The 144,179-nt window shown below is 38.2% G+C and overlaps 3 protein-coding genes across 4 annotated transcripts; 2 read left to right on the top strand and 1 right to left on the bottom strand.

Annotated features, from left to right (window-relative positions):
• Positions 1-4,206: 4,206 nt before the first annotated feature.
• On the bottom strand, positions 4,207-75,324 carry LOC135473656 (diacylglycerol lipase-alpha-like). The gene is made up of 17 exons (XM_064753524.1): positions 75,088-75,324; positions 62,177-62,388; positions 52,146-52,247; positions 50,663-50,834; positions 18,293-18,377; positions 16,107-16,241; positions 15,029-15,231; positions 14,088-14,238; positions 13,440-13,523; positions 12,887-12,964; positions 11,624-11,704; positions 11,239-11,381; positions 10,371-10,439; positions 9,995-10,067; positions 8,990-9,201; positions 8,086-8,218; positions 4,207-7,280 (listed from the first exon to the last, which is right to left on the bottom strand). The coding sequence occupies exons 1-17, from the start codon at positions 75,180-75,182 to the stop codon at positions 5,997-5,999; spliced, it is 3,312 nt and encodes a 1,103-aa protein (XP_064609594.1). The 5' UTR covers positions 75,183-75,324; the 3' UTR covers positions 4,207-5,996.
• Positions 75,325-75,537: 213 nt separating this feature from the next.
• On the top strand, positions 75,538-90,641 carry LOC135463785 (exostosin-2-like). Its single transcript, XM_064741222.1, has 11 exons — positions 75,538-75,616; positions 78,925-79,507; positions 79,952-80,158; positions 81,314-81,506; positions 82,152-82,291; positions 83,438-83,663; positions 84,971-85,154; positions 85,749-85,818; positions 86,319-86,415; positions 87,256-87,399; positions 87,672-90,641. The coding sequence occupies exons 2-11, from the start codon at positions 78,987-78,989 to the stop codon at positions 88,020-88,022; spliced, it is 2,133 nt and encodes a 710-aa protein (XP_064597292.1). The 5' UTR covers positions 75,538-75,616; positions 78,925-78,986; the 3' UTR covers positions 88,023-90,641.
• An 8,243-nt stretch (positions 90,642-98,884) lies between these two features.
• Positions 98,885-105,148, top strand: LOC135482250 (uncharacterized). 2 transcript variants are annotated; one of them, XM_064762133.1, is made up of 3 exons: positions 98,885-99,111; positions 102,705-102,941; positions 103,118-105,148. In XM_064762133.1, exons 1-3 carry the CDS (start codon positions 98,892-98,894, stop codon positions 104,398-104,400), a joined length of 1,740 nt encoding a protein of 579 aa, XP_064618203.1. In that variant the 5' UTR covers positions 98,885-98,891; the 3' UTR covers positions 104,401-105,148. The 2 variants fall into 2 exon arrangements, with proteins under 2 accessions (XP_064618203.1, XP_064618204.1); XM_064762134.1 differs by lacking the exon at positions 98,885-99,111 and adding an exon at positions 99,388-99,793.
• The last annotated feature ends 39,031 nt before the right edge of the window (positions 105,149-144,179 follow it).

A 144,179-nucleotide genomic window follows, 5' to 3' on the forward strand; every position in this document is an offset into this window, starting at 1 on the left:
TAGGAAGCGGTGTGAGGAGTATGTGTTCCACGCGATACAAGATTTGCTTCCCCTCATACAGGGTTATGAAATCCTCATTGGGGATTGCACTGCAAAATAACTGATACTTTTCTAAACACCGTGCTCAAGAGCTTTTCACTTTATATGATGGCAAGCAGGTTTATGGGAATTCCTGGAGAAAACCACTGACCTTTGTCTGTATATATATATATATATATATATATATATATATACCGATATATAACTATCTCCTATTTTCTTCCATAATTACTTTCATGATCAAATGGACACTGTTTAACCGGTACTCTAAATCCTCAACTAAGTTCACCAGTGAAGTATAACTTTAAATGGAAAAACACACGGTACCATTTTGAAGATTAGAATTCAATGGTCAAGACAGTGGCACTTCGGGGACTGGGAAAAACTTATGCATGTACTGTATAAAGCAAAGCTAAATGAAAGCCAAAGTGCTGCTTGAGAAAAACAGTTTATTTAAAAAATATCTATCACAAAATTGGAACAGAATGAGAGTAGACGGATGATGAACCAAGAAAACGTGAGGTACTGTACATTGTAAAATCAGACTTCAGATATCAATCATGAAGAGGAGACACTACACACTAGTAACAACACATCTATTTAAAGACTGATCAGCTATACAACAATTACAGAACACAGCCCTGTCCCAGCACAAAGCCATTATAGGCTGAGTGGACCAGAACTACCATCAGTCACACAGGAAAGAATTAACAAGGACTTAAACAAAACAAAAAAAAAGAATATATTTCTTGCTGTTCATGGAAAATGGTGTTTCCATTTGAGCAAATTCAAATACAGCTTATGAAATAATAATTACTGTTAGCCTGAGTCCACCGGAGAGTTGTATATAGATCGCCATATCTCAGATTTTGGCCAATCATCTTGCCTCACTTTCAGTCTTCCAGGTGATTGCTAAATATTTTAGCCCCTTTGATTAACACAGAGCCACAGAGAGCTTAGCCGCATTTGAGATAACCCACTGGCACCATGGCTGCTCCCACGACTTTTTTTTTAGAGATACGGTAGAATTTGAACGAGTTTATCTCACTTGTGATATCCAATTATTTGGGACTATCAACAGTATCCTTATTTTAGCCACAAATATTTCCGACTCATGGCAGTTGTTACCACTGTTTTCTTTTCATTTGAAGACCTATGTTGCCACAGCAGTCACTATCAACTTACCCTTTGACTGCTTCGTGGAACTGGGCTCAGTTCATGTGCAGGATATAACAAATGTTTGACACTTAAAATATATATATATATTTTTTTGGCCGTCAGAAAATTTTCAGTATATATCCAGATTATTCCAGTCTACATTGGGTAAATATACTCAAAAGATATATATGTGATTTTATTCAATGTAATTCATGGGGAGTGTAACAGTGAATAATGCAAGAGAAGAGCGAGTTTTCAGTTTAGTATTCAGTACATGTGTGTCAATGAATGGTCTAGAAGATTTACTGAGAATTTGTGTATAAAAAATCTTAAAACAAAGCTCATCATGCACATTGTAACAATTTGATGCCAAAATTTCATCTGATTATTCAAATCTGGCTTTTTTGATAAGATGAACATATTAAAACAAAATATTTTGTTTTCATAACTTTGAGGGAAGGTAATAAAAATCAACAGATCTTCACATATGAAAATAAGATTACAGTTATCTGACCTTCTATAATATAAATGTTTGAGTATTTCTTACTAAAACAAACTGAACTGTGGACCAGCATAGATTCTGGCTTGATATCAATCCTAAAGATTCAAAATACCATTTTTACTTTAAACTGCAAGACCAAAGTGACAAATGAGGTCAGCCGCAGTTCCGTGTAAACTCAAAGGCAGAAACTCATACTTAGTTATTGTACACCATTCCTAACATGTTTTCTTATTTCAATTTTTTTGAGATTCTGAGCTAAATTATAAACTTAAAAAAATGTATATAAGATCAATGTAAGACTGAGATATTATCAGGTCATGGTTATTAGTCAGCAAATTATACCCTATTTCTGTTACCATTTTTAGTCCATAACAGCATTTTTTTTAAAAAGTGTGGTAGTTTTCTTATTTGATTTTCAAGACAAGGCTAAAAAATTATTTGCTGTGTTGAAACTATGTTTCAGAACAAAAACTTAGACATGCCTGTAAAGACAGCCCATAACTGTATCAATAACAGAGAACATAACATGAAATCAAGCTGAAAACTGTGTTGTCACAAAGGAGCACAATCTTTACACACGCGCAAGAACTAACCATAAATCTTACCAAATGTTCACAGAAAAGTTAAAAAACAAAACAAAACAAAAACATGTAAGAAAAAACTTGTGTGAAAAGAAAGAAACAAATAAATTCACCGGTACCTCAGAAAAGTGCTTCAGAGAAAGTAAACCTAGTCACACATGTAAGCCAAAAAACAAAGCGCAATATAAATGTAAATTAACAGAAATATAAAAGGGCATAAAGACATCCTATAACCCTCAAAATTCAGTAAACAATACCACTCAAAATTCAGTAAACAATACCACTCAAAATTCAGTAAACAATACCACTCAAAATTCAGTAAATGCTAACAGCACTTTTAATTCTAAGGTACAGCTGCCTCAGCCAGCCATGACAGTTCGAATATGGAAGTGATCTAATTGCAGAGATTCTGAAGAAGTTACGGACAAGTATTATCAGGTTTACACTTGATGATTTGTGTATCTTATAACATCCATTCTTCATTAATATTTAAATAAATTTATTCACTTATAATAAACATTAAAATGGGTGTTTAAAAAGAATGCATAAATAACGAAGTGATTTTCTGCAAAGATATAGCTTCATGTGTAAGCTGAGGTAACCTCTTCAGACCATATACTATGTGTACATAACACAACAACACTGTACTGAAAAACTGAAATTCAGCACGAATATATATCTATATATATATATATGTATATATATATATACACACATGTACATGTATATACTCTACCACATCAATGAGAACCAACTTATTTAAAAATTCTTAACATCAACACTATTGATAACTGAAAATATTCATAAAATTACAGCATAGTGCATTTTAATATATCTATAACAATTTATAAAATAACAGAAGCTTTGCAATGTCAGAAAAATATCTGCTGTGTTGATATTAACTTCTGGAGTTAGTAATGCGATGATGTAAACATAATTCTAAAAAGCAAAAACGATAGTTATTATCCAAACAATTAACAGCACTCAGACTCTACACTGGAATGTGATTTTAACCGGGTCATAACAGCAATAATAAAGAATAAAATGAGCTCAAACCATTCATCATTGACAAGAATTATTTCAACAAAATTAAGTATCTTAAGTACTGGTACAGCCTGTAAAAAAATGTCCAAGTATTAGAACGGCAAACAACATACAAATTACTCCAAAAATTAATGTCAAAAATAAAATAATTTAACTTTCTCTAAGAACTCCACAATCGACACATAAATTTCATCACAACAGAGCACTCAATGAAGTTAAATTGAAGCTTTCTAAATGTATATGTGAATTTTGTAGTTGCTCCGTAAAATTCATGGCACAAATGATTGCCACAGCTATGTGGAGGAATAAGGCTGAAGTTAAATACAGTACATAATATTGCACTCAAAAAAAGAAAATACAAATATTTGCTTAGAAAGAATTGAACTAAAAAGTCCTTGTCAAAATGTAGAACTAGTAACATAAAATTCACGAATAAATCATGAAGATGAAATTAACCAAAATCATCAACGAAGAATATAATTTTTTATGTTATTATAATTTTTAAAACAAATGGACTTAAGACAAGCGGAAAAAATAATTTTATGAAGTCCGCTCCATAGGATTTGCTGGTAAGTAAGAGACAAGATAGAGGCGGATTTCATAAAGTATAATTTGTCAAAATTTTCGTTATTATACATAATGTATGGCCCGTAAAAGTTGAAACCATCAGAGCTTTATCTTACCTTTACAACTGATTCATCTTCTGTGTCACCTAAATCTAGTAAAGAATATTCAACAGTCACCAATCAAGCTGCTTGTTCTGTTCGTCAAATGTTTTTACAGATTTTAGAGGGGGTGAGGGAGGGGTTGAAAATGATTACCCAATGCTTTCATTAATGCCATGAAAAAAAAAAAAAAAAAAAAAAAAGAATGACTGCTTCAGTACAAATGCCTTAAGACATATGGTATCAATAATGGAAAATATACTGATAAATGGATGTTGTAAATGCATGTATTTATATTAAAATGCTGAGCTCATTTGTTCAAAAGTGTATTTAATTTAAGACTTAATCCCTGTATTAACTTCAGTCCAGACTTAAGTGTCATTTACAGGTACTTTGTGTTAGGATGAGACTGACACACTTTTGAACAATTGACCCAAAACGTCTATTTATTAGATTCTCTACAAACATTGGCTTTAAGTTATACTGAGATATCAAAATAATAATGAAATTCAATATGACAGATTTCTATCCAGATATTTTGTGGTCAGTAAAAACGTTGTTAGATTTTTTCCACTTCAGCAGAATTTCATTCAAGTACAGTATTAACAAAACTTACAAAGAACATCAACGCTAGGGGGGCGGCTGAAAAACTTTCACAACATTACAAATATACAACTATACTCTGGGCTCCTCATATCATTTTAAAATAATAATAATAAATCTATTTTTCCTCTATCAATACCACAGTTCACTGGAATAGTTAACTATCACATATAACAGCAATTACAACAACTAAGAACTGAGAAACACTTGTAACGCTGCCCTAGAAATAAGCACTCACGACGTTCAAAACAAATGATCTGAATTTTATACACACCCCTCCATAAAGCTCAATGGAAAAAAAGGAACCCAATTCAGAGGGTTCCCACGTAAAATCCTTTGGCATTATATGTAAATAACAAACTTATTATAGCCCTGCCTTCTTAAAACATGCTCAATGCGCTAGTAGTCAGCATTTCTAGTCATGTCTTCATCTTTTTAAGACAAGCTCAACAGTGATGTACTCCTGCGTTTCAATGCGCATAATATCAGTAGTTTACCTCACCCTAGTTAGTACAGCTGGAAATAACCCCAATCATTCTTCCGACATATTCTAACATAATGTATTTCTCCTATAAAAAACTTGCCCAAAAATGACATTTTTTATGGGGCAGACCATCGGTCCTCAAACTTATATTATTCTGGTAGTAGGATACCATTTTACCTTCTAAACATATCTCAAAGCAGTTTTTAAAGATTAACAGAACTCTCAGGCCAAATGAGTGACTTAGTCATGGGCGAAACTTTAGGTCAAATATCTGAATCTATCTGTAAAACTCAAAGAGCTACAACAGAACACCACTTATTGCTGTTAGTTTAAGTACTTGTAATGTAAACAGGACTCCAAACAAACCCTATACCTACTTACAAGAGCAGACATTTACAAATTTTGCATACAAAACCAGTTACATGTAGTACATGTACACACCAAAAACACAACACGATAAAGTGATAAATATACATGTATGTACACCAGCGACAAGAGTACACATTTACATGGTGAAATGGTACACCAAATGATAAAAGTTACATTTAGCAAATGAGAGCTGCAGGGATCAGCTTCATGAAGTGTCCATAAATCAGTCAATTGTTTTTAATTCTGTATTTTTCTATTTTTTTCTCCAGTCAAACAGAGTGTTTTCCCAAAAAACTGAAGTCAACCCCACATAGAACTTAAGGCTCAGTGAAGGAGAACCCTTCGCTTGGGATTTAAAAAAAAACAACAAAAACACAAAAAAAATTAGGAAGTTTCGTGAAACTGCGCCCTGTTCAACTCTCTTGTGACTTAGACTGACACATCTCTGACATGAGTTTAAGAGCTGAGTTTCAGCATCTTATTAACTTTGCAGGACCTAAGGACAGGTCAATGTCGGGACGATCTTGTGACACATTATCACTTTTTTTGTGTTAAACATCCGTTTGTTGTAGCGGTAAAGGAAACTCAAACACTTCATCAGAGTGAGCTGACAGTCGTTTATCATAGTCTTCTTCTGGGGAACTTGTTTGATTTGACGGCACTGGAGTACAATGTGTGGCGCAAATTCGCGCCCTACGGTTGGGGGAAGTTGGGCACCCATCTACCCCAGAATCTAAAGTTTGTCCTGGGTGTGGCTGTCCCTCACAAGGGCTCAAGCTATGTCTATCAGGTGGGTGGTAGGCCCCGTGTGGGTAGCCCCTTCCCGCAGGTGAGTAGTAACCAATGTACTGGGCATATTCATGCTGGCTGCACTCTACAGGGGAATGTCGCTGATAATACCCTAATGACGATGCACGGCCCGAGTCCGGTGACACATCACTGTCTCCGTGAGACGCTTTTTCATCCACTGTTAATGTCAGTTTGCATTTATCCTGTTCTGGTTCAACTTCCGTTGTGGTCACCTTAGTTGTTTCACAAATATCATCCTGGGATAAACTAGTCTCCAGGAATGGCGTCACTTTTGGAGGACTGACTTCTTGCCAGCCACGACGGTTTGGTATGTTCTCGCTGACGGGAGCAATTTTTACTTCCCTTTTTTCATGGATGTTTTCCAACGATGCATCATGTTGTCTCTCCGCACTGAACCGCACCCCTCTACTTCTCTCTGTCAGGCTGCTTTTCAGTTGCCTCTTTGGAGGGGCGTGGCTGGTAATGGGTTTATTTGTGTCTTGTGGAGACTGTGCTATGCGGTCCAGACGTGGAAACTCGCTTGCGAGTCTGTACTGGCTATCTCTCAGGCTACACGATCGACTGACAAAGGACGCAAGACTGGACGTTTCAGACAAGGCTTCAGGACTAGCCAACGGGGCGGGTTCTCTTTCTACTTCTGTATTCTGGAGAGGATTTGACCAGCCCGTGCCTAAATCTAGACTGAAATTCGGTCCTGCTCTGATACAACTGGGATCTAGTGGGTGCGCGCCCAATGGTATCTCACACGTGTTGTTGTAGTTCTCGTTCTGCACAATCAGGTCATTCCAGGTGACACAGTTATTGGGTGATACCTGTTCTTGATACCCCGGGGAATCTAGACCGAGAGTTGTGTTGTTAAGGGAGTCCTTATCAAGGTTACTATTGGCAAAACTGGTCTCCAGGAAAAGTTTTTGGTGAGATTCACTGCCTATAGAAGATACCGGACTAGACTGCTCCAGTAACGCCTTCCTCTCTGCCTCGGACAGAATACGTGTGGGCTTAGCAGGACCCACGTTGATCAGCACCTGAATAAAGACATATCCTATAGTAGAGAACATGTAATTGACTGGCAGATTTCCAACGACTCATTTCTTACAGATCAGGATGGAAGGGGAATCACATGTGACTGTAAAGAAAGCCATAATAACTATCCAATGTAAATTTACGTAAGGTTTCCTGACTAGATCAATACTCCCATCTTTACAAGGCATTTACACATCAGATTCAGTGCACAGACAATGGCCAACTCTTGCACTTCCTCTTAAATGTGGACAATTAAGCAAAGAATACAAAAATGCACTAAGTATGGCCTTTGGGAGGTGGTTTTCGAATTTTGACTGTTTTTGTTCCCTTGGCTGGTTTTAATGGACTCCATATTTCTTCCCAATCATTAATTCTTTTAGAGTCTTTGGTCTGATTCAATTACATTAGAATGGAAAGAGCTCTGCTATGTTCCAACACATATAAACAGGAGCCAGTGTCAAGATATCTGGACTAGGTTAGGGCAATCTACCTAAGGTAACAAGCAACTTTAAGACATGGCATCAAGGATTACTTACCTATCTCTCTACATGTTAGTTATCAGACTGGCAAAACTTGAAAACTTCCAGATCTCATGATTAGAATTAATCAATGAAGAAATGGCACCAGTTTGGAAATATTTCTATTACTGTGCAATAGGACTGTCAATTACAGAGATACTAGGATCATCAACCAGACCTCCCTTAATATCTTCTATAAGATAGATTCAACCACAAGACCAATTAGCTGGGCTAACAATATAAACATGTACTATGTTCAAGGATTAAGCGAAAGAATGTTATCCAATACCTTCTGAAGAGCCTCCAGCACATTGTCTGGCATGTGGTCGTTGATCATGGTAGGGGAGATAAGCACTTCGCCAAAGTCGGCATTATCCGCCCAGATTGCCTGGTACACAGGTTCCTCTCCTCCACACAACTTCCTGCAACAAAATAACACATTTTGATCATTTTCTTTTATCTTCTATTAATATTTTATGCCAAACTGAAAAAGAAGTTCACTGCAGTGTAATTGCAGTTAGGTTGTTCATATGTGAAGCAAACTCTCCTAACTTGCCAGGTATTACACAAATTATCAAATTATTATTACTCTAAACCCATAATAGTTTGTACTAACATTTAATACAAACATCACATGTTTTAGCAGCAATGACAGAGATATTTCAAAACAAAAATTTATGATTTTTCACGACCACATCTGACAAAATTCATGACTTAGACATAATCAAAATTTGTTACTGTACACCAATATAAACAGAAATACACTGACTGCTCATGCCGTGTGTACGTCATGCTAGCACTAATAATGGTGCATATATGTACACTTATGATGCTTACAGCATAGAAAATTCAAGATTTTCTCAAGATTTTCAAAATCTCATGACTGATATTTATTCATCCCCAGTTTCCTCCCTGTTTCATCTGCCCAGTTTCCTCCCACCATAATACTGGCTGCCGTCGTAGAAGTAAAATATTCTTGAGTACGGCGTAAAACACCAATCAAATAAATAAATAAATAAATAAGTAAATATTTATTCATCACCATTCTCGTTTTTTAATGAATGTAGTAACACTGAGTTAATTTATTCTTTTCTCTTTGGTTTGCAGCTTAATCACAAAAAATCACTGACCTGTGCTGCAGGTACTTAATATATGGGGAGAGAGACTATTAACAGTAAAGCGCTCTATCTTACCGATCACTCTTCGGGTGGCTTCTAACGACATGTATTATTTTGCCAGGAGGGAAGAGGGGTTTGTGGGCGGAAAGCCCTATGGCTGAATCGACCGGATGAGCCGTTACATCACGCTCCATCTTCTCCATTTCTATCTTCATCTCGTACAGGTCCATGTTCTGACCCACATCATCCCCTTTACAACACACCAGCTTGGACGCGATGATCTTCCACTGTGACAGATGAGATGATGTTAAAGGAACAGAAAACACTACCGTGAAGTATACATGAAGTAGATGAAAGACCATTACACACTGTCCACAAAAATAGTTCGATATATTTTTTTTACGACTTTTTTTTTCAACCCAGTAAAATGCATTTGAAACTTTGGATTTTACGATGGAATTTTCTGACCATACTGGGACCAGTGACGTCACATCATGTTTTGTTTTTCTATTTAAAACACACAAACTGCAAGATTTCACCATTCTAAACGCACATACATATAGATCTATGAATGTCTTTACTAAATGGACCTTGAAAAGAACCCTGAAAGTTGACCTAGATACTTCACAATTTCAAGCAAAAATATGGACATGATATCACTGATACCTCTAGGTCACCTCAGATCACTGTAGAATTTGATGTTTTAAATCCATTTCACATGCTGTGAAAAATGGTAAAAAAAAAAAAAAGACGAAAGTAGATTTTTTTCTAACATTTTTTTACCCTTTCTGTGGATAAATTCAGTTTCACATGCTTTGTTTTAAGCCATTTTAACAACTTGTAACTGTGTTTATCGGAAAAGCATAAGTTTCTGCACCAAGAGTGAAATTTTGTTATATTTATTTGCATCTTAAAATGCACATTTCACAGCCAAAATTTAGGTCATTTACTGTGAAGCCTTAAGTGCCAATTTTATCGGTTTTGATACAATCAAATACTGGAAAAAAATCTCATGAAGAGAATACTTGGCTGAGATATTTCTATAATAATAAATAATGTAAAAATGAGACACAGTCTTACCTTTGGTTCAGTGCTCTGTTTGATCACATTAATCAGGTCTGATCTCAGACATTCCATCTGATGTAACCCTATCCTGAAAACCAAGACAAACCACTCATAAATTTAGGTGCTTACGATTCCTGGGTCCCATTTCAATACACGACTAGCTCAAACAGTTTGACAGATACATAAAACACTTGCTTTTTATTTCTTAATATGGAGTATATGATATGTCCAAACAAATACAAGAACAAAAAAGCTTCTCAGCTTGCTACCTGAGGTGTACAAATGGCTTTAAACTACAGTTTTGGAAAGGCCCTAGCGTTCAGTCACAAGACTGGGTCAGATTTTTGCCACAAGAGTTCAATTCAAGCTTGGAGATCTTTAGATCACTTACCTTGGAACAACATCTTTACCAACCACAACTGATGTAATAAAATGCTTGGTTTCTTCAACACAGCTGGGACTTGAAAATGAGACACGAAAGATTCAAAATAATTAGAATAGTAACATGTGACAAAGTTAAAGAATTACACAAACTATGCATGCTATGTATGCAATAAATGAGTTCTGTAGCTTTGTACTTTCTGTCAGTAAGCTTTGGCAATTGGTTTAACTGGACAAAGAATCCAGCAAGCTTGGATACAAAAGGATATATTTATTTATTTATTTGTGTATTTATTGGTGTTTTACGATGTACTCAAGAATATTTCACTTATATAACAGCAGCCAGCATTATGCTGGGAGGAAAGCGGGCAGAGCGGGCAGGGGAAACTCACGACCATCCGCACGTTGCTGGAAGACATTCCCACTTACGGCCGGAGAGGAAGCCAGCATGAGCCGGACTTAAACTCACAGCAAACGCATTGGTGAGAGGCTCCTGGGTCATTACGCTATACTAGCGCCCTAAACAACTGAGCCATGGAGGCCTTCCAAAAGGATACTTTTGACTTGAGATAAAGATCTCAAAGGATTACTACATGTGATCTGATTATACATGTTAATCAGATAATGAAACTACATGAACTGTGACAGGAACAGTGGCATGGACATCTGGATACTCTAAATGATTCTAGTGACACAGTAAACAATGAGATAGTATAAAGGTACACAGCTCTGGAATATAAACACTCGTTGCATATTTTCAAAATTTCACTTTCATTAGACAAAACAGAATCTGAATAATTCACAAGCATGAAAATTAGAAATGATTTTTCTTGGTGTGATAAAAGGTTTACACATGGATTTCACACTGAATATCTTACCTGAGCAGGCCCCCTGGTGGTGAAAAGGCGTAACAGTGTATCTTGGGATATTCTTGTTTCAGCAGAATAGCGAGGATTGAAGCGGTGCCTGCTCCCAGTGAATGACCCACCAACACCAGACCGTAGTCAGGTGTGCCTTTACTCTACATAAATACGTAAAACATGACGTGTTACACATGCTTGTTATTCGAAACCATTATACATTTTTGTAGATATATATACACAAACAACTCACTTCCCATGTATTTATCTACTGTTTTACCATGTTGAAAATTTCACTAATACAGTGCTTATGAGATATACAGATAGAGGATGCAGTACAACAAGTTACCTGTTTATCAGATAAACAAAGGTATCATACATTTTAATAAACATGTAGACTTACAGGGTCTCGGGCAAAAGCATCTGGTAAAATGTTTTCCTGTTTCAATTTCTTCTGAATATAGACAGCAGCTTGTACCATTCCCTGTGGAAATTAAAACACAAATACAGGCTACAGCTTGTACCATTCCCTGTGGAAATTAAAATACAAATACAGACTACAGCTTGTACCATCCATTGTGGAAATTAAAATACAAATACAGACTACAGCTTGAACATTTGCTGAGAAAATTACATCATAAATATAGACAGCAGATAGCACCATTCCCTTTGGAAATTAAAACACAAATACAGACTACAGCTTGTACCATTCCCTGTGGAAATTAAAACACAAATACAGACTACAGCTTGTACCATTCCCTGTGGAAATTAAAATACAAATACAGACTACAGCTTGTACCATTTGCTAAGAAAATTACATCATAAATATAGACAGCAACTTGTGACATTCTCCCTGAAAACACATGGTATGTAAAGATAGATCATAACTTTTACCATTCCCTTAGCAGAACATAATACTTTTACAATTGTGGTACAAATGTGGTCATATTTGTGATATATTTATTTGAATGGTGTTTTATGATGTACTCAAGAATATTTCACTTATACGACGGCGACCAGCATTATGGTGGGAAGAAACCGGGCTTGGAAAGCCACGACCATCCGCAGGTTGCTGTCAGACCTTCCCCACGTACAGCCGGAGAGGAAGCCAGCATGAAATCTGATCATATGAATATAGCGTTCATATACAGGATGATGTATTACATTATATTTCATACTTTTATTATATGTTGTATCATAAAGTAAAATACGTGTAATTAATACTCATGAGATATTATCATCAGGCCCTGTTGCATAATACCACACTTACTTTGATCTAACCACACATACTAAGTGCCTTACTTCAGTACCATGCTGGTGCCAACAAATACAACCATGAGCAGAGGGCCGATTGGCTGTGATTTTAGAAATATCTGTGGCTGACAAGGCTAGAAATAATCTACTATTTTGAAATTCAAATCATTCAGAGACATACTAGCCCTTGCCTTTCCTATGCGCCTAAGCAGCCCAGTTAGTCGTTTGTTCTGTCTGTTGTTTGGTCAGTCAATTCTTTGACGTTTTATCTTTTAAACAATGGCCTCCTATCTTATAACATGGGTTATACACTTACTCAGGGGTCTTAGTGCAAGAATACATGAAATCCTGTAGGAGGGATGTACGAGCTATTGTGAATTTGTGCTTGTTTTTAACACTAAGGTATTCTTACCTGGTGGCCGTACCAGTCCTCTCTAATAGGGTCAATGGGCAGGGGCTCAGGCTCTGCCTTCAGGTCAGTGATGATGTCCTACACATAACAAACAAACATCACACATCTGGGCACAACATCTAAATAAATATTTTATGGACATAGGTCTTCCATTTCTGAAATTTCAAGTCTTTCCCGGACTATTCATTGGTAAACTCCATGTATATTTAAAGATGTTTTCAGCAATAATTTTTTGTAAAATGCTCCCTTCTAAATCTCATTATTCAACCATGTCTAAGCTGGTCTCACTGTGTCAATTTTAGTGGAAATTTTCCATAGAGTTGTCTCCCATGCTTCTGTTATATGAGCCATGAAAGCCTCGGGCTGTTATGGTTGTTTGATCAAACACGTTCCTCTATAAACAATGGGTAAATAACAATGCTTACAGTTTGCTTCCTTATCCCCAATCAAATCAAATGATGCAGTGTGGGCTATGAAAGTGACAAAATAGAAGGTTACAGTCAATTAAATTACCTGTGTCAATGGGTGTATGATTTATATAAGATATACTTACCTGTAATGACAGAGTCCCTCGTATACTTAGAACAACATTTTTGTGCTGGTGATCCAGGGATACAAAGAATGGAGTTTCACCAACCTAAAGGCAATAGATTAGAAATGTCTATATCTAAATTGGTAAGACAATGTATGTACAAGTCTGTTGTCATGTTTAGGATCTAGCATCCATTTTTATAACATCTTAATGTCTGACAGCAACCTGCGGACGGTCATGGGTTTCCTTGGGCTCTGACCGGTTTCCTCCCATCATAATGCTGGCCGCTGTGGTATAAGTGAAATATTCTTGAGTACTGCGTAAAACACAAATCAAATAAATAAATAAATAAATAAATATAAAATCTTCATCTTTCCCATTATGGACATAATAGTATTTCTCTCTTGTGGCTGAGAACTTTGAGATCCAGTGAGAAAACACAAATGACAGCAAACAATCACTGGTATTTGAATATGTATTTTCACATGGAGGATCGGAATAAGAAAGAGTAAATATTATCTCTTGATGACTCATAACACACCTGCCATAAAAAAAAAATAAAAAAAAACATAACAAAAAAAAATAATACTCATATCAACTCATACCGTAATTAGTAATAATAAACCTTATAACCAACAATGACCAGAATCGAGGACACTGACAACTTACATCTACGTGGTAGGTTACGTAGACTATATCCTTCTCAGAGAGGCCACTGATCTTGTTCAGAGCAGCAAAGTTACAATGACAGCAGTTGTCATTCACCAGTATGCTGTGTTTAGGAGTCTTGCGGCCACACAGCGCTAGACAACAACAGCACCTGTGTTGCCAAAAAAAACAAAACCAGGTTAATGACTAGAATATATGGTGGTGTAAGGTAACATAAGGTGAAAAGTTTGGTTTTTTTTGAAGTCAGAAATTTAAAACCGAATTTAAAAGTTCTAACCTCTCACAATTACAAGTTTTTTTCTCTCACTTTTTATCTCAGTGACACCACTTGTTTACAAATTATCCTATCAATGTATATTTTTGAGTAATTAAATTGGAGCAACAGTCTCTCTTTCAACTTTTTTTCAACCATGTAAATTTTACAGCTCTTTTGGATACCAATAATTCCCATAAAAAAAAAAAAAAAAAAAAAAAAAATAAACCATCCGAACACAAACAAAGATATTCAAACCAATTGCACATCTACAATGGTAGTACAGTGGAAAAAAGGGAGTAGAGTTCAGCCTAGAGGAAACCAAGGTCAATACAGTTCATCCAGCGTGTGTATAGGGTGATATCCTGCTGGAAAGTTTCATCATAAAATATAATATTTTATGACATTTATTTCCTCTTAAATGCACTTTTTGGGGTGAAATTTTTGGTTACTTACAGTAATATTAAAAAATTAATAAATTTTCTGCATGAAATCTCTTAGGTTTATGATGATTTGTACTGTAGTACTTCATGGAAAACTCAATGTAATGATACCATTCACAGAAAATATTTATCGTCAAATATAAACAGTGGCTATTGAGTTTCATTCCTAGACTTTTATCAACGCATCTATTTTAAGACGAAACCCTTCTCATATCAGATTAGGAAGACAGTTTTTTCATTCTCACCTAAGATGAGGTATGATACGGCATAATCCAGTGCCTGTGTTGGCCATGAGAAACGCCGGCCAACCGTACGCTGCAAGCGCAAAACTCATGTAGTGCGTCACCAGCTTGTACATTTCGAGGACATCTGGTTGCCGTAGCGACAGGAACTGGGATCGTGGCGTGACAGGCACTCCTGACAGGTACTCATACACATCGTTGGATCCCTGAACAGGAAGCAGAGGACCAATTGACTTTTCAACACCACATGGTAATCTTTCAGAGGGGGAGATAAAAAAACACACCTTCAAGTAGAAACAGGTGTCGCCTGTAATTGCCTGCTCTGTAGGTTAAGAGGTTGAAAAGCTGGATAGCAAGATTCCATGTAATCCTTCAGCATACCAGTACAATTCTCCCATAACCTAGCACGAAAATTTTACTGTTTTTTTTTTTTATGTTATTCCTACGTACACATAATGGATCTATTTTAGCATTGAGTAAAGTGCATTTATGAATAATGTCTCACTATTTTTTTCTCCTTACTGATGTAAACATACTGAACTCTTTCCAGTTAGGCCATCTGCAGGATTTCGTTTATTTACTCTCACAAATGCACTAGAAGGCCAAAAAATTCCTTCAGAGTTTCAAAAACAGATGTCTCAGGCAATTATTTTTTTAAATTCAAACAACTTTTTGCACTGTTAAAAATATTAAAGCATCCCGTTTCACACTGTATATGTCAGCAGCTAGGTAGTGTGTCATTTGGGCACATGACAGACAAACAAGAAAAATAGTATTGCATACATTTTCAGATACTCTCAGCTCATCTCATCATGTGTACTTTTAATGCTTCAATTGTCCTGACTGAAAAAATCTACCTACCCAGCATGGCCAAAATGAAGACATTTGAGAGACAATAATTTTGGTAAAATTCTTCAGTAGGAAACACCTCTGTATGCATAACCAAACAAATGTCGCATACAGATTTGATTTATATGATGTATGTCTTCTCACTAAAGTAAAAAAATCCACCTATAGATATTGACAACCCCTCTCTCCTCCCTTGCAAAACCCGCAAGATTTAGCCACAGTGAGAACACACCTGTCCAACAGTATATTTCATGCGGAGCTTCTGGTGGCCACGTAGTAAAGCCAGTCCAGCAATGACATCTGAAGGGACCACATCCAAATCTCGAAAAAATTCAGTGAAAAGGCGTGCCACATCAGCTATGGAATTCTGAAACAAAACAATGAGGTCTGAGTAAAATAAGCTACCTTTTTCAGTTACGTGTTTATACTGTTATATGTGTTCCATCCCATCATTTAATTTTTCTCACACTAATTTTAAGTACATGTAATTTGTAATCGTTGGCCTCCTTGGCTCAGTTGGTTGGCGCACTAGCGTAGAGTAATGGTAATAGCCTCTCACCAATTCGGTCGCCGTGAGTTCAAGTCCAGCTCATGTTGCCTTCCTCTCCGGCCGTAGGTGGGAAGGTCTTCTAGCATACTGCAGATGGTTGTGGGTTTCCCCCGGGCTCTGCCCGGTTTCCTTCCACCGCCATAATGCTGGCTGCCGCCGTATAAGTGAAATATTCTTGAGTACGGCGTAAATCACCAATCAAATAAATAAATAAATAAATACATATGTAATCTCACCAACTTACCTATATTTCATTGCCCCACTGATGCACATAAATGGGAATTTTATTTGTTTGTTGTTGAATGCTATACTCAAAATCTGCATACGATATTATTTGAATTGGTAATTAATGTATGTTTTCTAGTTTTTATGCTGAAGCATATAAATTCACAATAAACAAAATATCGCATAAAACATAATTTAATTATATGGCTGGGACAGATTTTTATTATTATTTCTCTTTCGTTTTTGTGAAAACTTAACGAGCTATAAGAGGAAAAGTTTGGACTGGATGTTGTTGAAATTTGGTGATTTTAGGAACAAGGTTACAAGGCAAATTTTGGCTGTTTTTGGTTAACTCTGGTCATGTGACATGGCCCCCATCTTGAACCTTTAAAAATTTTCAAGAAACACGCACAGATTCTTCTGAAATTTGATATACTTATAGAGTGATCCCAGTGAGAACCCGTTTGAAAAAGTATTGAATGTGCATCGAAAACTTTGGAGGCTAGCCATTGGTCAAAGTTATGACATCATAAATAGTGTCTAATTTTAACAATGTTTTCATGTATTCTGGTGAATTTGGCGATGATGATTCCGAATCAGCTTTTCGATTTTGCCTATCTTTGTAACTTTTTGAGATATGGTCAGAAAACTTTTTCTGTACCATAATGTCCATCGCCTGTAATTTGAGAACTATGGTAGCTAGAAATGTGAAACTTGCACCAAATTTTAGCCCAAGGCATGTCCTTTCAAGCTACGATCAATAGTTTTCTAGCTAGAAATGTTTAACTGACATCACTCTACTTCAGAAAAAGAAATGTAACCCTGTGCATTTAACACAAACTTTGGTGGTAACTGTGTATTACTACACATGTGCTGCATGTTTGGACTGAGGATAAAGAAAACAACAAACAACGTCGCTTATTCCTTTTCACTATTTACACCAAAATTTCATATCTTTATAGTTTCCAAACATTTCCTGTCACCTACATGCACCCTGTCCTCGCCTGTTCTCAAAACTGAACTGAGCCCAGGAAAACCAGATGGGACACTAAGAGTGGGGCGATTGCACGCCATGTGTGGCGCAACCTGAAATGTTCATATGTCATATCCAGGTGCGGTGAAGGCCTTACTCGATCAAGACGCTGTGGATTTCAGCACTAGACGCATTTCATTCTATATCTGGTAGTGTGGGGTTTAAACCCAGCTGATTATTTTTCATTTTTGTCATGCATTTTCTCCATGTGTCTGTTTTTGTAAATACTGTTACAATTTGTACATGCAGGTTGAATTTGTGGAATTTTCCACTGTCTTTGTATTTGGGCAGTCAAGTCAAGCCATTCGTCTGCAAACAGATGTTTGCCAAAGCTTAATTTCTTTCATCATAGCAAATTAGCTCAGTAAATTACTTTCATAGTGTTTTCTTATTTGACATTCAATGGGGCCTTGATGATTGGCCACCGATATCGCTGTAAGGAATGTAACAGCTTTAATTCAACTAAAAAATTATACCAGCGCCATGCACCTCAATCATTAAGTACCAGTAATGTCTAAAATAAAAAGATTTACATTTTCCCCTGCCTGCTGACATGTGTTCAGTTTGCTAGTGCACACAAATTTACAAAATATTTTTGATCAGCTGTTACCCGATTTCTGCCTTTCCTCTGAATACAGCAGCACAAGATGTTCAACCGTCTGTCCCAGCTCTCTTCATATGCCCGAAACGCTTTCCTGCAAAAAAGACACAAAAAAAACATTGGGTAATCTACAGTCCATAATTTCTTCCACTTTTCTGCAGCAGAAGTAATTTGGGCCCGCCAGTGGTCGTCTAGCGAACTGTCAAATCAATACGTGTATTAATTTAACATTCCCAGTCAAGAAATCCTATTACTCGAATGATGACACTGTTGTCTCTCTAACCAGCACTGATGACAGTTTCCAGCGATCTTGGACATGTTTTAAGTGTAAGGTCGGGGTTTGAAATGTCAGATCATTCGCTGAGAAGATATAATAATCTTTTTACGGGGATAAAATCCACATTTTTTTATCGTCAGTGAAATCAGGTTAGTGTCTTCAGAAGGCACTGCTGATCACATCTCCTTCACTTCAAGTGAACATTCCGCAGCATTTATTTATTTATTTATTTATTCATTCACAGATAACTTTACATGGTCTTTACCACAAGTGTAAACAGCTGAAATGACAACTCCCTTTTTGAGAGATGCAGGAAGCCAGAAAGTGAAAGTGACAGCTGTAGGGTAAAATACGCTCAAGAATCCAGCATGCCAAAAAAATTCAGGTATCGTTACTATAGAAACCTGACACAAATAAAACTAAACCCTCAAAAAAAATAAAAATAAATGGCATATTTTTAATCCCGCCCTCTCTCATTTTCATACAGTGCGTCTCTGTCTGCTGAACTTGTCTTTACTGTTGTGTTTTACAAACTACTAGTCACTGTTAATTGGTTCAGTTTTGATGACGGTCATAACCAAATTAGCTAAAGACGACAATCAACCACCCCAATCACCAAAACGGCCATCTTAGCATCTGTATTTAACGTAAAAGAAAACTAAAATATGAAATATGATTCATCATACAAACAAATGAAAACTATGCCTAAAAATAATTCAATTTATTTTTTCAGACGTTTCTGAAGAGTGTTGAAAGGTGTTCAAATATTTGAACACTAAGGTGAGCTTTAAGAGCCATGCTGACGGTATCTGCATGTAAGAACTCCGATGTCACATGACCTTTTTTTCCCTTATGTTAATCTATGACTCCAAATAGAGTTATTCCAACATCCAGTGCAGTGATTAGAGTTGAAAAAAACTTCCTGTGACGTCAGAGTTCCTAAACTGTGATAGTATGGTACACAGAGTCTTCCTAAGAATTGAAATGTTTGAACCCCTTTGGCTATTTTCACAAAAATCTAAAAAAATAAATGAAAGTGTATTTATTCATAGCTTTAAGAGCTCTATTCCCTGACGCCTACCTTGATTTTTAGAGGTCTATTTAAGAGAACATGCACATACAAATCCACAAACTTAGAACTGAATCAGAATCAAGTAACCATACAGGTTGTAGAAACATTGTGTTCCACTGATCCACAGATTAACATAATGCAAAAGTTGTGTAACTTAGAAAAAAAACGAAAGGCTCATTTCTGACTCAATATTTAGGCAGTTTATTTCGCCATTAGACGAAGAACTGTTCTCTGGATAATGTCAACATGAAGTGACGATGAGCCAAAAGGAGCCTTTCCTCCGTGTTATTTTTTATTGCGTTATATTGTGGTATTATTTGTGCAATACACAAGTTGTGCTTATGTTACTCAGTAATCAGATAGATTAATATGCTTTACTCAACTCTTCATCCATTTTACATGTTGTCATATTCTAGGTGTTTTTTTTTTTAATCTTCCTTAAATATTATAAAGAACATTTATTCATTTATTTATCTGATTGGTGTTTTACACCATACTTAAGAATATTTCACTTATACAATGACGGCCAGCATTATGGTGGGAGGAATCCAGGCAGAAACCCACAACCATCAGGAATTTGTTGGCAGACCTTCCCACACATGGCCAGACAGTAAGCCAGCATGAGTTTGACTTGAACGCAGAGCAACCATATTAGCGGAAGGCTCCTGGGTCATTGTGCCGTGATGGTGTGCTAACCCACCATAGCCCTCAAAGTACCTCTCAGCAAAAATACAGGAGAAAATATAGGAGGTTATTAATAAAAATATAACCTTAAAATATAGGATAATATGGGAAATTCCAGACACACTTCTGTGACCAATGGATGATGTGTTATATATTTCATTACTGTATAACACTATACTTTTCACTGTCAGCAACCTGCGGATGGTCGTGGGTTTCCCTCGGGCTCTGCTTGGTTTCCACCCACCATAATGCTGGTCACCGTCGTATAAGTGAAATATTCTTGAGTACGGCGTAAAATATCCGTCATACAAATAAATAAATAAACATACTTTTCAGTAATACATCAGTGGAAAGTTGTATGGAATGATGGAACTGGTAAACTATTGAACTTCCGATTTGTGCATTATGTGATGTACAGTGTAAGCACACCATATTAGTATGCATTTAAGTGGCTTTTCACAACATTAAGGCTGCGCAATCCGTCACACAATCATTGTCAGCGACTTATTGTCACCAAAGTCTCATGAACAGTGGGAGTGTGAATCAGGAAATCCAGCACCGAACCAGCTGGAGGACACAGTACATGTACCACCATACATATCAACACCACTGTACATATCAACACCACCATACATATCAACACCACCATACATATCAACACCACCGTACATATCAACACCACCATACATATCAACACCACCATACATATCAACACCACCGTACATATGAACTGCACCGTACATATCAACACCACTGTCCATATCAACACCACTGTACATATCAGCATGACTGTACCTACATTTATCCTGAAATGAGAAGGGTTCACATACTGTTCACACCTTTTGGTAAGTTATTGCTTTGTTATCCACATCGGAAGTGAACCAGAGGCATGAACAGTACCCCCCTCCCCCCTCCCAAAAAAGAAAAATGGTCACAAAAATGGAACTGTGTAACAGTAAGGTATCATGAAACTTAAAATACAGGTAGACAAAAACATCTAAATTTGATAGCAATATTATCAGATTTGGTGGTACCAACAAGCTTGCCTTTAAGAGATAAATGCAAAATTTCACAGCACATTAATAACCACCCTCATTCATGTTGAATAATATCCATGGGAACGGGCGGTGGTTTATCCCTTAATTACATGTCTGTCAATGCCCAAGAAATATGGGGTGTGGGTTCAAACCCAGACTTGGATAGTGAATTTGCTTGTGCTGCTTTGGTACATAAAATACTGAAGGTAATTGATATGCACAAAGCATCACCAATACAGACATATACAGGCAAGGTAAAACACTGTGAGAAGCTTTCAGTGACAGCTAATTATGAGCTGTCTGTTTGCAGAAATACAGGAAGTTTTGAACACATATAGGAAAATATAGGAGGATTTGGAAAATATAGGCAATATAGGAAAAATCTTAGGCCTGGATTATAAATAATATGTGACTATCCTAATGAGATGTACAGCACTTAACTGCGAGTTTGTGTAGTAATAGATCTGCTGGGCGCACAGACCTAACAACTCCTAACAGTTTTTAGATAAATCAATAAGTGAGAGATTTTCGCTGCATGGACTCACAAACACAGTAGGTATTAAATAAGTAACGTGTCATACTGATGGTCAGCAACACTAAAGATGGTGGGGAAGACTCAATAGGAGTTCACCAGACAGGAATTAAGAGATATTGATTATATACAAATGCAACTCTCTTTGTATTGTTTAATAAATCTTCAGATAACTGGAGACAGTATTGATCCAAAGCCACAGACCAATGTTACACATGTACATACTGGAAACTGCTACATACAATCCATTAAAGGAAAATTACCACAATACACACACTGATAATAATAACGTCAGTTTAACATTTTGTCATGTGCAAAGCACACAAAAATCGCATCATCCATGGTGAGGATCTCTTCACGGTTTTAATACACGAAATAAAACACATTTGTATTTCTGGTATAAAACATAGGTATAAAAATGTTGGAGCGGCATGCACTTGACATACACTCAAGGTACCTATAGATTAATAATGCTAACTCACATTAGGGATCGTATTTATCCTGAGTGAGTTATGTATGAAGCCAGTACAGCAAAGAGATTCTGGTTAACTGTGTAGACTAGCTCCACAGCTGACTTCTTTCATTATTCGACACTGTGGCTGGTGATGCGTTAAATTATTTAAAGGTTATTGGCTTAATTCCTAAAATATAATTGTTATATATGTACAAGTCCTAGAATATACATTTTTGAAAACATGATTTTGGTTTTCAAATTTTACGTGACATTTTATTTATTTAAGTTGTTCTTAAAAATATCCATCTATTTTTGTTTGATCTTGGGTGTTCTCATTATTGTATTAAACACAACAGTCTAACATTCACTCATCCTCTCAACTGCAAGCCTGCAAGTGCATGAGTACTTAACAAAGGTACCAGAGCAGACTGTAATAATAAATAGTCAGTAATTTAATTGGCTTGAAGAAATAAAAAATAGCCAATCATACCATCCTTCAGAATTTAAAATCATACAATTATGCCAGATACTGTGTATTTAACATGTAACTGTCAGTATGACAAGTACAATTTGTCTCTTAACTGGCTTCCTGATTTTATCATCAGCCTTCCCAATATGTCTCTCACAGTGACCTTTCCTTGCAAGAGAAAATTCCCACTGCTGTCAATGTTTAATGCTGTCAGGCCTGTAATCATTTAACCACACCCAGTCCATCGGTTCTCCCTTTATCTGCTTCGAATTATATGGAGCACACTTGGTATACATATATATGCTTGTAGTTTTGGGCATGACCTAAATGCTGGCCTGAATCCAGATCAACCCCATCGTGTACCTGCTATACTAAATTAACACTTACTTTAATATATAGTACATACACGTATGATTCGGGTATGTAAGATAGCTAAAAGGTCAGCGGATGTCATACGAATGGGGAAAAAACTTGAATTTATTTTTCTCCCTGACATGGTGAAGTAATTATTTTTACCAAAAACAGAAAGCAGCTTGAAGTTGTCATAAGAATGGTTGATCACATTATATTGCCCTGAGAAAGGAGTTTTAAAATACATACAAATAAACAAATATATTTTATATAAGTGCGTTTACAAAAATTGTTTCTGTGTGAAAAATTTATTTCTGTCGGCGCCCGAGATCTTTACCCATACCAAACATCTCTATTATTCACATGTGTTAAAGGTAGCACATACACTGAATGTTATACATGTGCAACATTTCTCTCATATAATTTACCACTGAACTTTGGATTCCTCTGGGAAAAACAGCAAGAGCAAACCAGATAACATCAGCACTAAAAATATTATTGGACAATCTGTTTGTTCTCCGAACTGAAAGAAGCAAAACATAAAGCTAGGCCGAATTGTGCTGGAGAGAATCTCTGAGTACAAACCTACCACATGGGACAGGCAGCAGCCGTCTGATGAAAGATTGGGGTCTGCACATTTATGCTTGGCATCTGTTCTTTTAAGCATCCATTATATTATTGTAGAACACCAGACAAATTAAAAACTAACCAAAAAATGGCCACCTTTATCTTAAAGGTGGCAGTTCTTAATTCAATGGCAAAGCACACAATAGTTTTACAATTTTTATGCTATTCTCTCAATACTGGGCTTCTACACAATCCTACATGTAGTTTTAACCTTAAATAGGGCTGATCATGAAGACGAATTCATAATAACATAGGAGCAACCTGCGGATGGTCGTGGGTTTCCCCCAGGCTCTGCTCGGTTTCTTCCCACTATAATGCTGGCTGCCGTCGTATAAGTGAAATACTCTTGAGTACGGCGTAAAACACCAATCAAATAAATAAATAAATAATAACATCGTCATACTAATCACATATTAAATAAGCAAAATTCACATTTTATGGCAATACAATGCCCACTTTAAGACTTGAAATGCCCCATGAAAACAACAACTAAGCTTGGAAAAAAAAATTATGACACAACAAAGATTCCAGCAAAGGTAGCCTAGATATAATATTTCAAACCGATGGAGACAATGGAATGGATATTTTAGATAAAGGGCTGGATACTTGATCAAATACGACTGCATTTTATAAAAATTGGATACTAGATTTAAAACTGGATTCCAGATACAGGACTTAAAACTTAATTAATAACTACATGTATACCTTTATTTAACACTGAACTGAAATATTTCTGCCACTTATATCTGTCAAATAGTCCACGTGGTTTTAGCTGTAGCCATTAATCATCTTGATGTAGCTTAACCAAAATGCAAAGCTTTTAAGCAAATGAAAAACTTAGCCTCCTACCCTTCTTAACATACTGCTCTTTAGCATCCATCATTAAAGAGTTTAACACATATTTTTAGAAAGGTGATCTTCTTGGACCTTGCATTGAACCTGTAGTTCAAATTGTCGCCACGGCTGTAAGTGGGAAGGTCTCTTCCAGCAGCCTGCGGATGGCCGTGGGTTTTCCCCCTGGGCTCTGCCCGGTTTCTTTCCAAAATAATGCTGGTCGCCGTATAAGTGAAATATTCTTGAGTATGGTGTAAAACACCAATCAAATAAATAAATAAATAAATTGTCCCCATTAAATTTGGGAACTGCATTCTCCTCTGTTCTAAAGCAGTTTAATACATTGGAATGAAAATAAGACATTGACATCCTTGACACCCCGATGTGTTTGTGCAAGCAGAAAACGTCAGCAATTTCCATTAAGTGCTGCAACTTTGTACATACACATACTGAATGTTCAGTTCTGTTTCTCATAACATAAATACCAAGTGTCAAAATGTAGAACATTCAGTTCTTCAGGCCACCATTTTTGTAAAAGAAAAAAACCCCCAGACATGTGAAGTAGACGGAATAGATTGATCAGTGTTCGATCACTTCAGATGTATGGAGTGTACCATTGATTTGCAGGGTATACTATGTTGGCAAAAGCAGCTGTAGATGCTACCTCCTAAGAAGTACATGTAAATACCAGGAGTTATGAAATAATGTGGTGTAAGCCACAGTTATTGATTAGATACTCTGATGTATACATCTCTTGTCAAGCAGATGGAAATCTGGCCAGTGTATACTTTGCAGTCTTGAGTAATATTGATACAAGGGGTGGTCTCGTGATAACTGAATTCCTCATATCATAGGTAACAGTCAATCTGGAACAGGATACTTCTATTTTCCCATTTCATTACTGATAAACGTGTACCTTATTAAGTAAAAAAGTAATTAAGAACAAAGCTGGATGGTGCTGAGGCCGTGTTTTTGTGGTAAAAATGAGCTTCATGTACACATAATTCCCATATGCCTAAATCATATGAACATACATGTATTTGAACCCCAAACTGATACACATATATAGCGCATATATATATATATATATATATATATATATATATATATATATATATATATATATACACACATCCAGTGACAAAAAGTTCATGAAAACATGTCCACCAGCTCTCAACATTATTTTAAATAAAGAGTTTTTGTTTGAATATGATAAAAATCATATTATTCATAGCTAAATTTAGCTATCTGCTACATACATGTAATACAGTTCTGTTTCTGGTGCAGATGCCATCCACCAACACAATGTGCAATTCTACACATCACATGTAGGATAGTACATCAGTACCTTTGCTAAAGGTTGATGTTTTATCTTGGGCACTACAGGCATCCACCCACAAAACTGATTGCTATCATATACAGTGTGCAAAAATTCTTGAATATGGAATTATACAATAATCAAATATATGGATTTGCTGGCTATGGCAAAGAAATCTGTTAAACTTGTCTTCCTTCCTTCCTTCATAAAGCAGAGCCTTAAGATATTAGCCTGTTTTACACAAGAAAGAAAGCTCTGTGATTCATTCATAGATTTGTTTCATTAGGGGATCTATTATGTTATAATCAGCACTAACCTCTGGCTCTCAAATAGCCATGAAAGAACTTGACGGTCACAATCATATGACATAGGTGCCTTAGAGTCCCTGTAGGGTGTATAATTATGAACTTAATGGTGTGTGGTCGTGCTTAAGTTCCGTAGCTCACGGAAAGATGGTGCACCTCCAGCAAAAGTAATTACACCGCAGAAGACTGTCACCAGAGACAGGCATTATCACATTAATGCAGTAAGCGAAACACATCGCCATTCCTCCACAGTGCATAGGAATGAGTTTAACAAAGAGACATGAAGCTGATTCAGAAATTTTTATCCCAAGTGCCAAGCAAGCCGGTCTTCAGACTTGACCCCGAGGTTACATAATTTGAGCCTGCACACATTTTTTTTTAGTTTTTATTTTAGCAAAATTAGACTTTATTTGCAGTAAATTCAAAATTCTATCCAAAAGAGTGTAAGTTCTTCATCAATCATTGCAGTTATTACCTCAATAAATTTCCAAAAACAAAAGCATATTACACAAAAATCTGCTTCCTTCAGTTGATAAGACGGCTTGGTGACTCTCTACAATACAATCACTGTAGAGTGAACAGTGTCCAACTGCTGGCTAAAAATGGATGGGGATACAGCAGTTTAATCCTTTATTTAAATTGAGGAAGTCTACAGTTCCTGCATACCAAATTTGACCAAGTCTAATTCAAGGCAGATCCAATGGATATATTCTCACACAAATGAATCTCTGTTAACTATAACACTCTTGTCTCCATTCGGTGTGGAATGTTGGAATTCAATCATAGTTCTTGTTTTTTAGCAGAGCCATATTATGTACATGTAAAGGCCTTCCAGCTGCCTGGAAAAGATCTAATGATAACACTGGAAAATAATCCCGAAATCTTAAAGTGTGACAGCATCATAGATTTTGATAAAGATTGATGAATTCTTGATGCACCAACATGCAAAGAAAATCCTCTGGACTTGGCATCGTAAAATCCTTGTCGCTCCATTAGCTATTCTTACACCGCGGGGGATAAGAATCAATAAAAGAGGTAAAATATCATTAAAGGAATGGAAAAAAAAAAATTGCAGAAGGTACACATGCACCCATTGTACCCTTGTTGATGGCTCCTTCTGCAGTGGTCTTCCAGAAATGAGTGAAAATGTGACAAAAAAAAAAAAGACAAAAAAAAAAAAAAGAAAGCTTATTAATTCTGTGATGGAAACATGTTCTCTATGTTATAGATGTTACATGTACCTAAAAACATGCATCAAATATCAAACCTCATGCAAAACTCAGGTTGCAGGTGTCATTTTCACACTTTCACATCAAACATTTTAATATGGACTTGACAATTAGCACAGAGCCCTGCTCCTATACAGCAATAACTTTAAGACTCATTTTAATCTCTTAATTTGTTGTTGTTAATCAATTTTTTTTTTTTTTACAATTATACATGTTTTGATCGTGGTAAGTATTTTGGGTGGAGAAATTGTGGGCCTGGAGTATAAAACCACCATCCTTTGTGAAATTGCTAAAGAACTTTCCATGTGTGACATTTCAAACTTGTATGCCACTGATTTTGGTAGAAGACTGAGAAGTTGTCTTTAACAAACGTTAAGACTGTGGGCCAAAGGCTCCGCTTGTGTCACTGATACCTTCACCAAGGCGCCAACAAACAATGGGAGTGGGGGGATCTACTTAATCCCTGTCTGAGGCCAGGAATGAGCCAGCGGTAATGGAACCCCACCTATACCTCATCCTGCTCCTACATTAAGGGCTGAACCATCGATTTAAGGATTCAAAGAACAAGTACATGTGTAGTATACATCAGCAACAGGAATCCATCAGCTTTCAGCAATTATAACATTGCACCCATTAAACTTGGCAGATGTTTCCATATTTTTCAGCCTCTCATTAATTCCAGATGCCATATGTGTTGAACCATCACCCCACACCTCCTCAAGTCAGACAGTAACCTTCAGAGTTTGATGAATGCTCAAAGTTTTCCAGCATCTTCATAACTAGAGGTTTGCTCCATTGACCATCCCCAGCTTCAGCCTTCAAGTCAGCCAGGTCAAAGCTTGGATACAGTGCACAATAAATACTCCGGACAATGAAGATGAATTTATCTAGTTGTTTGCTTAGGTTTAAAGAAGTTCTGAAACAATGCATTTTGCTCATATCATGGGTGCTGCCTCACTGCAGGAGGCTTGGTCTTCATGCTGACATGTGTATTAACACGGCTCCTTCATCAAAATGTTGCTTTTAGGACAAGAACATATTGCTTCACCATATAATCTCTTGTAATACACTGCTAACGGGAAGTCAGAACACATGTACAGTTACCACCTTGAAAGCTTGGATTATGACTGGACCTGCATCTACCTCTTCCATTTATGGGATGGATTCACTCTGAAAATTCACCCAACACCCATCAGACTGTGGTAGAGAAATTTGATCATGTACCATATTTAATCTGAGATAATATCAAAACTGGACAATGAAGGAGTGATTAGCTACCAATGAGTTAAAAGCCATATTACAAAAAATGAAATATTCTGGTATTCGACCTAAAATTTCATCCAGAAAAGTGTGTTCTTAGATACAAATGAAATGTCACGAAATGTTACTTTTGTTACTGAAACAGTAGGATATGGTTATACTTTCCAAACAAACCTCAACACATTTTTCTGTGATCAACAGAATTCTCAGAACCAGGCAAAATGTAAGTAAATGTAGTGATGGGCAAAACTGTAGATCTGTTATACTCCTCTTCCCCAAATTCTGATTTCAGTGGACTACATGTATGTTTTTTTCGAAAAAAATAATTCTGTGGATGTTGAGAAATCTAAAAGGTTTGGGCACAGAAATTACAATGAAATAATTTCCCATTAAAATAAACTCACAATCAACAAATGAAATTCTAAGAGCTTAAAAATAATGGAAAATCCTTTCTGTCAGTGTTGGGTTATGACAAGCATTGGCCATAAATCATAATGGCAATGTGTCTTCGGTAAACTGCACATCTCCTAAAGTCCATCATCAACAAAAATAAAATTGCACAGCTGTCCTGATTCTTGTTTGTATTATGACTGGAAACCCACAAGAGCAGAGGTTTTCACGACAGCTGCTGCTAAAGATCCTTTTGACATTTAAAAATCATCAAATTTGGACAAAGGATTTCATTTGTGAGAGCTGAAACTGATAAAAAAAAAATGTATAACATAAAAGACGCACATTAGCGCAGTACTGTTTCCTAAGCTGCGCACATTTCAAATGTATTATGGTTTTCCCATGCGCAGATCACACCAACACAGCTGACAGCAGATCCATGCTGGTAACCTTTATGGAAATAATAAATAAATGATAAGTAATATCAGCAGAGAGATAAACACAGGGGACCATTAAATGGATTTGGTTTAAAAGAGCTCATGCATTTTGAGCCATTATAAATTTTCTGTGAAATTCTGGCATCTTTCAGTGTTTTAATCAATATAAATCTAGACTTTTCCAAGGCTTAATTTTGCAACCATAGCAATCAGTCTGTCAACAATTGTTCCCTTCATGATGGACATGTAAGTACATAGTACCGCTGTACACAGTAAAACAGACAACCATTTATAAACTGTATTTTCACAAAGGGAAATAAAATGAGCTGAACTATGGGACCATAAACTCACCAGAACAGAGTATTATCGAGAAACAGTGACAAATCTTACATCCACTCCAACAATACATGCATGTTAAACATGGCCTCACTATATATACAACTATTGCTTTTGATTGATTTCAAGGTACATAGAAGATAAGACTAGAATGTGCCTTGTGCCATGAAACTTTGACACTTAAAACTTTCATATAACCAATACTAGCTGAACCTTATAAAGTTGTTGCTTCTCACTTCTTAATTTAGATAATAGCTACCCTGCAAGAAAAAAACATTCCTAGGGATTTTTCATGAGAAGCATTTAACAAGGTGATTTTGTTTGGATCCTGTGTATTATTCTAGTATACAGTGGTTATATTAACCTTTCCAGAACATTCAGCTAATGTCAGTTTTAAATCTAAGGTTTCGATTTGAGTACATGTAATGTCAACACCTGAGGTCATGTAATATTATGTCAGGCAAGGCTTATGGCTCCAGCAGTAAATCATCTTGATGTTTTTCCCGTCCAAAATGTTATTTATGAAATGTTCTTGTAACATTTTTTGTTTCTATAAGCAAACAGGAATATCCTATATACCCACAAATTCAAAAGATATCAAATGTTGTTACAATACAACTTTCAAAATATCATTATTTCATTTAAAAACTAATGTATTCCCATTTTGTTCAGATGAATTATAAGTAAAGGTTACAAAGAAATGTGCATTTAAACTTAGCCCTAACATGTGACAATCAGACAACAAGGTTTAGTCATGTTTCACAGCCATTCCTGAAGGATCTTGGGGGACATATCCCATAGTAATTAAAAGTGCCTCTGGCCCATCCACTATACCATGAATGACCTTTTGGAAATTGTCCTGAGGACAGGGAGACATTCATCCTGCAAGCAAACACGGGCCTATGTTAGCAATATGGATTCTCCACAATATACCCACAACCAGAAATACAGTCTTGGACAGGGACATGTATGTAAAACTCTGGCACTTTGAGTCCAAGAGCACTCTACATGATGGCACGCAATCTGAAGAATTACTAGTAACAATTTAAGTATTCTAAATTTGATTTGACACTAATATATGCCTAGATATAGTACAACAAACAGTGCTACACCACCTGAAATGGCAGCCATAGCAATACAACAACTTGTAAACAGTGTTAGCCACTCTCAAAACAGCTGCATGCTCCATGTCTCTGGGATGTAAAACTGATGTTTCAAATCCACACCTTAGTTATACTGCTTGCATTATAAAAGTTATTATTCGATTTATTTATTTATTTGATTTTTGTTTTTGTCCCTCTGCACAAAAAGTGTAGATGGGTGATTAGTTGGTGAAAAATCATTTATGTATTTATTTATTTGACTGGTGTTTTACGCCGTACTCAAGAGTATTTCACTTATACAGCCGCGGACAGCATTATGATGGGAGGAAACTGGGCACAGCCCGTGGTAAACCCATGACCATCCGCAGGCTGCTGACAGACATTCCCATGTACGTCGGGAAAGGAAGATATTATTTGAAGAAAATGAAAAAAAAAAATATAGATTTGGAGTTTCCATACATCAGCCAATCGTGACATCATAATGTTCATCTGTTCATCATAATGAACACCAGCAATTCACAAATACACTTTACCTACATAATTATGACAAACGGTTGCATATCTGAGAGCTCAAAACACTGCTCTGATGCCTTTTGATTGCTTATTGATAATGTATGTTGTCAATGATGTCAGAAACTTTTTTTTCTGGGCCTGAAGTAAATATTTAATACTTTGCCTTCACGTGCCCAGGCACATATTTCAGGACTGCAGTTCACAAGAACAGCTTTATTCAGAACTGAACATACGGTGCAGAAAAACTTCTGTAACATGTCTGACGGCATACCGTATCACCATGGCTCATAAAGCCCAGTATGCAATCAAAACAGTTGACCTTGCTCACTGCATTTAACTTCAGTAAGGGTATTTCAGTTACAGTTTAAATGGTCTTTCTGCTGATGCTTACTTCATGTTTAAAGTTTCTTTTCCCTTAATAATATTTATTTATTATTTATTTGATTTGTGGTTTACGCCGTACTCAAGAATATTATACGACGGCGACCAGCATTATGGTGCGAGGAAACCCACGACGGTCTGCAGGTTGCTGCAAGACCTTCCCACATAGAGGAAGCCAGCATGAGCTGGACTTGAACTCACAGCATTGGTGAGAGACTATTGGGTCATTACGCTGCCCTAGTGCGCTAACCGACTCCTTTAATAAAAACAAAAATACCTTACATGCATATATTCACAGGCATGACATGTTCAAATTAGTCCAATCTACTGTTTGGTTTCATTTCAATGCTGGCTGGCAGCTTGTCAGCAGTAAATCCACCGATACCCACTGCTACCAGCGCAATTTAATCAGTCCAAATGCACTAAGACACCTCAGCAATGGATGGCCATTAGGAGATTAAAAGGTTTCTTTTAGCCGTTGGATTCGTGAACACGCTACACTCAGAGCGCAGATATACACTGGTATTCATGGCTTTACTTAAGCATTTCAGTAGTACATACTGGAGATGAATAAACATGCCTACATGCAATGTCTCCATGGCAGGCATGAGTATAATACCTCATTGCTTCTGCGTGAATAATAACATGGTCAGTATTAAAACCATAGTACATAAATGTCAACCCGATTAACAAAGATAATCAGAAGCATGACGCTTGACATTTCTTCTTATGAAGGTTTTAAATGAATGAATGAATGATTACAGCTTAAAGTCAGATTGATTTTTTTTACAATGACATGTATACAATAGGCTAAATGTATAAATCATTGTAAGTCTAGGAGTAAGTGACTTGTCTCTTTACAAAAGAAAGGGTATGGATATTGCATGGCCACTGCGAGTGGATGTACCGAACACTACCCTAATTGCTTATCCTTTCTGCATATAAAACAGCAACTTTCAGTGCATTTTATGCCCATTTATAATTTGAAACAAAACTACATCGCAAAACAAAACTACACTGACTGGATTGACCAATTTCAGGACTTCACAAAATGTATAATTTTGTCCCACTACACAAAACAATGCCTTTAAAATATGCTTGAATGAACACCTTGCAAACATCTGAAAAGGTTGAAGAATTGCAGTATTAAACATTGCCACCCAACAAACTACTATTCCAAATACATTATAATGTTTAATACACAAGTAGTACAACTTATTATAATATAAAAGTGTACTTGCTGGGGGGGGGGGGGGGAGGGGGGGAGGGAAAGGAAGATCTTTTCAATTTACAGGATTAGGTTTTATATGCTATTTACATGTACAGTATTTAAATTAATTATTATTGTACGCATGCTGTACAATTAATTATTACAAAGTCAGGGTAACTCTAGAAGTATCTGTACAACGTATACATCAATACAGCTTTTAATACTACATGTGTGTAGGCTCACATGTACATGTATGCAGTAAGAAAACTGATATACCAGGGCTGGCACCTGGACATGGTATTTGAAAGCACTGGCAGAATGACGTCAAAAGGAACTGTTTATAGGTTGGCTCCTCTTACAGTGCCCAGCATATTAACCATGTAAAAGCACCTCTCAGGTGACAGTGGCGGGTAGTGAAGAGCCTGGTAGCATTTCAAGAGCTTCTGTGTTGAACATTCTGGCAAATGTCAGCAGTTATTCTTGATCACACAAGTCTGTCAACTTCATTGGTAAGTCATTGAACTCGACAGATGAGAACCAGTGTAGGACTTCTGTGCGACGTTTCCCAAATTAAGCTGGAGGCTTTGGTTTGAGGTTTGAGAGATCAACATCACTTTCTGACACAGTATTGTATTCAGTCATACGTCTAAATTAGGTGTTAGATGGTCTGAAGCCATTTTTCACAAAGATGCCTACAATTCTTGACCAATCAGGTTGATCACTTGAATCTTGCATTCTCATGCCGAGGCTTTAAATAAATATACCAAAGTTACAAGTTCCAGTACCTAGCTGGCAAGTGGGTTCTTCCAAACTCTGCCCTGTCTGCCTTCCCCATAAACATTACCTCGGTTATACACAGTCAAGACACCAGTCTTGTAATAACGATGTAAGAAACACCAATCTATTATTAAATGATGCATGAAATTATTCATTCATTATTATTTCTTAGTATCGATTTTATGATGTGACCTAACAATGCCTCCATAAACAGATGTTTGACAGTGCTTCCAGACAACAAATGTCCGACAGCACCTCCAGACAACATGTGTCCGACAGCACCTCCAGAGAACACCTGTACCGTAGCACCTCCAGACAAAACGTGTCCCATATCAACTCCAGACAACACATGTCCGACAGCCCCTGCAGACAACACGTGTCCTACAGCACCTCCAGACAACACATGTCCGACAGCGCCTCGAGACAACACGTGTCCCATAGCACCTCGAGACAACACGTCTTACAGCACCTCGAGACAACAAGTGTCCGACAGTGCTTCCAGACAACACGTGTCCCATAGCACCTCCAGACAACACGTCCGACAGCGCCTCCATGCAAAACGTATCCAATAGCGTCTTCAGATAACACGTGTCCTCCAGCACCTCCAGGCTAATACGTGCCTGACAGCAACTCCAGACAACATATATACACTATTCCAAACACACTGCCTTAAGTTCGGATTTTCACAAATTCCATCTTGACAGAATGGTCAATGAAAGTACAATGGGTTCAGCTGGGGACTGGCAGCCTGTGATCTGCTCTTGACAGGAATGTTCTGATCCTGTATCCAGTCCAACTCCCACATACCTCTCTGCTACACACTGGACTACATTTACATGGAAGTGTATGGTCATAGTGTTTCATGATCTACACCCGTATACCACTCCTAGACCATGGTCAGAGTGAATAAGATGTACAAATCCAGCGCCTTTATTGGGGAGGGGAAGGGGAGGGGGGCTGCTTGGTCATTTTTGAGGAATATGTCTTAATTATACACAACTGTCATGAATATTTCTAACAAAATCATGAAAAATAACTAAAGAATACTTTTTTTGAGGAAGGGAAAGTACAATTGTGTGATTATTAAGGGGCAAAAATTTGGGTAACCAGCATTAAAACATCCCAATGAGGGGAAAGACTGGTGGGGAAGGGTTTGTATGTATAACACCTGATCATCGGAGCATAAAGTGAATAATTGTAAGTGTTACATTGCATCAGAGGGTAGAAAAGAACGCACATTTGTATATCTCGAAAGTATGTTATTTCAGGATAACTGTTCCCTACAATGTTGACCATTTGTCCTCACAGCCGTAGCTGGCACTGGCTACTAAGACATTAAAGTGACCAGAATATCCACTTAGCTTGCCTGGAAACCAATCCAATCCTGGCAGATTCTGGGGTAAGCAAGGTAATTAAATCTGTCATTCTCCCTTTAGACAGTTCCAAAGATTCCCAGACAGAATTGAAACCCGATCGGAAACGTGTGGTTTCAGGCAAGAATACACAGACATTACTTCTACTGCAAATGCTCATCTGACACCATAAGTGAATTCGACTGATTTCAGTACATATACATATATAGACAGAAGTAAGATTTAAGGACATATGCCAGTCAACACACAAAACTGCCAAAAATCTCATTTCTGCAAATGTACATTTTACACATTCAGGGTTATGAAATTACATAAATTAAGTTCATATTTGTATATTTCTATGACTTTTTTTCCATTAGACATGCATGCCACAACCATAAACATTTAAATTTTAAGACGGTACAATGAATTGGTATTTTTATTTCCTGACTGTTAAGCTTCAGTAAGCACTGTGGCAACACCGCCAAATGATGAAAGGCAATCAAGACGTGATTCAACATTTCAATTTTCTTGAAACCCTTTTTCAAAATCTGACAATAATGGGCATGATACTAGGGAATGAGCCCATAAGAAAAAGTTTCGGCAAGTCATACATGAGAGACGGTGAGAGTTTGGATACATATGAAGAACAAATTAGCACAGTAGATAGCTATAATAGGTAGGAACAAGTACCTGACCTAATGTCATTATTTGCATGATTTTATGTGTACTTTGACCCATTTACTCCCATATGCATGACACATATTTAAATACAGTACATGGTCTGAAATAATATTTATTCGCCTGATTTTACTTTGTTACATTTATTCCCATATTTCTATATTGATAACCCGATGCAATCACGAAAGCATGATGTACGCGGTTTGGACTTTAATCATACTGGAAGTTAGAGTGAACACATAAATGGATATGTAGAGATGTGCAAAGAAACAAATTTCAAGATGTACTGACTGACAACTGAGTGCTGTAATGGTTCTTGCCATCTGTATAAATAAATGGTCCCACTTCTCAGGATAATGCCACAGATGCAGGAATGGCACTATGCCAAAGATAGATGAAGAAAAATCAGAAAGGAACAATCAATGAAAGAGAGAGTATAGCATTTTGCTCATACAGTGGCTGCCATCCTGACACGACTTGCTGGGCTGAAAGCTACTGCGACAAGAAACCTCACAAAGGCACCAAAGTCCTTGTTCCGTTAGATAAGGGGAAGCAGTAAAACAGACTGATGGTAATCTATCTGTGTCCAGCCGGCATCTTCTCGCCCCGCAGCGGGCTTCTAAGTCCACAGCAATCACGCTAACTCTCAGCTAACGCAGGCCCCAAGAATGGCCTGGAAATAGCTCAGCTTTAGACTTTCAGACGATCTTTTCTTAATCTGATACTGCTGTTCACTGTTACACACAGTTAAGGATTACTCTTCAATAGAAGCTATCCTGTTTTCTGGGTCTTCAAGAAAACAGCCACAGGATTGCATTTAAATAAGATAAAACTAATGACGCAATTTCCTCAAGATTGAATTCTAATTTATTCTTAATCACCAAGTTACAATTTGTCCCCATTCCTAACCTTGCAATGTCAACAATGAACGCCCTCTTAATAATGGTATAATAAACAGCCCAACTGTGATCTTCATTCATTTAACACCCAAGCATATACTTAGAAAGAAATGTGCAGAAAAAAAAGGACCAGCAATGTATCAGATGTTTTCAAATCTTTAAATGCGATGTATGTGTGAGGCATGACATTTTACATTATTGTAGACCTTACAATTTGAGGGGCACCAATTAATCTCACTCCCTACAACTCACCTTACATGTACATCATCCTAATGAATGGGGCATTAGGTTAATTAATATGTTTAGCTATTTTTAAAACTGCTTCAGGTAATTAATACAAATATGATCCGCAGAACTTATGATATTTACCTCTTTGGGTGTTGGATGAACTGTGCACATACTGAGAATAAATGGACCAGTGACTCACAGTAAACAACCTTACTTTGACTAGATTGGATTAGATTGGCTATTATAAAGTGTGTGAAATCTGCTGAATTTGCAATATTCCCCTCCCTGTTTATAGTGAGTCTGCACAAAGATTGCCAATGACACAGGGCCAGAGGACTGGAGTGAAACTGGACCTTCTGAAGAGAAAGGTTAGTCTGACACAGCAGACAGGACAGATGCTGTATTTCCTTCACCACCTATGCTGGCGAAGGGATAATTAAAAGACATAAACTTGTTCAGGACAGAGCATTGGAGGATACAGGGATAGAGCCATCCAATAGTTTCCGCTGAAATTCACTGTAGCCCTATAACAAATCAGGTCAAAGGTTCAAATCCAGTGGTTATTAAGACGCCACGCCGGTTAATCACAAGGCCACGCAAGGCTCAAACCGTTCAATCACAATTTCAGGTAGGGAATTTCTAGATGGACTGTTGCTGGAATCCTGATTTGATCACCATGGAATATCAATAACAAACTGACATGAACAAAAGAAGATTGTCATCATATGTATTATCAAATAAAATTATCAAATAAGAATTTAATTCATTATGGTACATGTATATTTATTGACTTGATTCCCATATTTGTACTAAAGATCACATCATTTAATACATTACAGTAATCAGCTCTATTGGTTTACATCAACAGCCAATTTGCAGTTCTAAAGAGACTTGAAAGGTTCAAATCCTTGAATCTAATACAGCAATAAACGGCTAAGTGGTCACACAGGAATGAATCTGCAATTACGATGGTCACATTAGGCCCATCAAACAGCGAAAAAAAACAAAACAACAAAAAAAAACCCCCACCCCCATTAAAGTCATTACCAATTAACGCCCTTTGAGGATGCATTCTTGAGGAGCTTTACCTGGGATTCCTATTTATTGTTATCCCCACCTGTATTGATTAAACTTGGCCAATGGAAAGCGCCTTAATAAAGGTGGTTGAACAGCTGTCATGTAATTAACCCACTGTACCCTTCCCAGCGACAGCCCTTACAAACCCCCTCATTAGACGGATCAATATCGTATAATCTCTTCACGCTCAGCCATCAGGACAGATTTATGGCAGGAAAAGTGATCGGAAACTCACCTTCTGGCCATTTAAAAGCTCCCCTTTGATAAACAAACATGTTTTAATTTCCTGATGATCACATTTATCTCGCCACTTTCACTTCCTGTTAATTTCCTTGCCGAGAGAATTATGTAGCACTCCGGCCAAGCTAATAAGTCTACGATACATACACTGTACGTTGCTACAGTTGTTTGAGAAATCTCTGTATCTGTATGTATGCGTGCATGTCTATCATTCAATTTTCTCCACAATTATTCATCTGATGGACTTGCCGAAAGTGCTATTGAGGCTGCAGGGAAGACAACTACAGTGTTAAGTATTCGAAAAAAATGGATACTACATGTCTACGTGTATGGTTATGCAAATTAGGCAATGCCGCTGTCCCAAATCTCTACATGTCAACTTTCCTTTAATGAATGAATATTATACACAGCCATTCACAGGGAGTAGCAAATATGAATTATTTTCAATGGGCATTGCACCAGTACAAACAAGAATCTGTATGTCCGAAATTACTCCCCTTCCATCCCCTAACATTCTCAAAAATAAAAGAAAAACAATAAAGAAAAAAGACATGATAGGATGTTGCTTAGTTTGGCTTCGTATAGATAAGCCATTCGTGGTGTTCCCTGATCGCACGACTGGCACAACCAGACTGAATGGACAAATGTAGCACCCAAATGTAGCATCCAGAAAAGAATACAGTGTACGTGAAAATCCATCACTGCATTAAGTACCTGATGGTATGTGACTAATTATGAAAATAATTTTCCAATTGTAATTAAACGTAAGCATGCATAAGTTTAGATTAGAGGGAAGATGTATGCTAAATTTCACAGAAATAGCTTCAGTACTTTAAGAAGAGCCGATTGCCATTAAACTTTAATAAGCATGCACAAGTTCAGATGATAGGCAAGATGTATGGTAAGTCTCATGGAAAGGGGCGCTGTAGTTTGGGGTGGGGTATTGTATGTACGAAATCTTGTCTACAGACAGACGGACAGGCAGGGTAAATTCGGTATACCCCTCAATGGCATAAAGATATAAATTGTTCTATTTTTGTATGAACATATACTGTCAGCATTTAATGCTTGTGTCTGGCATGTGAATGTACTAGTCATCAGACCCTGGCAGGACTGATTGTCGTTTGCAAGTTCAATGTCCTCCATGACAGATAATACCATGCAACAGATACGTCAGGCAGCTGGCTCCTAACGGGCTGTAAACTGCTGAGAAGCAGTCCCCCAGGTGCTGGAAATGCAAAGGTACCGGAGACAATTCCATCCATATTGCCTTATTATGAACAAAGATATGTGAACATAGCTTACACAAAACCAATGTCATAGATACATATGCAGTGAACTCAGATTTACCTCAGGTTTACCTGAAATGAAAACATACAACACCATGTCTAATTTCTGCTACGGAAATGCTCCATAAAAAATTAAACATAAATGTATGTTAACACAGTCATTAAATTTGAATCTGCTTCAAATTTTTTATATGCACAGCACTTATTTACTTGTGCTTAAATGAGCAGGCAAATACATATGTTGCATACATGAAGATTTTATTTCAAATATTATATCGGCTGGGAATAGCTTATTTCTCAGTGAAAGGATTCATGAGGAAAACATATCTTGATGGGAAAGTGAGGAGGTTCCAGGCAAGTTCAAGATACAGTATAGCACACTGCTACCATTTCTTTGCCATTCGTTCAAATTTACACACAGTGGCGCTCTGCAGGCAACACAACCTCCGCACAAATCAAGGTAACAATAAGAGCTAATTGTGGTAAAGGAAGTAATTTTTTGTTCTCGCTTTGAAGTCAAGCATAGATGCCAGCCAGTCTGGAGCTACTGTTTCTTCTTCTTTTTTTGGTATTTTAATTTAACAAGTGTGGCTTCTGGTCAACATGACACTGTACTGCCGTCAGCCTACCTGTACATCTCCGATACCAGGTACATGTAAATAAGCCAGTCTATTATCTAACGTCATAAGCAAAATCTATTAAACAGGATGTACAGCCAATGGATAAATTCACCCGCACAGGAAATCACCTATATATAAAATGTCACAAAAATTTTTCACCAAATATAATATAGTACCTCTGCACAAAAAGTGTAGATGGGGGATTAGCTGATGAAAAATCATGTGCAGTGTGTTGGAAAAAATTTTTTTCTTCAAATTTGAACATAGATCATTCAGTTAGTCATGTTAGTGCGGCACTTATGGGGGGTATGTCGCAGCTAAATGTAAATGCACACTAGTGCTTGTTGAAACATACGTGCATATAGGCCTTTTGGGGGTATACAATTATCCATTATTACTTTATGCGGAAAATCGAGATAATAGGTAAAATATCCTTGCTGGGTCAAAACCCCCAAGGAGAGGAATTGTCTTGACAAGATATCGAGTAAAAGGTCATTGAGATAAGGAATCATCTGATTTAATATCAAACCAATAATATTACAGAGGAGAAGAGGCACCGTGCTGTCACACACAGCCACGAATACAGTTACAGCAGACTGGAGCTAATGGATATCCTGCACGTGCTGGCACAGGCATGCTAAACACACTGTTCCCTCATGCAAATGAGCTCCGTTTATGGTGGCTGCATGGTAGTGACACTGAATAAATTCTACCAAATGGGCTCAGTCATAAATCAGATGGTCCTGTCAACACTGAGAGTAGCATTGCAATAAAGGCAATCCATGAATGTAGAATCGTAAATCCAGGAGCCAGAAAGAAGCAAAGCATAAATTCACTTTCTGACAAAGTACAGGCAAACAGTGTGTGTAAATACAGTCATTTAGGAGGGCAACTGACAATGAGCCATATCCTCTAATATTACTCTAGAACAGCAAGATATGATGGAGAGTGATATTGGCTGACCTGAGTCAACTGATATGTCAGTTGGGATAACAAAGAAAAAGGGGAAAAAAAATCAATTTTAAGGGTCCCTTTTAGGTATTAACTACATATATATACCATTCCTGGAAGTTAGTCTAAACCCTACGGAAGGGACCATGTTAAAATGCCAGGGTATTTTCTGGTAATTACCAGCTCGGCACTCCAAGAGTAATAAATCCCAGAGACAAGAGAATTGCCACTTTACCTTGCAGAACAGTGGGTCAATCCCAAGCCTATAATAACCACACAGGGTTTTCTTAGGGCTTAATTGACACCTGACCAATGGCAGTTGAGAGCTGCTTTATTGGGGGCTTATGCTACTGTCAGCTGAGACATCAACAAATGTACAGCTAGGATGGCAAAAGCTGCTCTACAAAGTTTCACTGTATTTAATTTACAAAACCAGAAGAATGTTGTGTACTAAGAATTGAAATTACAATTGTTTAGGTTAATGTCACTGAAATCGATGATTAGAGGAACCAGCATTGTTTGACAAGACACTGTGCCAAGTTGTCCATTATCATCATATCTGACTTCATCCAGAAGACAGCACCCAAGCACAGTAGAAAAACTTTCTCATTCTGATTTTTCTCAATCTGACAAACTGACAGTTTAACCCCAACATAGATATAATTTGATAAATCCACCGCCATTGGGAATTAGAGCCCTTCTGAGTATGCATGCGGTAAAACACCTAACCAAACTAAGCCTCTATGGGTTAAACAAAGGTAAGTCACCAAGCATCAGGGGCTAAAAGAATTCTCTGGACAGTTGCAGTTTGTTGTGTCCTCCGGAAGATTTTTTCCTGCCAACCAGGGGCTAAATTCCACAAAGTAAGATGTTCTGGTTTGCTGTGGGACTAAACATCCTTTTCACCAATATACAGTGTATCCTTGTAGCAGGCCAGAGCTGATGCCAACATATGTATGGTACTGTATCACTAAAAAACCATGCCAAAAGACACCAGACACTCAGTAACACTGTACTGACACTAGGCCAACAAGTACTTGGTCTATTACTTTTATGTCCAGTAAAGATTGTAAAGTCTTTGGTATGACATGCCTCATTTTTGACAGAAGTAAAAACTGGAAATGTTATTTTAATGCTTATTCTTGGATAGTCTGAGTTAAAACTGGGATCATTTAAAATGTTCAGAGAATTACATCAAGTTTTAACTTCTGGAAATAACTGTCACTATTATTTGGTATTTAGTTTTAATAATCCAGGACACTATAACCAAAATGTCCCTATTGTACATGTACCTGTTAAAATTCAGCTGAATAACAGGGCAGTTTTTCAAAGTTTTACAGAGATATCATGTTCCATGCTTAATACAAAAGTATTATTTATATGTTTGGAACTTTGGTACAGGTACTGTACATGTATAACAAGAGATACAGTTAATAATAGCAATGATAGTGGGAAAAGATCCAGGGAAAAGTACAATGAGTATAAAAAGAGAAAGCCAGATTTAAACCCATCACCATTTTCTTAAATACATGTAGCAACACATGTTTTAACAAAAACAATAGTTATATCTGACATATTATGAATTAGTACAAATTTAATAAAGGTACATATGTAGAAATCAACATTTAAGCTTACATTTACCTTAGCATTCCAATGTAGTAAAAAATCACATTAATCTAATACACAAATGTAAGTGTAACCCAAATTCTTCATTTGATACAATATTCACTGACATCTGACTTGATAGGTGAAAATTATTTAATACATTTACCCCAACAGCTAGTACATAAATACTAAAGAGCAGAATGCAGTAAACTATGTGTTAGCAACAGCAGAGACTAGAGCATAAATCAGAGATACATTACAGCCATTTCATTTTGATGAGATATCCAACAGTTTTTGAGTGCATGTTTATATATTAATAGCTGCACACTGTATGTGACTTGAGGGCTTGGTTATTGGTGTTAGCCTGCAAGCATTTAACAATAATTAGTGTTAGTTAAACTATATCCGCTTCCATACTAAGCTTGGTCAAGAGAGAAGGTGCATGTGTACCTGCCTTCTGTAGAGTTGAAATGCAAACATGTGCCCAAAATGACTGTCAAACCTGGGACAAACAATATCAATGAAAGAACAACACAATTATGCAAAAGTGTCATACCTGATGAAAGCAGATGGTTAAATAGCATTGTGACATGGCTAAAATTATAATCACCTATTTAAAATCAAAATGACAAACAAAGCAACTGAAAAGTAAAAAATCAAGTAATTCCGTAGAAAATCAATTAGCAAACACAGGCAATAATCAAAAGAAGCATAAATTGAAAGAAGAGCAAAAACAATTCACGAAACTGCTATATAAGCACACATGTGTATGAATAGCACAGGGTATTGCTGTGGACTTAGCATGGCATTCCTTTTAATTCTAGCAAAACACACAGGACATTTAACGGTTTAAAGCTTGTATATATACATTTTGATGTGCCATATCCATATCTGGATACTAGCACTATGTGTACAATATAACTATTGAAGTACATGTATTAAGAGCATGACTCCTAACCATAAGGTACAAGAGGTGCCTGTATCAGTCCTTGACAGGGAGTTTATGGATTTCCTCGCTCTCAATGTTCATGCGACCATCTAGTGACATTATTACATAGTTGAAGACATTCATGGGGCTGTTCGTTTTCTTCAGTAATACAGTGTTCGAGTCTGTATGCCACAAGGGGGCAAGTTTGTCAGTATAACATGCTAAAAGTTTGATGCTTAACACCACAGCCACAATGGTTTTCACAGCGGTAAAGCTGTCCACCATTGCATATAAGTGTAAAATTCTGGAGTACAGCATTAAACATCAATGAAATAAATAAACAAATATAACAAACAAAGTAAACCAAAAGAAAAAACAAACCTATATCAGACTTTCATGAAAATATGGGCCACTGCTGTATAGGCATATCAATCATTATAACAATGTTCATGTATTGATAATAATGTTCATGTATTGATAATAATGTATTGATAATAATGTTTATGTATTGATAATAATGTTCATGTACTGATAACAATGTATTTATAATAATGTTCATGTACTGATAATAATGTATTGATAATAACATTCATGTATTGATAACAATGTATTTATAATAATGTTCATGTACTGATAATAATGTATTGATAATAAGGTTCATGTGTTGATAATAATGTATTGATAATAATGTTCATGTATTGCACAAGACTATCTCATTGCTTAGCAGCTATGCTATTTTAAGTGAAAGTTAGCCTTTAGTCGATTGACCAGAGAAGGAGGGTTCTATTATAAATTAATTCAACCCACTGGGTGCTACAAGTCATCAAAACAAAAATCATTGTAGTACATCAGTCAAAATTTCCATAGCCAATCCCAGAACAAGTTTGCAGATTGCAAAAATTTATTAACCTGAATCCCAGGGTCTAACACACAACATGCTTCAGGTATAGTAGACAGGACAGGTAGTCCTGAGCATAGAAACGGAGGAATGTCCTGTGCCAGCAAGTTCAAGGATTCAGGAAAATGCAATTACTGCAGATTGTCTCACTTTTCCAGGGTCTTGCCAATCGTGGTGAAGGAGGCAAGCTGTGAAGGAGGGAGAACAGGCTGGACAAGAGAAAGTCATTGTCCTCCGTTATCAACAGGTTGGGTTAAATAGTCTACATAAAGATGGAGTCCTGACGTTCAGAATTCCCCTTGAGTCGACTAAATGGCTCGATCAATATCAAGAGTGTGAGCAAAAGTTAGGTGTTATAATTTGCTTTTACCACTGAAATCAATAAAGCCTGATGGAAAACATCCAGGGTGTTTTGGAGACAAGCAGTGTTGAGAAACATACAGACCTTTGCCAGCTGATAATAAAGACCGGGTGACAATACATGTATCGGGGGGGGGGGGGGATGGATGATACCAGCTGAGCAAGGATTTCCTCTCAAACGATATCAGCTCAAAGAGGATTCATTAGTCAGGATATCAAGAAAAAGTAGATCTGTCAAAATAAGTCGGTCAGGGGAGAGGATTTGGAGATAAGGGAAGACTCGCTGAGGAAAGATTTGCTTCAAGAGGATCCTCAGACAGAAAGAGTTCAACAGGAATTAAACATAGTCGGCAGACCCTTCAGGGTACACATATGTAAGCTGTCAAGGTGTTTTCCTTATCAGGAGGACACTAGTCAAGAAAAGCATTAAGGATAATCTGACAGAGCAATCGCAAGACATCTGTTTGGAAATGATTAAGATGTATCACTTGTAAACAACACATCAAGGAAGGATGTTATAAGCTTTGTATGAAATAACAAGACAATTTATCATTGTTTAGTTCACCAGTTTCATGCTAGCTTTTACTTTATGTTAGGATATATACAATTACATGTATCTGATGGGAACAAAATCATCAGTAAATGATGGCCAGCAAAATGCGCCATCAATTTTAAGGATATTATGACAACATGAAAAGAACAAAACTATTTAAAAATAGTTGTAAAGCTAACACAGGCCATGGAATTTGGCTGGTTGATGTAACCCAAAAAATCGGTTACATGTTTTAAGCCTTGAATAACCGATCGTTCAGTTTTGGCATGATGCCAACAATGACCAATTGTCCGTGCAAATTAGTTACGTGAACATGTGGCTAATGAAGCCATCTATAGTACTTCTTAGCAACTTTTTTCCTTTTATTAACGGTAACTTCGGCAAAGCCTAATAATTTACATATCAAGTTGGTCGTATTGCAGGACAGTCCGCCATCATACACGTCCAGCAGAATCCTCGGAGAGCACAATGCCCACATGGCGGGGGGGGGGGGGGGGGGGGGGGCACAGCATGAACGGTGATCAGCATACATCAAGGTGGATCAGGAACATATTTGTCATACATGCTGAGAAAAACATGGCTTTCAAGGCCAGACCAGCAAGTGTTATATTCCTGAGTGTTTTTATCTTCTTTGATGATTAATAATTACTTCTATAGTTTTAATAGTTACTTGTAATTTGTGTAACTTCCAACTGGCTTATGTAGCCCTCACCATCCCTGTCTGATAAAATGGTTTCGTCCACAGGGTGAAATGATATAACCACTGGCACGATGAAATGTCAATGATGACCAGCTCAGATCAAGTCTTGTCTACAAACTTAGTGACGCGCATAGGTACCTCCTGAGAAAAGTTCTGTGTTATAACAAAATATGAAAACTTTTAATAAATAGAGTGCGGACCTCAACGAAATTTGGTCAGAGAAGAAAGCAGGTGACTACAATTAGAGCATAATGGCACTGAGTTTTTTTATGGGGAGAGATAAAAAAAAATGGGCCGAACTTTCATTCTGCACTGCTCCATTATCCCTTGTTCAAACCCTTTCAAACTTTAGACATTCAAATGGCATGATTTTGTTAATATACTGACCAATTTTCAGAGTCATAGCTTGGTTAGTCTGTACACAGGGTTAAAATAAAAACATAGCCTCGAAAAAAGCACCTGTTAAGTGTCATGAGTGCGCGCTGCACCTGTGTGACATGCATCAAGGACGGCTGAAAGAAATTACTCTTTAAGGAGATTCAGGACTCAATCAGTTCATGGAAGAAAGGTTTGTGTGCCATCTACCGAGAAGATGGAGGACCAATTGATCACCTTTTCAAGTAAAACAAGCTAGAACATCATTTTGAAATGTCCAGAACATGTGTTTTTGAGTGTATTTTGATTCTGGTCTCATGAACAGAAATCTTAAAGGATGAAATCGAAATTTAGTCTGTATACTTAGGACATAATGGCTTTTGAGTGTGTAAATTTTTAGAAGCTGACGCAAGAGGGTTTCGGAGATACTGAGTGTCAAAGTAAGGCCCATTTTTTTATGCCCGCTTGATATACATGTACATGTAATATGCAGGAATATTCTTTACCATGAACAGCTACATGTAGATTAGCATTTATGTAAGTCGCCCAGAAGACATTTATTTATATGATTATCTGCTTGGTATTTTAAGCTTTGCTCAAAATGCACCCAGGTAGTAAATCACTTAAGCTATTAAATGTGACAGGTACAAAGAGCAATGATAATGAAGAGCAGTAATGCAGAATAACAAGTATATTAATCAGTAAACTGTAAAGTTAAAACAACCACTCCCAGCCTCCGCCTTCACACAGTCAATTTAGCCAAGCGATACCAGTCTATTAGATAAAAAGTTAACTGTGACTATATAAGCGTTAGTCTCCTAGCCTGTTCACATAAAACTGTAATTGTGACAAACGTTTACAGGGAGTTGATTTTTTCAGGTTTAATCCGGGCAACAAATTACTGCCAACTGCTAACATATTTCAAGGAAATGAATTGTTTCCAATTATGGCCTGAGCCTCTTGCTTTTACTCTGCTATTTATTAAACTGAATCTACAGTTTACAGTTGTTTGAACACATCACATCAGATTTATAATCATTTAGGCTTACAGAATAAAACACTCTGCTTATCAAATAAATTTCATTCACTCTCACTACTCAGTATTAACAGGTGTGCGAAAAAATTTTGCTCTATTAACTCAATGTTTCCTTGCAAATTGGAATTTACCACAGAACTGACATGATTTGGTTTTTTTAAATCTGGAGTCAATTGTCAGAATTGCTTTCTCACTGCATGTAGTTCATTGCTCATGGCTATCACAAAGAGATGTCCAATCAGTGCCTCCTGCATTGATTTCATATTTTTTCAGGAAACAGCTAGTCATATAAAACAGAAAAAAAAAATGAAAGCTGACTTAAGAAGTCTAATTTGTTTTCATGTTTGCTTCATAAAATAATGTAAAGGTGTCTTTGCGATTCAAGTAGCAAATTATTTCCTTCAAAAAAATATTGAAGTACTAAATACACATTTTGTACATGCATGTGTGGATATCTAATATTTTCTACACGGGAAAGCTAAAAGTAGAATCAGTGAGCAATTTGTAGCGTATTCCATTCTTTTTTCTACAGATCACAGCATGACAATATTCCAATGTGCACAGACCCAGGGACAGTATCATCACAAGGTTGTATAGTTAGACCAAAACTTAAAACAGTACTTTGGTGAGTACAAGTCCAGATCATGCTGGCTTCCTCTCCGGCTGTACGCGGGAAGGCCTGCCAGCAGCCTGCGGATGGTCGTGGGTTTACGAGCTCGGTTTCCTCCCACCATAATGCTGCCTGCTGTCATATAAGTTAAATATTCCTGAGTACGACGTAAAATAACAATAAAATAAATAAATAAATAAAAAAACAGGACTTTGTATTTTGAACAAGATGCTCTCATGCAGACGATGTGTTCAGCATGCATTCTTATTTATTTATTTGATTGGTGTTTTACGCCGTACTCAAGAATATTTCACTTATATGACAGCGACCAGCATTATGGTGGGAGGAAACCGGGCACAGCCCTGGGGAAAAACACGACCATCCGCAGGTTGCTGAGGTTACCGCATTGGTGAGAGACTCCTGGGTCATTACGCTGCGCTAGCGCGCTAACCAACTGAGCCACGGAGGCCCCCAGCATGCATTCTGGTTCTTCACTTTTAAATTTAAGAACTACCGGGGCTTTAGATTTATACCCTAATTTGGGCATACACATACCATTCACTCTAGCTATTGGCCTTAATTTGGGTGGATGTACAATTTATAAACATGTACAAACATCTTGTCATTGACTCACAAAGTTCAGGAGGTGAAGTGCACATTTTGGAGTTTCATGGTGATAAATGCTTGGGTGATTTGTACATGTATCTTGGGCGCACCCTTTACTGTGCCGTGTAAGGTGGAATGCAAAGTAATGACTACTACAGGTGTACTTCTCATAGAGAGGATTTTGCTTTCAGTAATAGCTAAGATAAACACAAAGTCATTGGGATTATACAAGAAGTCACAGCACTCCCTAAATTTTCACACCTCTTCTCATAGAAAGCTTGCTGTTCTCAGACGTACTGGCCTACTGATTTCTGAAACATACCCATACATGTCTGTGATTTAAGCCGTCACCTGTGACTGCCACAAGGCAGAAAAGTTACCCCGCACAGGCTAATTACTTGGCAGTGTGACTGCTACCTTCCTGAGTCTAGGGCTGCAGCTGATCAGACTCAAGAGGGTTGTGAAATATCACATGGGTCTCATCCTAAAGTTATAGAAGGCCCTCTCCAGCATGTAATTACCTTGGCAGGTGTAATAAGAGTGAAAATAGAAGGATCATAAACTGAGGTGTTTGGTTTGATTTGACTGCTTATTAACACAACACTGAAGAGATTTTCACCTGAAGGCTGCCAAAAGCAAAATATTATCGGTTCCCATTTTATATAGTTAACCATTACAGTAATGTTAAAGTTAAAGTAATAAACATACAACTTTTAATTAATAGTAACTATTAGCATTCTTTAAAAATGTATGTTTCTTACTTTAGTATGAATTTCAGTAAACATCAACACCAGTCTTCACAGAACTATATATGGCATTATGTTAAAGTCAAAACCAGTGCTAACATTTCGTTATATACATTGTGTGTTTATACACTTAATGATAAATGAAGTCTTAATGATGTACACATAATGTACTTTATGAAGTACACATCAAACAAAAACTGCTCTGTGAAGCAAACCACAGACAAAGCCTTGGAATAGTAGCAGGCTTACAGATGGAAAAACCCACACTGTAAAGTAATAAACAGTTCATATATTACCCTGTGCTAGACAAGATTATTTATTTATGGGCGCCAGTCATTGGTCACCGGAGTCATTGCCAGGAGTTTGGTTAAAGGAAGCAGGAGCTCAAATCCACAGCAATTAGGCTTAGTGTTGAAAGTAGGCAAGCGTGGTTTATTGGATTATCCCCTTTGTACAAATGGCTTTTTATGAGCTACATGACAGAAGTGACAGATAGCACATTGAGCTTTCCCCATTACAGAGATTCAAAGGAATGCAGGAAAGTCAGACTACTACTACTGGCATTTGTCTTGGTTTGAACCAGAAAAAAATCCAAAAAACAAAATGTAACTGTGCTCCCTAAGGCAGCATCTTAATTTTTGGAATAATTTGCACTTGTAGGCATTGGCAACATACATGACTAATACATAGGTGAAAATTTTGTAAAAAATTATACAGAAAGCGGTCTTTTTCAAGCACATTAATTTTAATGTCTGTAGTTTAATTTCAATCAATTTATTCATTTAAGTGACCTGCTCTACGATGATGATGAACATTTTCATCAAGTGAACCATAATGGTATTTTTTTCTCCAGACAATGTCATTTTAACATTTCTTTATACTGAAGTTTTCACATACATTCACACATCTAGAAGACACGTGTGAAATCAGAAATTTGTAGCATGACAGCTATCACAATGCCTGAACTGATAGAAAATATTGTAAATCCTGCAGTAACAGAGTCAAACACAACTGTCGAATCAGTCTTACCTCTGTCTCCAGTTTCGACGAGTGCTTCCTGATCTTTTGCCGGGTCGCTTTTTATCCTTGAGACTCTCTTGATATCGTTTCATCTTCACCCACTTTCGACCAGCCGAGTCGAAAGTGCACCATATTGACAGGATGACAATAAACAGTATGAGACAGGTGGAAACAATGAGACCTGTAACAATGACACATAGTAGGAAATGAAGAAACCTGTAACAATGACACAAAAGGCAAAAATGATGAAACCCGTAACAATGACACAAAAAGGCAAAAATGATGAGACCTGTAACAGTGAAGCAAACAGGCGGAAATGATGAGAACTGTAACAATGACACAAACAGGCTGAAATGTTGAGACCTGTAACGACACAAACAGGTGGGAGCGATGAAACCTGTAACAACTATACAAACAGGTGGAAATGATGAGACCTGTAACAATGACACAAAAAGGCAAAAATGATGAGACCCGTAACGACACAAACAGGCGGAAATGTTGAGACCCGTAACAATGACACAAACAGGTGGAAATGAGACCTGTAACAATGACACAAACAGGTGGAAATGATGAGACCTGTAACAATGACACAAACAGGTGTGAACGATGAGAAATGAGATACAGGTGAAAACAACGGGACCTGTAACAACATCATACAGCACAAGCATGGATATATAAATACTAATACCCTATATATAATATAATATACATGTATGGATGCACAGACAAACATAAATACTTGTGTTCTCACTATGATTAATCCCTTGTATTTGTAACTATTTTAGCTGATCAGAAAGCAGCAATCCTTACATGCACAAGGCATGTCGTTTTCTTAATATACAGTGGACCCTGTTCATGTGAAGATCACATCTGGCTCAACATTGCCAGCTAAACACCAAATAAATGTTCAACAAATTTAACCTCTGACATAGTTCATATTTGGGAAAGGTTAACTGATCTTGAAATGTTATTTCACAAAAGTCTACTGTTCTACAAAAACTACCTGTTTTCTGTTTTTGGAAGCAACTTCATGACGCAGAATACATTTAACAAAATCAATGTCACCATCAATGATTAGATTTAAAATGATGGCACCTATATAGGAAAAATTACCATGACATCGGTGTATGAAAGTGCAGCATTTCTTTATATTTGTCTACATTTGCTTTTGTAAATTAATCTTCATGCACTTAGTTACCTTGGAATACAACGTTCATACATAGCCAGACCACATTTACGATTACCATTACCCTACAGTAGTGAGTAAATATTGCTTTCATACAGACTGGCAAAAATATCCTTCAATACATACTGCTTATTAGTTCTATGCCTTGCAGAAATACATGTCCCACGATGATGTCATTAAAAAAACCATCCTTTAGCTCTTTGTTACTTGAACTGCTTCCTGACATGGGTGATCACAGTAACACGTGTCCGTATTTCCATCAGAACATGTTAACTGATCAAATCAAGTACCACCATACATACACACCTAATATTGCTTTCCTGGCTGACTCGGGCCCACACTCCATGTAGTTTGGTACCATCCATATTATACAGCGGGTCATCCAACCAATTTCTCCCAACAACATCACTGCAACGAACAGCAAACAGATTTATTTCTTTATTTATCTGACTGGTGTTTTATGCCGTACTCAAGAAAATTTCACTTATACCACGGCAGCCAGCATTATGGTGGGTGGAAACCGGGCACAGCCCAGTGGAAACCCACGACCATCAGCAGGTTGCTGGCAGACCCTCTCGTGTATGGCTGGAGAGAAAGCCAGCATGAGCTAGACTTGAACTCACAGCATTGAGAGGCTCCTGGGCCACCCCACCGTACTGGCGTGCTGACCGTCTCGGCCATGATCAGCAACCAAATGTATATGACCATCTTATGCTGTATCATAACGTCAGTGAATGTAATGTTCAGGACTGTTAATGTTGTATGGTGCCAAATGTTAGAGAAAGGACTTTTAATTGGCTTTACATGCGTACCCCATTTCTTCTAAAGTTTGGGACACCTGGCCTGCTCATTTTAGCCAATATATTTGTAACTGTAGCAGGAAGAATTTTTCCCCCCACATGGTTTGACTATCTAATCAACAACATACTCACATTATTACTTTTCCAAAAGGCTGACAAAGAAATGTAATATTCTGCTTTCATCACTACTAATATCTGTCCCAAATTTTAGAAGAATTAGGGTAAATGTGCACAACAGTGTAAGTATGCTTAATGAACACCCAGCATTTTTCCATGGATCCAGACTATACAGTGTACATATATATGTTTATATATATATATATATATATATATATATATATATATATATATATATATATATATATATAAAATACATTAAAGAATAGTTCAATACCTGTTTTCATCTGGTATCATTCTCCTATACATGTAACCCATAAAAAAGTGACTGCTAAAAGTTTATTTCTCCTTTTCCAATTATATATATTTGAAGAAATAGAGAAAAATCCCCTGGTGAGGAAAATTTACATAGGAAAAAAAATAATGAAATGCCTTCTTAACTTTTTACTCTCTGTTATATTCTGTTATATAACAGAATGTAGAAAGTTAAGAAGGCATTTTATTACTTTTTTTCCATATATATATATAAAATTCAAATGTAACCAGAAAGCTGTAACACAGATACATACATACACTTATGAGTTAAGGAAAATTAATTCTTGGAAATTGTTTCATTTCCAAAACATTTTGAGTGTGGTCTCAGTATTTAGAAATAACAGATCGTTTTGAGCAGATGGTAAATTTGGCAGTACGCACAAAAGGTTTTGTTTATTTGAAAGCCATCTGACACAAGCTGTCACACCTGTGTGTTGGTATATACATCAACTGAAGCTCGGCTCTAGTCTACATGTACTTGTCCTTATCAATATTCAACACCACAGCGTGGCAATTTCAACCCAAAAATTAACTGTGGTAATAGTCTGCGTGGGCTCGCAATCGGTCTGTGGGGGGTGGGGGGTGATTGTTGGAGAGCACGTAATATAGCCCGCAAGGCCTCGGAACATCCCTCTTTCATAAAGCCAATATTTAACTAATGATCGAGACAAGCAAACACACCGTTGCCAGCTCTAACACCAGTCTAACACTGTGGCCTTAGGGCAGATACCCTATGGTTGGCAACCAAGAGCTAACGAACAGAAACCAACATGAAAGAGTATGTGATTAGGCTTCTATTCTACTGTAAGTAATATGTTCAAAATATCAGATGTAATTACCACCTGTGTAGGTTTTCCATCACTCATTATGTAGACTTTAATGCCCTATAAATACATACAAATGTATGCAGGCTTTAATGCCCTATAATTACATACACATGTATGTAGACTTTAATGCCCTATAAATACATACACATGTATGTAGGCTTTAATGCCCTGTAAATACATACACATATATGTAGACTTTAATGCCCTATAAATACATACACATGTAGGTAGGCTTTAATGCCCTGTAAATACATACACATGTATGTAGGCTTTAATGCCCTATAATTACATACACATGTATGTAGGCTTTAATGTCCTGTAAATACATACACATATAGGTAGGCTTTAATGCCCTGTAAATACATACACATGTACAAAGGCTTTAATGCCCTATAATTACATACACATGTATGTAGGCTTTAATGTCCTGTAAATACATACACATGTATGCAGACTTTAATGCCCTATAAATACATACACATGTATGTAGGCTTTAATGCCCTATAATTACATACACATGTATGTAGGCTTTAATGCTCTATAATTACATACACATGTATGTAGACTTTAATGCCCTATAAATACATACACATCACGAACATCTATATTATTAACCTCAACAAGTTCTAACCACTGTCTATAAAGCTCAGGGTATGACATAAACTTGGCATGTTTACTGTAATTCTTCAAGCTTTTCACATGTTTGCAAGGTCTTTATTTGGACATATTCTGAAGGCATTATCATGATAATATTATACTTTTTGTGAAGCCCTGAAATTGGCCAATCCAACCACTGTACTTTTGTCTCCAACATCAAACTTCGCATAAAGTGTGCTGAAAGTTGCTCTTTTGAGGAAATTTAAGAGTGTGTTTTGTACAGGAAAGCTAAGAAATGAGTCAGGTGTGCGGGGGAACATGTTTGGGTTTAATAAAAAAAACATCAGCAAAAAGCGATATTCAGATTTTAGGACATGCCCCACTACGCTCGCCACCACAGCGTAACCATGGTCAAATTAGTACCTGGTCGCAGACAGTCGCCTTTGAAGATTGAGGTTGCAGCTGCTTTTCAAGGCCAATAAAACGGCAACATCTCAAACCAACACTTTCTTCTTGGCATTTTCAGTTTCTCTGTTGTATTTACCATCAGTCACTGTGAATGGGGACACAATTTCTAATGCAGAATTTCAATGAAACAGATATTTAATGTAGTAAGCACACACCCCTGCTGGGTTAAAAAGCATAGGCTGTCAAGTGAAAATTAGCACCCAGCTCCCATGTACTGCAAAATCTCAAGACATTTCTGTTAAAAAATGGCGGCCATCTGAAATGCCAAAGTGACCTCTACAAACAGAGCCAGATCTATCTACCATTCCTAGATGCCTTAAACGTACACGGACATGTAATAAAACAAAAGGGCATTCTTTTGCTGAACCTTTTTGTAAGATTTTATGTACTGGTATGACCGGGAAAAAATTCACTATATATTGCCTCAGCTGCAAACGTTTGTCAAAATATTTTTGTCCAACCAGCATGTAATCATAAGACTCACTGCAATGTGTCATTATATAGGCTGAGGTGGTCTGTCAAGCAAATTTTGGAAACGAGCCAAATGGGACAAAATGCTTCACTTTCAAAAGTTGACACTGTACAGGCACTTTGAACAAACTTCGGTTGTAATCTGTTTCGGTCTGTGCATTTAACAGTGGCGATCGAGTCGAAAGAAAATAGTGCAGAATTTCTGCATGCAACAAGTTCATGCATAACATTTTACACCCCACCTATCAACGTGTTGCCGTATGTGGGAAGGTCTTGCTGTAACCTGCGGATGGTCATGGGTTTCCCCCAGGCTCTGCCCGGTTTCCTTCCACCATAATGCTAGCCGCTGTGGTATAAGTAAAATACTCTCGAGTACGGCGTAAAACACCAATCAAATAAATAAATAAATATCAACCTGTTGTCTTTATGTCTGAACTCTGGATTCTAGACTGTACAGATACATGTATAATCCCTTTAGTCACATATAGACCAATATCCCATGATGAATGATTCAAGTTTGATGCCTCCATGGTAATATTGCAGCCATGCTCTGACTATGACAACACTGTACATATTGTTCTCATACACCATATATCCATGACGACCATAGAGCACGTCAGCCTTATACTAAGCACTAGCGTGTACATGTACCAAAATACTTATGCTGAGGATTTCTGCCAGAGTCATCGTCCTGGACTAAAGTTCATTGTACAAAGCAACTGACAACGTTTTGTAGAATATTTTCGTCCAACAACCAATTATCCGACTTTACGCAGTGTGTCCGAGACAACAAGTCTGCTCTGCCTGACTAAACCTTTGTTGTAATATGTTCCGGCCTGTGCACTTAAAAGTGTGCTCAGCTGAAAAACAAAAAAAAAAAAAAAATAAAAGTGCAGCATTTATGCATGCCTGGAAACAAGCTCATGCAAAACATTTGATACCATGCTAATAAATTTGGTGTCAAATACAGTGTCTAATGGCTAAGGTTTAATTCCTTTAATGTAGCAGAATATTCCAGGAAGAGAATGATTACGGCTCAACAATGCTTTGACAGTATTGCAGCTTTGCATCATCCATACACTGTGTGCTGTGTACATGCATATGTTTACCCTTTATGGTCTCACAGAGCTTCACATTCAGGATCAACAGACTACCAGTCTATATGACCCCTGACAAGTCAAGCCTCAGCTTAAGAAATCCAGACAATGTCTATACAAACATATCTACATGAATTACCGTTACATCTATCTAAAATAAATTTTTCTGCAAAGAGAAATAACTTTGGCAAATATCTTCCTTGTCATTATCTTCTATTTACACAGACTCCCCTCAACATGTAATTGTCAACGTTTGTTTGAAGTCCTCCATGCTTTGTCGTATCTCCGCCACTATGACTTTAATAATAGATTTCTCCCTGGTTCATATAGGATTGTAGTGTGACGCTATGTTCAGCAAGCCTGGAGAGATAAATCACTGACAGAATACGATACCATTATTATCCTCTCAAACACTCTAACCTAGGAATCTGCTAATAAGATATAGCCGGCTCACTTAGAAGCTAAACTACATGACGTACTTTGTTACATGATAAATCTGAACACCGATATCAACATTTGGTCAGTTAATATTACATATACCACACTAATTACAGGTTTACCCCACGATTGTGAATACACGTATTTCGTTCTATAAATATAAAGCAGTTAATCCTTGAAATACGGCACCTTATTTCTACATCAGTTCATTATTCATAACATATCTCTCCTATTTCACGCAAGCTCCATACCAAAAAGCACATTTAACGTATAGTATCACATTTCTAAGGCAGAATGTCTCAAACGAGAGGAGGAAGTAATACAGCAAATACTTTGACTACTAAAGTGAAAAGATATCTACAGATGTACATGAGGTGAGTCCCCATAATAGGATTGTTTTCATTTCCCCTTGAGAACAATGGCTGCGGTCCTCATGTGGCCGTGTATTTGGCACAGTGAATGGAGAGAAAATCTGCTACCGGTACTGTTACTTCCCTGACACTTAAATATACAGTACATAGGTATGGTTGTGGATGTCAAGTCAACTGTTAAAGCTCTTCTTTTCCAACTCAACCTTTACAGCACTGGGAACAGCTACATATTACATTATTCGAAGTCTTGTGTCTGTCGAGGTAACACAATTTCTGTTCCCCAGGTGCTACAGACAGTGAGGTTAATGATGGGGTTGTATTATCAGATTATTCCTGGTGACAAGGCGTATGGAACAGTCTTTAGCATTGTCTTCATGTCAGCCTATGACCACCAGGGGGCACTGGAAGCTTAGTGGGTGCAACTCCGTCAGCACATGTAACAATCCCCTTGCCAGACAGCTATGACAGAGTGTTAATCTGTGTCCAGTTTGGTCAGTGCGAGCTGCCCATCATTGCGGCCAGACAATGGTCATTAAGGCTGCAGTAATTGGTTGACCAGGAGCTGCGGGCCTCTGAGTCTGAAGACAGTTCTATTCAGTGTAGTGTGAGGGCATGTATCTGTTTATTACTAAAATTAACTACAATTGCTGTACTTTTCAGTAGTAAAGCTATAACCCTGACGATGTACACATATATCTACATACATCATACCTCATTTTATTTTCTTCCCAATAACACCATTTGGCTCTTGTGGGACAGGCCATTATATGACAATGGCGTCATTATATAGACAGCTCCTTTGACAGTTATCTCCCTTGGAAGCATCTACCGTGTTCAAATCAAGATGTCGTCTGTAAGATCTGTGCTTCTAAACAACAATGAACCCCAATCAAACATAGAAAAGAAACTGGGCATAATTAAATAAATAATGCACAATGGTTTCAACCAAAGGACATTAAGACAAGGTCCACGTACCTTGATGTGGATGACTGACAGGTCTACACAATGCTATATAGCCTGCAGCATTATGCATTATTTGTTACAGAGTACATGGGTATCTAATGAGTACAATGCATGCTTATGTACAAAATGCGTACCATCAAGATGAATTTGTACAAAGTCATGAGATAATTAGTCTGAAAGCAGCAAACTAGGTGTGTAGTTGGTGTTCACCTGGCATCATGATCATCTCTGATCACAAACTGTGACAGGTACAACAGCGACGAATACAAATCAGTTTTCATAGGAGAACTGGCATATCTGAAACATTTGACATTTATAACTGGGCATAACATAAGCACAGTAATGGTACATGTGCATCACAAAAACCCCTTGTTTCAAACCCTGACATGCTTGACCACTGCTTAACCTCAATTACGTGTACATCAGCAAGCACAAACTGACCCTGAAGATTGGAGTAAAATGCCTACCTGCACTGATACAATCACAATAATAATAATGAACAAGAAATACACCAAGGGTAATTTTAACACCTGAGCGCATTATCTGATGAAAAGGCATGCAAACGAAGTGTGAATGTGAAAGCCAGGAAACTCATTTCTACATGCTTTCATGTATAAGGTTGTGTAACAACTGCCTTTTTGATCCAGTTGATCCCATGATATACATGTAGCAAAATAAACAAGGGTTCGAAGAACCCTGGCAGCTTGCTGACAAGTGCTTCAAAGGTTAGAAGAAACCTGGCAGCTTGCTGACAAGTGCCTCAAAGGTTAGAAGAAACCTGGCAGCTTGCTGACAAGAGCTTCGAAGGTTAGAAGAAACCTGGCAGCTTGCTGACAAGTGCTTCAAAGGTTAGAAGAAACCTGGCAGCTTACTGACAAGAGCTTCAAAGGTTAGAAGAAACCTGGCAGCTTGCTGACAAGTGCTTCAAAGGTTAGAAGAAACCTGGCAGCTTGCTGACAAGTGCTTCAAAGGTTAGAAGAAACCTGGCAGCTTGCTGACAAGTGCTTCAGTCTCAATAGGAGCCTAAGTAGACAGGTCAGCTGACCTCAACTAAAAAGCTTACATGGACACCAACATGTTCAACACTCAAGCACTCACAATTCTTCACCTTACTTTGCAATGGCGAGCTCATCAGCAAAGTCACTCTAAAGAAATTTATTTCGATAAATCTCAATTTTATCATCCTGAGGCTAATTAGACAAAACACATTGAGACCATCACATGAATTTCTTCACAGTTACTTATTTATTATGACTATACTTGTAATTTTAAAAACAGCTATCTGTATCAGTAATCATCTTACCTTGAATCTGTACAAAACAATATGGCTTCCACTAGCTTTTAAAATTTTTAATAGCAGCCATTTTGTGAAATGATGTTTTATGATAAAATACTGCCTATCATTCCACTCAAAAGCTACAAAAACATGTTGTAATATACTTCATGCACATGTGTTCAATAAAATTCTTTAAACTGACTATATGCATATGCATGTGTAGTTACAATAGACATGTGCTGCTGGGTGAGAAAAAACAACATGCAACAGTGTAAGCCAACATTTGAGACAGTTTCCACAAGCACAAGTTCAAATTTTTGGAGCTTTTTTTTTAACACTTATACTTTCAACTTCATATCCAGGGTCGTAACCTGAGCATTCAAACAAAATCTACATTTTGAACATCATCCAGTATCATTTACTGCACAGATTTGTATCAATATACTGGAAACATGTTGCATGTAAATGCACATATTCCAACTTTATATACTGTATTAAACCAGGCACCTGCTCCTGTACATTTGTTACCTAAATGTGGCTAAACCACAAATTCTGGAACAGTAAATAAAGTTTAATTTCTTTCTTAGGGTCTCCTTAACATTTGAGGTGCTGCCTCACTTAATCCATCTAACAGGTACAGAAGCTATACACTGACTCAGGATAGGCAAGTCCACTGGCATCACAAGAACCAATGCTGAAACCACTTGCTTGACTCAACACATGAATGAATCAGAGGCTCTCTACTATACTATAAATCATATGTGTTTTACCATCAACATGTAAATACAGTTTGTTATATACACGTATGGTTAATAAACTAAACTTTCTCTCGTAAAAAAACATATTTTTGGAGGCAAATAGCTGCCATAAATTATAACCTTAGGTAGTAAACCTTATGTTTTTTTTTTTAGTACGATATCATCTTACCTTCAGAAGAAATCTCAAATCATGTTTCTATTTAAAGATCAATAGAACCCTCAGAATCAGGAAAAATCAGGTACTACTTTGTCATGAAATAAATCTAAGGTCAATTACCACAAACATCTGACAAACTCCTTTTAACAATGAGTTCATAACAATTTACATGCAAATACAGCTGTATATGTAATCACAAAGCCTGCTCAATGTACATGTACATGTATCTGGTCTGGTGGAGGTCTACAGGCTGTACACATGTACATGTCTGCCCAACCAAATTACAGCTGGAGAAGCAGAAAAAGTGATGGTATAATCATCGTGACATGATGGGAAAAGCGGAATGCAGTAATTTCCTCACATTACCCTGAGTGATCCCCTAACCAAGTGGACATGACGTGTGCAGAGACAGCAATGGAAACTGTGTGGTCAAGAAAGGACATTGTCAGAACAGAAGACATATGAAGCCGTGCCTGTAATTACACTGCTACAACTGGGCAGGAGGTAACAGCCTGGAAGAAGCCCCTATCCCTCCCTGGCTTCAGCCATTTATCCTGTCCCCTGCGGCCAAGCGGATACTCTAATGGAATGGAATGGGGTGCTCAGGCTAACCAAATACAGTCTGACAAGATTGTGTTCTAATCTTAAGAGTTTAGTGACAGAGAAATACAGATGAACATGTATCTCTAAAAGAATAAATTATGAATGAAGTGATGGATTATTAATCAGGGAATTATGCAAGTAATAATGCTAACAAGGTTTATCCACCTGGAAATATTACTTCCTGCTGAGTGCGGGAAGTGAGGGCTGCCGAGTGTGGACGCTTGTACACACCAAGATTTACCAAGGCTCAAATATTCAGAATGAAATTGGCATATAAAAACCTCCACAAAAATTCGATAAATGTTGCTACAGGCACGTTACACTGATATCATTTCGGCACCAGTTTTTGTCACACTGTCACATAAAAGACTGGATAAAATGGCATGACTGACTCACATGAGTTAAGTTCATTACATTTTAACGTTGAACCCACAACAAAAAAAAATCTAATACGCATGTATGTTTGGTACATTCAAACTGGTGTTGGCTCTTCTTGTTGATGTTGAGCTGGTTCTCATGAGGCATAGCACTTTATTCCCTTTCTCAACCTTCTGCTAGGTTTTGGGAAATGAACAAATGCTACCGCAATGCTTACACACTCAGGAAACTGGTCATCATGAGCATCAATTGAAGTTCCTCATCAGCCAAGTTAAACCCTGATTCAATCCTAAACTTTCAAGATGTTTGACACATAACACGGCTGGTGGTGGTGGAGCTATTTGTTCATCAGTTTTGATAGGTTAAAGATAGCTTTGCGGCCTGGTTTTTGATTGGTTAATTGCCATTTTGCAAGCCTGCAATTAGCAGCCAGGAAAGTGTCAGGCATCAATTATCATCTTGTCAGATATAAACTAAGACATGCCTCACAAACTTCACATGTGTTATTATAACTTAAAGAATTCGATCCAAAATAGATTTTGAAATTTGAAAAAAAAGTCAAACCCCCCAAACATTTTTTAACAATAAATATCACAAGATATTTGTAAACGCCTGTTGAAATAGCAAAAACCACACCCCAACTGTGAACAATTAACACTGACTGTCACCAAAATGGTGTCTTCGAAAGAAAAAGGACTTACCCAGGCGTATGTAGAGAAGGTACTGCATGCTGGCCCGTGGATCTGTCATCAGGATGTTGCCCCTGAGACTGACACAGGCCACTATAGTCTCTATGAGCAGACAACTGCCCAGCAGAACAAGGTAGCCCAGTACAGCATCCCTCAGCTCTCTCACACATGGTTCTATCACATTAAACTGGGACACACCCAAAATCACACCTAGGGCAATGATCCTGGAAACAGAAGAAACATGGAAGTTAAACTGTGTTCACACAGTTCAATTTATTGAATCAACTCTAAATCTACAAACTGTATAAAATAGCATCCTGTAAAACAAACTGACAGGACAAACTGCACCACATGAATGCATCTTCATGAACTGACTCAGTGTCAAATACAACTGCAGCTCCAGACAAAAACAAAAAACGAAAAAAAAAAGTGAGTTTCACATTGTTCTTGACAATTTTTCAATCATATGACAAAGCGGAGTCATTAGGAGTGTGTATGCATGCCCTGTTTTCTTGTGGCAAGGCAAGTCCATGCCGTCAAAGTGCTGCCATCACTAAAACATCAGGCAAAAGACACCATACATGACACCTCACCCTGACACATTATACTGACACCGGGCCAACCAGTCCTGTTTTCTTGCTCTAATCTCTCAGAGCTGAGCGCTAAGCTATGAAAATCTTTGCTATGAACCCCACCTGGGTTTGATCCGGGGTCTCCTGACTTCGAGGTGGACATTCTAACCATTAGGCCACCGAAACGGTCTCCAGAATAAAGTAGTCAGCGTTATACACATGTAACCACACATCTTATGTGAGTGAGAGAGTGAGTGCTTGGGGTTTAACGTCGTACTCAACAATTTTTCAGTCACATGACGACGAAGGAATCAGTAGGGTGCATGTACGTGTAATGTGCCTCCTTGTTGCAGGACGGATTTCCACCGCTCTTTTATTTAGTGCTGCTTCACTGAGACGACTTACCGAAGGCAAGTAAGCCGCCCCGCCCAAGCCATTATACTGATCCAGTCAACCAGTCGTTGCACTATCCCCTTCATGCTGAACGCCAAGCGAGGAAGTTACAACTTCCTCTTTTAAAGTCTTAGGTGTGACTTGATCAAGGATTGATCCCGGATCTACCGGTCCCGACACATCTTATGTAAATCTACACATATATAATATATAAAAACTAAACTTCAGAAATGTGGCTACAAGAATTACATGTATATACATGTACATGTGCAAAAATTTAACCCATAAAAACTGCATGATATATCCATGGTGCCTTCTTTCTCTCTTAGCTAGTTTTTCAACTGAATGAAACTGCATCAGATTTATGTCTTACACACATGGATGTGCATGTATCAAACCGCAGTGAGTATCTTTAATAATTCATAGTATGGTCATTAATTATTCATAATTATTGACTTTACTGGTGCATGTGTATGCATTGTACACCATACCAGAGAATTTGTACATTTAGCCAGAATTTGAAATCAGGCCAACATCATTTCCAATTTTCTCCTATTTTTCTTATCTTCTCAATGATAATTTTGTTAGAGCAGGGCATCTCAAAGACACAGAGGTCCCACTCTGGCTTAACCTATGAAAATATGACATATATGAACAGTGCCATCCATTATGCTCAAGGCTGGATACCTCACAACCCAAATAACATCCCCCACTTATTACTGCTATATTCCAGTATGTTAATTATGGATAATGTGGCCACTAATGTATAACTGATGATAACGATGTTTTCAGTTGCTTATAAATTAATTATGCATTATTATTTGTATAAGGTGAACGGGATTATTTTTTTCGAAAAACTTCTTGCTTTCCATTTATATACATGAAGATGTAATTCCACCCGAATTGAAGGAACCGTAAAGCAATAACATGGAGGGATTTTAAGGAAGATATTTTTCTTAACATGATAGTGGGATTAAAGCATGAAAATGAATACCTTGCACACAATGATTTATTTATTTCATTAGTGTTTTACGCCGTTCCCAAGAATATTTCACTTCTAATGAAGGTGGCCAGCATTATGGTGTGAGGAAACCAGACAGAGCCTGCGGGAAACCCACAACCATACTCAGGTTGCTGAGAGATCTTCTCAAATATGGCCGGAGAGGAAGCCAGCATGAGCTGGACTTGAACTCCCCTTGACTCTGGAGGCCCCTGCACGCACTGAATGTGAGTAACAATTTCATTTTATGTTATTGGTATAACTACCATCTAACATGTCCGTGGGAAGGTCTGCCAGCAACCTGCGGATGGTCGTGGGTTTCCCACGGGCTCTGCCCGGTTTCCACCCACCATAATGCTGACCGCCGTCGTATCAGTGAAATATTCTTGAGTACAGCGTAAAACACCAATCAAATAAATAAATCTAACATGTCTAAAATAAAAAGAAAAAAGTCAGTTTGAACCATGCACTCTGCAAGTTCGGCATAACTATTGAGAACCTGTTGTAAATTCACACAGCATTGTGCTGATGTCTGGCTTGCGTGAATTGATTTGTTTTTTGCACATACGTATACATTGTAAATATATACATGTGTACTGAGGCTTTTTTCCTTACATGCCAAATGCTTCTTATAATTACATGTAGGGCTCCTATCCAAAACCACACAACTAACACACATGCAGGATCATTCCAGTATAATTTCCCAGCCTCTTACATAACCTGTGCCACATCACTCAGAGGGCCACCACTTTGATGGATCAGCATGTTTCAGGGACACTGGAATCAGGGATTGAGCCACTGATGACCCTCTCTCCAAGTTCTCCAGATAAAACCAGTAAGGGTACCAGAAGGCCTTCAAACTGTGAAGAGGGTGCAATAATTGTAAAAAGCCCCTCATATCACATCCTGAATACTTCATGTCAAGATGTTACTGGAATAATCCTGATATATGACACAATGGTGCCAATACTTGGCAACCTGCCATAAACCATACCCAATACACTGTAAAGTATTAAATGTAGTTTCTTTACGTTTGATATTTCTTTATTTTCTCTAATGCTAATTTTGAACTTAAATGCAAACAGAGCAATCACCACTGCACATGTAACAGTAAGTATATGCACGATTTCAAACGTTTCTATTTTAATGTTCTTGGAACAATTTTTATATTATCACAAAGTTTTTTCACATCACATTATTTTAGCATTGTTTTCCCATCCTTGTTTCTAAATTTGACACATCAATGCGCACAATTAATAATTTCCAAGCTTAAATAGACCACTGCTACAGCATGTCTTTTCTGTGAATTGTGTATAACACGAACTTGTGTAGATGTACAGACAGTCTTCATGTCATGTCCTAATCATGCCACCTGCATGCAACTCTGTGAACTACAGGCATTTCATGATTTGCCCCGGTGGTTTTCGTTTTACCTCAGGCACATGAATGCCCATATGCATGAACAGGTGCGTGTCTATCCTGAGTCAGAGCATGTACAACCAAAGTCAATACTCGTTTTGTGCACTTGGTGGAAGTTTTTAACCTTCTGATTTGTTTTGGTTTAAAAAGGCCATCAATAAAAATATGTTCGTTGGGTATAACCCAAATAACCACACAAAAACGGGAAAGAAGCATTTTAATACAATATACATTTCTCACAATGCTAATTTCTTTGTTGGTAATACCTGTTTTTTGAAAGTAGAAGCATGTACAACAATTTGGCTTTATTTTTACCCCAGAATACATGTAAACGGTAAAAAAAAAAAAAAAAGGATGGGGGGGGGGGGTTGTGTGGGGGAATACCACACCATTATATTAATTTGGATTTTGTGATAAACTGATTGGCGTAAATTCAAGGTACCAATACAGAAAAACAAAAAGACGCTATATATTCTGATAGGGTCAGGTTATGCCTAAGAACGTTTTTTTAAGGATGCCCATATCAGTGTAAGCATTTAACTGAATTTTATCTGAACATGTATGTTCTCCCTTACCTGAAATTCAAGAAAACACTACCATTAGTATAAGTGTTAGATTCAAAGAAAAACTGGGTTAAGTGGGATCACAGCATTGTGAGATGAGTCAACAGTATACATGTACACGTAACAGTATACATGCACATGTTCGGTGTGTATCAAAGACGGGTATGAACAGCTACCCACTTCTGCATGGGGTTCTTTTTAGTGCAAATACAATGTACATGTATATGTAATTGCCTGAGTCTGTCCTCAAGACATACAACCTGCCGTTAACATGTATCAATCACATGTTACTGAGTTTACAAATCTGCTTAGACGGAATCCGTCCGTTAAGCCATTATAAACACAGATGTGTAATATAAGTATTTAAGAATAATAGCCTTTTAAGTGAACAATTGCTGTGAAGAGGACCTTTGTGGTTGAGGTATCACCAGATGTTGTGCCAGAAAGTATATGAGGACAGCTGATACAGGCAACATATGGCAAAGTATATACAGTATAGTATTGTACTTTTAGTATCTGTAGCTGCCGTTTAGCATCCTTGGTTAAAATCTAATAGTCTACACGCATGTTCAAACTCTTAAGTCTCCTATCAACATTTTTCGCACTCAAACATGAGGAACAGCAAAAAAAAAAAAAAATGCTTGAGAATTTCTGATAAATTCAATTTAGTTAAGTGGTCTAGTACATCTACTTATCTTAATGGATGTTAGAAGTGAATTAAGATTTTACACATAAAATGTTTATGCATGGATGGAAAAAACTTACAAGTATATGTATGTATGTATCTGTAGAGTGTCAGCAGGTATATATGTATACATGCTACATAGAAGAAACAGCTCTGAATGATAACACTAGTATGTATACCCAGGAAAGCCTATCCCCACACATATATCAAATGAGAAGTATGGAGAATGCACTAATGTCAATATTTAATTTATAAACTGTAACATCCTACATCTGATAAGAGTGGCATCATAACAAACTTGGCCCAATGTCACAGTAGTGAATACACATGCACTGCACATCATGTATATATTTATGACGCTGTAGCCAGATGTTAAAACCACCCAATAATCCGCTTTTATGACTTGTCAATACATGTTGTACCTTTTGGGGTTTTCCTCCTCAATTTACTGCTGAATGTGTATGTATGCTTAGGGTTAAACATCATACTTAACAATTTTTCAGTCATATGACCTGGACAAGTCATTAGGGGTGTGTACATATAGCTTTAGTGTGTTTTCTTGTCACAGACCACTGGATATGAATATACCACAAGGGGCTAGTCAGCTAAAAAGAGCAAGAAGTCGATATATCTGATATATGCATTATGAACTCACCATACTGAAACTGAAACTGAAACTAACATCAATACATGTACTTGTTCGTGTATTCAATGTGCATGCATTTGCAAAAGTCTACCACTAAGTGGGTCTTCAGAGGCTGTGAAACCCAGCTTAAGTTTCATCAGGTTTCTATTAGGTGATGCTTGAGAATTGGGTAATAACAATGGAGTGCTTGTCTTGAGTCAATTATGATGGGACAGCTGTAATTCTACTGACTTCGCCTTAATAGGCTAGAGATAATACTGCTGTCAGGAAAATTGCACAGTCTAGACTAAGAGTCACCCTCAGTACTGAATTAGGGTGAGCGGCCATGCCTCTAATCTAATCCGACATCTCAAGGCTGAGCTGCTGATGTACATGTATGCACATGCCCCTGTGGCAGTGGGTGTTAATTACAGTAGATTGCTGAAGTAATCCATGTGCATAAAACATGTTAAAAAACATAATAAATAATAATAATAATAGCATTTCATTAATGTCCTTAATTCTTCAACCTTTTCCCATGTTTGCAAAATGTTTATTCAAGCAGATTCGGATTGCATTATTCTGCATACACTGATAAATTATACTTTTTGTTAAGCCCTGAAATTTGCCAATCCTACCAATGTAGTTTTGTCTCCAAAAGCCTATTAAAAATGTTCCCAATTAATTCATAAAACAAAAAAGTTGAGGAAATAGGGTACTGACTATGTTTACGAGAATAAAACTGAATTGGAGGTACATGTAGACACTTAAAATGTTTTTTATATAACATTCTCAAATGCATTGTTTATGAGAACTGTCACCTAATTCATGCTTGCAATCAAATTGTTTTGCCCAAATAGACAGCTTGCAACAGGCATTTGTTGTGCTATGGTCTCTTAGTCAAGCTGCACTGAATGTCACTATCACCTGGTTACAATATTTATTTATTTACTGTACTTGTCAGATACAGTAGGTGTTTTAATTAAGTCATACATGTACTATTAAGAATAACAACGATAGCTGTGTCCACCAAGTAAGACCAGAATTTCTTTATTACGGGACAAACACACCCATGTGCCTATATATATGACATGGAAAGCATTGTAACTGTCAAATGCTATTCGCAAATTTCGTGCACTTTATGTAAATCTTTATAACACCTGAAAGTTTAATATGTCAAGGACTTGAGCATGAAAAATACGCATAAAAAACTGTCCTGAATATTGGCCTAAGCTGTCAAAGTATGCAATGTTGTAGCATTAGCCCAGGCATAAATGCCCATGTGCTTCGTTTTTCCCACATGTGATCAATTCTGCATTTGCTTACTGATGCACCGGCTCTTGAAACCACTATCTGGTTTATTATAGAGATGTGTACGAATATGGGTGGTGCGACTGTCAGAGCTCGACAAACCTCATTCAGACCCACTCATTTAGCCAACTCTGTATCCCGGGAACTAATTTCAATGAAAACCTATCAACGTCACCGTGCATGTATATGTCCACACATCTATATACATGTATGTGCTAACAGCAGATGGTGCCATTGAGCCATGATGTCATTACATCCCTCAATGCATACTCTGAGCGCTGGGAGCTGAGAAGACACTGGTGTCAGAGTGAGAAACCAGCCTCTTGTTGCACACATGAGCATAAATAATAGATCTGAGGAGCAATATGCAGTGACTGTAATATGTGAAGTGATAAGTGAACAGCCAGAGGCGTCAAAAGAACTAGTATTGATAGGGGTTTGGCACTTACATGCATCATGGATACTCCAAGCCTGGTGACAAACCTCATTACTGGACTGAAGAATCGTTATCACCATGAGCAGGCCATCAGCTGCATGCCTTTGCACATGTCAAAACAAAAGTTGTCGTTGTATTGATTGATCGCAGCGCTCGCATAACTGTATGCGACCCATGATGCATGGCAGACTACAAAATGCACCATACACAAGTGCTACTGTTATGGTACCTGCACACATAATTCTGACAAAGATATACATTTTCATAAACCCGGTACTATTAAAAAATTTTTGTTAATGGTTGCTATTGAAATATTAATTATTAACCGATGTACACACAACAACGAACATAGCCATCAAGCAACCACTGTATATGTTCTCGCAACTTGCACACCTGTCTGACCTACATGTACATTTAGATGTCAGTGTTCTGACAAAATAAGCCATTCCATACTGCAAAGTATTCTGGTAGTACAGAAAACAATCTAAAGCCAATAGCTCTCATCAAGCACTACTGTCTAGCTAGAATCTCCAGGGATCATTATAAAGCTCCGAGTCCACAAGGAATATATGTCTTGGTGAGAGATTATCTGGCAGGTGTTTCCATTGGCCTGTAGTAGCACATCTTCGACATGCAAGACAAAGTGTTTATGTAGATAGGATGCTCTACCAAAAGGCAGCGTGCCGATCAACCTTGCCACTAAGAGCAACTGGGTAGTGTTGATCTCTGCATGATTTTGTACAGAGCTGAGTACAGTTTGTCCATAGTGGGCCATTGATTTGTTATGCATCAAATACAACAGGTCACACTGCAATGTCAAACCTGACAGTTGCTGCCAGTTATAGTCAATCTACATGCACCGAAACTATATCTGGTCATGCACTGCTAGATGCTCATGATCGCAAGGTTTTCTCAAAGTTTTCGACAGGAGCGTTACACGCATGTCGACTGTTGAGTAGGGACCAAATGCTTAGGTCAGGATCTCAACGCAACCCACATGTACGCTCAGCTTAATACCTTATCTCTAGAACATACGGTACTGAATACATGTACTCCTATATGTACCGGCATGGCAGAGGGTGTCTAACTTAATATGTTCCATTATACTATCATGGCTAGGAATTTAACATTTAATATGGTAAATGCAGGTCTGTTTCTACTCATGAATTAAAAACTGGAAACTGGACTCAGTAGCACTTTTAGTAGCAGCACAGGACACCTTATAGCCATGTTGAGTTCCACTTCAAACGTGATAAACCTGAGCCACTCATCTGATGATAGAAGATGTTAGGCCATCATTGAAGGGAAACCAACTCAACCCTCTCCAAAAAAGCCATAGTCTTTAGTTTTTATTAACTTTTCTATAGGCCTACTTCTTCTTATAAGATTCTGTCAATGCTAATTTTGGACAGGGTTAGGTTACCCACAAACATAGTTTTACTCCGTCCTCAAGAATATTTCACTTGCACGACGGCGGGGCAGCATTATGGTGGGAGGAAACCGGACAGAGCCCGGAGGAAGCCCACGACCATCTGCAGGTTGCTGGCAGACCTTCCCACGTACTGCCAGAGAGGAAGCCAGCATGATATATATATATATATATCTATATATATATATCTATATATATATATATATATATATATGTACGCATTGGGCTTCTTTGATGTATACAATATTCATTATTTGCTGTCATTTTCATTAATAATTTAGATTTAATTTTAAAATTAAGCGCAATGTGATTATCCGATAACATTGGTTTCTTGACTGCTAATACCATGCCAGTGGGCAAATACTAAATGGCATATTACTATGAACAGGTGATCCTAACATATACGTATACTTCAATCAAATTGGCAAGCATTCGGGAAATTGGCAAGACACAGTGAATTTCTGCTTATCATCTACTTCTGGCAACTTATCAACATGAGAGATACTACTCAACACAACAACTCCATTGCTACTGTCCAAAGTCGTTAGTGGATAACATCATATCACTAATCCCATAGTATTTGGTACAAACCCTGCCAAGTTCTCTTCCCTGACAGTTGCTTTATCCCAGCAGTGTTTACTGTTTCAGACTTCCACTATTAGGCAGGTTCATGCCATATTACCAAAAGGTAAACAGTGAACAGCCATACTGACATTACAGCTTGCATGCTATTAACGCAAATTCACATGTCAGAGGTAAGTTACAATGTATGATACTCTGTTTTGAACAGTAAATGGACCAAATGTACTAAGTTACTCACTTGTGCATACACCATATTATGTACCTGCGGCAAATGTACCCGAGGCACCTGATGTGGTAAGTGTGTTTATGGTGAGGAACTAAACAAACCCACTGCTAGTAAAGTACTGAGATGTCCTGGTGCGTGAGTAGTACAAGCAAACACGATCCCTTGTTCCAAAGAACATCAGCACATTTAACAACGCCAAACAATCATTGTAATTTGTATTTTGTTAATGTAACTACTGTATATGCTTGAAAAATTGCCTGAATGTTGCATTTTAATGTTAAGAAAGATCATAAAATATTACTTTTAGGCCTGAAATAACATTTTATAAATAATCTTTAGGGTATCATCCTACCTACCCAAAAACTTCATAACATCTTTTCAAAAGACCAACAGAACTCTGAGTATCAGGTAACATGAGTAACTACAAGTAAGGCGTGGACAATTTTTTAAGTCCTCTGCACACCTTATTTTCTGCACTCCCAGTTTCATTTATAAAATTATTGAAACCGTTTTGCATATAAACCCTGAATACATCCCATACACACATTTACGCATGTAGATGTATGCTGATTCGTACAGATATATGAACATATATCTGGCACAAACAGGTACACATTATGTTAACAACATTTTCCCCACAAATTCCATTTAAAAATGGCTCCCTCAGTATTACCTTCAGAGCTCAATATAAAGTTAGTTCAGTGATATTATGATGTAGTATTGGACAGACTGATAAACAGGTGATACACGCGAAAACTATTTTAACTGCTATAACTCACATTGATCTTTAAATGAATGTTACCGCAGATTTCACAATTTCCTCACTGGATACTAAAATTCCAAAGATTTTCAGGTTAAGACGGTTACAGAATATTATCTATGCTACTTATATACTCTTACACATTTGCTTCTACTCAGTGTAACCTCCATCTATTCATGAATGACTGTTTGTACAGATAACAGTCTTGTTTAGTCTAGTCGTTTAAGAATTTACACAACAGAGTGAGTAGTACCAGTCAGCTCTCAGGCACACCTCTAACTGTCTAACCTACAGGGGGCCATGAAAATTAATTACTACCCCTGGTACAAGTACCTGCATATATGTTAGACTAGAGCTACATGAAGAACTGCATTAGTAAGCATATACATGTATGTTTCCAACAGAGCCACAAGATAACTTACTTGTACCCTAAGCATGGTTAATATCATCAAACAGAGAGAGATAAATTATGAATACACATTGAAACATCGGGTACTGCTGTTAAACTACTAATTTTTTTATTTATTTTATTGGTGTTTCATACCCTAACTCAAGAATAACTATTAATTAAAGTTAACTAGAATCTGGCCACAGTGAATTAAATGTGCTGGAATTAATTTTATTTCCCCACAATTCCATATAACTTCATCATAACATGGTCACACACAAGGTTTCAATTAGGGCACTCTTCTCTGAGCCCCAAATATGGGCAAAAATCATGAAATTATTCAAGGCTAATTTTGACATTCACGGCAAATACATTGACTGAAAAATAAGCAATATTAAATCATAATGCTCAACATGAAATTAATAAAAATAAATGGATTTTATATATTTTTTATTGCTAACTTAGTCTAGTTTTACATTGGCTTCATTTGTGCACCTCCTCATCAAAATGTACCTTCATGTGAACCTTGATGGACAATAAAGAAATTTTAAATTGCAGGATTAATGTGTTAACATACAATACCAGTACAGTATATGTATGCTTAAGCTTTTACATTGTACTTAATAATGTACAGTATACCTACACCATAATACTGGTGTGAGAACGTAGTTCTGGCAGGAAACTGCTCAACACGGATTTCTTCCTAATATTAAATGATTACCTAAATACCTCTAGGCTAAAAAAAGATAGCCTTCTATAGCACAAAACAATTTCTTCAGCATGCATTGACAATGTGGGTGTGTATGAACATAGCTATCAATTTACCAGATACTCTGACTTTCAATGTTGAAGTGATAGAGTTTATTCATAAGGGATATGTCAGCCATGGTGACTGACAATTCATTTTTGACTTGTTCCTCTACACATGCCGCAGGGTTCGAAATTACCACTAACTTGTCAGACATCCGGCAAAAAAATGGCCTTGTGTGTCTTTATTTGCTGCACGGAGAAGTATTTGGCAACACAAATTTTACAGTTTGCACATACATGAAATTTTGCTACTTTTCATCAGTTTCCAAACTAGTGTTCAAGTGGATTCATAGCGGGGCCTTTCATTTGTCAAAATTATTTCAAATCATCGCTACACTGGAAAAATTGCATTCTATAAATTGTACCAGATTTCCTGTATGACACTTTAATTTTTAAGAAAAGAGATTACCCTGTTCCCATGGCTTTTCATTGAGCAAAGAGACGCAAGGCACATATCGCGACGTGAAGTTCATGGGGACAGGAGTGTGACTCTAGGAATATGGTAGTTGTTGGCAGCGAAACAAAAAATATTTATCGCTCAAAACAACCAGCATACTTAAATTAGGGTGTATACCCTACATTAGTTCTGACTATAGACTGACCCAAGTGATGATGCTAATCCAACAACAACGTGAGCTACGCAACCTTATTTCAAGGAAGACTGAAAACTTTCTACTGCACCACGTGTGAAAATTACAGTGATCGAAAATAACCCCGCTGGTCAGTTATTAAAACAGTTACATGTCAAAACTAAGTACACAGTGCAATTAATCATATGCAGTTCAGTGCAAAGAAATTTTGTCCATTGAGTTGCAAACATGTCCGATAACTTTTAGGGATCAGCAGGAAGATTGTCCTGCTGCGTTTACTTCTAATTTCTATCCCTGCATGGTATTATACTGTAACACAGATGTACCTGGGTGTTCTTAGTACTTGGTACCTTGACGGTACATTTCAAAACATCAAAATTTAAAATCAAAATGTAAAGTTCAAAAATTAAAAACAAAAGATTGAAAGAAAACAAAAAACCTAATTAGAAAAAAACATTCTCACAGCTGATTTGGAGTGAGCAGTGAATTGTCCACTGTTTAATGTAAACTGTTTATGCACATGTAGCTGCATAAATATGGCCAAAAGGCATGGTGGTCAAGTGTGTGCCAGAAAGAATAGCAGCTACATGTATGCATATGGTTCCTCTTACAGAATACATATGAAAGTTTAAAATAATTAAATTATTACAAAGGCTATGCAATGATAGACTTATATCCCTAAAATACATTTATTCTGCACAGTACAACCTATGGTTCCTAAAAATTCTTCACAAAAAAAAAAAAAAAAATGAACATAAATTAACAAAACAGTCCATAAAACACCTTCAAAAGTGTTCATTTTTTACACATGGAAAATATACATTGACTTTACTTCTCACACATTGCAATAAGAAAACCAAACGTGTCTAACGTTCGCTTTTACACTACTGTATGTCATTTCTGTGGGTGTCAGTGTGTGATAATGTGGATATCAAATTACAAAAAAACAGGATACCACACTAACGACGGGATCAGCAAATGTGATACAGTAGCCAGCAAATAGTAAAATGTACCTAAATATGGTCGCCCCCTGTTGAGCCTCACGCAAAAAATATCTGACAGCACCGGTTTTCGGTGGTAATGCCATGCAATGGTTACAGATCAAAAATGGAAAATGTTCAAAATTGTACTCACCACACAATGTGAAGGAATAATAGAAGAAAAGCGGCGACCACTAGGTCGTCTGATCCTACGGACCAGCGCCGTCCAAACACGACAATACCCGGCATAATTTAAGCCTTTTCCATTACTATCTCTTCACAGATCATCGGGATGCCGCTGGGGAGCCTGGGCTTGCTTGATCCGCAGCCTGCTCAATAAACGTGTAAACATTTTTTACACTTGGCATCCATCGCCCCCAAGAAGGAAGAAGGTATTATCCCATCATGTTTGTCTATCAATGAGATGCGGTTTTGCACTCGTCTAGGTCTCCGTAATTCGCCCAGCTGCCCGAGTGAAAACCTGTGCACATCTTGCTCGTTGCCATCACGTATTTTCGCGGCAGGAACTTAACACTTCACCGTTTAGCACACCACTGACGCACGATTGGCTGAAAATACTTGGCTGCGGAGCGTCTCTTCCGGAAATCGAAGTGCCCGACGACGAAAAGGGACAATCGAAGGAAGGGGATGGGCTGGCTGAAAATGAGCAGAGTTCTAAAGCGGTTCGTACATTGTCTTGACGACTTTAGCATTTTCTTGTTGACGTCTTATATGATCTTATCGGTCAAGTTAGAGTTCGAGTTAAGTGATATGACTGAGGATCAGAAGCGATGACAGTTGAGGCACACGGGTGTCAACAATGGCTCAATTTTCGTCAGATGTTTTTTTTTATTATTTTTTATTTTGTGCCAGTGGACGATCTTACCTTGGTTCGCCCATCTGTTAGATGGATTAGACATTTTGCGCCAGATGCAAAGACCAGGGTGTCCCTATTTTAAGTCAATGAGCTCCTTCTCAGATGTTCATTGTGAAAAGTTGCTTCTTCAGTAAAGTGACGTCACTAAATTTACCACTCGCCCCAGGTGGCTACTTCAACTTTTCTCTTTATCCTGGGCTCGTGAAGTATCGTAGCCACAGGGGCAACCAATGTTAAACCATACACTTATTCACGCCATGTCTGATAAGTCCTTTCTAAACAATTACTGCAGTCCAAATGCTGATGTTAACTTTAGTTCTTACCTCTCAGCTCACTCGCACATATAGTATATTTAGATCACACTAAGCATTAGTCCATCTAGAATTATGACATCCATCATAATATTGAGCCCATCGCCGCCTCTCAAACAAGTGGCCGTACATGTGCGAACTCCAACTCAGTGGGACCGACTTCAATGAAGTCCGTGCTGACGGCACCTAAATGTACCTGCACAAGAAATGCAAGTTCCTTTTTATGCCTTTTTGGATTGACTTGAGAAGGTTGAAGTTGTTCTTTAAGATGGCAATTGAAATATAATAGTTTTCTTGAGAATTTCAATACCAAAACTTTTTACCATGTGACACTTCAAAATGGCTGTCAACAGCAAGGCACTTGGTCAAGCCGAAGCTCTAGCAGCCAATGTGACCATCACGCAGCAAGTTAATTAGTTTCATAGGTGAGGAGAGTAAATTAAGAGGATAGTATTAGAGGTTTCTCCATAAAATTACATATAAATTAGCTCATGTGTCACAATATAAGGTTACTGCATGTAGGCCTAAAACAGGCAACACACATGGGTATAGGGCCAAACATGTAATCTAACCCCTACTTCAGATATGTGCACGAGTACCCCTACATGGAACTCCTGAGAATGTGGAAATTCTTTTTAGTACAGCCACAGTGAATGACCCATGATAAACTGTTTGCTTTCTATTAGGGAAATTTTCGCTGCTTTAGAGGGATGGTGAACCCAATTTACTTTAAAAAGTAATTGATCCTGTTTCCTTTCAACTGAAGAAAGTTGAACACAGAATTTAGTGAAAATAAATCTTGGAAGGCTGGAGGGATAATATATGAAAGGTTTTGTCTTCACAGCAACTACTGAAATGGTGGGCTTCCAAAATCAGTTTCAATTAACATTTTATTTATCCTGTAAGCTATTTGTAGGACTGACTGACTGTTGTTTTACGCCATACTTGTGATTATTTCACTCATATGACAGTGGGTCAGTATTGTCAGGTGGGTGGAGGTAACCCCCTTAAGATCCCAGGGTAAACCACCCATCATTGGCAAATCACTGACAACTTCTCCACTTGTCTTACAGCAGCCCCGTTTGCACAGTTCAGCTCGGCTGTTTAGGAAGTGTTAGTCAAAAACATCAAAATTGTGTAAGGTTTAACAGTGATCTGGGACTCAATAGTAAGCTGCACTAAAAGTCAGCGCACTGGCATATTTGACAAACTTTCACCTGAAAACACCTGTTTTCAGAGCCAATTAAAAGGCTAAAATATTGCATTTGGAGGTGAAACTGAAATTTTATATGGGGAAGTCATCCTGCCTTCAAAACACTGTTCTAGGATGCGAAATCCACCTCCCCACCAAACCCCATGAAATTAAGCACTAAAATGCCTGTGGTAGAATGAGAAAGTTCTTTGCTGTGGTGTTCCTGGAATTATGGTCAGATGTCATATCTATCGAATCAGGTACAGCAGCAAGCCTTGTGATTAAGGATCCCATTTGACTATGAGGATTACAAAGCTTATTAAAATACAGTATTTTAGGCCACTTAACTTAATTTATGTTAGATGTAAAACTACTCTTTTGATGTGATGAAAACATTTCTAGCAATGCAAGTTTTCCGGCAGACAGGGGCCACAGGCCCTCAGATGCCCGGCTCAATTGGCTGGGACGCTCTTCCCCCATGCCTTCACCAAATTTTAGCTAGGGGTCTGAACATTGATTGTGTCCACACGCCACTCTGCTATGTATATAGCCCAGATGTAAAGGGAGATATCCATTAAAGTTTCTAGTCTGAGCCTCACTCTGACCTTGTCTGAGCCTCACTCTGCAACTAATCTTGTTCCTGTTTGTAAACTACATCTGTACATGCGCATTTTTCTACTGTTTTCCAGGAACATCAGTTCGTACATGTCAACATTGTTTTCCTTTTTTCATTTATAAATTTATCTACTCAGAAAAGGTATGGTTAAAGCTTTTCAGATTATGCTGTTTTCTTGAAATGGCATATAAACATTGAGTCGTTGTGCTGTTACATTTATTCGTTAGCATCCTGATTTCTGGCCTGGTACTGCAAATTGATGCTCCCTCCCATGTTGTGGGAGACAAAAGCATGGTGTGAGCAGGTACAAAACTAATACTCATCTCCATGCTGGGGCTTAAACTTGATAAATTAAACAAGATCATTGATGCATGTATTTTTGTATTCTTGTTTTGTTTTAAACGATGGTATTGGTGCGTGATTTAGTGAACAATGGAGGCACTTGAAATAAGATAATGTAAGCATCTTGGAACATCAGTGCATCATAATGACAAGCAATCTGGCTGATGGAAATTGGCGCCTCATCTATAAATGGTGACTTTGCTCCTGAACTAAATTCAAGATGGTGGTACGGATATCCAGGGTGTGTGGAATGTTCATTGACTAATGAGAAGTTGCCAGATATCACAAAGAATCACAAAATATATCGTTTTGTTATCGTTTTGCTCAGTCAGTAAGAGTCCATGTGGATATGTCAAGTACATGGCAGGTGAACATTTCGCTTATGAGCTTTAGTTTCGCCTCCAAAGTTCAGCCTCTAGCCAGTTGAAGACTGCTGAGGGGATTACAAAGCTTGCTGTTTTCTGGATTGTTATACTAAGTTCTGCAACTGATTTCGTCAATCTTCCATGGTATACAACCTATTCCAGAAAGGAGTTTTTCAGGTTCTAGGTTCTTTAAAACACTCATATAACCATCTGTTATCATTGAAATACTTTAGAGGAACTAAATGATAAATTTGTTTAATTTCATATTTCGCTTTTCTTTGCCAACAGAGTTCCATAATGATGTAGACAGACCTTTGCAGAGGCATCATCCATGAGAGAACACTGCGAGAATGGCCAGATCCAAACTTTCCAGAGGACAAGGAGGAAATGTGTACCTCTATAGGAAATTTGTCCTTTTCATTTTTGCTGCCCTGTCCTTTGGGCTGGTTACAATGTTCTTGTTTCTGTTTTGGACTCCGTCCAGAGGAGAAGGTCACCCGCACAAGTTCTCTCTGATGGAAGCAGACAACAGCCCAGAGGTGAAAATCCCCAAGGATGCCCCACAAGACAGTGCGCGTGACAGAAACTGTACTTACCACCTGTGCTTAGAGGTGTATCATTGTGGTTATCATGATGACACAAAGATCAGTGTGTACATTTACCCGTTTAGGCGTTATGTGGATCACCAGGATGTGTCCATTACGCTGCCGATTTCCAAAGAGTTTCAGGAAGTCTTGCAGACAATTGCAGACAGTCCTTATTACACGGATGATCCTGAGACGGCCTGTTTGTATGTCCCTTCATTAGACCTGTTTAACCAGAACAACGTGCGAGTAGAGGAGATTGGTCAAGTGCTGAAAACACTGCCATGGTAAGTTCAGCTTAGAGTTTGATGGGTTGGAGGAATGTCACATCAGACATTTAGGTGTAAAGTTACCTTAAACCATCAGATAAAGCAAGCAGCTAGCAAGTCGATTAACATGGGCCTCCTATATTTTAACATCAGTCATTTAATCTGGCTAATTTACGCTTGTTTTTAAAAATTAATTATATAACAAAAAAATCTGGCAAGCAAAATCCTTGTAATGCAGAAATGCCCACATGTATGACAACTTTAATTTACATATTTACATTTAATTTACATATGTATGATATGTGATGATGAGAATAATAAAACTTTATTCAGTCAGGAATGAGGTACAAGCACAGACACAAACGAAACCTAGGCTGATCTTGCCCAAGGCTCTCAGAGGAAAGGAAAAGAAAATATAATTGACCAATCCAACACCATTGATCCCTCACATTTTGGTTGTAGGTGGAACAATGGGACCAATCACCTTCTGTTTAACATGTTACCTGGCAGTGTACCTGATTATCATTCAGTGTTGGATGTCAACACGAATCGTGCTCTTATGGCAGGAGGTGGCTTCTCCACGTGGACCTACAGACGGACGTACGATGTTTCCATTCCAGTTTTCAACCCTTACATGGCTGAGATTCAGCTTCCTGAAAAGTCAGACCTGTAAGTGATTGGATAAAGTATGATACGGATGAAATATTAAGTACAATTTCAACAAAATGTTTTCTGATTGGTCATTGACATCTTCCTGTTGGGATTTTTATTCTCATTTAGACAATAGAAATACTGGGTTGGACACCTTGTATAACTTGAAGTAAGGGTAAGTGGGGATGTAAAAATATGTAATTTAATCTCCGAATGAGTGCCGAATTGCTATTCACTTTCTTCTTGTGTGGCTAGCAAAGGTTCTTGGTCAAAGGTTTATAAATTTACACGTGTATAGATAGTATAAAATAAGAATATGCATATTTATATATAAGTATGCACATGTACATATTAAAGTGATTTAAAGTAGTAGGTGGACATTTGCATGTGAAATTAGCGTGAATACTGTACATGTACATGTATGTAATGTATACAGATTTGAATTTTCTCTTAAATTTGAACTTTTGTGCTTTTAGACAATATGGTACCATAGAGATTTGTATACAGTACAAATCAGTTTCAGCTTTTTAAAACTGAATGTGTTCAAGGACTTTCAGCCCCTGATATTTATTGACAATTTGACATAAAGGCAAGAAATTTGTCTGTTGTGATAAAAATATCCAGATTACCTTTAGGCCTCACCTGTTAAAAGTTTTAAAAATCTTTTTTAATTGTCTGAAGAGGGTTTAGAAATAAAAAAAAACAGAAAAATGTGGACTGTCCCAGCAGTTTTTACTGTATAGGATGTATTGTTGTGATCAAATTAAATTAGGTTTGTAAGTGTCTTCAGTGGCTGAAAGGGTTAGCATGCCAGTGCGGGGCAGTGGCTCAGGAGCCTCTCACCAGTGCGGTCTTCATGAGTTCAAGTCCAGCTCATGCTGGCTTCTTCTCCGGCTGTACGTGGGAAGGTCTTGCAGCAACCAGCAGATAGTTGTGCATTTCCCCTAGGTTCTGCCTGGTTTCTGTCATTGTCACATAAGTGAAATATTCTTAAAATGGTGTTGTCTTAATTCCTCGAAACACTGAAAGGCTAATTTAGTGTCATACATGTAGTAACATGTAAATGTTGTTTGTTGAAATGGTAAATGCCCTTGTGAAAATGATGTTCCACTTATTTGAAAACTTAGATGTTTTTAGCTATGTATGTGCATGTGGCCATTCTCTGTGTGACAGGGCCGATCGCAAGTGGCACTTGGTGTCGGCACAGATTGGGCTTCATCTGGAGTACAGACAGGAACTAGCATTTGTGGCCAGGGCAGACTCTCGTGTCTTACTGCTGGACAAATGTCAAACCAAAGATGTCAGTAAAAACATGTACCAGAGGTGCAGTGGGGAGACTGTGGTCAAGTATCCTAACATTTTACAGGTAGAGTTTTGTGGAATGGATTGTTTGTCAATGTACGAGTGGTACGTGCATTATTATCACTGAGTCTGAAACATTCTCCAGCTGGAGGCATGAGCGGGTTCAGTCCAGGCCTGATATACAGACTTTGTAGATTCCTCTGTTCTCTGTTTGTAAGGCCTTACCTGCATAGATTTACCCAGAATTTGAAATCAGGCTGTCCCATTTCCCATTTTCTCTTATTTTCCCTATCTCTTCCATGTTAATTGGGTTAGAATAGGGCGTCTCAAAGACGCTGGGACACCCCTTGGCTAAACCTAAGCAATTGCAGGCACTTTTTGTGCAGTCTTTTGTGCAGGTTTTTTGGCAGTCTTCAGTGCGTGTCTTCCCCAATACTAGTTTATAATATCAGTACATCACACATCAGTAACTGGCCAGATCAATGGTTTACGAACTAGAAAAAGTCAGTGTTATGTCCTGAAATCTATCAGTATTGTTCATAAAGCCCACTGGACATTCATATATTTGACTGGATTTACTTGTGGGTGAAGTTAAAGAGAATATTTGAGAAGAAAAATAATGGTATTACTGATCTGTGTGGTGATGATGTTACCTGTTTTCAGCCTTTTTTCTGTCCTTTTTGAAAACTGTATTTGTTTTGATATATAGGATGCGACATTCTGCTTGGTGATTCGGGGCTCCAGGCTGGGCCAGACTGCTCTCAGTGACGCCATGATGGCTGGCTGCATACCTGTCATCGTGGCGGATGGGTATATCATGCCTTTCTCAGAAGTCCTTGATTGGAACCGGTAATATGTGATAGTCACACATATACAATCTTCACACATCTTACTTCCGCTTGATCATGCAATTCTCACATAATTGCAAAGTTTGAAGAAAATTAATGAGAGTGGTGAATGGCCTAAAATTTCCACAATGACTAACTTACACATTTTGCCTGATGCTGAGAGTTGTATTGATCCTAGAATGGCACTTTTAGGTTTGTGTGGAAGATAAGACTACATTGTACTGGGAAAATATAGGTTGTGATCCTCAATAGTAATATTTTATAACATTTATTTGCCTCTAAAAATATCATTTTTCTCCTGTGACTGAAGTTTTAGGTGATTTATTGTCCTGTCTGGAGACATATGACATTCTAGGGAAGGATATAAATTTGTTTGCATTGAGATAGGTCTCCCACAAGGAAACACCTTCATGACTTGAACAGAAAAATTGTTAAACCGCAAGCAAACATCATTTCATTGAACATTGTTGTGTGTGTGTGAAAACACCACTCCATGTCATGGCTTGATTCATCAGTACAGGGTGTTTTTACTGCAGTGAACTCTCAGTATCGAACAGTTGAAATTATTGTGGTACAATACTTTCGATCCATAATGCTGTACACTAATTCCTCAACCTTTTTGCATATGAAAGAACATCTTTCAGAGTACTCTATGCGCATTTTCAATTCTATTTCGGTGACCAAATATATAGCTTGGATTGGTCAGTTTCAGGGCATCACAAAAAGTATTATTGCCTTCAAAATCTGCTTGAATAAACACCTTGCAAACTCCCAAAAAGGTTGAAGAATTACAGTAGTCGATTATCTAAAAGGTATTTTTATTCAACATTTCTAGTATTTTGTAAGAATCACTGTGACTAGTAGGCCCTTTGCCATTCATGTTAGTTTAAGTCAAGCAATAACTGCTTTATCGGCTGCAACTTTGTCATTCAGGTACCTGGCACAGGTGGGTAGTTTATTTTGGCACTTCAGTTTCCTCCACCCATAAACCTGACGGCCACCATCAGTCATTCTAATGTTAGATTTACCACAAAGTTTATCTTCTCAGTCCAGCAGATAGAGTTGTTCGTAGCAGAGATGCTCAGACATGCTGTCAAGCAGTTGCTACGTGTCCAAAGTCTTCAGTGTTAACATTCCTACTTTGCAGAGCTGCAGTATTTGTTAGAGAGGATGACCTGGCTGATGTGGGTGAGATCCTGCGGTCCTATCCCCCGGAGAGAGTCTGTGAGATGAGGCGGGTCCTGAAGTTATACTGGGAGCGTTATTTCAGCTCCATCAAGCTCATCACCCTCACAACTCTACAGATCATTAATGATCGTGTGTTCCCATACGCTAGTCGCACCTATGAGCAATGGAATGATCCACCAAACCCGGTATGGAGCAATCTGGATACTTTAGAAAAATTTTGTTTTAAATTTCAAGTATAGAAATACATCCTAGATGCATCAGGCTAAATTTATTCACGTTTTCGTTTTCACTCAACAGTTGGCTTTGTCGGTACCTTCACTAATTGTCAACATTAAGAGGATTTTATTGTTTGATTATTTATTTATTTGCTGTATGTGGGAACATCTGTCAGAAACCTGCGGATTGTCGTGAGTTTTCCCTGGGCTCTGCCCGGTTTGCTCGCACTGTAATGCTGGCCGCCGTCATGTAAGTGAAATATTCTTACAGATGGAGAAAACATAAAAATGACATAAAGTTCAGATGAAAGAGTGCATAAAGTTATTCCTAAATGTAGTCTTCAATATTTATTCTCATTTTTTCTTAAGGAGAAAAACACACTCGAAAATAATTTTTGTAGGGTGGGTATTTGGGACCACCTTTTGGTATTTATAGTCTTTGTTTAATAACTTCATAAATGAGGATGTAACACAGGTTTAATAGATATTTTCGCACTATAATTTGTGCTTTTCAGCTAAAAAATGTATTAAACCTCAATTTGGATCATATATTTTTAATATGTTCATAAAAATTACCATAATTTAGGTTAAATACATATGTTTCGACATAAACAACAAATTGACATTCAAATAAATTTAGTAGATAAGCATCACGTCCTTATTTGGGATATTATTATGCAACAACGATAAATACCAAAAGTTAGTCCCAAATACCCACCATTCTCTTGAAAAAAAAAATCCAAAAAGATATTAAAGGTCATATTTGCAAATAAGTTTTGACACTGTTTCATCTGATTTTGGCATCATTTTTATGTTTTCTTCTTCTTTAAGTACGGGGTAAAACTCCAATCAAATAAATAAATTTTTATTGTATGTATTTGATTGGTGGAACATCAGCAGGTTGCTGGCAGACTTTCCCGCGTACAGATCTTATGTGAGGCAAGCTCAGCATGTTATTGTTATCAGTTTCATTTTTGAGGTTTGACATTATTTCATTATTTTGTTTTTGTCTTGCACCAGATGATAAAGCCATTAAGGAACGGTGATAATTTCACATCATGATTTGAGGGTGTCCTATATGTCCTTTATTCTCGTCGTCAAATGACTGAAAAATTGTTGAGTATGACGTTAAACCCCAAGCACTCACTCACTCACTCTTAGATTATTCTGGGACAATTTATCTCAAAATATTTACTCTAAAGAAGTAAGATAATTCATCTGCCCATCATCGAGCTCTCACTGTAACTTTTTGATAAGGCATATGTTTATGTGGTCAGGACATGGTGTCCAACCCGCTCTTCCTGCCGTCCATCCCGCCCAAGTCAATGGGTTTTACGGCTGTCATCCTGACCTATGATCGTGTGGAGAGTCTATTCCGGGTCATCCATCAGGTCTCTAAAGCGGCCAGCCTTGCCAAAGTTGTGGTTGTCTGGAACAATCAGAATAAGAGCCCTCCACCAGGTATGTACAGCTGGAGAATATTTACAAGTTATTCCAACTTTGGCACATCCTGCATTCATATTGCTGTAGTCATGGGAATCCTCACAAGACTGCTGTATACTAGTACCAAGCTCTCTAGTGTATTGTTTACTTTGTTTGGCGTTTTGCGAAAAAATTACCTGTTGCTCCAGTATTGGGTTCAGACTGACTTATTTCAGATGGAGGTCACTCTCAGCAGACTGCTCTCAAGTAGTGTAGTCAGTCTTTTTGCTTTGCTGTAGCCTATATCTGTATGATGTTGCAGATAGATCATTTATATTTATTTATAAAAGACGGCTTTTGCGTACTATGGAAGTGTCCACTACCTAATTTCAAGATTTCTGTTATATTTGTGGAAGTTTGGAGGTGCATTTGGCTGACTTATTTGGACATAATTAATATTATCACATCTGAATATTTCCAAGAATAATCCTAACCAAAACGGGACAAAATGATTGGAAATATAGAAACGGGACAAAATGATTGGAAATATAGAAACGGGACAAAATGATTGGAAATATAAACCTTGATGCATGATAGCTGGGATTGTGAGTAGATGTATTTTATCTATTGTAGCTTCTGCCTGGCCGAAAATTGGAAAGCCATTAAAAGTGGTACAAACAAAACAGAACAAACTGAGCAACAGGTGGGTAGAATTTTATACTGATCATTATTTATTATTTAACAACCACGTGCAGCCTGAAATTAATGTTCCTGCAGAAGCAGTTGACTGTAGTTCACAGCATCAGTTTGACATAACTGTTAAGTCATCATCTTAAAGATTTCACCACGTAACTCCACTTGACCTGTTCTATAATGCACATCAAAAGGAACACTCTGTTAATGTACTAAAACTACTACGAAATCTGCTTCAGTGTTGATGAATTTTATGTAGAAAGTGTGTCTTTGGGTACCAGAGCATCAATAATTTGGCATATAAATTAGTACTGCACTGGTGTTCATTTCAGTTTGCCTAAGACACCTGTTGTTCATATGATAGTTTATCTGAGAGACTTGATATATGACAAATACACGTACAGTTTTAGAGTTCAAGGGATTCAACTCCAGTGTCTGATGCAATGGTGTTAATAAAGTTTACCTGAAGTGATTATCTCCCTTGAAAAGTTATCGCCTCTTCTGTTATAGGTTTTACCCATATGATGAAATAGAGACTGAGTGTATTTTAGCTTTGGATGATGACATTGTCATGTTGACAGCAGATGAGTTGGAATTTGCGTATGAGGTATGATCAAGAAGATTTAAAATGTGACACTAGCTCAATGTTAAAACGGGGCCTCGTTGGTTAGCACATCAGCATGGCACATTGACCCAGGAGTCACTCGCCAATGCGGTTACTGTGAGTTTATGTCCACCTCATTTTTGTTTCCTGCCCAGCTGTATGTGGGGAAGTCTGCCAGCAACCTGCACATTGTGGTGGGTTTCCCTGGGGCTCTGCAGAATTTTCTCCCACCATAATGCTGGTCGCCATTGTATAAGTGAAATTCTCTTGAGTATGACGTAAAACATGAATCAAGTAAATTAATAAATATACTGAACAACCAGCGCAAGGCCCCATACCACTCATCATTTAAACTATGGTAATGGTAAATTAACTGTACTACTATCTTCATGTTGACAAACTTGTAAGCAGAAGTTAAAGTGTACTTTTGTGTACGAGAGTCAGATTTAAATCTTGACACCTTTTTTGTCCTAAAGTCCAGCAATGGAACTTCAGTCCAGACTACATTAATAACTAGTAGCCAAAATTATAATAACCAGAAGTTCGCGTGTGCAAAATGCACTTTCAGAAGCACATATAGACTATATATTTATATAGACATATAAAATGATACTTTTGATGCCAATACTTAAGTTTTTTGGCTAAGAAATTAATCAGACTTTACAAAAACTCTTGAGTGGCCCTACATAGAGTTGGATGAATCATTCAGAATCAAGCAGAATAAAAAGTAAAGTCCAGGTGAAACACAGTATCAAGTATAAACCAAAATTGTAACCAGAAGTCAAGGCTTTATTCATAGTATGTTACGAAAAGTGAAAGATCTGTACTAGTGTGTCCTTGTAGGTATGGAGAGAGTTTCCAGACAGACTGGTGGGCTTCCCATCTCGCCTTCATGTGTGGGACAATGGAACAGAGAGCTACAAGTATGAGTCAGAGTGGACCAACACAATATCAATGGTTCTAACTGGGGCTGCATTTTATCACAAGGTAAGCGGATCCATAACACAGAAAGCATGTATTGACCAATTTGAAATTTCAATTCTGTCAGATCATACTTAAAGTTGGTGTTTCAGAACAATAAAGCATTAACACAAGATTACTTAAATCCTAGGCTACTTGTGCTGATAAAATTAAAGTTTGCACTGCTTGGCAAATAGTTATGTAGACAAACTACATTCACAAAACACAGTCCACTAAATATTGAAGTATCTTGCACTAAATGTTTGAAGTATTATAACACGCCATGTTTCTCTTTTCAGTATTTCAGTTACCTGTACACCACTGCTATGCCAGGTAATATCAAATTGTGGGTGGATGATCACATGAACTGTGAAGACATTGCCATGAATTTTCTCATTGCAAATATCACAGGAAAGGCTCCTATTAAAGTCACACCCAGGAAGAAGTTCAAATGCCCGGAGTGTGTTAATAACGAAATGTTATCAGCTGATCTCACGCATATGGTTGAAAGATCTGAATGTATCAACACGTTCTCTGATATTTATGGCATGATGCCACTGAAGACAGTGGAGTTCCGTGCGGACCCAGTCCTGTACAAAGATGATCTCCCACGCATGGCCAAACATTTTCCTGATATTGGTAGTTTGTGAGCCTTGAACTATTTTACAGCTGAGCAAGTGGGTTCAAATATGAAGGCAATACTAAAACAGTTGAGCGTTTTGCTATGTGGTATGATAGAAAAAGTGGTACAACAGGCTGTTAGCTGGAACAAACATTTTTTTGGCCAAAATTAGGGCATTTTCCCTAATGGTGAACAATGGACTGTTCCAGCATGTTAAACTTTTCCACTGATTTTGATATGGTATTTATATGTACGTGCATATTTTATTGAAGACATCATAGAAGCATTTCCTTCAAATCAGAGTGACCACAAGCCATTATCTTGTTACTTATTCAGGCATGGTTGTCTGTTATTACATGTTTGCTATATTGTTGTGCCAAAGGCTGAAAGTGAGTTTCTGACATGGTCCATGTTTAGGAATGTGTATATGTGTAATGTTGAAGCCTTATATCTTCAGATGTAGAAATGGAAGAATTTATGAAAATTTGCTCCTAGCATTTTATTACAAAGTTTTTTCCTGGACTTGAAAACATTTCTGTGAAAGCAAACATGGTCAGAATCACAATTTTACTGGATTCCCAACTGAGTACACTAAATAGCCTGATCCAAACAACTGCCATGAAAAATGAGAATGCCTCGCATACTAATTGATGTATTTACCTCAGGCACATTCTCGTCAGAAATTAGTTGATATCTCGACGACTGACCAGGCTCACCCCAGTAAAGAGTATCGCTTATTCTGGACACTCCATTTTCTTCCAACCATAAACCTGACTGACATCATCAGAATGTGGAATATTCTTGGGCGTGGCGACCTTTCAGTGCTTTTATTATATAACTCACATAGGTACTACTTGTATTTGGTAAGGTACAATAGTTGTCCCTCTTTTGACCTGTGTTCTACCTGTATTTGGTAAGGTATAATAGTTGTCCCTCTTTTGACCTGTGTTCTACTTGTATTTGGTAAGGTATAATAGTTGTCCCTCTTTTGACCTGTGTTCTACTTGTATTTGGTAAGGTACAATAGTTGTCCCTCTTTTGACCTGTGTTCTACCTGTATTTGGTAAGGTACAATAGTTGTCCCTCTTTTGACCTGTGTTCTACTTGTATTTAGTAAGGTACAATAGTTGTCCCTCTTTTGACCTTCTTTGATACAAGTGCGAACATACAAAATAAACCAGAAGATTAAATAGCATGCTCATGTGAGCATAGTGTTGGAATATGATTTTTAAAAAAAAAAGGCAGGCATAACTAGCTAAAGAGAGACCATAAACATCGTATTTCGGGACGGGAAGCACCATTGGAAATTACACGGTTTTATCATGTCAAGATTTCAAAGTAATCCAGCATTCAACTTTTCACATGCATAGGCTTCTTAAGTAAAAGTTTTTCTTTTTTTTAATCAATGTGATATGGCTGTGATAAATGTGGCAAAATTTCTTGTTTGTCTGTGATCCAAATGACTAAGAAATGATGTGCTCGTTTGGTGAATGAAATCCTTTTGAAGTCCTGGTTGCTTTGGCCTACCTGTAAGCTGTTGGCCTGCATGATTCTCCGATACATGTATCATATAGACACAGATAAACTAAGTCATGTGATTATGCACGTTGAGGACTGAGATGTTTTCATTTATCAACCCCATAGTTTTGAATTTGAAAAAAAAAAATAAAAAACATTCTGGTAATTACCAGGTTAGTTAAGAGTGCTAAGCCTTCAAAAATTTACATATGCTACACACACAAACTTTATCCTGATGATTTCTATTGCGAATGTATGTGTTAGATTGGTTCTGTAGTTATACAGTGCTGATGCTTTATGTTTTGTTTTGCTTCTCATTTCATGTCAAAAATTCAGTTTTTATCTTTTTTCTTGTCATGTTGTTCTTTTCTATGCTATCAATTACAAAATTGGTAATATTCAATGTTTATGAATATTACATGTACATGTGTTTTTTTTTTTTTTCCCTTTTACTTCATCAGCAACTTTAAAGTTGTAATCTTTTGTTATATACATATGATACTATCATTGCCTTTTGTAAATAAATGTAAGTCCTCATTGCAATCGGATACGTTTTCCCATCCTTTAGCAATTTGGGCCCAAGCCAGCTTGAAAGAAATAACATTGAAATGGTACAGAAAAAAAGGGACACAGTTATAGTTTTTGTTTCCTTCTTTTCATGATCTGGCAGACATTTTTAATAACTAGTTCCATCAAAAACTGGTGAGAATTGACTTTATCATGTTACCTGATATGAAGGTGCAATTCAAAAATTCACCCAAACTGGTGTTATTCAAAAGTGGATAGGAGTAATGGGTGTAGCCGTGCTGTATAAGATTTCCTGCTGTGGCAATTGTCAAAACTGCAGACATGCTGGTTAACTGTAAACTTCAGACTGTGACTGTAGAACTAGCATTAATGACAGCAAGTCATCAAATACACCAAATATTATAGGCTATACAGCTTGGACCTGAATTACTTGAGGTAGGAATTGTTACCATATGCACACTGCCTTGTTACTTTGTTTTTTACTGTTCTCAAAGTATGAATGCTTTGATCACTCACACGCTAACATTGGTCTGATTGGAAGTCGGTTTATACTTGAACTCTATACTTTAACAAAAGTCAATAAAATATTGATAAAATGCAATTGGAATTTGATGTTCATTTGGTGTTTTCCTTGATGAAAAAACTGGGAAGAGGTGTACTTCAAATCTGGCTGGTAACCGGCCATTTCAAGTAGAGGTTATTAGATTCCAAAAAGCCATTTGTGACTTTAAGTCAAAGATTTAAAGTTTTTCACAATTCTTGTTTGAGGTATAAACCTGCTGGAACACATTTGTCGTTAAGATAACGTTCATGAGTTTGTCATAATTTTAATTTCTAGGTCCCAAAGATAATCTCTAAAGTTTCAAATATTTCATAGTTTCACTTTAGTCAGAATTGGCTTTGTGAAATAGGCTCCTAAATTTATATCCATTTTCGGCAGTCAATGGACCAAATTATAGTTTGATGATGAAAATAATCGCATGCACCAGTTGTTAAAGTTTAAATTAAAGCTTTTGTTCAACAAAATACGACCACGCTGTCTGCCTTTTTCTGGTGTGAAATAACACCCCCCCCCCCCAAAACTGATCTGGAGTCGAATATATAAGATCTTATATATTATTATTGGTGCAAAAACTTACCTTTTTCCTGTAGGATATCCTACCTTCAAGGAAAACCTGAAAACACCTTTCCACAGTCAAGGGAACTCACAGAATCGGGCAAAATGAGTAACCAAGTCATGCACAAACATGTAGGTAAAATGTAGTATGTAATACAACCTGTGAATGTTCATCATGAAACAACCTAGTGTTGGAGACGATTTTACAGAAGCTTGGCCTGGGACAAAGTCCAAGGGCCAACAATGAGTTACCATGCAGTTAACTTTGGAAAAGCTTTCGCCAACTTTGATCTTTTCAGAAAGTCCCCAGAATATAACTATTTATGCAGAAATATGTAAATTGAAATGTTCCAAGAATTTTTGGTTATTATTGTCAGTCTCAGATTATACAAGTCTAGCTGAGAAGTGATAACCATACGATGAGCGTCAAGCAAGAAACTGCCAAATGTTACAAATTTTGAAATCTTAGATACGAGTTGACTCAGAGCTGAATCAGTGTTTCTAGATTGCATGTGAATGAATGTGTGATTATGGCTTAACACCACATCTCCAATTTTTAAGCCATATTATGGCGAGAAAAACCTTGGATGCGATCTAAAACACTACTAAAATATGGAATGGTCAGCTTAAGCTAACTTTTCTCCCACACAAATGTATTGTCATCAGGCCTACATCACTGGAAATAAGAATTCAAAATCTGACCTGTTTGTCATCTGGTTCCCAGGGCATGATTAAGGTGCGCGGCACATTTGTGCAGGTTCATTCATGGCCATGGACATATGACTAGAAGAGCTGCGCCATGAGACATTGTACATAAATATATAATATGTACAATGTTCTTACTGGAAATTAACTGCTACAAAATGCAGTGTGAAGAAAAGTTGACAAGCTGACATCATTATAGTCACAAATGTTTTCTGATCAATTTTATTTATTTATTTAATTGATTGGTGTTTTACGCGTACTCAGAAATATTTCACTTATAGGACGGTGGCCAGCATTATAGTGGGTGGAAACCGGGCAGAGCCCGGGGTAAACCCATGGCCTTCTGCAGGATGCAAGCAGACCTTCCCACGTACGGCCGGAGAGGAAGCCAGCATGAGCTGGGCTTGAACTCAAAGCGACCCCATTGGTGAGAGACTCCTGGGTCATTACGCTGGGCTAGCGCACTAATGATCAATTTTAAAAATGAAATGTACAGAACTCGAAAGTATGTATGCCTACACACCTCAAACACTTTATATGTGTATATATGTATGGTACATTCATGGAGTGTAGTTACACAATAGTACAATTAAAAAAAGGTTTCAAAAAAAGTGTACAAGAGGTTTTATTTTTAACTATTTAACGTTATTATTTACTTCTTTTTTTGTTTTTTTTTGTTTTTACAGGTTTGTCTTTCAGGTATTAAGATTTAATGCACTGGTACTTCTCAATGTATGCATTCATTCATTTTTATGTGCATTTTCTTTTGATTTATTTATTTGATTGGTGTGTTACGCCGTATTCAAGAATGTTTCACTTATATGATGGTGGCCAGCATTATGGTGGGAGGAAACAGGGCAGAACTGGGGGAAACCTACGACCATCCGCAGGTTACTGACATACCTTCCCACGAACGACTGGAGAGGAAGCCAGCATGAGCTGGACTCACAGTGACCGCATTGGTGAGAAGGCTCCAGGGTCATTACGCTGCGCTAGCGCACTAACCAACTGAGCCACGGAGGGGCCCCATTTTCTTTTGCATAATATGGCCTGCGTACAGTTGTTCTTAAATCAGTTTACCATATGCATACCTTTTGAAACCGGTATACAATTGCTAAATATATAGGAGGAATACAATATTATACCTGCGGAAGTTTCACAATGAAATAGAGATGACCTTTTAAAAACATTGCATGCATCATGTAACACATCAGCTGGTATCTGAACACATCTACCTCTCCAAATAATGTCTGTAAAATGAAAAAAAGGACTTGTACTTTATTTATATTATCCGAATTTCCTTCATTGATAAAAAAATCGTATTTCACTATTTCATAGTTAATAGATATCCCTTTTGTTATTACTTTTTACATGGTATTACTTTTTACCATGATGTCGAAAAGGAAACATTCTGTTTGATCACGTTAGAATCTGAGCTCAGTGGTATGAGATCACAATATATGTATAGTTTTAAAACTTTTACACACATTCTTTTGCCACGCATCATGTAGATCAACTGCCTTGGCCTAATCTTGCCATTGTTTGGTGTAAAATTCGTCTCTGCACCATGAGATAGTCTTTCTACATTTTATATATTTTATAGGGTCTGTTATTTTTTGTGTTCTCCCAGCCAACTGACTACAACGTGTGTGGTACTTTGGTGACAAACAGCCGTTTGCACAGAGTACAGTTAACTGAAGACCTCTTGTCTTCCACGAATTGAGTGTTTTAAACTTTTGAAGGGAAAAAATTTACTTTCCACAACATTCACAGTGATAGGATTTCAGCAGGATTGTAACGTGGCTATTTTACTGGTTAGCCAATCACACTGCCGGATTCCGTACCTACACGTTTCGCCTACTTTGTTGAAAATTTATAAAACATCGTACGTATCTGCGCTAAAGTCAAAATTTAATACATGTAAATACTAATCTGGTAAGGCAGTAAATGCCTACCATAAACTGTTGAACAAAAGGTGCCAAACCATTCGGTGAAGTTGGATGCCACTTATGCATTAGGTATAGTCCTTGATCTATGCTGAGCAAAACGGTTTTGTCGCGAGTGAGAACTGCAGTTCCCAAGTGCAGATGACCCGTTGACAGAATCAATCAACAAAGAATCGCTGTAGTAGAATTTTGGCACTGTATTAACGTTAGTGTGGATGAAGCCTTTGTAGATATAAAATGAAGTATCAAGAGTGCAGAAGCACTAAGATCCAAGGGGAAATGCCTGGATGGGATCAGCAGGTGTAGAATCTCTCTAATGGAAGTTTTGGCACTGTTTTAACGTTAGTGTGGGTAGCACCATCGTAGATACTAGGTAAAGCATCAAGAATTGAACAGCTTCTGAGGTAATAGTTACGCCATATGTGTTCAGATGAACAGGAAACTTTACAACATTTACAACATTTACATGTACGTCCTTGCAGGCCTACACAGCGGAAATAAAACTGTTGTCATTTATTTTTGAAGTGAACATTCTGTCTGGACCTTAGCTGGATCCTGATCATATTTATTTCAACACTGGAATTCATGGTTTCTCTTCAATCTTGAATCTGGAAGCTCACCATACTATTAAGAGAAAACCTGTTCCAAGTATGTTCTTCAAAAGCTATGCACCATTTGTGCTACTGAAATGAGTGTGTGAATTTAAGCTTTTCCACCATAAATATTACTCTCTACATGTATACAATATTAATTTACATAAGGACAATTTGAAACCCTTAGGACAGAGGGTGAAAATTAAACAGGTTTAAGCTCCATAATATAATGGTTTTACATTTCATTTAACAACAGGTATCTGTTGATGCATACTGAATCCTGTTCAGGTGCGTATTTCGTGAATCCTACAAAAACAGCTGGGTGGACTAAAGGGAGACAATCCAAAGCAAATGCAACTAATGTGAAATTATGTCACCTGGATACTACTATGTACATATACTTCCCATATCTCTTCACCTTGATGAGGTAGGATATATTTGATCAGTTTGTCCTTTTATGGATGAACTGAGATGAAATTTTGAGCCAAAGTTGGCATGTAGCTAAGGGCCAATCTATTGCATTTTGATGGTGATCGGAATTTAGATGAGGAGCTAGGAATTTTTTAAACCATAAAGATCAGAAATACATGAATTATCCCTTTGTGTGTAGTGTGGCAAGTTGTCCACGTAGTTGTGTGCAAAGGTGTTTGCTCTTGGAATGCCTTCTAGTTTCAGATGTTTGCTTTCGAGTCCTAGTGATGATATTACATTTGGTAAGTTGATTATTCCAGCTGTTTCACACATCCCTATAGCAGATTACGATACCTTATCTATCCAGTTTAGGTGACCAATGACCAATGAGGGAGGCCAGAACCCACCAGGAGTAACACACATCAGGAAACTTCTCCAGATGGCCTGGTCAAAACAACACACAGTATGCATGCACTAACTTTTCATAAAACACCCAGGTCAAGTCAGGCTTTCGTTAGCTTGAACTGGCCATCATATATACATAGTTGGTAACATCACAGATAGAAAAAGTGTAGAGTGCCTTGATGAAACCACTGCCAGGAGCTCCACTGCCAGGAGCTCTCTGTTTTAATTACTTTATTCCACTGGGAATTCAGTATATTATACCTAATACATGATGATAGTCATTATACCTAATACATGATGATAGTCATTATACCCAATACATGATGATAGTCATTATACCTGATACATGATGATAGTCATTATACCTGATACATGATGATAGTCATTATACCTGATACATGATGACAGTCATTATACCTAATACATGATGACAGTCATTATACCTGATACATGATGACAGTCATTATACCCAATATTTGATGACAGCCATTATACCCAATACATGATGATGGTCATCATAACTAATACATGATGATGGTCATTATGCCTAGGACATGATGACAGCCATTATACCTAATATATGATGCTAGTCATTATACCTAATACATGATTATAGTCATTATACCCAATACATGATGACAGCCATTATACCCAAGACATGATGATAGTCATTATACCTGATACATGATGACAGTCATTATACCCAATACATGATGACAGTCATTATGTCTGATGCATGATGGTGGTCATTATACCTGATACATGATGATAGTCATTATACCTAATACATGATGACAGCCATTATACCTAATACTTGATGATAGTCATTATACCCAATACATGATTATGGTCATTATAACTAATACATGATGATGGTCATTATACACAAGACATGATGGTAGTCATTATACCTGATACATGATGACAGTCATTATACTCAATACAAGATGACAGTCATTATACCTAATACATGATGACAGCCATTATACCTAATACATGATGATAGTCATTATACCTAATACATGATGATGGTCATTATACACAAGACAAGATGATAGTCATTATACCTGATACATGATGACAGTCATTATACCCAAGACATGATGACAGTCATTATACCTAATACATGATGATAGTCATTATACCTAATACATGATGATAGTCATTATACCTAATACATGATGATGGCCATCATATCTAATACATAATGATGGTCATTATGCCCAAGACATGATGACAGTCATTATACCCAATACAAGATGATGGCCATAATACCTGATACATGATGATAGTCGTTATACCTAATACATGATGATAGTCATTATACCTAATACATGGTGATGGTTATTATACCTAATACATGATGATGGTCATTATGCCTAGGACATGACGACAGTCATTATACCTAATACATGATGATAGTCATTATACCTAATACATGATGATAGTCATTATACCCAATACATGATGGTAGTCATTATACCTGATACATGATGATAGTCATTATACCCAAGACATGATGATAATCATTATACCTAATACATGATGATAGTCATTATACCCAATAGGCTTCTTTCAGAGGCATTTAGGAATTGGGATGGTATAGATTGACAGAGGCATTACTTATGGATAACAACTCCTGGATTTATTGTGTTGGTGACGTTTCGATGTAGGTTCTTACATCGTTATCAAACCATATGAACATACAGAGATACAAGACAACATATATACAGTAAGAGAGTGAGTGGTGTCAAAAAAACAGGCAACAATGTAACATAGATAATAGCTTCAGGGTTTAAGGAGGTCAATGTCTAATATGATGAGGTCATTGTAGGCGCTTGGTAGGTGGTATATTTAAATTAGAAATTTTCATTACCAACTATTTGAAATAATTCTTGCACATTAAACTACAGCCTTCGAAACTGTTCTTCAAAAGTGTAATTCTTCATTGCAGATAAATCATGATAAACAGAACTGTCGACAAGCATAAGCTATATTTTAAACCATATATTTAAGGTCATATTGTTTCTTTATATTCAATATTTCCATCTGAACAGGACTACATCGATAAACAGTCATAGTTGTGACAGTATGATAATTTTTGTCTTTCTTGTTGATTTAATGGTAAGATCTTAGCACTATATATACTTAGAGGATAATACCTGTGTATGACAGTGTCAATCATTCTACTTTATTTTGCTTATTTTAAGATGATTTAAGAACAAATATATGCAGGCCATATTTAACAAAAGAAAATACGCACCAAAATGAATGGATGAGGAGTATGGAAGACTATTGGTGCCACAGTAAATAAAAAAAATGTGTCCAGCCTATTCCTTAAATCAGATTACTATTCCATTTTAGTAAATGACTACTTTGTTACAAGTTAGCCAATCGTTTTATCAGATTGGCAATCTGTTTTCACGCAATAGCAGTCCGTTATTATGATTTGATGTCGTTTTAATGGATTACTGTTCCATTTTAATGGACAACTAATTCGTTAAAACCATTTGATAAGTTGTTTTAATGGATTACTAGACTCTATTTTGTTTTAATGGATTACTATTTCATTTAAATGAATTACTTTTTTACTTTAATGGATGGCTGCAATGGATTACTGGTACTATAATAATTGTTATTCATTACAAGGACTTAATAACGACGCTTGTGTAAAGATGTAAGCTTCTTATTTTGAGAAGGAAAGGCCATAGCGACTTGTGCGCCTTTTACTTTTGTCTTGGTTTATGCTATTCGGATATCCTGTTGTTCCTCGCTCCTGTCTGTGGTATTTCATAAAGCAATAATATCGTTTTAATGGATAATAAGATTTCGTTATCACAGATTACTGCTATAGCGGATGGGCAGTTCGTTATAACGATTTCATAATTCGTGAAATATTTACAGTGCGGGCACCAATAGGCCTCCGCAGAGGAGTACCGGTGCATTAAAACTTGATACCTTAAAGACAAAACTGTGAAAAAAACAAAACTTAAATAATAAGGTTAAATAATTAAAAATAAAACCCCTCATACCCTCCTTTTTTTAACCGCTTTCTTTTTAATTAAACTATTATTTTAATGTACATACACTGCATGAATGTACTATACATACACAGCGTGCTCGAGGTGTGTAGGCATATGAACTTTGAAGTTAAATTTCATTTTTAAAATTTATCAGAAAACATTTGTAGACGGTAGTTCAGTCAGCTTCTTGCCTTTTCTCAAAAACTGAATTGTGTCGCGGTTGTTTTCCATTAACAACATTGTTCATTATATTGTATATTATGTACAATGTTTCATATTATGTACAATGTACATAGCGCAGCGTAATGACCCAGGAGTCTCTCACCAATGCGGTCGCTGTGAGTTCAAGTCCAGCTCATGCTGGCTTCCTCTCCGGCCCTACGTGGGAAGGTATTGCAATAACCTGAGGATGGTCGTGGGTTTCCCCCGGGCTCTGCCCGGTTTCCACCCACCATAATGCTGACCGCCGTCGTATAAGTGAAATATTCTTGAGTAAAGCATCAATCAAATAAATAAATAAATAAATACAATGCACAATGTGTCACAGCGCCGCGCTTATGGCTGTTTTTAGAATTCGTCGGTCAACCATCATGACGTCATCGAACTTTGTGCAACCTGCAGGTTTCGAGCCTGGGAAAAACAGCAGCAACTATGGTGGTGGTGTGTGTTGTCAAACAGTGCCATGGAAGAAGTGGTAGAAATTCTGGAAAATCATTCCATCGTTTGCCTGCTGTGATCAAAAACCAAGGTGAACAAACTGAGTATTTGAGTAGGAAGAGGAGAGCTGCATGGCTGGCTAAGATTGACCGGTCAGACATCACAGAGCGATCCTATGCAGTCATTCGAGTATGCAGTGAACATTTTATTAGCGGTAAGATATTTCTAAAGTATAGTCGTGTACGATACTATAATAACTAATAGTCGACTTCTCGAGTAACTGACAGTTGGAATAGTGACTAACGCGAATAGAAGGTCTAAATCTAGGCTTAGAGAAATAAGCATGAAATGAGAATCAGTGAAGTGAACGATGTTCGAACGAGCTTTATGTAGGGAATGTTGCGTGACGTCACGTTGTTGGCGGCCATCTTGGTGGAATGCCTTTGTGTCGCGGTGGTGCTCCGCGTAGCTCGGTTGGTTGAATGTAATTCAGGATACATTAGCAACATGGCATATTTTCACTTTTGATTTCTTCCAAACGTACCTCTTTGGCAAATACATATACTAGCAGACGTTATTTCCACAAAACACGAACCGTGGCGTGTGCAGCGCGACTTTATACAGACTGTTGACTTGTGTAGCGATGCCGATGGTCTAGCTGAACCAAGGGACGGTCGTGATGGTTATGTGTGTGATCAAACATTGCACTCACACAAGTGGCAAAGATTCGGGAAAATCGTTTTATCGTCTTCCCAGTGTCATTACAAGACAGGGTGAACGAACAGAGTATCTCAGTAGGAAGAGAAGAAATGCCTGGCTCGGTAACATCGGACGACCAGAGCTTAAAGAGCGAACCTACGTGTACATTCGAGTCTGTAGCGATCACTTCGTTAGTGGTAAGATATCACACCACCAGAAACCCCTTTTGTTTATTAATCGTGCATATTTTGGTTGGTTGATAGCTTGCAGATATGTAATAAGACATTTTCAATCAGGCTTACTGTGCATCTGGTATCAAGGGAAATAATCCTGTAAAATCTGTTTGCCATGGTCCACCCCAGCACTGTAGGACCTTGTGTAATTTTTGTGCTGCAAATATATCTGTGATTAGGCTGCGAAAACACCTCCTTTATTGATGGTGGCCTTACCATTTATTTATTTCCATTGTTGCATCCATGAATTTTTGTCGTTAATTTGAATTTTCGTCCTTAATGTGAATTTTCGAAGACGTAGTTATTCGGAGGTGAGGTATTATTTAGAGAAAATAGGCAAAATATTTGTAAACTATCATATTTCACTTGATTCTTTGATATCAACGTTTTATACCCAAGAGCAAGAACTGGTTTGTTTGTTTTCTTTTCATAAATTTTGATCCATTTGAATTTCTGAAAGAATGTTTATGAAGGCTTGAACTTAGATAATTCCAATTGTTTCTTTAGATGCCATCCATCATGTACTGTGTTATTGGCTGCTCAAATTTAGCAGGCATAAACAAAGAAATAAGTTGTTGCAAAACACCTAAAATTATTGAAACCCAAGGGGATTCAACGCGCAAGCTTGACTAAGACAGCCATCCGCTGATTAAAAGAGTGCTTAAATCAAAAGATTTTACAGATGATCATGGGACCGTACAATTTGTTCTACACCACACTTTGTAAATGGTAAGTTTTCTTCCCAAGTGGTTTATAATTTACTTTTTCAACAACATCATCTGGTTTATTTTATATGACATATGGGAGTATCTATTTATAATAGAGTAATGTTAGCTATAACTAGTATCAATATTTCTTAAACAAATTCAAAGTAGTTTATTGTGAGCATTAATTTTACATTTGCTAATTTACAATTGAACATTGGAACAATAATAATGATACACATTATTTTTTTTTATATTTTGTTTTTCATTTTTAGGAAAGAAGGCCTGTCTGCACTTGAAAACCAGCCCATCGTGGTTGCCAAGTCTTGATCTGGGCCTTTTTTGTGGACTGATTTATCCAATTCAACATTGAATGGGAAGAAAATAGACAACATCCTTGAACATAAGAGGAAAGAAGATGCTGTTGAGTCACTAATCATGTCTGAAAGAAGTCGCATTGTTCCTAAATAGTGCAAGCTAAAGCTGAGCATTTATAATATATACAAATTCGTGCTATTATTATTTGACCTCTGAAATATAAATAAAACATTTTCTTAAACATTCTGTGTTTGAGTCAGATTGATTGGATCATTGAAGTTGTTTTCAGATTAGTATTACATGTATTAAGTTAAGGATTATGATCTCACCACATTTTGTATTTGATGTCGGGCCATTCTTTTATTGTGTTAGCCAAAAGATTCATGGGTATGGGATCACGGAGGAGGTTAAGACTGAAATTTACAATTACGTATATTGTGCACTGGGATGTCACACTGTAACACAAAAACTACATATTTGCTTTATTAAGCAAATACCAGAGGAAAAACATTTTAGGATACAAGTACCTTAATTCTTTCACTTTTTTGCGCCCACTGTTACCAATATTTTTGAAACATTATTGGGGAAGTATGGGTTGTAGAAAAACAATTACGTATATTGTGCACTGGGATGTCACACTGTAACACAAAAACTACATATTTGCTGTATTAAGCAAATACCAGAGGAAAAACATTTTAGGATACAAGTACCTTAATTCTTTCACTTTTTTGCGCCCACTGTTACCAATATTTTTGAAACATTCTTGGGGAAGTATGGGTTGTAGAAAAACAGTCTGCACATTTTTCTGAAGCTTGCATCTTCAGTGACACAAACAAATTATTTCTGATGTCATTTTCGTAATAGTTATGTGTGTAAATTCCACTGAAAAAAGTGCTTTAGTGATTAAAATGGTTCAAGGTTTACAATAACAAAGATCATTCTCTTTGTAGCCATTTTGCTTTTAAGCATATTTAATGCGAACATTTAAGAAATGTTACCGATTTCAATGATTGATTTTTAATGCCATTCTGAAGAATTCATGTTGGTCCTACACGGTGGTGGTCTGTGCCTGGATTAAACCACTAGCCTTTGGCAAGGCAACAAATTCTTCCACACACAAGCTTTCACTCACAGATTGAGCTTGATATGTATTCTGTATTTATTGAAGACAAATGATCTACCAACAACTTCTCCAACTACTTATTTATCTGGCCCTACTTTGGCCTTAGAGAAGAGTTGACTCATCCGAATCTCAAATATTGGAAAAGTGAATGAGATGTTTAAAGTACAAAGAATAGATTCACCTCCCTGATGTATATTTGGAAGGAAGGAACATGGAACAGCGTGTAATCTCTGGCCCTGTATGTCTTCAGCTGACACAGCCGCACATGTAGCATCACGTACCTAACTGTAGGCGTAACATCACCATAATGGCTTCGTGAAACAGGCATTAACAGCAAGCAGAGCATTCTGATTCTGAGCACTGATGGTGTGATTACAGGCAAATGTTTACATTCAGGAATGAGCGCCTGATTTAGGATAAAAATTTGGGCACGTAGCACATTTCAGTGTCCAATTGGTTTGAATTAGGAGTTCCTCATCCTTGCTAGAGACAGTGTTAGCCAGTATTATTGTATAAATAATGGTTTAAATTATATGCGCGATAGAACGAGCTCACTGAAACTTTATTACTGCCCTACAGTTGCATCTGTGAGATTCTTTCTATATTATATATATTTGGTGAATAAACAACATCAAATCAGTCTGACTTCATAAAGCTTTGAGATTTAAAATCTTGTATCAGCCCATACCCATCCAACCTCACTTGAGTCTGGCATGCTTGTATGTTTTAGGAAAACCCTCGCCACTGTATAGTACAGAGAGCCCTGATTGGGCCCCAACACTGAATCTGGGACATGATGTTGTGGAAAAGCCTTTGTCCAAACGCGCGGCTGCCAGACATGAGAGATACAAGGAACAGAAGCGCAAGAAGCTGGAATCTGAAGCAGCAGTTAGCACAGATCAGTCACCAGACATGGGCTTCAGTAATGTAATGCCTGTACCACTGCCAGTAAATGCCACTGAACCAGGTAAAACCTTGCTGTCTGTTTGTTAATGTATGGTTTTGAACCTTAAACCTCCAAGCAAATTAAGTTCCAAGTTTGCACTTATTATTTAAAATATTCAAAAATTTTTGTTTCAGTTTCAGAAATATTTTACTGCTGGTTCTGCCTTGCATCGTGATCCTCATCCTTGATATTTTCAGGTGCCTGTATCCCTGTGGATCTTACACGGGTGAAAGTGGAGCCACCTGACCCAGTGCCCGTTGGACTGTACACATCTGCTTTGAACGATAGATCTACCATGTACTTGGAGCCAGCATCTTCATCAATCCATGAAGGCCAGCAGCAGTTGTCAGAGACAAATAACTGCAAACCATCAGAGCTTTTAGCCCGGCTAATGGGTCCCCCACAGACTGCACTTCAGCGTGATCACTGGCAAAACCAACCAGTTTCAAAAGATGTGTTATGCCAGTCAGATATTCCAGGGAAAGATTTCTTAAGAATGGAAGCCAAATTGAAGTTCATGGAGGCTGCCCAAAAACGTCTCTGTAGGGAATTGTCCTGTTTACATAGGAAAGTACTTGAAGTTGATTTTACTGAAGAATCCTTGGCAAATAATGAAATAAAAGTCAACTTTTACACAGGCTTTGACAATTTCAGAGTTTTGAAGAGGGTATTTCATGATGTTTCTGATGAAGTAAAAACGTGTCAAAAAGTCGTTGACAAGTTTCAGGAATTTTTGATTACTCTAATCATTCTCAGAATAAATGTGTCCTTTGGTGATATTGCGCTTCGCTTCAACATTTCAGAATGTACAGTGTCTGAAATATACCAGAACTGGATGGGAAATTTAGCTGTTAGATTAAGGAACGCAGTACATTGGCCTGCGAGGATAACGATGAGGGCGAACATTCCGGAAAAGGCTAGGCTGTATTTTGTAAATAGTGACAAAATCGCTGTGATTATTGACTGCCTAGAAGTGTTCATAGATGACCCATTGCTTTCATCAGGAGAGACTAGTTTAGATATTTCAGTTGACAATAAAAACAGTTCCAGCAGGTTTCTTCTGGCAATGGATCCATCAGGAAGGATAATGTGTGTGTCAGGAGGATTGAGAGGTGACATTACAAACAATCATCTCATACAACACTGTTCCCTCTCAGAAAACCTTTTGCCAGGAGACTGGGTTTTGGCTGATGAAAGAAATCCAGACATTGACGGTAGTGAATCACAGTTCAATTGTTGCGTGTATGTAGCACGCAAATTACCTACATTTGAAGCTCATCTGTCCACTCTTGACCTAAATTCCAATCGCTTAGTTCTGGACTTCTGTCAACATGTCCGCCATATCAGTGGACAGCTGCAAAACAAGTATCAAATCCTTCAGGGCACCTTGCCCAGCGTTAGTGGTGTGTCTATTGATCAGGTGGTCTTTGTTTGTGCTGCCTTGTCAAATCTATCATACAACTTTGACCAGTCTGGTTAAAACCTATTTCAACATTGATTTATTTTGAAGACTGTCGTTGAGTTTGGATTTTAGGTCAATCAAAACCTGAGAAAAGGTCAGAAACCTTGTTTGCAGCTGTCTGTCTTGGGATTTACATTAATTTGCTGAAAGTTTGCATAAAATAATGACTTAATTCTAAATTAGAACTTGAAAACTTTTTTGTGGCTGGCAGAAAGGGGGCATGTCTAGTTTTATTTGACCTGAAGAATTCATATAACTTACGTAATTACGTAGTTCAAGCCTTGAATGCACATCATTGCGTGTCAGCTCACCGAACTGTATGTTTGCTGAACATTGTAATAGTAAGATCAGTATTGGTCTAACGGTTTATGTATGTTTACATTTGAATTAGCCTGTTTAGGTTGATTTTTACCTGATGGAAAATGTAGATTTAATTATTTTGAAAGAAATTATATCATTAATATGATTAAAGTTTTGTTCTTGACTTGTTGAGAAAAGTATTAGAAGTTTACTCTTTTGCAAACCAGGCATATCAGATGGGAGGATAAAGCGATCAGGTTGATTGTCTGTGGCATTTCCTCTGGATTTTTGTTGGATTACTGCAGCAAATTCAAAGGTTTGCGAAGTCGCCTCATCAACAAACTTCTTTAGGGCAGTGCAAGTATCGTTGCAGCAATAGTAGCCAGGTGAGGCGAATAGACATCCTCCTATCAGTTTTTCAATTCTTTATTTTCATTTTTCTAATATTTTTGATTTTAAATTTCAATTTTTGGGGAATTTTTTGATTTACGTAATAAGTACTATTTAAAGTTAATCAAATCTATTCTCTCAATTGTTATTAAACTTTTGGGTATAGTCAACATGAAATAAATAAGTAAATTACTATATCAAGCACTTGTAGCTCTTAATTTGTAGCATTTATTGGTGGTTTTTTTTGCACTATAATATATCACTTATATGAATGCACCCACATTGTGGTGTAAGTAAATCCGGGAAAAACCACGACCATCTGCAGGTGCCTGACCTAGTGGTAGTTTTCATGAAACCATTGTCATAGCACCGCCTCTAAGTAACAATTGCATGCATGTGTACAAGGTCAGGTCCATTTTGTGTTGAAATACTCCACACCTGTTTGAAATTTGTTGACAGGTTGAAGTGTGAAACATTACAATGATTGCAAGTCTCAGGGAATAGAAAAAAAAGCTTATTGCAAATTCGCTGATATTAATTGAATGGATTGACCGTGGATTGATTCATTGATCGATTGACTGATGTTTGACGCAATGCTTAAAGAGATGGATTCGAGTATGCAATCTCAGTGATCATGAACTTAATACTTACATGGAGCAAGCGCTTTTACATGTGAGCCAATAAGGCTCCACATTTACATAGAAAGTGGAGAGCAATTTACGCAAAACGTAAACTGCATTCGTAACTACCACTGGAGACTTACATATTTTGATTAAAAATTGCTTTTGGATACTATATTTCTACACGGTAATATCCAAAAGTCCGGAAGCTGTGTCTAGTGAGGTTGCACTATTGCACGCATAACATTATAACTGAATGGCGTCGCATCGAGATGAGACGAGATACTTGCTGATCTTCTGTCGCAACAGGTTAGGAATTCGCAGATATGAGGAGATTGATACTGCGATATTTGGAGGACATGATCCCGAACTCAGCCTAAACAAGTGATCAAATCATTGGGTGTTAAGAAATAAATGAATAAATCTATGAGTTTCTTTAGATGCCTGTGTGTATGAGAAACTTCCGTAAGCGAGTGTATGAGAAACTTCCGTAAGCGTTGAGAAATAGTCACCAAAATTTCTGTGATTTTGTGCGCATAGTAAATATATCAAATTAATATCGTTGATGTAATTGGTAAGAAAATTATGTGGAAAAGTCATTCACCGCCAAATGATGATAAATACTTTGTAATATCAGAGATGAGTTCGCTATTTATTGCAATGCATTTCGAGTTTCTTTTTCCACCAGCGTTAAATAAAATTTTGCCCTCAATGTTTCCTATCAGTAGTATCCTGTATGAAATCTACAATATCGTATTTTCTCTCTGAATTCTCACTGATATCTTTTGGACAACTTTCCTATGGTTCATCGTGATGTATTGGTCTGTGTAAGTGAATGATTTATTATTTAAATGTGATGGAGAAATACCTGGAAGGTTTTTTGAGATGTTTACATCAATTTGAAATACAATATGGCACAAAAATGCAGAATTTGTGTTTAAAACGTCCAATAAATCTCCCATCGCTGTCAAACGCTTAAAATATTGCACGTCCACGAAAGAAACTACTGACTCCCTAGAGCATATATTGAAGAATAACGAATGAAGCACTTATCTTAAGCAAACCTGTTTCCAGAGCACTTTGATATGCAGTACATGGCCTATATTTTGCACCATGCATACAGTATGTATTGTATAGCTACATGTACTAGTGCCCACGTGGTTCGAAATTAAGATGGAGCTAGTATCACATTCCTCATCTTTATCCGCACGGAAAGATTTTTTTCTGGAACTGTACACTATTACACCAAACACTAGGTGAAATGATCTAGGATTTAATTTTCTTTTTTCCTTTTTTTTCTTTTTTTTGTGAAAGTACCCAGTGCCACTGAACCAAATTGGACCTATTACGGTTCAGGTTGAACTAACGCAATGCAATCAAACAAATGCGTACATTAATTGCGCACTGTCTCTGATCAAGCCAATTTTGTGCTGCGTAACCTCATCACGTGCATAACAAAAGAGAAAGATGTTCATTTGATGGGGACCCGCCCTGAGAGCTCAGTTGGTAGAGCCTCGGCTTCGCCGACAGTCGATCCAGCGTTAAGTCCTGTATCAAGTCGCATCTAAGACCTTAAAAGAGGAAGTTTTTCTTCCTTGGCTCTTCTCTTTTCTTTCCTCGCTTGGCGTTCTACATGAAGGGGATAGCGCAACGACTGGTAATGGCTCGGGTGGGGCTTCTTACTTGCCTTCGGTATGTCGTCTCAAAGAAGCAGCACTAGATATAAGAGTGGTGGAAATCCGTGCTGCAACAAGGAGGCACATTACATGCACTCTATGGACTCCTTCATCGTGATATGACTGAAAAATTGTTGAGCACGACGTTAAAGCTCAAGCACTTACTCATTCGCGGGGACACATTAGGTGCAAGTTCAAACCGGCTCTGGTTTTTGTACATTTTCCTGCTGGGTTTCACTGCTCATTGGGCCGTGGTGACATGCAGTAAGCTGTCGATGACGATCATTTGATCGGTTTGCGCAGTCTAACGTTCGCTGAATGTCACTTTTCCCACCGATATGGTGTGCATGTCTGTACGTCATATATATAGTTACTGATGAACTTTCCTAACGCCGGTGGTTTACCCCGGGGACTCCCATTTCCTTCATTCATAAAACTGAACGCCATCATAGAGGTGTAAAATTCTGGAGTATGACGTTCAACTTCAATCAAATCAGTGACCTGCAGACATGCATTAGGTGTCGCCCCAGCAGGAAATGAGGCATGTGTATCTTAAGTCTATAATGACGACCTTGTTGGGAAACAGCATGTAGCATACTGGAGCTGCCCACGCAAGAGTCTATAGTTAAGTACCCTCAAAGCACTCGCTGTTAATTTACTTGGAAGTGGTTTTTGATGCCAGATAACGTCTAATCACTTTTGCACAAAGAACCGTGAATTTGTGATTTAACTTGCATAATTGTGGACGTCAATGTCCAGATGAAAAGTACGACATCTTCCCTTATTTGGTTACTGTCATGCATTAACACGTTCTAGATGCGTAAAGCAACACACTTGGATCCAATCGCTTGCCGGGGGAAGACTTGTTTATAAAGGAAACGGGTACCTACAGCGGCATATATGTTAACACTGTCGCAAGAGCTAATTCGTTGTGTGGATTGCTTTTAGAGGAACAAACAAGTCTGGCATACAGTCTTCAGTGAAGATGGAATTTATGTCTCTGACACGGATTCTTCTGCTGGCAGTTGTTCTATGTGTGGTCCCTGTGTACGGCAAATCTGGTGAGTTCAATCCATCAGTTAATCAATCAACCAATCAGTCATTCTTTCGAATTACGTTATTTATTATTTTGATTTGTTTCACTGAAAAGCAGGCACATTTGTAGGTTGTAAGGTGAGCTTTATGGACCATATTGTTAATGTATGTCGCCAATGAATTTCCTTGAATGTCTTGTATTTATACGTTAAAGCACATTAATCATCAGAACGACTTGTGTCCATTTTTGACGTTGCTGCATGGTTACCTTACCACCACCTGTATTGGTAGCGTCGCGATGTCAAAGAAGTCAGCAGGTCTAGTATACGATCGTATATTTTTGACAGTATATGGGCCCTAACTTATTTAACAAAAATACCAGATTTAATAACTGAATTCCAGGATTTAAAAATGTAACATTGATTTGCTTAAATACCATTTAAGTTGCAATTTGTATATATAGGGCCTGTCTGACTTGGTAGCGTAAACTGAATCTCTAATTTTTTCAAATATAATATTTTAATCGCCGTACGTCGCCTTTAAAATCATCTAGTGCAAGATTTAACTTAATTCACTTTGACTGATTGTGGCATTTGGCGAACATTTGCGGACAAATTATGTGTTCTGTAAATTGTGTCATAGGCGAACATGTGAGGTGTCTAGACACGACTTTTTGCCATTTCCTCTCTAGTAGGAGAGCAGATCATCATGGAAACATTATTCCTTCAAAATGGCTGATTTAACACGTATCGCGTTTTTCAGACGTATCAGACCATCAAAGGCGGTCGTGGTACTGTATACACCATTCAATGTGTCAAAAATACACCGACGCAACCACTGGCTATACTTGCCATGCTTCTATCAATATAGCCCTTCTTTATTTAATTTTTGAGCCGAGTGCACATATTAATGTATTGTTCAGACACTGTCGAATGTTCTCTCTGATTTAATTGTCCTGAAGACCTTTGGGTTCAGCGGTATGTATGTTTCACCAAGATGGAAAATATTGCATATCGCATACTGAACCATTGTTTTTTCACAACCTACAGACATTACCCTTACATGAGACAGTGTGCGCTCTTTTTTCAGATATATCCTCAGCCTATTTGTATGTACAAAATGGCGGTGCCATCTGTGGACATACAGCGTCCGCTCAACTATACGCAGCCAGTCATACTATATGTTCAAAGACACGCCCTGCAATTTCATAATCGGTGAAATCCAAGGTAATGAGCGCGATCGCTTAACATTTTCCGCCTACATATAAGCCACTTCCCAGCTGTGTTAAAAATGACACAATTCTTCGTCGTTAAGCCCCAGTCACACCAGAACTATCTAATACCTAGAGAAATGGACTACCTACTACCGCTACGATTCGCCACGAATTTTTTGATCACGGTCAACGTCAGTCGATTTATCCCGATTTAAACCTTACAAATTGTTTCATTCACGCCTGTATACTGGGCTGGGTACTATTGCTTAACAGCTTAACAACCATAAAATCTAAACCACAAGGGAAGATTAGAAATTTGCTCTGTTTATTATAATTATACACTATCAAGAATGAAGGTTCCCGAGGGTATAATATAGACCTGAGTTCCGGTGGTACACGCTACCGTGAACTCCCCTTTGTGAAAAACGGTAAGAAGGATCCTCACCTTGTTCACCTTGGTAGACACCGAGCCAATGATAAGGATACCACACGTGTCCCCCGGGTATGACACTAGTAGACGCGCCCAATTCCTCGTATTAACCCAACGATCTTCATTGCTGCTCGGCGTTCCTTGGATACACACAAGTACACACCGAAAAAGTGATAGAGAAACCACGCAACTCGGGCAATTTAGTGCCGTTTTTCGCCCCGAATACCCACTGGGAGAGGCTATCGCCACTCGCCGCCATTCTTTATTTACCTATCCCATGGCAAACTGATTACATTCTCTCCTTAGACAATTAAACTGAAATTTGTGATGAGTCACGGGAATTAATGCTCATTTCTCAAATAAACGCCAACTAAAGCAGCAACATGTGATAATAGCCAATGTTACACTCTGGCAACCAGAGTTTCAAGGCATCGAAACCCACATGCATCCGTCCCATCAGTTCGTGAAGTGGCCTGCTACACAGGTCATTCGATCCCAAATGGATGAGTAAGACGTCGGGTCCTGGGTTACGACGCAGTTTATACCTGATCGATGACAGCAGACTGATCCACTTCATGTCTCTTTTACCTAACCATTGGAACCTCAAGTTTAGACGAGGAAAGATGCCCAAGTGTTTTAAACCGATTTTATATACTGCTCGCCGCTCGGCCCAATATAGGTAACATAATCCAGGCTGTCTTCACACCAGGCTAAGCTGAAAAATGTGAAATAAACTCGGCACAGGCATGTCTGAAAATCAACAATCTTTAACTATGCAACAAACTGGGTAGTCTAAAATATCTTTGGGAAGTATTGGTTGACCATCTTTTAATTGTTTGTTCATAAAATCCTTGTGAGGGACAATGCGTAGCTGTAGCTATTCTGAATGAATGGGTCCTAAATCGCAACCCCCGTACGCATATGAAATCCCGCGTGCGCGGGATGATATCGAGTAAGAGGCCTTGGAGTTGTCTGCACGTAATTTTCCTGATGGGACGCAAGGTAGTCCTGCACAGCTGTGACTGGACAGAGGGATAATACCGATCTTTCAACGACAACCACAGAACCTATTCCTAGCTGATCGTGGTATTAATCAGAATCCGAAAAAAATGTTCGAGCGGGGGCGGCGGCTTTACAGGAAAAGATGTGTAAACCGATTCAGGACTGCAATTCTCTTACGGTAATCTAATCTTTTATCATAACTATCTGCAGTTTTATGCTCAGTGGTAATTTATCTAACGGAATTCGCACTACGAGCTCTTCTGAATCGAGCTCAAACCTCAAGTATGTTAGCGTACAACAAGGGCCTTCGCTTTTCTCCTCAGCTATAGGTATTCCTCTATCTACACATAATGTACAGAAGGCCTCCGTCATTTGAAGACACTCAGCGCGACCCGCGAAGAAAAAAGCATCAAGATAGTGCAAAACGCTTTCTAATCCACCCTTTTTTAACGAATGTACTAAAACTCTCAAAAGTTGAGCATGAAACAGAACACCCTATCGGTAAACATTTATCAAAGAAGCGCACCCCGCGAAATTTAATGCCCAACTGATAAAGGTCTCCAGGGTCAACTGGGAGTAGCCGAAATGTTGATTTAATGTCAGCCTTTGCTAGCAAAGCTGATTTGCCTAGATCCTGAATCGTTTAAATGGCATGATCTAGATTTGAGTAAGTTACTGCACAATGTTGCGGATCAGTGAAGTCGTTTACCGATTTACCATGTGGGTAAGACAGGCGATGAATTAAGCCATATTCACTATCTGTTTTCTCAGGCACAAACCAACGGAGAAACACGCAGATTAGAAAGTGGACAATATGCGAATGGACCAGCAATCCTGCCCATTTTGATTTCTTTCTGTAGCTTAACTGCGGTTACTTCCAGATTAGTTTGCTCTGACTTTTTTTAATCTTGGGGAATGCGGGGTCTGAGAGAGCAACGGAAACCCGAATTCAAAACCAGTCTTTAGCCTATGACTGTTTAAAATTTGGATAAACCTTAAGCCAGAAACATAGTCAAATTTTATGGGCGCCAACGTTAGATGGTGATTTTGAACTGAATATTGGGTAGGGGAAAAGGTGCTAGCAGCGCATACGTTGTCTAATTGTTTGGGTTCCATTTTTAAGGTCTCATGACCTTCTATCCGCTTTTTGACTCCTTTCCACAAACACGGCTACTGTGAGATCCACCTCATTTTTTACATCTGTGTTTGAATTTACAAACTCGTCTCGAACATCCACCGCTATTAAATGCCCAACAAATCCCCCCCCCCCCCCTGTACCCTGCGACCTAGATTTACCACTAGCAAATTTGGCATCTCTTTGATTGTCACCATGACGACCAAATAGTGGATCTGCTCCAGGCAACGTTGCAAATATCCGCAGCATCAAATACAGCCCACGACATGTTAGTGTTTTTAGCCACCTTGACCCTAAACTGCTCAGCATAACTACGCCAAGCAAGGTCGCCCAATCTAGATGTCAATGTGCGGTTGACACTGATATATTTTAAAAGTTGTCTTCCTTTTTGTGGAGGACGCTCCAGATCTATGCTAGAAAATACCAAAAATGCATTGGTTCAGGACTCAGTTGAAACAAGTTTTTTGAAGTTGCTCTTTGGCCTCAAAAATAGTGGTTCCTCAGGTTGGCCACTAAGTGAAACAGAACAACTGATTTCGGAGCTCCTTTGGCTCACAGTAAAACGGATAAATCAACATATTCACCCGACCAAATTTTATTTTTTATTTGCAACGGAACGTGGGCTTCCAGGTCATCGCCGCTACTGACAAATGGGCTGGGTGGAAGGGACCTGACAGTGGGACCGAACCAAGGCAGGTTGTAATCGATGTGTAATTCAGGAAGATCAGAGTATGTAAACAAAGGCTGAGCATGCGCAGAGGGGGCCCTGGAGTTGTCATGCACTGCTGTTGTACGGGTTACGGTTGCAGTTTTACTCCTGTAGCTGACATGAGTTGCCTTCCTGCGTTTTGCGGGAGGAACACCTGTTTTCACCGGTGCATTGTTTGTAGAAGCCTTCCTGGGACAACCGGGTTTTCTGGTGGGCCTATGCGCGCGCCCTAAAACATGCTTCACTTTCGGCATCCCGCTGTCCTTAAAAACCTAACAAACCTAGCAAGCTGTAATGTGTTCAATGGCTCCTCAAGCTGCTCTATTGACAAACTATGTACAATTACTTTGAAATTCCAGTCTCCACCACTGATAATAAAATTAGCGGACTTTGAAAGTGGTTAGTCTCTGATGGCCTCTTCCCGCGGAATGGTGATACCTCTAACGTGCGACTGCTGTCATATGACCCAGCCAGTGGCCGAAATTCTCGTTGCTAGGATATCAACTAAACACAACCTACCAAATACGAGGCAATACAAAACTTTACGGTTAGAGGAAGATAACCCACAGCCAATTTTCAGTCATAATCCACAGACGCTCAAATTAGATAATTACGGCTGTGTTGTTAACATTCAGGTTGTTAACACCACTTATGTATGACAAAGCCCAACTGGTTAAGATCAGAGTTGCTGTATAGAACGCAGCTGGTGGCAGCTCATCGCAGCTGGTTTTTGTGCATATACACAAGGCCTAGCTGTTACCGAGAAATGCTGGATTCGTGGACAGAAAGAGCGCGCTACTGGTCTCGCTAGGGTTAGTTTGCAGTCTGTAACAGGCTAAGTGAGCAGTGTACAACGGCAGTTTCGCCTGTCGAGAGAATCCATTGTGAAAGAAAGAATTTTTATATTTGAGAGGTAATTAAACCTTCGTGCTATATGACGTTTTGAAAAATCTATTTTTAATGTATGATCACCTATCGAATTAATGTTTCGTCGCAAACTATTCCTGTGTTTGTTCTGAGCTTTCTTTGCCCATCATCTCTTTATGTTGCGACGTACTTTTATTACAATTCAGCTGTTTTTTGTTTGATCATTGCTGTCTAGGAGACAATCTATTTCATGATAGTTATGTACGACGTAATAAGTGTTACGTAATTATAGAAGACAAAAAGATTAAGAATAAATAAGGGCGTCCTGGGATGTGTTGTGAGAAAATATCAATCCGAGCCCACTGTGCTTTGTGCTCAAAGTGTGCTGTACATCGGGATAAACGTCGACAGCAGTATACTACGTCGAAAACGTGTCGCATTGCGGAGGAGTCAAAATTGCGGAGGAGTCGTGTCAGTGGGTCCGCGCTCTGTATGCTATAGCATAGCTTGGCATAGTACTGATGGGTGAAACAAGTAGACTTGGAAATTGTGATGTGACTGGTCCGTCCGGCAGAATGGACCAGTTGTCAACGCGTATGTTCCCGCGCGAATTTCGTTGAGGTTCGCGTTGGTGAACGTCCAGTTGTAGAGTTGAGTGCTGAGCTGTGTCACGCCAGAACGGAGCAATGGGGTGATTTGGATTTTCCCGCTCGGATGTCGTTGACATCACTAACACGGGGAATGTGTTCCACGACGAGGGGAACAGCATCTTTTGCACCACGTTCGCCAAAGGTTACACGTTGTTTCGTTTCCTCTTTGACCCCCAACCTCCATCACGATCACCAACAGAACCTTGTTCAGAAAGAAGATTTGCTCTTGGAGATACAACATTGGGGGCCGTCTTCAAAGACATGTGCCCGAACCCCACAAATCTCCGGGGAGAATACTTTGATTCGTACCGACTACCACCCCTCCACACCTTGGCTCACCCGGAGAACACACTATTGGACGTGGAATGATCGGCGGCTGCATAATCTGGACACAGCTGTGTGCGAGCAATATTGCATGTGTTACTTAAGTCAGCGGGCTCGAGGTTGTCCCATGGACGCCATTGTACATACGTTCGACACATCAGACCAGGTCATGTGCGTCGAGTCCGTCTTCATCTCACAGTACTCCCAGTTCGACTTGTCAAAGAACCGAGCCATAAAATCGTAGCAGAGCTCCAACATACTTTGAAGTTTGGCGCACTGGTACACCATACATCCTGTTTGCAACGGTAGGTTGTAACGAAATGGTTCTTTTGCTGCTGACCACTTCGAAGGTGTCGTCATCGATCTGGCACTGTACACTCCCGAGTAATTTGCGCGTCTTCGCCAGGCCACAGGTTTTCACAGCCTCGTGTGGGTCTTGGTTTGTCACGGTTTGCCATAGCGGGAATTTCTCATCGTTTCACAAATGAGTGCCTTGGAGAGGTCAGTGTCCCCTTGTCGTGGGGCCTGGGTGACGGCGTCCGCAAAAGTTTGGAAGGCTCGCTCGGGGCGTGTACTCTCGATCAGCATTCGCCTTGAACAGGGCATGATGTCATTGACCCGTGCGAACTCCCGCCATGGTGGAGCCGATGTCCTCCAGGCTCACGTCAGTGATTTTAAACATCAGTGGGCATTGCGCTAAGTTTCGGTTTGAGATGGTCGGGGACCTGGATGTTACATTCGATGAAGCCAAACAATCGGCATAGAACGACACACTCCACCAGCTGAGCTTGCGTCGTGGGCCGTCGCTGTGACGGCGCTAAGGCGTACCGCTTGTCAATCCCCGTCGGTGGTTGTAGCGTAGCTCACTCTGGCGTAGATGACAGCCGAGGTAGTGGTAATAGCAGCCGTGGAACTGGAAGACGATGGGACGTCCGTCGATGTGGGCGAACCCGTCTACGTGGAGTTGACGATCACCGATCCACTTCTCCGTGTGGTTGAGCCGGTGGTGGATGGATATCCCGAGCTGGTGTGACTGCCAGTCCAGTCATTTTTCAGCCAGACGAGTCGCTGTACCGGTGGGAATGAACTTCTTCCCGTCACGCCGCCATCGGCAGGCCTACAAGGCGTTTGCATCGAACCCGACGATCCGATGACAGAGTTTACCTCCTCGTATACGTGTCACGCCTCGTTCGTGGTAACCATGGAAAATGATGCTCTGCTCGCCAAGGATGTTTTCCTTCAGACAGTCGTGCATGTCTCACCGATGAGCGTGGCGTGAACACAGAGCGCAGATCGTGAAACATGTAGCGGAGGGTGAGCCCTGGGATGCTGATGCAGTCTTTTGACACATCGACGTGTATGGTTTGGTAGAACGCCACCATTTTCCCTACCGCCTCCATGAAGGCTTTCTTATCGTACCTCCCTGGGGCCGATTCTCCCGCCTTACCGTACGAGGTCCTTTTCTTTGCTTCATAAACAATCCAAACCACCCTTTCAAGTTGGTCCCTTATTGTATTATTAACTGAGACTCTACGATATATTGACGTTTCTCCTGCTTTTTGTAATTTGCTCCACGCCTTAGAAGGTAATTTTTCATTTTATCAAAATGGTAAAATGATAAAGCTACCAATGCAGAGAGACTATCATATCTTAATTTACTTCTACTGACCACATAGACATGTTAGCACAAACTAGCTTTGGCCACTTCAGGTTGTACCAATATCATGTGTGGCTCATAGACTAATACAACAACATCAGCATTCATTTCCGAGGCTGCAGTGACGTTCAAATTACACATAATGTGGCACAGATACTGCGACCATGTTAGAGGTAATTTGTATAAAGGACATTTAGTATAATTCACGTCGCGAAGCATGTATCTTCAGGTCACGCACTTTTCTCACGTCAGCTTCCTGTTATTGGCCCTTTGTTAATGGCAGCTTATTATCTAAAGTTTGAGAAAAGACACATTGTCCGGAACAAAAGAAAAATGTATATATGTTTTAATCTAACGCGTATTAATCGGAAACTGACCTCTCAATACGCAAAAAAGACACCTGGTACCAGTGCTTGAAAAACTAATTAGGCTGCCTTGCTTGAAACGCATCCAATTAGTTTTGATCCAAAGCCTGTGGAAGTTATCACTACAAAAACACCTCAGATATATCCCATTTAATAAAACTTGCATAAACAATTTTGAAGTAAATTTCAAACCATAAAAATTTTTTTCTTATGTCAGCATAGTACTTCGATATATAAACTTGGGTTATATATGAATTAATCAGAAGTGGAAAGTGGAATCTTTCAAATGCTAGAAAACTCATATCCCTGTCTCATGATTGGATTCTCTTCATTTTCGAAGAAAACTAGCTGATAAAAAAAAATGGCCCTTAGTGATAAGCGTTTATAAAAACATAACCTCTTCATATTTTCTAACACACGAGAGACTGGTAATTTGAAAATTCCTGCACCCTTGGTGATGGCTAGTGGTGGTGACAACAGGCATTTGCATGAATATGCTCAGTCAAACGTTCGCTTTAGACACTTGGTGCGCATATCTGGACCTCGTATAGATTGCAAAGTTAGTCAGTATATTGCCAATGGTCGGTTTACTTTACAGGAGTAATTGAGTATGGTGTTAAGGGACAAACTTTTTCAAACTTACGCGAACCATAGCTCACTGTCAGTTTGTTTGGTCATAATTATGCAACCATGTTTTCTTGTTGACATATCACCATACCCCTTGGTTAATTACAGAGATTAATATACAGTTGTCTGGCCTTCATTTGGCTTGCCTCTTATCCAAAATAGTGAAGCATTCAGAGAAGTCTATCTACATACTCCTTCAATATTTTACAAACACGTGGACAGACGATTTACATTGGGAGAGTACATGCAGCTCACCTTGATTTGCATAGTTGGGAATACAATGCTTACACTTACATAACTTATCAATCATTTAGGCCAAGGAACACCAAGAGCAATATTATTTTTGTTTATTGATGTAAATTGTTATTCTCTTGTTTATCGGGTTATTTAATGGGATATGACCTCTACATGTTCATCTGTGTGTCTCAATTGATAAGATGATTGTTTTCTCATCAATTTTGTAACGTTAATGTATTCTATTGATAAGCGTCGAAGGATTAGCGAACGTGATAAAGGAAACAGATTGAAGTGAAAAAAACCATATTTGTGGTTCTGTACGATTGCAATGAAAGTATCTTCAAAGGAAATGCACACATGTTGTGCGAATGTTTGGCCCTTTAAAATGGATTTTTTAAAGTCTGTTACTCTTACTCTTCCCCCGATATTTCATTATTTCCTTATTTACGTTTTCAGTCAATTAAATGATAAACTCTTGAAACTCCGAAAGACATTTGAATTTGGTCAAAACTATCAATGTTTGTATGAGGCCATTTAATGGGAATTATGCATTCCAAGAGTGTTGATCTGATCTAACATCGATGGTATCTACTACCAGTTTTATGTATCAAAACTGTCACATACCGCAGTTTGATGGCAAATTTAGCGAATGCATCGAATTTAATTTCCCTTTTTTTAAATTTTCGTAATTGTTTTGAAGGAATACCAGATTATCGAGAAGGTCATTCCAGTTTCAAGGTCATGCCAGTTACCAAGGTCATTCCAATCCCATAGCCATTTCATTTTCAAGATCATTCCTGTCTCAAGGCCATTCCAGTCTCATTGCACACTTTGTCCGGGTAATCCTTTATATTAAAATTGATAACATAGTGTGATAGTATAGTGAGATTTAATGGTGATGCGTAAAATCATTTCTCGATCTAGCCCAAGAGCCTCTCACCAATGCGGTCACTGTGAGCTCAAATGGCCGAGTGGCTAAAGGCACGCTTGTCTTCCAATGGCAAGGGCCCACAAATTATACGGGTTCAAGGCAAACACACACACACAAAATTTTTAAATTGTATGATGGTGATAAGCTGTATGGATTGAGATTGTAATTCATCCTGTGATCTTAAAGAATGGAAAGAAACATCTGCATGTGACGGTGAAGTTTTCACTTTACTAAAGAAAGTGGTGTTTTCCCACCAGTATGACATAGCAGCTCGCACGTACGCGATTGGCAGTATGGTAATGATTGAAGCAGATATTTGAAGACGATTTTTCACAGAATTCTTTTATGCCTATTTGCGAGGATAATGTTTTCCCTGTTTGTAAAAGAAGTATTTGTTTATTTATTTATTTGATTGGTGTTTTACACCGTACTCAAGAATATTTCACTTATACGAGGGCGGCCAGCATTATGGTGGGTGGAAATCGGATAGAGCCCGGGGGAAACCCACGACCATCCACAGGTACGTATCCCACGTACGACCGGAAAGGGAGCCAGCATGAGCTGGACTTGAACTCACAGCGACCGTATTGGTGAGAGACTCCTGGGTCACTACGTTGCGCTAGCGCGCTAACCAACTGAGCCACGGAGGCCCTTTGTAAAACAAGGTAAGGTACTCAGCACTCTGGCTCATTATTTCTACGTCTTACTTAGAAAGCAAGAAAAAAAAAACAACAAAAAACAAAAAACAAAAAAACAAAAAATAAAAAACATGTATAAATGTATTAGACCCAATATAGTTAACAATATCTATAATGGGTCACCTACGTTCCAATAACACGTAGAGAAAACTTAACAGCAAACTTGGTTAGACATTAGTGTTACAGGCTGATGGTCCATTATCTTAACCGATAGGAGGTGACGGGGAACAGGATGGTCGTCTAGTATAATAGTAAATGTCACTTGGGATGTGGGTACAGATGATAGTATGTTAAGGTACACTTTCAGCGGATGGGTAGTAAATACCTACAGCGCGGTGATAATTGGTGTCAATAAACCACCTGAACTAATGTAGGCATGTTATCATTACTTCGATTATCATTACTATATCTGCCCGGTTTCCACCCACCATATTGCTGGTTGCCGTTATATACATGGAAGTGAAATATTTTTGAGTACGACGTAAAACTCCATCAAATAAATAAACAAATATGAAGGCCCATATATCTATGGGACTTAATATTTGTTTATTTATTTGATATAGTTTTATGTTGTACTCAAGAATATTTCACTTACATGTGTATGACGGCGGCCAGGATTGTTGGGGAAACGGGGCAAAGCCCGGGGTAAGATCTCGAACACCCGCAGTTGGCGGCAGATCTTCCCACGTACGGCCGGAGAGGATACCAGCATGAACTGGACTCGCAGCGATCGCATGGGTGAGATGCTCCTGAGTCACGCTAACCCCTCGGCAACGGAAGCCCCCGGTCTTAATATGTTATAGAAGCTAACTCTCAAAAAATCTTCAAGGTTAGAAACCATTCCTTATTATAATTTATATGTACCATTCCTTATCCTTGTGACACACCTGGCATAAATCGAAACATCACGCAGAAAATAGGCGTATGGAATCGATGAGAACAGGTTTTCATGCGAGTAACGTTTGTCTACGTAACGTGTGTTTAAGTAATTTATAAAAAAAACGTCTTAAGTTTAAATAAATCGTAATTATCATAACAGCTTGTCTTCCGCCACACACACACGAACACTCCATCGAGGGGACGACGAGGAACTCTGCCGGAAATTATTTCTGTGTCTCTTTATTCATCAATGTGCCTTAATTTTCGTTCAGATTTTCGTGGACAGAAAGCGAGGCTATTTTCAGACACAGTTTTCAGGACGAACCAACGGTAAAAAATGACATCCTGTGCTGAAACACTTTGATCTCTCGTCCCTTTGTTCACTTTGACGGATGTCTATATGAATCTGAACAGATCTGTGAAAAGATTCTAACTACTTCCTGATTCGGACTAAGACGGCTTGATTATTATACGCCCTCGTCCCGATTCTACCCGGAAAAAAATAGATGTAGTTCGAATGAATCTATTACAACCCATTACTCGTGTCTGTTTGTCATTTCCAGACACACATCCATATATATATAGGTTCACGTGGGCTGTCCAGGTAGACTTTCACGGCTATCAGTCATTCGGAGAAACGCGACCTGTCTCTATAAAAATCGCATGCCTTCATAATCATATATAGACTTCTACCGCTCGCTGACTTCACAACCCCTTATCCTGTCTTCTATCGGCACACACAACTGGATTGCACTCATGTCGTTTCGCACGGACGGCGTTTTGTCCTTGAGGTTTTTGCTGTTGGTCCTTCTGCAAAGTTTCTTGTTGCTTTCTTCTCCAGGAAATGGTAAAAGGTTGCCGCTTAGCGCTCCAGACAGAGATCAGAGAAATATAGAAATGCTGGCCAGGTTCGTGATGAGCGACCAAGCCAACTCAGAAAGACTGTCACTCCGCACAAGGAAGGCGGAAGCCGCTTTTAAACGATCATTAGGCGGCCAATTTTTGGACATCGATCCGACACTTTTTGGAAAGGTAAGTTCATTCTCCATCAAGATGATTATTTAAATATTTGTATATAGGGCTATGGCATTGCGACTTGATCAAGATTCACGTCTTAAAATCTCATCACATTATTGAATGCAATAGGGATACTAGCAAAACTGTAGTTACGGGGTACATAAACGATTTCTGTCATGTATCAGGCAGACTCTAAAAAACGAAACATAAAATACTTTCACGGACCAATCTAAACATAAAGATCTTGAAAACATTTCTGCAACAAGGTTGAAGTATTTTCCAAGATTTCAAGAGGCATTTAAATATCATAATGCAGAATCTTTCTTTAAATGGACCGATACGTGAAAATAGTATCCATTAATATCATATTAAAGGATACATAAAACGTACTACAGTGTGATGGGTAAGTACATGGTTTTAAGGATAATGAAGAAAGACATAGCCCAAAAACGCGAGAAAAAAATCATCTTTGAGGAATATTTAATATTTCTTAATAACCCCGCCATTTTATGCATATTTTTCGTCAGTGATCGTAAATATTGTAATAGGTGAACACATTGGGATAGCGGGACCAGTCCAAGAGCCATTTCCAGCTCAACTTCAAAAAAAGTTGTTTGCACAGCTATCACCGTTCACCTCACCACAGCAGGCTATTATAATTTCCGGAAGAACCTCTGAAGACTTAGGAAAACCGTAGTTTATTTCTATTTTTATTTCCTAGGCCACCTTTGTTTGTTTGTTTTCTTTTAATCTAATAGATTTTACAGGATTAAATCTACATTCTATCTAGGCGTCAGTACAGACATTTATATACCAGCCGTCAACAAAAACGAGCGTTTTGGGTCAATAATAACAAGAACAAGGCCTGGCATCAGACAAATTACTCATAGGAGATAGACAAAATTGGCTGCAGGAAAATATGCTTGCTAAACAGACACTGTCGATTCTTAAAAAATGAGCGGCTTACTGGTACCTCAAGTTTCAGTCAGGCAAGAAAGACAATGAGTAGTTCATCATATCCACTTTACAGCTGACGTAAGAACACAAATTTATGGAAGCCGATAGCGACCATGCGGGCTTTCGTCCTTTCTGCTGATTATTTAGTCTAGAAAAAAATGCTAAAGGAAGAAACAACGAAAGGATGAAGCAAAAGCGCGAGGCAAAACTACGACATGACAAAACAAAACTACGAAAGGACAAAACAACGAAGTTTTACCACCTTTGGCCGTTTGTACTTTCACCTCGCCCTTTTGTACTTTTGTGCCGCCCTTTTAATCTTTCGGGTTTTCATCCATAGAAAACGAATGAGAAAAACTACGAAAGGACGCGTTTCCACTAAGCGTCACTCTTTCGTACTTTTGCCTTCCGCTTTAAAATCGCTATTTGCATGACAAACAGGACGGCAAACGTACGAAAGTGCGAAGTTTGACAGAGACCGGTCCTTTTGACGTTTTGCCTTCCGGTTCACCGGACGTTGTGCCCACCCATGGGTGACTGTTTATATGTATGGCACTCTAGGAAGGTCGTATAAAACCATCATGGCACTATCACAATATGGCTCAATCATGGCACAAAGCGATGGACAGATGGTACCAATCGATAGCAAGATATTACTGTACGATGGCGAGATGGAAGAAGGCGACGAGATAATGAATGGCATGAAGCCATGGTACGATGACCATTGCTTTGTAGCATCGTGCCATCGTTTTGAAGCATGGTGTAATCGCTTCGTAACATTGTGCCTTCGCTTCCTTCCATTATACAATCGTTTCTTAACATCGTGTCATCGATTCGTACCATGGCCCTCTAAAAATTCTCACGAGACCAAGGCCGTGTATGACGACCCTTATTTTCCTTTTCCGGTACAAGTCGCTCAGATCATAATGCACAAGTATAACATCAAATTGCCAATAATATCGATGGTTCAAAGTGACGGAACAATGGTATGAAGCGATGGGACAAAGCATAGCTTTTAGTATATGTGTCTGTAACCCATTGGTTGGAATCATCGTCTCATCATTTCATATCATCGTTCCATTATTTCGTGCTATCGTCCCATCGCTTTGTATCCATCGTTTCGTATTATCATACAATAGTTTATTGTCCTCGTACTATCGCTTCTTGCCGCCCTTAATAAACATTGCGTTGATAAGCAATAGCATCAAATTCATCTTTACAAGTGTAAAAAGTTTCTTTGCTATGTGTAAACGGAGGTATATGAATAAACCCGCTCGTTGACTTGAAAAGCAGACAACACCATTGTCTACAGTTAGAGATGGCGTAACGATATATCATGGCCTCTCGCAGCAAATATTCAAATACATTATAGAAAGGTATGCCGGTTTGACATATTATTGCTATACTACTTTTTCTCTCTTTCCAGATACAAATGAGACAATGGATGAAGCAAATGTTGAGACGTCAGCAGCGACGATAATCCCTTGGTCTATGAGACAAACCAACCTCATCAAGACCTTGTTTTCACTACAACCGCCTTTTGGGAACATTCCCTCTGCTGAAGAATTTGCCTTTCGGGGGCATTACCTTGCCACAGAATTGACCTTCATCAACATCATGCTATCAGAATATTGCCGGGCCAGAAAATTGCTCTTTGGGAACAGTACAATGTCAGACAATTGTCTTTCGTGAACATTAGCCTGTCAGAGAATTGCCCTTCTTAAAAATTATCCTGTCAGAGAATTAGCCTTTGTGAACCTTACCCTGTCAGATAATTTTCTTTCCTGGACACTACCCTGCCAGCGAATTGCCCTTCGTGAACATTACAGTGTCCGAGAATTGCCCTTTGTGAACATTACAATGTCAGAGAATTTCCCTTCGTGAACATTACCCTGTCAGAGAATTGCGCTTCGTGAACATTACCTTGTCCGAGAATTGCCCTTCGTGAACATTACCCTGTCCGAGAATTGCTCTTCGTGAACATTACCCTGTCAGTGAATTGCTCTTCGTGAACCTTACGCTGTCAGTGAATTGCTCTTCGTGAACCTTACGCTGTCAGTGAATTGCATTTTGGAACATTCCTCCCGATGAACAACTGCCCTATGGAAATAATCCTGCAATTGAAAAATTGCCATTTAAGAAGATTACGATGCTGGATGACTTTTCCGAACACTGACTTTTAAAGGAAAGTTTCGGCTCCGGGAAAAGTATTCAATGAGAAACCTTGATACTGATGAAATGAATTCCATTTTAGGTAGAATGCCTTTTTTGCTCTTTCCTTCCTGGCACTGAACCGTTGTGCTACACTGAAGAGCAAAAGAAACTATACAATAGTTCAAATGAGAGAATAGAATAGAATTTCCCCCAGAGGGTATGTTTGTTCGTGAAAGCATTATCATGTCATTCAGCACAAAATATGTACCTAAAGCAGGAAAATGTGATCGAATTTAAGATGTATAGTTCTTTTACTCATCAGTATATTTTATGCTTTCTTCTCGTATCGCTACCATACAAGAGTTTGAAGTACTAACGTGTATCTTGTTATTGAAATGAAGTTAATAAACAATTCTGCATCGTAAGATTCTATTAAGTAAAACTGTTAATATTAATCCCCTGCTATTACTGGAAATATTAAATCACAGGGCACATTTATGCCGTTTAATCGGCTCCACCAATGAGAATGTTCCTTTATACAAGGTGGTCGTAACAAACGTCACGGTAGATTTATTGAAAACACAGTACCTCTGTGATTGGAAAGCTTACTGCCACAAACAGTCTTCAAGCGCTTGTCAAAATTTTATATCAACGGATTCAAAGGCAGTGGTTGAGCAAGAGCATATACACGCAACAAAATGTTGTAATGGTAATTTTAACATCCATTTGTCATAATAGTCAAAGATGCATTATTTCAAATGATTTTACTTTCAGGGACACCAGCTTTTATCGGAATTGAATATAAAACAAAATTTGTCATTTTAGGAGCAATGATATAGCTTTGTAGGAATTCATGATACTTAGATTGTCGATCAGCGACTGTTTACTAAACTAAATCAATAAATGTCTCTCGTAACCAATATAGTTATTTAATAAAAGCAGCATTTCTTCCTTACTAAGGAGTTTCTGTTCGTTATTTTAGGAGCCGCTTAATAAACCATACAGTTACATTTTTTTTCCGGTAAAGGTGGTTTTCTTCTTTTGACTTGTAATCCTATCGACTTTCATTGAAAATGTCAAAATTGCTTCACTGAGGTTTTAGATTCAAAAACTTTCCGGAAAAATAGTGGAATACGTTTGAACAATGGAAAGATAGTAACCTTCTCCAAGTGTATCATTTGTCGTTATATTTATTTATTTATTTATTTGATTGGCGTTTTACGCCGTACTCAAGAATATTTCACTTATACGACGGCGACCAGCATTATGGTGGGGGGAAACCGGGCAGAGCCCGGGGGAAACCCACGACCATCCGCAGGTTGCTGATGGACCTTCCCACGTACGGCCGGAGAGGAAGCCAGCTTGAGCTGGACTTGAACTCACAGCGACCGTATTGGTGAGAGGCTTCCGGGCCATTACGCTGCTCTATCGCGCTAACCGACTGAGCCACGGAGGCCCCTTTATCGTTATACGAAAGTAAGCTAATCCTTTTCACAATTCTGGGCCAGTCTGTGTCGGCGTTTGTATACCAACTCGTGCAGCAAGAACAATTTCCAAAGCAATGTTGAACACTAACCACCAAATTCCTAAGTACACAAAGTACGAAATAAGGACGCCTTCATGTAAAGAGAAGCAGTCAAAAGTTTCAATAATGATGGAGGAACATTCGAGGCGAATGAACTCCTCGTCAGCTTTTGAGCTTGCCTCCATGTACACTGTGTGCAGTTAAACAGCCGTCCACTCACCCCTTTATCCCGGGCACTCTGGTTTCCTCCACCGTTAATTAAACGGACCACCATGGTGTAACAGGAAAATTCGTAAGTATGATATTTATCAACAATGAAATAAATTCACTCACTTCTGCATCAGGGATGACTTATCATACGTAACAGCTCATACGTAACCTGGAGTTTGACTCACTAAAGGCTGAAAATCTGTGGACCGACTCATCTGTCTATGTACAAGTAGTGTGTCAGGTCAGTTTCGCCGCTTGTGGGTTATTCGTATGGGTGGCGGAGGCGGGTGAGGCGACGGAGTAAATCCTGGGTTATTCTTATCGGGGGAGGAGGCGGCGGAGGGTGAGTCGGTGGGAGCGGTAAGTAAAAGGAGGGCTATGATTGGAGGGGTCGTGCGCATGCGTCATCATCATCATGACGCCATGACGTCATAGGACGTGGGATAACGTCTTGGTGTTCCAGAAGGTGTGTGATGTTCTGGAAGCGTCTCTGTTGTAGTAGGTCAAAGCTTACGAACGTGGGGTGACCAAGGCTCTCGGAGGCCGGCCACATCATGAGCCAACCGCGACAGATGTTAATCGGGAGGAAGATTTTGTTGGGGACACCGTAGCTGCAGTGGTACCCGACCCACGGACTTGTCGTCATCGGGTTGTATCAGGCCGTCCAGTATACACCGAAGACCTGCTTCCGTGAATTAGCCTTCCACGTGACCTGAGCTCGTCATCAAGGGGACGTGTACCCTACTAAAGCCTTGATCGGGGAATCCATGGGGTTGTTGGGGGAATTCAGGGTACGGCAAAACGATCACGAACCAAGATCGCCATGTGAATGTCAAAGTGTGCACTTTGAAAAAGGCGCGGATCTTGCTCAATCACTCCTTGTGCTGTGAGATCGAAGAAATCGATGAGGATACCTACGAGGTCACCTACAGCAAGAAAACCATTCGATACAATTTACCCTTGTAAACTGGGTGCATGGTCTACCAGTACACCAAGCTCCGCTTGCTGGAGTTTTATTACAAATCATTGCTCTGTGCTCCAAGACGTACTATTGTTATGGAGGAGACAACAACATGGACAAAATTTCGTGCAAAAGGGTGAGTCGAAGGAAAGACCTGTACCTGTCCATCCTCCGCAATTAGCAAAGTGAAGACGGGGTCAACCGAGGCATGCATGTGCGAGGCCACCAGATGTTTTCGTACGTCCGGCAAGCGGAAAGTTCTGGATGGTAGTGTGTACCTGGACATCTAGAGATGACCCCCAACCCAACCAGCCAACCAACCATTCATCCAGCATAGCCCAGCTTAGCCTAACCTTCTTATTCCAATGGTCCTTTTGAGGGCGAACCACATCCTCGATCGAAAATCGTCTAATAAAACGAAAAAAAAAAAAATACCCACATTGAAAAAAAAAACAGTATTATATTTTTTGGTGTGATCTCATTTTATTTTTTATTTTTCAAACAACAATAAACAACGAACAGAGGTCGGATACCAAGCATACGTTCTGCACAATGTTATACATGTCTATATATTATTATCGGTGGGGCATTTCTTTAAAAGTATGTACAATTTCAAATGATTTCCATAAACAAAGACTGGGGGTCGGATAACAAGAATGCATCCGCCCATTTCTATATATTATTGTCGATGGGACATGTCTTTAAAGGTATGGTACAATCTCGTTTTTTTGAAAATCATTTCAATGAACAAAGAACGCAGGTCGACACCAAACATGATATCAAACGTACTGAGAATACAGTTACATGAGCTGGACTTGAAATCAGAGCGACCGCATTGGTGAGAGGCTCCTGGGTCATTACGCTGCGCTAAAGCGCTAACCTACTGAGCCACAGAGGCCCCAACATGCTGTATCTTCATAACATATAATATAACACAATGACACTCCTCAACAGATATAGGCTATAAATTGCCCACTACTCAAAGTTTCTTTAAACTGACTCAGCACTTTTGGAGCCCTGAGATTGAAATTGTAAGGGATTCAGTGGAACCCATGCTTATACCTTACTCATTGAGCTACAATCCGCTCCTTGGTTTGGTCCAGAAGGTTTACGGATTGTAAGGACAAGGTAGCAGAATATTCAAATGAAGAGGCATTAATCAGTAAAATATGGTCCTCCAATGGTAATTTTATCTTTTGTATTTTCCCTTTTTTTGTTTCCAGCTCTCAAAAGTTTACATACAAATATGAATTTGTTTTAAATATTAAAGTGCTTGGTAATAGGCGGATGTACATGACTACGATTCATTTCAGTTGATCCATGTTGAAAAAAAAATGGTGAAAACATGCACAAATAAGCATAAAATTCTATCACTGAGAAAGTTACTAAAGCTTTCTGAAATAAAAAGGAAAGACGAAGGTCCGATCCGTGGAGATGAATTGCGATTACAAAGTTGTCGCCCCTTGGCCTAACAGCCGTACATATTGAGCAACTACCATTTACATCGTGGCTACTTTATTGAATAGTTCAAGAATCTTTGTCTTCTATATGATAAGTGAAAAAAATCAGTGTGAATGAGATAGAAGCTCTTAACTATGTTTTCACTTTGCTGATTGGATCAACAAAGGAAACCCTTCTCTCCACTTGATCTACCTTCACAGCATGGAGACATATATCGGCCACAAAAGGGAGAAAATAACCGTCATCTGCGTTTCATAAAGACACAAGAAAACAATTATTTTTTGTTCGCATGTGTTGGCATGGAAAGCCTATAATCATTCTGAATTTGAAAGAAAAGAACGTATTAAGAGAACCCAGTCCGATATAAAGATATAGAAAATGTACTGTACCAGTCAGGAATTTTGCAATGTAGAATAAAATGTATATTTTAATCGTATATTTTAATGGGCATCGTAATATCTACTAAAAACGTTAGCGCTACTCTGGTTTAAATTATAATTAGTGTCTCTGTCAATGTGATGTATCATGAGAGAAACCCCTCGATACCAAGCTGAAATATTGAATAGCTTATCTGCTATATGCCGTCCGTATTTTACAGTTATGATGTGGGCATGAAAGCTCTAAAATTGGAAGAAGACAAGCTGTTCGGGGAGAGGTGTGCAGCTGATGGTGCACGCCTATAGCGGGTTCCGCTAAGAAATAGTGGCACAAAGTTGTTTTCAGAAACTCAAAGAAATGGATCAACAGAATGAAGATTCAGCCTCGATATCGAGTTGATGCCACTTATAGGAGATAACATATGAGATAGACATTTTGCAGGATTGATAGCGATGTTTCTATGACATGATTGGCTGTTCATCTTAGATATGTTCTCACCCACTCAGTATGCTACATCAAAGCAGAATACCAGATTCCTGGTACTGGAGATGTTATCCACAGCCTGGGATCGAGCAAATCGCACCAAACAACACCTGTCTATCACAGCGAAGATGATGATTTGATTTGGTTGTCGCTTAACGCTGATCAGGAATATTTTCGCTCATAGGATTGTGGTCAGTTTTTTGGTATTGAGGGAACCGGAATGTCCAGGGTAAACCATAGACCTTTGGAAAGTTATGAACAAATTTTCGCGCAAGCATGCATACAGTATTATTGGAAGACAAGTGATCTTCAATGAATTCAAGGCTGTGCAAACGGTCACACGAGCTTCGTCGATCATTTATTCTCTCCAAGGCCCTCTCACAACCTGTGAGAGCGAGGAAATGAAAAATTCCATGTTCAAGGCAGGTTTTGAATTCTCAACTGGCATGTCCTAACGATTAAAAAGGCGAACTTTGGTCGTCCCTAAACCACGCCAGGTCTTCATAGATGATGATCTATACTCGTCTAATATCATTATACGCCATATAAAACATAACTGTAACCAAACTATGAGCCGTGTAATTAATATCTTATCCTTTATGTTACACAACTGTGTCATCATTCAGTCAATCAAACGACGACAATGGTGAGTTTACTAACGCAAATAATCAGATTATTAGAGCATTGCTACGGTCAGATCTTAGAAAATGTGCCTTTGGCAATATATCTCGTCCACCGAGTAAATTTAGGTGTCGGAATTTACTCCCACATACTTTTTTCCATTTCCTCCAATTTCTGATGAGAGTCATTTTTAACCCCAGGTCAAAACCGACCTAGTCCCCGAGGCCTCGTCCCTCTGTATTGTTTTCATCTTAATGTTCATTATACGTGATAGGAACACAGCATTTTGTGTAAATTTAGGTTATTGACGTAAAAAAAATATGAGAATTAAAATTACAGCATTAGGCCTATTAACATCTAATTCTGCTTCAGTCACTGCGCTACAATTTTATTTATTTGTTTGATTGGTGTTCTACGCCGTACTCAAGAATATTTCACTTATGCCACTTCGGCCAGCATTATGGTGGGTGGAAACGGGGGAAGCCGACGACCATCCGCAGGTTGCCATAACTCTATACCTCTTGAGTGCTTTTAGCCATTTTTACCAAACTTATAGCACGTGCACATTCAGGCAAGGAAAGAATCTTATTCCTTGTTTTTGACCTTGACCTTTGGGGTCATTAAAGTTATATTTTGTGACAGAATTAAAACCACACTATATGTTAAATTGCATGAGCAACTGTTATTAGATTTATACCATATTTGCTCTATGCAAGTCATGTAGAGGAATTCCAAGAGCATTGCCCCATGGGATTCTGAGTTTATTATGCCATCATAAGTTGACTCCACGACATATCACCTGGAAATTTATGCTTTATCACGACAACAACCGGATAAAGCTAGGTATCATGAGCTGAAGCAACGACGCCCACATTATTCCTGGCAGACAAACAGAATAGTTATTTGAACGTGTAAATCAATAAATCAGTTGTGATCACGCTGTCGCTGAGGTATCAGTCACCCGACTGTGCATCCCTGACTAGCAATGTCACCTGTGATCACGACGTCACTGAGATATCAGTCACCCGACTCAGCATCCCTGACTAGCACTGTCACCTGTTATCACGACGTCACTGAGGTATCAGTCACCCGACTCAGTATCACTCACTAGCACTGTCAGCTGTGATCACGACGTCACTGAGATATCAGTCACCCGACTCAGCATCCCTGACTAGCAATGTCACCTGTGATCACGACGTCACTGAGATATCAGTCACCCGACTCAGCATCCCTGACTAGCACTGTCACCTGTTATCACGACGTCACTGAGGTATCAGTCACCCGACTCAGTATCACTCACTAGCACTGTCAGCTGTGATCACGACGTCACTGAGATATCAGTCACCCGACTCAGCATCCCTGACTAGCACTGTCACCTGTGATCACGACGTCACTGAGATATCAGTCACCCGACTCAGCATCCCTGACTAGCACTGTCACCTGTTATCACGACGTCACTGAGGTATCAGTCACCCGACTCAGTATCACTCACTAGCACTGTCAGCTGTGATCATGAAATCATTCAGGTATCAGTCACCCGACTCAGCATCCCTCGCTAGAACTGTCAGCCTTGTCACAATCATATAGTCTACATGTTTAGATGGCAGGGCAGACATCAGGTAACAGTAAAGTTACCACAACATGAATTCAAAACTACTTAAATTAAAGAAGATTTTTCACCAAGACCGTTTGATTAGAGAAAAATATCTTGAGCTGAAGTAACGACGCCCACAAACGCCATGTAACATTAACAAGGCACTACAACAAACACTTCCGTCAGGTTTCGATTTTATTATCTACAGGTACAGACTGGATCGCGAGACGCTTGCTGCTGATATACAAGGCGCAAGTTAATGTAAATTGCCGAGGAAATTTAATTTCGCCCCCTTACCTGATAAACTTGGTATTTGCTGTGCAAGCGGATGTATCTCAGGGGAGTGAGGGTAGCATTGAGAGTTAAAACTGTGGTTTTTGTAAGAACAACAATTTCTTCACTTTAACAGACAGAATTTATAAATACTGATAAATGACATTGCGCCTGAGCTCTTGATCCGCTCAACATTTATCTCAACATTATACGGACAGTAATGTTATTACCTAATGAATAATTTGATAGATAAACGATAAAAAATCTATAAATTGACAAAGGTAATAAATAACATGAAACCGGACAACACTTCACTTGTGTCATTACTAACTTTAAGTCATTGAGTAAGTAACTACCCAGCATCTTATAAGAAAATATGGCGTTAAGCAACTATCAGATAAATAAAAAATTGCCCATGTTTTGAGAGATAACGCACGCTTTACAAACACAGTATAAAGGCATATGGGAAGGAAAATAAAATGTTTAAATAAAATCTAATTTATGTACTTGATAGTGATTCACATTTCATATCTTAAGATACAGATTACATGTATAGTGATGAAACTCGGTTTTACTGTAACACATGTTGTTCCCTCTTGTGTGTCACTGTTGTTGCATTAATATTTGATTCTGACGGATTATCTCCCTTGCATGGTATAGACAAAATTATGACCAAAGGAGAGGAAGTTTATATTCTTAATAATTTCCCATAAGCGATAATTTTAACGTATAGTCCTGTAACTCAGTCTCCAACAATCCATGGTCAATAATATTGGTGCCTATACTTTGCCCAGTCTGTGAGAAAGCAGCCATGGACATGTGGGAGGGGTACGTAGCATCGTGATGTGGAAGTCACTCGGAGACTCATCTCGAACTGGCACGTTGTACCCTTCCTCCAGCAATTTCAAACTTTCATCAGTAAAACTCACAGGTGTTCAAAGTTCAGGGATTTACATTCATGAAAGTGGTAATGAGATCCATTACGGGTTCCTTATTGTCGACGGGGCTCCAGAACATGGCACTGGGTAATCGATTTTCGCAGTAGGCTAATGTGGAATGATATTAATAATACTACTGTGCGATTAGAATTGCGAGGTGTACGTGTTTCATCACATTCATCACATTCATCCGTCCGTCCGTCCGTCCGTCCGTCCGTCCGTCCGTCCGTCCGTCCATTTATCAGTGTGTCCGTCCCTATGTCCATGGGTCGGTATTAAAATGATTTTTAAACTTTGACAATCATCTGTAAAGCTTTGAAAATCGTTTTTTTTTGTGTGTGTGGGTGCAAGTGCACAAGGCTTGTCTAGGGCAACACAGTGGATTTGTTCTGAGCGGTGCCTTTCTACGCTGAGTGTATGATATTGGCTTACATTCACCACTGTGCAAAATTACGCAGTAAAAGTGAAATAAAAAATTGTAAAAATATACATATTTCTCATTCAGGTTTTTTTTTGCGGTTCCATATTTACTCATTTTTCTCTGGGACATGTTTTTGTATTTACACTATCTGATCTTAAATGCAAAGTATACTGACCGAGAAGAAATGATAGTGGTAACTATTTGCTATAATCAATTTTGACTAAGATATATAGGTTAATCCCCATAACCAAGACAAAATAAATCTCCTGCTCAGAAAGGACATTCATGTCTAACAAACGCAAACGAGGAATGTCCAGAAAGAACACTTACGCCCTACATCTGGAAAACGGAAACGAGGAATGCCCAGAAATAACATTTACACCTGAAAAACAGAAACTAGAAATGCCCCAAAATAACATTTACATCTGGGAAACGGAAACGAGGAATACCCAGAAATAACATTTACATCTGGAAAACGTAAACGAGGAATACTCAGTCATGCCCCACATCTGGAAAACGGAAACATAGAATGTCCAGAAAAATCAAATATGTCCCCCATCTAGAAAAGGGGAAGAAGAAATGTCCAGAAACAATTCTTATATCCCACATCTGGCAAACGGAACGAGATGTTTTACACAACTTGGCATACAAGAACGTTTTCTAATACGTATCTGTTGGACTAAAGTGTTCAGCGCTGAGATTTCGTGTAGCCGAAAGAGCCATGGTTGTTGGGTAACTAAAGTATCTATGCATGGAAATATTCAGAGCTCCATGAAGTTTGCCATAGGCTTCCTCACGTAACGCAAGGGGATGAAAGAGACAAAAACCAGTGCTGAACACAATACCTTCTTTGTGAAAGAATGAAGTCTAACGCCTGTAATCCTATCAATCAATGGTGACCCAATTTCCCCCATAATCAAATTATTGAATTATTCCCACATGTCTCGGCCACCCAGCTTAAATCACAGTTCTGTGGAAATCCGTATATTCGTAGGCCATTTCTCGTGATAAATTTTGACTAAGATATAGGTTAATTCCCATGAACTTCAAAACCCGACAAAAATCATTCTCAGTCACGTAATAGAATTCTTAGAAAACACCAAGAACCAGCACAACGACCTCTCCCCCCCTCCACCACCACTTCACCGACCCACCTTCTTTTCCTTGACATTTCTATTTGTTACGATACCGGAAGTGAAGGACACAAGAGCGTCAGACAGAATGATGATTCACATTGATGTCACTTGCGCTCTACGACTGTAATGAACGTGGAATTGAAATTTTAAAATTGGATATTGAATATCAGCTTATTGAATAAAGAATAATAGTCATTTTGTTGGAGTGACCGGTTAAGCCTGTTAATCTGTAAGAATAGGTTTCCCTGACAGTTATGTACAATGGTTAAGCTAACAGTAATTAACGGTTCTTTGATCTGCTTCCTTTGCAGCTCGACGCTCTTGTTTTGTTATACAAAGGACATAACAAAGGAAAGTGATCGTCGTCCTAGAAGCCAAGGTGTCACCGTGTTCTTATTTACTATCTACCTGAAACACCCATGTTATAATTTGGTCGACGAAACTACAGGTACTGTGATGAGCTCCACGTAGCCCATTAGGTCACCTCGGTGTGTTCACAATAGCGGAAGTACTCTGTGCCTTCAAGATAACTGTTTATCAAGATTTATTTTTACAGGCCATTAGAAATAAAGTGCAATACATAGGTTCTCGATGGCACCCAAACAACTACAATCACGTAGAAAATCGAATAATCAAGAATCGAACAATATATCTGGACAAGCTAGAAATAAATGTCTACAGGTGGAAAGTTTCTCAGAATGGCGAGGTACCATAAGATAAGGTGACATACAACAAGACATCCATAGCACGAGGCACCAAGGGGCAAAGCCCTCATACGACGACGTACCATAGCCGTACCACAAGACACTATCAAACGAATTTAGGGATATAAACCATTTATATCAACAAGACGAGGGATAATCTACATTCATCGATCATATTGAGAAGAAACCCATTCAAAATGTTCTTTGAGGCTATGCGACAAATTATCCATTTATAATCACAGCACACTCTAATAAGCTTTGAAGAATCCATGGTGATGAGAAAAAGCCGAAACAGACATCAGTGGTTCTTCCTACCCAATGCCCTATTTAATCACCATTGACTGAGCCGTCTCTTAGAGCGTCCATAATCTAAACCACCGCCATTTCTTGATTTTCTCACCGAGACGCTATTGTCTAATCGGACCTGAAGATGGTGTCATTAACACTGGCACAAAAAGGTGGTCTTTCTGAAATATGAGAAGCTATTATCTATGAAACTAGAAGCTCGTGTTATTGCATGTATGAGGCAACTTGGAAATGCCATTCAAGTCGAAATACGATTCAAGGACCACATTCGACTATATGACACTGCGCAGACCGTTGCATTCAGATGATATATGCGTGTAATATTTATCCACACTAAACATGGTATACACCATGTGTACTACTGCATTGATTATACATTGATCACGATTGTTTCCGAAACAAATATGTGTGATTGGTGCGATTTGGTGTACAGCGAGGCGGGTTCAGGTGAGTGCAGGAAACGCCTCCGCTCACGCAGTCTGTTACTGTTGACTTTCAAGTAGAGGACAAAGGACGCGGCCGTCTTGAACGCCTTGGGGAAACCACCCTGTTCGATATTTCACCGACTTTTGATCTATTGTGTATCAGTTATATCTCATCTGTTCTGTCGTGTCATATTTGACGAGAACTTTGTTATGGGCATATACGTTCATTGGACTGATAACTGTGTGTATTTACATATCCCAGAAGAGCACTGGTCACGGACGGTGCCTTCTAATGCTATATGTCGGAAAGGGAGCCTTGTTAGCAGCGGTGTGAAATTAAAACCCTTGACCTTAGTCAGAAATTCAAACTCCACACCCTATGTCATACAGAGTTCCATAGCTCAATAGGAACTAGAGCATATAAAATCAGAAGGGTTTTCACTCTACGTTTATTTTTCTTCACTCGGTAATACTAGTGTCTGCAACGTGGACAGACAGTGAGGCAGAATAACGTGTAGACCTTGCTTTGTCAAATTCACTTAAAGGGAAAGACCGCAAAAAATCGAAGTAGGCATCACTAAAAACATCACTTAAAACTGTATAGAAGTATACCTTCATTTATTTTTTTAGATTTTTGTGCAAAGAGTTAAAGGCGCTCAAACATTTGAATTCTAAGGTATAATTTATGGACCATACTATCATAGGCTAGGAACTCTGACATCACAGGAAGTTTTTTTTTTAACTCTAATCACGACACTGAATGTTGGGATAACTCTTTTTACCCACGAGCGAAAGTTTACTGAAATAATATTACCAAAAAGGCCTTCCTTCTGGTTAACATCAGGAAAAAATGCGATATGACGTCAGTGTTCCTAGATACAGTCAGTAGGGCTCATAAAGCCCACCATACTTTTCAAATATTTGAATGCCTTTAACACTCTTAAAAAATCTGAAGAGATAAACGAAACTATTTTTACCCATAGCTTTCTGTTGTCTGTTAGATGAAACTTACTGCATATTTTAGCTTTCTTTTACTTTAAAGCCTACATTTATATGTGTTTGAGAGCGAGACCTGGTCTTGTGGTTGAAAGTGCTTGCCATATACGTCAGTAACTTGTTTTCACCGGACACTCCGATTTCCCCCCTCCTATGAAACTAACCACCTTAGTAGCAAGTGAAAAATACTTGAGTATGTCGTTTTGATATTCTATCCTTTGAATGAACATTCCATCCTTTAATATGAGCGATTGACTTTGTAAATTAGCGTTTGTTTATTGTTAATATGATTTTCTAACGATATTTTCTGAAAAATTCTAATCAGTATATTCCAGTCATAAAATCAGACAGATCGATAGATAAAGGTGTACTAACTAACAAACAAACAACTTCCGACCAGTAACCCTTGACCTTAGAAACTCATATAGGAGACATATTCCTGAGTAAGGCACGAAAACCAATGAAATAAATATGTATATTATTAAGCATTCGTTGCATTAACTGTCTAAGTTTAACAATTTCCTTAACCATTCAGCTTTTGCCGAATTTGTGTATGACATCAGAAATATTCTTTTAATCCAATCCTTTCACTGAATCGCATGAGGAAATAGATGTGATCTGTGACAAGTTAAAGTACAATTGCTTTGAGTTGTGCTGTAAGTGGTTAATTGTAAAGTGAAATTAACGTTCAACATAAGTATATCACGAAAGCAAACAATACCAGGGATGGGGATTACAATAGTCACTTTTCAACCGCTTAACGCAGAAAAATAAGAAAATTAGGCCAAGTGGTGCAAGGGTTTTATGAATGTGCCATATGATTGTCCGCCTCTGTTTGGTTAGTGCGTTATGTCGCCTTGTGCGGAAAAGACAAAGAGAAAGGATTGGGGATATAGGGGAAGATATTGTTATATGAAAAGTTAGGCTATTTCAAAGCGTATGGCGTAAAGAATCAATAAATTTAATTGCCTAGACGCTTACAGTTCACTCTCTAGTGCCTAGGTCAAGTGTTACGTCGACATTGGTGTGGAGGACAAACGTGTGTGTGCTTGTTGACACAAATGTAGCAAAATGGCTATGTCTCTTTTGTTATCAGGGATTAGGATCGGCATATTGATTATCAAGCCCATTGTAAAACTATTTGACTGGAGACCATGGAAGTTTCGCAAGGTGCAGTTCGAGGCTGTTTTGTAAAATGGGCCTCAGATGAGTGGAATCTTCCACTGGATATGACAAAAACCAAGTGTTGCAATTCAAATTTTGTCCCACAAAGAGTGGAACACATTTGAGTCTGAGATTTTATGGTTGTTAACTACAGGGACAAAACATGCGTAATTAATATAATGAGCTGAGGGAACAACAGCTCATAACGAGCTTTTAACTGATCACCGAATAATTTATTTATTTATTTGATTGGTGTTTTACGTCGTACTCAAGAATATTTCCACTTATACGACGGCAGACAGCATCATCGTGGGAGGAAACCAAGGCTAGGGTAGCATGGTTATCAATTTTGGAGATCAGGAGAGAATAAGCTTCGATCCCACGAAGCTTATTTAAGGCTCTCTTCGCTTTCTTCTTAGTCTTGCTTAGACAAAAAAAGGATTTGGATCCAATGGTGAACTGTATACTATTTTCTGTAAACAACCCACGAAAAGAACTCTGAATTCTAGAATTTATTTTACTTACGAATTTATGCGGAGGGATTTTCTTTAGCGGAAATAGTAGATGTCTGGAGCAGGTGAATCTCAGGCTGATTTGTTTATTTCCTTGATAACTTCCCGTTTAAGAGATACAGAAAATGTTTTTACAAGTCCTTCTCACATGAAGTAGCATTCTAAACTGTTTCTAAAAACACTTTTTACTGTTTTCTGTTTGTTTCATAGAGTTGTCTCGCTCATGATTAAATGGTTTTAAAAGTTTATCTTTTTTGCGTCTGTATGGTCGCTCAATGAGGCAACCAAACTAGCTTATCCAGACGTTAGTGTGAATTAAACCCCAGGGGTATTATATATCACGCGCAACCTTGTGTTGCCAGGTATGTAAATAATATTTGTGACAATATCCAGCTAATTACGAATAGGCATGAAAACATAATTTCTTTCACAGAATAGAAATTATAAAGCTATGTTTGAAATTTTAAGAAAATAATACTCTTCAGCTTGTGTGCCTTTTTTTTACCTTTCAAACATGGTTCTATCCATTCGTGAGGTATGTGGTTTATTTGCATTGTAATAGTTCTTGTTCGATCTGGATGTGGTAGGCCTAAAAGTGCGCACGTGAAATTTGCTTGAGATTTTCGGCCAACTGGTGCAGGTTTGAAATTTAAATTTGACAACGTCGAGAATATCTACGACGTGTTTCCAGGGTAAAGCTAAACTCATGAATTGCAGAATACCCAGACTAAAGATTGTTTTCAAAATGAGATTTGTTAGAATCAGGACGTCAGCTTTTATTGCAACCGGAATGTCGTAAATAACGTTTTAATACGCTCGCAAAGCTACCTTGTGGATAGGGCGGGCTGAGTAGATTCACAGAGGGCTTCATTCGTGAATTCAATGCCATAATCAACAACGTTTAAACTTCATTGAGGCAGTCATAATGTAGATGTCCTGAAAAATTTTCACCCTTTGGAAAAATTCCCAAATGAAAAGCCAGAATGGGGTAGGAAGTCTTAACCGAACTTGACTGGGAGGGTCATATTCTAACCTTTCATTGAGGCAAGGCGGGATATGATTAACCACTGAACTATGCCTGTACATGCCTTATCACATGTAGCTGACATCATAATCCACAAAACTCTCACAATAATAACCTCACAATAGGCAAATTCCTGTATTTTACTGCGAAAAGTTATGACACAACCGTCACAGTTCGCCACATCCTCAAATTTATTGATTTATTTATTTATTTGGATGGTGTTTTACGCCGTACTCAAGAATATTTCACTTATATACGACGGCGGCCAGCATTATGGTGGGAAGAAACCCACGACCATCAGCAAGCTTTCCAGGTATGGCCGGAGAGGAAGCCAGCATGAGCTGGCATCCTCAAATAAATCCATTCGTGGATCCATAGCAATAAATTACGACACAAAGTTTATATAAAACAGTTCAACGGGGCGACATCAGTACGGCCAATTACGTCAGATGAACCCACTCATTACGTGATTCAGGAATTCATTTCTTGTTTCATGAATCCATTGCGATGTCTTATCACATAACGTTCACAGACACAGCAGACTGATTCACAAATTGATTGATTCGTTGATTCATGGCTATAACTTACAACACAACGTTTACATTTCATTTCACACACAAACGATGGTGTGCTTGCTGCAGACTGAAGCTATTACAACGAAATAGTCTGTTGGCTGCTTTATCGTAACACTAACGTCGGTGGGGATTATGAAGCGTCAAGATATTGATTGGCCCTTTCATATTTGAAACCACCACTTAATATAGTATAATATTTCCCTCGTGAGATCCCAAAGGTGTAAATAGCTAATTATCTTAGGTACGTAATCTCATCTTTAAGGTATAAAGTAAACAGAAAGACATCATTAACTGCAATACTAAAAGTTCGCCTGAAGTCCTGAAAGGCTTAGTGCCCATCCCAAGAGCAATGCATCATTTTGACGCTTCAAACAATCTGTTTGCAAAGTGAGTGTTTCATTATTTATTCATTTCTCCGAGAGATCGCATATTTTGTGGTAACCAGTCGAGGATGTAATTTTCATAAAACCATCGGCAAAGTCGTATACACTGGTGGTGGCCTGACAACAACCGGCACATCGACCTTTTCTTGAGGGTTTTTTCCTGTTATGCTTTTTTTTCTGTCCTGGTATGATTAATTTTTGATGAAAGGCTTTACAAAAAGGTCACAATCAGATACTAGTATGTTATAGGGAGGGCAGATTGCAACTGAATGAAAGTGGGATGTATCGGAAAGACAAGTAAATGGAATTAAAATGACATCGGAAGGTCTTTGGAAGTTTACGTCGGGCATTTGATACACTAAACCGTTCTAATAAGTACAGAACAAGGTTTGATACAGGCACACGCAATTCAGAGTTACATTTCATCTCCGGTATAATTTCATGCTATTGTCACACGGCTACACAAAAGTTTCATAACGAGAGACGCAATGTTACGATGGATATCTCTCGAATCTGTTATAATTGACAATCCGCTGGGGAGTCGTTCTGAGACTAACAAGCGAAAGTTGTACAATTTTTTCTCAAACTACTTATTAAATATTTTCAGTACAGTATAAAACAATGCAGAGAAATAAAATTCGCCGGTTTGTTGACGGTCATGAATGTTTTGATAGCACGAACGTTTACATTACGATAATACAACATAAGAGACCTGTATTGTGGCACTGACAAATAGATGTAGCTCAGGCGTATGGCATTGAAGGTAAGATGCACCATCAACAACGATCGTCATATGGAGTATAACGAATTAGAAGTTGTCGCTTTCAGTGAGTTCATTAGCATGTAACTTCGACACACGTAAATGTACCAAAAAGTATGCCTAAGTATAAATTCAATTGTCTGTGTGTCCGTACGTTTGTCTGTCAGCAACCTTTATATGTTGTAAGTCTTTAAACTTCTATTTGCATGAAACTGAAACTGATATCAAAAACATATGAGCTTAAGCTAAGAAATTCCGCTTGATATTATCTTTAATGACATTCAGAAGTCGGATGATTATTTATAGAGACAATTCGTCGTGAACAACGCCTTACTCAATGCTGTCAGAAAGTTTTAACTCTCCTTGTGTCTATAATTTTTTGCACATTTGGATGGCCATTCCTTTCCCAGCAGCTATGATCACATAATATCTAAACATAACCTCAAATTTTCGTTTTAAATTTACAATTTTAGATGAAATAATTTTGACGGTAATCGAAATGAGGAAAGGGAAGAGACGGCTATGTGTTCTCTTGCATACTAAGACTACGGTTCCGTGTTACCGTTCACCATAAAAGGCGTTGCCTGGGGCTATCATTGGCAATGGTAATGTTGTGTCGGGGTCAAGCCTGACACGATAATGTTACACGCTAATTATGCCAGTAATTGCGTACAGCAAGTCAGTGAATAAACTTGTAGTGTGAGATATATTTTCTGTTTATTATCATCGTTGGGAAAGCCTCCATACATTGATAACATCTTCGCAGGGTTTCTCTCTGTGACGTATATACCTTGTTCTCGTCAGGGGAGAACACTACTTCGCCCCCTGCTAAATATTGAAAGCTTTGTTTGGATTGGCTACTTAAAGCCTGGCACCATATAATTTCATTATTTGATAATGGCAAAACCACATCGTATGGAGATGCGTGGGACCGAGGCATCTAACTTCACAGAGAGAAACTCTGTGACGATCTGTGTATGAAAGTTTTTACCAACGATGAGAATAAAGACCAAATATATTTTATACAATTTTCATGCACTTTTATGTACATGATCAATATATCCGAAAGCAATCAGCGGTGATCATGTAAATAGGCGAGGATATTATCAGTCACATTAGGAAAAGATAAGCACACCTCCATTTTTGTGCCTTACCAGTTCAATAGCGAATTTACTGCGAAGCATTTTACCTAAACCCATTCTACAAAACGATTTCTGGCTTTAGCCTAAAATTATATCCAAATAAAACTCCTCAATAAAATGTTGACCGCTGATATATGCTGCGGTCGTAAAATTTCAGCCAAGATTGAGAATACAGCTTCTAATATTTTCCAGTGTATAGAAAAATAAATTTTGGACTTCAGCCCAAAATAGATCTGTGAAACAGACCTTAAATTCTGTTGTGTATGAAAAGAAAGGTTGCAGTGATTCAAACAGTTCATTTCACATGCTGTTGGACTTTAATCTCAATCCAGACATCGACCAAAGTAATTCAGGGATTTAGTTGTGCCACAAGTTCACATTTCATACATTCAGAGGTTCATCGTGCTTCTTTGCTTCGGACATGTAGGCAAACACTGATGGGACAAACAAAGAAGACGGCACGAAGCGTTTCGGGTCGGTATATCAGTAGACAACACTGCGGACACTGACCTAATTCACAGCGGTGAAAAGCCACGAAGAACATGTGGTTGAGTTATTGTTTATGTAGGTTACCAGAGCAGCCAATTCAGGGGCATTGGTTTAAGGAGACTAGTGGGTGTATTTGGTCCGGCATTACGCCGGAAGTTTGGCAGTTCGGGATTTCCGTCAAAGGACTGGAAAAACAGCTTCAGAATCAATTCTAACAAACGGGCCACTTAGGCCTGATGAGCATGGCGTATTGACCAGGTTTTTGTTCATCGCCCCAGTTTATGCCGGTCATCAGATCGATAAACCAAACTTCGATCTGTGTTATTTGGACACCATGATGTAATGCGGCTGTGGAGAATTTATTGTCAAACATTAATCACGTGACCCACTTAAATCTCGAACTGTGCGCGACCTAAGAGTCGATCAATGCCTTCAGACAGATTTTTCCCATTAGTGGTCTTCTGTTACATCAAATTGGTGTTAAACGCGATTTTAATGTTCAAACCGATACTTCTATTGAAAGTTGCTCCCACATAATTCATCGATGCCTTTTCATTTGTTGATGCTCAACAAAGCCACCATCATTAAAAAGACAATGAAACGCACGTTCTAAATCATAAGTTCGTGCAAATCGAGATCGATCGTGTTATTCCGTCTAATATATAAAGGTAACAGACAAATCAACCCACATTTATAGGCTTAGTCTGTTAGAATTAAGCATCTACACGAATAGTCAGAATAAAACCCTATCATAGGTAAATTGGCTTGAGACCAGATTTCAGCGGTCACGTGTCACCAATTGCTATCACACTGTCCTGGCTACTCTGGTAGCCAGAATTTAGCTCCTTTAGATCCAGGTTTTTGATGATAACAACTTTGAAAGATTTTGATTACTAACTTTTATATTCGCTACACTGGAAAGGTATGAATTACCTTTTATACATATAGCAGTTTTGATGTAAGTGGGAATTTTGCTCTCAGTGTAGGTAATAAAGATAGACATGTTAAAAAATTTGAAACAAACATCTTCTGGCAAAGCGTTTTTTTGTACCGCATACGACGTGTTCTTCATATAACAACTTGATAGGAAAAGTAACTTGTCAAACAAAGGTATAAAAAAAGAGGTAAGATTTATCAGACGGTGGAGCCAAATTGTGCGAAAGAAAATGGTTTTGAATATTTATTTATTTATTTTCATATTTCTTCAGAGAGATAATACACATGTTTTAGTTCAAAGGAGGGCTTTTACGCACGAAACTGCCAGTGGCAGCGAGCTCTGACGTCACATCACATTATATATTGACCCACAAAGAAGACTACAGCATGGAGAGTGATACCAGGACAGCGGCGACACTGTAACAGTTAGCACGGGGTCAGACGTTACCGCCCATGTCCTAAAACCTAAGCAATTTTCCTAAATTATTTTAATTTAAATAATTATTT

This window comes from Liolophura sinensis, chromosome 1 (genome assembly GCF_032854445.1).
Source record: "Liolophura sinensis isolate JHLJ2023 chromosome 1, CUHK_Ljap_v2, whole genome shotgun sequence".
Lineage (NCBI taxonomy): Eukaryota > Metazoa > Mollusca > Polyplacophora > Chitonida > Chitonidae > Liolophura > Liolophura sinensis.

Bases quoted from the DNA above. Each gene is read 5' to 3' on its own strand.
- LOC135473656 (XM_064753524.1), bottom strand. From the start codon at position 75,182: ATGCCGGGTATTGTCGTGTTTGGACGGCGCTGGTCCGTAGGATCAGAC. The intron at 12,965-13,439 runs GTAAGTATATCT...TGTTATGTGTAG, and splicing joins GAGGGACTCTGTCATTACAG to GACATCATCACTGACCTGAA. The intron at 10,068-10,370 runs GTAAGTGATCTA...CTTGGTTTTCAG, and splicing joins GGTAAAGATGTTGTTCCAAG to GATAGGGTTACATCAGATGG.
- LOC135463785 (XM_064741222.1), top strand. From the start codon at position 78,987: ATGGCCAGATCCAAACTTTCCAGAGGACAAGGAGGAAATGTGTACCTC. The intron at 85,155-85,748 runs GTATGTACAGCT...TATCTATTGTAG, and splicing joins GAATAAGAGCCCTCCACCAG to CTTCTGCCTGGCCGAAAATT. The intron at 87,400-87,671 runs GTAAGCGGATCC...TTCTCTTTTCAG, and splicing joins GGGCTGCATTTTATCACAAG to TATTTCAGTTACCTGTACAC.
- LOC135482250 (XM_064762133.1), top strand. From the start codon at position 98,892: ATGGTGGTGGTGTGTGTTGTCAAACAGTGCCATGGAAGAAGTGGTAGA. The intron at 99,112-102,704 runs GTAAGATATTTC...TGTATGTTTTAG, and splicing joins CAGTGAACATTTTATTAGCG to GAAAACCCTCGCCACTGTAT. The intron at 102,942-103,117 runs GTAAAACCTTGC...TGATATTTTCAG, and splicing joins AGTAAATGCCACTGAACCAG to GTGCCTGTATCCCTGTGGAT.